General features: G+C 38.9%; 2 protein-coding genes across 2 annotated transcripts; both read left to right on the top strand.

The window, feature by feature from the left end:
* The first annotated feature begins 66,106 nt into the window (after nt 1-66,106).
* FST (follistatin) lies at nt 66,107-71,747 on the top strand. Its single transcript, XM_054286584.1, has 6 exons — nt 66,107-66,188; nt 68,215-68,406; nt 68,811-69,029; nt 69,375-69,599; nt 70,635-70,865; nt 71,586-71,747. Exons 1-6 carry the CDS (start codon nt 66,107-66,109, stop codon nt 71,666-71,668), a joined length of 1,032 nt encoding a protein of 343 aa, XP_054142559.1. The 3' UTR covers nt 71,669-71,747.
* A 24,388-nt stretch (nt 71,748-96,135) lies between these two features.
* NDUFS4 (NADH:ubiquinone oxidoreductase subunit S4) lies at nt 96,136-143,947 on the top strand. The gene is made up of 5 exons (XM_054287544.1): nt 96,136-96,284; nt 117,005-117,083; nt 135,789-135,961; nt 139,403-139,476; nt 143,739-143,947. Exons 1-5 carry the CDS (start codon nt 96,199-96,201, stop codon nt 143,840-143,842), a joined length of 516 nt encoding a protein of 171 aa, XP_054143519.1. The 5' UTR covers nt 96,136-96,198; the 3' UTR covers nt 143,843-143,947.
* The last annotated feature ends 232 nt before the right edge of the window (nt 143,948-144,179 follow it).

Genomic DNA, 144,179 nt, shown 5'->3' with positions numbered 1-144,179 from the left:
GTAGGAAAGGAAAAGAAACAAAAGCACGCATTATATGTAACAGAAGAGGCATGTAGCCTGAAGAAAAGAGCTCTTGGTGCCTGAACAAAGCAGGACCCACACCAATGAAGGTGCAAGGTGTCTCACTGCATTGGCACCCAGCCGGCGTGCCAAGGAGCACTGGCCTGCACTGGACTGCAAACACCACTTAGCCCAGCTTTTCTTCAAGCCTGAAATTCTGCAGTTGTCAGAGGTTCTTCACCGGTTCAGTTTCACATCAGACAAATCCACAGGTTTTGGCTGATGTGCCTTTGAGCAAACATCAAAAAGAAAGAAACTCGGGAGACTAGAAAGAATATGTTTATGTCAAGCCCCAAAAAACCAAAGCATGGCAACCTTCAAAAATTGTCTCTTTGAGATCATTGACGACAACACATCAGTTAAAAATGTGATAAATATTTTACAAACTATCAGTATATGTCTTCTTCACAGTTGCCTTGTAGATATGTACCGAAGCCAAATTCGTCACAGAAGAGTAATGTGCTGGCTAGCATATTTCTGGTTTATACCTTCCTACCTTTTAAACCTTCTGGTTTGTACCTTTTCCAAACAGAAGGACAAAACCAGTATTTTGCAAGGAGGGAACTTTCCACCAGTAGCAAGCAGAAGAGAAAGCTTTTAGTATGACCCACACTACTGAGAGCCCTTCCATCTAGGGGTTTTTTTAGAAGCCCACACAGTTTAGTTTAGTGAAAGTGACTTTTCAGGAAATAGCCCGTTTTCTGTATCCAGGCACAGAGAGAATTGTGAAATGTCATGTTCACTATGTGCAAGTGTACTGGGACTGTCTGCACTTCAGCAAATATATCAAGGTTAAAAGCAAGAAAACTAATATAGGCAGAAAAACACCTTGTGAAAGTGTAAGAAAGTAAGAGAAGGGGTTGGTGCAGGGAGGATAGGATGAGTGAGGCTGCAAAGTACTTGGTGTATCCAGTTTCCAAAGCTTCTAAACTAATGTTGTTTTTTAATGTTCAATAACTTTTTGCTTTTTCACACTGTACTCTTTCCTCAGTTGCAATGTTGAAAAGGTAAAAAGGCAGAATAAAAATGATACATACACATACAAGTTTTGAAAAAATTGCATCAGGTTTCAGTGAGGATATTTCCCACAATGTACCAGAGCCTTTAATTCTTAGTTGATTTTACATCTTCATAGTGGTTCTTGCCCCTGTTAAACTTACTTTAACTTTGGACTGCATGTGAAATATCTGAGATCAATGAGACCGCAATATTTGTAAGAGTGAGACAGCAATATTTGTAACAGTGAGACAGCAATAGTTATAAGTCTAAGTCACCTTTTTTCTCCTATGGTCTCTGGTACTGTTGTGACAGATTTATTATGCAGTATTGTTTTGTGCCTTTCTGAGTGCTGCCATTTTCTAACCAGGTTTTTATACCAGTTGTGTGTCACTGGGGTGCAGTACGTCCCAGCCACAACCTGTCATGTCCTGGCATGACTGACAGTCTGTTTGAACCAATAGTAGTGAAATCACTGCATCATTAACTTCAGAATGTGTTACCCATTTAAATAAGCACAGGAGGTCCCAGGCAAGTTTGCATGGCCTAAACTAAATCTGTGTCAGCACACCTTCATGGCTTACCAGATTAATTTATGTTTGATTCCATATGTATGTTTTACAACCTCCCCATTGTGACTGCAATAAAGTGCTATTCGCAAGTCAAGAAGAATTAATTTTCTCTGCTTGCCATCTCCTGTAATGTGCAAGGACCTTGTGATAGCTCTAATTTAACTAGCCTATCTAATATAAACCAGGTTTTCCCAATGCTCTCCAAACAATCATTAAAAGGAAGAGTGTAGCATGTGTGTGAAGGGGAAATGTGCCATCATAATGAAGATGTAACTCAGTGTTTGTATTTGTTAATATTCAGAGTACAGATACATTAAACTTCCCACACTTTTCAAACAATCTCCCTGAATTTTGTACTAGATCTGTTACAACTCATGCTTGATCTTGCACCTACTTAGACTGACAACAAGGATCTGCCTTGGACCATCTGCGTTCAGGTGGCAATGACCACCCCATGCCATGACACTGCTATGGTCTCACCCCTGACACAAACCACACTGCTGCGTGGTAACATAGAGATACTAGGAAATTTGCTGATTGAACACAAGATTTAAGTTCTTAATAAATATTTTCTATTATTATTCTACATCTGACTGGGGCTGAAGTCACTCTTAAGTTGATCATTTCTTCCTCCAGGTAGGCTGAATTCAATAAGTTCTAATTTTCAGCAAATGGCAAATTCTTTTCTAATCGTTGCATAACTCCAATTAAATAACTTCTTCCTTAAAAATTATAGGGGGTTTGGCAATAATGTTATTTCAGAGCTGGTGCATTATTACTTGCTGCAGTTTTTAGTTGTTGTTACTACTTTTTTCTGTAACTATTATCATTATTATCAGCCATGTTATTATCACTGTGTTGTTATTATTACTTATGATAGTTATGATATTACTTATAATGGTATTTTTCATTAGTGATAGGTAAAGGCTATGACTGAGTCACTGTAGAGGAATGCCTGTGGTGAAGATCCTATTTCTTGACTAGTAGGGAAGCCTCTGACAATCAATTAATAGGAAATCTGCCATTGATCATAAGAAGAAAGCAGAAAAATTAAGGCACCACACTTATTTATCCTGTGTCGGGAGGCTATTAAAGAACACATGACAGAAGTCAGTGCCAGAAGAAGAATTTGTTGATCAGTAGCTGCTGTTACATTTGCCTGTAAAGAAGATGTCTTGCAAGATGTCTTACAAGACATTGACACTGTTTAGGACTTGCACTTACTGCCTTGAAGCAAGCAGTTTAGTTTTAATTTTTGATAAACAGTGTATTCTGGGCAGATCTTAGAAAAAATACTTGTATTTGTTTGACCAAGAGCTCGCATCAAGGGCCAGTATTTCAGTTCTTGAGATTAAGATCTTTGCACAGCTCAATTAGTGGGTGACTCAGAAGCTCTGTATGAGCACCTAAATCATATATGGACCCTCTTGACATGGAACTGACTGGGAAAGGTGAAGAAAAATATGTGTTCTATATGGGAATAACATTTATAATGCAGACTGGGCACAGCCTACTCCTAAATGTTTGAACTGGAAAAATGCAGTGATACACAGTGTTCTTATAAAACAATATGCACTTCTCAATCATTAGTGTAAAAACAAGATAAACCAAATTGCTAACTCTCCCAGTCACCTTCTTAAGTTATCATTAATTGACTCACTTTTTACTGGCACTTTGGCAGAAGTTGTTACAGCAGGAGAAATGCAAGAGAGCAAATAATAGCAGCTCTATACACATCTGGTAACACAAATTCTGTTTACACTTTTGTCATACGAGCTTTCTGTCTAGGTTTAGAAACCTTTTCCATGCATGCTTTCCAAGCTATTTTCTACCACTGCCATAACCGTATTAAACAGTAAAATCTATCATATTAACACTTCTGTCTCACTGCAGCTCAGAAAAGTCAGAATCACTGGGCAAATTTAATGAGGTCCCTATTCAGTACTTGTAGCAAAAAAAAAGTTATGCAGCACAAGAAGTGCTTGTTGTGAACCTCCACCATTTATCTAAAATATTTGGGGATCTCTTTACCCTAACTTCTAAGAAGTAGTACTCTTCCTTTTGGAACACAAAATTAATTTCCCTTTTAAGGCTCAAATTCTGCTCATACATTATGCATCTGGATGTTTATTGATGCATATAATTAACACATATGTTTAAATATATGTGTTTTGCACATACATTTAGTAAGTAGGTGTATATATATAAACATTTATACATATGTGCATTATTTAACATATACATAGCTGTGAGAAGCTCCTTAGGAGTCAATAGTATCAGCCACAAAGTTAAAGATGGCCAAAAGCTGAAGTATTTTGATAAATCAGATCCTCAACCTGATACAGATGATGAAAATATATGGGCTAGAATTATTTAGAGCTGAAAGTTCATTTGGAGCAGAAAGTTTCAATTTTTCTTTTCATTTATATGTGCTTTTTTCTGGTATTTGAACCTTCCAGTGATAGTGTAATAGTGATGAAGACCTACACGGTCATTTATATTTGAATTTCCTAGTAGACCATATATTCCATTAAAAAAAATTCTATTTGCCTAGAAAAAAATACTATCTATATACATGAAATGGAAAACTAGATACTGAGGCTAAGTGTGAACATTTTTTATGGTAACTTTGATATTATGTTCTCTGGACACGTTTTCATGAGAATTAATTGATGATGCCCTCCCTCTCTGTTTATTATACTCTGTGTTACCGGAGTAGGGAGCTGCCAAGCAGTGTTTTACAATGTCCTGAGAGAACATGATTTTACAAGGGTTCTACAGTGAAGTGCCCATAAGTGTTTAACAGTCAGCTAGGATGGTTTTTCAGCTTCTCCTCACAGGTTACACTGGAACTATAAACAGAAGCTAGTAGAAATAAATAAAACTAATAAAACCAGAATGGTGAAAAGCCACATGTAGTCCTCCTGTAAAGGCAATACTGCATGTACTTTTGTGGAACTAGCAGCATTCAGAAACACCATTTAACAAAAAATCTACCAATACAAAAATACTCTGTGACAAAAACCATTTTAAGTGATTCATACAATAAACCATTTTAAGTGATTCATATAATATACCATTTTAAGTGATTCATACAATGTTAGAGTTTTCAGATCTCTTAATCCCAACTCATGAAAGATCTTTTCATTTCTCAGAGATAAAAATACCTTTGAAAATCTAATTTTAAATAATCAATTTTAAAAACAATAAATACTTTGGTATTTTCTCACCAAGTTAGACTCCCCAGTACAATACACAAGTATCATGCTAATCTTCAAAATCCCGGGGCAGGTGCTTAATCACACACTAGCAGGGCTGTGTTTTGCTGTAAAACATGCAATAAGCTTAAGCTACCTGCTTCAATCCAGCATCAAAAATATTCTCCCTTCCTCCCCTGATGCAGGGCCCAGCAGACAGATACATTCAAAGCACACAGATGGGACTAGTCCTGGCACAAAAGGCAGCCAGAAGCAAGACTTTCTGGCTCACTTAACTATTAATACAGCTAATTTAACAGTGGTCTGTGATACTAATACAAAAGAGTGATTTTAAAATCTTCTCTTCTTGATTTGGGAGTTACATATTGAGTGTAACTCCCAGGGAAGAATCTAATATTCTGCTACAGTCAGTCTTCATCTCAATTCCCTCTCTGTTTAAATCTCACTGTGCTATTGTCCTACTCCAACAAACACTTTAAGCTTCCTTTTTTATGCTTGGTTTATGTCTCATGTGGGAATACAGCCCAGACAGGTTTTGTTCCAGGGAACAGGCACAGCTGAGACATGGGGGCCAGACACAGCCCAGGCAGGAGACACCAAGTGTGTACGTGCCTGTCTCGCTGCACCATGTCAAGGAGACACATCAAACAGCCCGTAAAGATCAGGGGAAAGCCAAACTTCCAGAAACGAGGTTTACAGGGGATTGTACACTGAGATGAGTGAGGTTTGCCAGCAGGAGACAATAGGACTGGGACACTCCTATTCACACTGCAGCCATCCTTCCCAAAACTCTTTCTCCTAGACAAGTGCTTTCATTCAGTCTCTCAAGAGTCTGATGATGGCCACTGTATTTGATCATACTTTAGCTGCTTGATTTAAACCAAAAAAATCCCTTTGAAGCAAAAGATTGTCTTTGAAAAGCTGCAGCCACTAAGCACACTCAGAAAAGGTCTCAGACCAAGTCAGCCAAGGATGCAGAGCACAAGAGAAAGCATGTTTCTGCAGCCTGGTGCCTAGGAGAATGTTACAGATTCTGACCTCTTCTCCCAGGACTGTTTCTGCACTTGCCATTAAATGATCATTAGGTTTGCTGCCGATGGGGAAAGAGTTAAGTGCTGAGTGAAAGCAGACACGGCTGACAAGGATAGAAATAGGAAGAACAAAACAATGTAGAGCTCATGTGTGTGTGTGTGTGTGTGTGTGTGTACGTGCACGTGCACGTGCGCTTGTAGGGTGATGGTTACCTGTGTTGGGACTGGTATGGTGCTATTAGAAACCCAAAGCAGAAAGGAGGGGCGCTGTATCTCTGAACAAGGGCTCAGGAGGGAGAGTTGGCTGTGTAATGCAAATGAAATTAAAATACAGGTGCAGGGGGGTCCTACTAATGACTTGATGAGTTGTAAAGAAGCCAGCTAGTGGGGAAAATGGAGGAGTGGCAATGCATAACTTTACAGAGCTGGAGTTAAGTCCTGTTGAATGGAGCTTAATATTGCATACATCTCTTACTCAAAATGTGAACTGCAGACCAGATTAGATCAGGGAATGTTAGTCACATCCAGAGCAAAATATGTTTTGTTTTGTTTGGTTTCTTTTAAAACAGAGAGAGGGAGCAGAAGTTCAGGGAGGTAAGTGAAAGTTCAGTGAGATTTCTCCACATTCATGAAACCTGAGTTCATACTCAAGCTATTGAGTCACACACAGATGAGAATCTTGCCTGGTCAATTAGGGGGAAAAAAAAAAAAAAAAAGGAAAAAAGAACCGCAACCCTTTCCCTCTCTAAGTTCCTTGATGTTCAGTAGGTGTGGTTGGGTGAAGAAAAGACAGACCAATACCAACAGCTGCATGGAATCTTTCCATGACTGGAAGGTGAATAATTAACTCTCTTGTAACTGCAGTCCCTCAGGGGGAGGTGAATCACCAGCCCAATTTAGAGTTATGTTATCTTGTAATGAACAATAACAGGGAAATGTATACATGTCCTAACAGTTCTAGTGAGACATCAGTGATCTGTGCCCCAAATACCCCAGGAAGGGAGTTGATAAAAATGCATCTCTAAGAAAGTAACTGATTTTTTACAACCAACTCATCAGTGCCTGAAGTTTACTTTTTTTTTTGCTTGGCATATGACATTTTATGAATACAGTACTGAGGCTAAGATAAGAGGGAAAAAATGTGTCAGCTCAACCTGGCAACATTGGGCCAGTACCTAAAATCAGATACAGTCATTGTGGGAATTAATTTATTTTTCTGCATCCTGTCGTGCTCATACTGTTGCCTCCAGAGTTTTGGGATGGGGAGAGAGGTCAGCAAAAGGCAGATATGAAAAATAAGCCTTCTTTTAGGTGACTTGAAAACCTAGTAAGGGATATTTTTCCAAAGGGTTTGAATGTCCACTGGGAAATCTCCAGCAGACTGCAACCCCAGAAAGCTTAAGGGCTGGTCTAAACCTGACAAACCTTTGCATATATTAACTGCACCCACATGAGACAGGCAGGATAAATCACTCTTCTTCATATATGGAGATGGAAGACTGAAGCCCTTTGCTTCTGTTCCTGCACAAGTCAAAAGGCAGTGTCCTTGCTGCTTCTTCTGGGGCTGCAGCCTCTTTTAGATTTTTAGAGCTCTGCAGACGATTCAGATTCAAAAAGTGGCTGATAGAAAACACTAATGGATTTTCCTACACAAAACCTTACAAAAGACAAGTGATTCCATGCCTTCTCCTCCTTCTGACTAAAATCCTGACAGAGCTGATATATCTGTTCCCATTTTGGGGGCTCAAGACTGATTAGGTTCAGACCATGACAACCATAGAGGCACATTAGCCTTATGTGTCCTGTCAATGTATCACATAGTCACGTTCTGATGAAAGGAGAACATTTTGGGTTGTTTCATTTCCTTCAGCTGGCTTAGGAGTAGCATTGATGGACATGGGGAGCCACGCCCTCTTCATTATCTCTGTAAAGAGGGTTTGAAACCAGTGATATGTCAACTTCCATATGGAAATGAAAAACAAAACAAACAAACAAACTAACAAAAAAAACCCAAAAATGAAAACCCCAAAACAAAAGAAACACAAACAAATAAACCAACTAGCAAAACCAACTAACTAAAAAAAAAAAATAAAAAATCCCAGCCCAAAACAAGAACTCAAAAATATTCAGAATTTAAGCCTCTTTAGAGTGTATTAATTTTGCTTACTGAATTTCTGACCAATTAACATCTATACAAGAGAATATTTTCCCACATGCTTCACTATGTACCCTCTAGGTTCAAGATACTGTCACTAGGCATATTTTAATTTTTGTTTTATCATTCTTATATGTTCAGGTCATTACAGTAGATGGTCTAGATCCATTGCAGAAATCCTGTGATCAGTTTTAAAGTGGTTTTTTTTCATTAAAATAAGAAAAGCCAGTGCTTAGAAATGGAAACCAGGATGCTAGAGAGAGATTTTTAAAAAGTCAAAATTTTCTATTTTGCAATAGAGTAACCAGGGTGCAGAGGACTTCCAGGATAAATATGGGAGGGAGGGAGGGAGGGAGGGAGGAAGGAAGGAAGGAAGGAAGGAAGGAAGGAAGGAAGGAAGGAAGGAAGGAAGGGCTACAGAGGGACCAGCAAAGCCAAATCTAGAATTGTAAAAAAATGAAACTCCAAGATTTGTCTATAGATATGTATGATTTGTTTTAAATACACAGCGAAAAGCAACACATGTGTGAAGGCTCTGCAACAGAGCGAGAAAATAACCATTTCAGCTTGTTCATTCCAAAAATGCCTCTAAATGGGACAGCCAAACAAGGTCTTTGTTTAGAATTGTCCTACTTACTTGCCCAAGCTGGAGCAGAGGAAGTCCAGCCATTCTGCTTGTAACATGCCCTTACTTCACTGATATTTCAGTGACTTGTTTTCTCCCTGCAGTTCAGACAGTATTTTTTTTAGCCTTGACAGAATGGCTAGACTAGGTAATCCACGCAAACAGCTGCTGCATGCAATGTGATCTTTTCTCCAAACCTTTTTAACAAAGACTTCTCAACTGTTCCTTAGTTTTGGATATGTTGGAAATATCCAGAAGCTAAAATCTCTCAATATGAATGTAATTGACATATCAACTGTCTGACCATACTGCTTTTAGCTTCAGAAGTGTCCCAAGGAGATTAACAAGAGCTGCATGTTCACAAAACCACTCCCTAATCAGAAAGCATTCATCAGGAAAATACTTCTTCTTCAAACCATTTTCACAGAGGATTTGTTTTGAATATCAGTCTTCCTGTCTGTAGTGAGAAGAAACATCCTCCTGATTTTTGTAGCATGAGTTTAGCAAACTTTCAAACTTCATCAAAGATAACGTAATTAAGATTTTTAATTTCATTACATTCTATCACTTGAATTTTTTTTGGCCTTTATGATCAGTTCTGTCTAATGGATCTCGTATATAAGCCCAAATAATATTAAAGTAAGTGTTGCAAATATTGAAGACATAAAACAGCAGTAGCAGATCCAAGGAGAGTTGAGAAAGGAACAAGAGCAAAGAAATAAAGTGTTAGTCTTTAACGAGGCAAATGAATTTAGGATAAAGCACATTCAGATGAATGGAGGAATTTGCAAAACAGTAATTTTAAAGAAGTCCAGAGGTGAGAGTGGACAGAAAGTGAGAAATGCATTAGGAACATGACATAGCATCCAAAGAATATTGCAGCTGTGAATTGCATAGGCAAGGGTTACATCCTCAGTGGGCAGGAAGGCAAAAGTCCTTTTCACAATGCTCCACTACATTTTAGGAGCTTATGTCCTGAATAAAAATCAATGTGTGGGAGATGATTGAGGGAACAATGAAATAAAAGTAGGGGAAAACAGAATTTATTTTAATATATAGATTAAGTACTAAATCTGTCATAACTGGGAAAAAGGGACCACATGGAAAAATATTTAAAAGTGTGTGATAAGAACAGAATTATTTTAGGAGAATGAAAATACTAAGAAAATGAAAGGAGGATGAATGTGAGAATGAGGTGTATCAGGCTGTGAAATGGTCCTCTGTGAGATGAGAGAGAAAATATTCTTCTAGTGGGAACAACTTTAAACAAGATTGGGTATTGTCTTAGTGACCAAAGGGGCATCTGGGAATATAAACTATTTTTGAGATTTTGTAGGCAAGGATCCAAATAAAATAATTTTATGAAGGCCTTATTTTTTGCTGAGCCAGACACCCTTTCTTTTTCTGAGTAAGTTCTATTGACCAGTGGAGTCTCAATGGCCTGCTATTGTGGGCTGCTCTGTGAGTTTGCTGGATAGAAGGTGAATGGATGAACGCTTTGCCCTTGAAATCTCTGCCTGCCCAATATCCCTAAATAAAAGCAACAAGAACAGCTGTTGCATGGCAATAACATCACTCTGCATTGTGTATTTCCACATCCTGTGATCTTCCAGGTACTCTGTCTACTGCAAGTACAAACCCCCAAGGAAAATAGAGAATCAGAACCACCTAGGTATTGCCAGTAAACTAAACCTTTAGGCATTTCTTTGCTTTGATCCAGAGAAATGCATGTGCTGTGCTGTTTGTACCCTCAGAACAAATGGCAGTCTTGGGAACTAGCATGGATATTTAGAGCTGGTATTTAAATAACTTGGGAAATTCCCACTGCTTAAGAAAAGACCAACTAAAACAAGAGTTTTCTTTCCCAGAAGGCTGAGACAGGTATAAGGATTATCAGGCATAATTGATATAATTTCTGCATCCTAGAGGATCAAATGACTCATCTTTGTAGTCACGTTCTTCCTGTTCTTAGTACTGATGAGACTGAAAATGTTGCTGTGAAGTGTAAAGAGGCAATATAAACATACTATCTGATACAAGCAACCAGTTGCAAACAAATAACTTCATTAAAACATGTCCATAATAATTCCATACTTTTATACAGCATATTTCCTCTGCATATCTAAAAGTGCTGTACAGATGGAAAAACTCAGGAGGCAAAATCACTTGTTTAAGGTCATTCAGGTAGACAACAACAGAACTGGGAATAAACTATGCCACAGTGCCTCACTTTGCATTATAAATGCCCCTCCTGTGCAGTCCTGGAAAGGATCATGGCAGTGAGCCTTTGGAGAGGGAGCATATATAGCTGGAGCTGAAATAAGCCTGAGTCTGATCATAAGACCACTGCGAATTAGAAAGGCCAAATTCCACCCTAATGTGCAATCTCTCCTAAAATCAACTGGAGCTTTATATTTAAGTATTTCCAAGGTTTTCTTTCCCATGATGTCTGAGTACCAGCAAAATTACATCACTCTCGAACAATCTCTGAGGATGATTCCTTACTACTTTTTCCTATTAGCCCTAAGAACCACTATGGATTGTTTTATTTTTATCACTTTTTTTTTTAATTGACGATAGCACTGGTTCTAACTTCCCATTCATGGTGGAAAATGAAGGAAATTATTATTTACTAGCTAAACTACAGTATTACAGGATGCCTCAGGCCTAGAAAATATAAAAAACATCAAGAAAAGGTTCCAGTCTTAACTATGTATATAATTTTTAAAGTACAGGAAAAAATATGCAGGCATTCTACATCCCTAGTTTACAGTAACAGAAGTAGGCAGATAATATCCACAAACATTTCATATGATAAAAAAACAAAGGGCAGAATGTGAGAAGAATCAAAACCAAATATATCATAAATTCCAAAATTACAAATCCCATTATGCCGGAAATTTGGAAGGTAGAATACTTCCTACAAATTCTTGGAAGGGAAGAGAAGGCGCTGGTCCTGAAGCCAAAAGTCCAGAGTTCCTTGCTTGCTCAGCTGCAGGCTTCCTCTGTAATCTTGGGCATATTGCTTTACTTCTGTTTCCTCTCCCACATTGTGGGTGTGCCTACATTGCAGTCAAAGAGGGATATTAAAGCTTGACAGCCCAACTGAAGTGACTTTAACCAAGTCAGCTTACATGTACTCTCAGCATTGTAACTGTATTGTGGAGTTGGGCACAGACTAAATTGTTAAGGGTGTCTAAAGAAATTCAGATAATAGAATCTGAAAGCTATCAAACAAATCTCATTCAAATCTATATTTCCCATTATTCTTTATTTTCTAAAAGAATACTAGGGACAAAAATCTGATTAACAGTAGGAGCTGAGCCAGGAAACATTAAAAAAAAAAAAAAACCCACAAAAAAGAAACAAACAGAAACCAAACCAAAACAAACAAACAAACAAAAAAAAAAAAAAAGAGAGAGAGAGAGGGAAAAGAGGGGGGAAAAAAAGTGGTTGATGTTTTCAGAGTCATTCAAGGGATTTAGCCACATGCTTCACATTAATGTAAGAGTGCTGCTCTGGGATATAGATCTTAAGAATGAGAAGCTGTTCCTGAACTCCTTCCAAATAGTATTGTAACCAGGGTATGAAATGAGATGAGCTAGTCTTCCACAGGGGTAACACCAGCTGAGAAAAAGTGTTTCAAAACTGTGAGTACATTTTAAAGGAAAGTTGCTTTTTTTGTTTGAAAGTTTGGCCAGATGGTAAACATAATTGTATTAGTCTGCAATTATAAACATTTTAAGAAAACACTTGTGTATTGTGCAAGAAAAAGATTTTTCTTTCTGTATGAAAGAATAGCAGAAAAATAACTTAAAGCTGTACATCAGTGTCAAAATCAATAACACAACATGATATGACACTTCTCTCCACCCAGGTAAATGACTCATGTACTCTCAGAAACATCTTGATAGTTAAAATTAAAATAATGGCTATTATATGGAAATGATAGCTGTAAAGTACAAACACATGTAAGGGAGTTGTTTTAGAAAGTATAGTGAGGGACAGGGTAAGAGGAAAAACTTTATTAATGTCAGAAAGATATGGTGAAATATTTAGTGCACACATGTCTGGAACAATAGCTGGGATGAGGAGCCAGATGCTCAGCTAGTGAATGTTGATGCATCTCTGTTTAAATCGGTGGAATTATGCTGATTTACATCACCTACAGATTTTGCAGCTGGTTTTGACATGTGTATGCAAACTTTGAAAGTTAAGCAGACCTACCTGCCCTCAACTCTCTGGAAACAAGGCTGGAAGTCTGGTGGGATAAGGATAAGGATTCTCATGGAGACCTCTTGCCTTTCTGTGGGCTAGAAACATGGTGAAGACAAGTATTATTGTGGTTAGGACAGTATTTCTACATTTTCTTAGCCTCGTGGGAAATCAAAATGCACACTAAAAGCGAATAATTAACCTAACTTTGTAAGCCTTCAAGAAGCATTCATTCTTGTATGATTCAAGCTGCATTTTATGTGAATCAGTGTTCCCCTCCCTTCTTAAATGTAGACATGTTATTTTTGTGGTCTGGAAGCAAAGATCAGATTTCATCCATAATGATTTTAGCTGCCACACAGCTCATCAAAATTGCAATTATGAATACCAGTGTTTTTCTTTTTCTGGAATGTAGACTGCATCATGCAAGATCCTGCCAAAAGATGCAAAATTAGCACTGTGATGGATATACTTGTGGAACCTCCAGGGAAGCACAATTAGAGAATGAGGAATAAGAGGAAAGAGGGAGTTGTCACTATATAAATGACCAAAAGTCTAAATCATCTTTATATCCATCTCTCCTGCACTGGGAGCTTTTGATTCAAGTGGGAATAGCTTTAAACTGAAGGAGGGTGGATTTAGAATAGATATGGGGGAAAAAATTCTCTACTGTGTGAGTGATGAGGCACTGGAACAGGTTGCCCAGAGAAGTTGTGGAAGTGTTCAATGCCTGGCTGGATGGGGCTTTGAGGAACTTGAGCTAAGGAAAGGGGGCTTGGAACTAGATCATCTTTAAGGTCCCTTCCAACTCAAATAATTCTATGATGCTATACCCAGTAATTTTCATTGGTGTAATGAGCACAGTGCCAAAAAAGAGACAGAATTTTCTACATTCTTTTTCATTCTTTCCTAGACAATGTGTTGGTATGTGTCGCTAATGAGCTTTTCCTCTGAGTGGATCAGGCTTTAGTTCAGATAGCTATCCAAATTTACTTGGAGGCTGTCTGTCAACAAGAACCAGTTGTAATGTTTCTCTCCTGTTTACATTCTACCTGTGCTGGCTTGCATTAGAATTAAATCTTCATTGAATCTATGACAGGTGTAGCAAACATATTGTAAATAATACCAGACTCCTTAGCACGCTCACTACAGATGGAGAAAAGATAGGGGAACCATAACTGGGTCAGACAGACATACCTGGAAGTGCAGTGCTCTCGATCTTGCCTCCAAGCTTAGGGCTGGTCTAGGAACCATTCAGTTCCTCATTCCATTCCATGTGGAAATCAAATATACATTTCCCATCTGTTCTCTTTGAAGTAGTATCTTTACTTTGACAGTGCTTTGAACAGTCTCCCATTCTGCATGAAAAATTCCTTAGTGTGCTCTGTTTAATCATGCTCAGAGATTTTTGGGAAATAGCTGTGATTAGTTCCAATATCATTAGGAATGATAGGGCTATGCTTCTACACGTAGATGATACAACTTTTCCAGATGCACAGACCTTATGAAAAGAATAACTACAACATCACCAGGGAAGGCAAGAGAATGAGAAAGAATGTTTATAAAGATTTTAACCCCTAAAATAATAAAGATGTCTGTGAGTCCCCAAGTCACCTGCTCAGTTTTCAAGTCAGATGGAAGGCAGACCTACAGAACACTACACAACTTTCCTGATTCAGGAAAGTTTTAGCACTGTCTGAAAGGCTGTGAGGATTTTGATTTAGTCACACTACAGCTAATGGAAATTAGAGTAATGGAACACAGTTTGTGGCATTTTAGGAAGAACAAGTCTGAACTGAAATTTGTCTGAAGACTTAAGATTCTCACTAAAAGTATTTGCATAATGTCTGGCTCGCCAAGTAGTTTCAGATGTTAATTGTATTCAGCAGCTCTATTAATGCAACCAGAAGGTAAAATAGTACAAAGGAAGGGTTCAAATATATAATCTCAATGAACCAGAGAACTCAAGTTATCACAGATGAAGTAAAGTTGTGTTTACCATTACAATTTTACTCCTTGCTTTTTGGTGACTGTGCCAGCCAGACTGTGGAAATCTAACCAGCAGTTCCATTACCTGGATTTTGTCTGTGCTATAGTCTACCCTATTTTGTATTTTCTATAATTGGATGCTATTAAGGGCTTTGTTAAGAGAAAAGGTAATTTGTCTTCTAAAAGTCACTGGACAGTTTCTTCTTCCAAATCAATGTAATTTTAAGAAAATGTGAATATTCTGTATGTCTGCCTACCTTCATAAGCAATTGCTTTAAAATTAGGAGCTCTATGTGATCATTCTGAAAGAGATTTGATAGGCTGCCACATAAAAACTTGTGATTGAGAAAACAAGTACGTCTGGAAGACAGTTTGGAAGGATGGTCTGGGGAACTTCAAGCCAGTCAGTCTGGCCTCAGTGCAGGGAAAAGTTGTGGAGAAGATCATCATGAGCGCCATCACATGGCATGTCAGGACAACCAGAGGATCAGGCCTAGCCATTATGAGTTTAGGAAAGGTAGGTCCTGCCTAACCAACCTGATCTCCTTCTGTGACAACCTGAATCACATATGGAATGGGATGGAATATGGAAAAGTGGATGAGGGAAAGGCTGTTGACTATCCACACTTGAGTAAAACCTTTGACATCATTTCCCACAGCATTTTCTGGGAGAAATTAGCTTCTCATCAACTGGGCAGGTGCATTGGGGTACCTGGGGTAAAAACTGCCTGGATGGCCAGGCCCAGAGAGTGGTGAGGAGTGAAGTTATATCCTGTTGTGGCCACTCACCAGTAGTGTTCTTTGGGAGTCAGTATTTAGGATAGTTCTAATATCTTTATTAATATCTTATATCTTGATTAATGAACTGGATGAGCGGATTGAGTGCATCCTCAGTTCACAGCTGAAACTAAACTGTATGAGAGTGTTGATCTGCTGGAGGGCAGGAAGTCCCTGCAGAGGGATCTGGGCAGGCTGGATCATGGCTGAGGCCAGTAGTGTGAGGTTCAACAAGGCCCAAGTGCCAGGTCCTGCCCTTGGGTCACAACAACCCCAGGCAGCTCCACAGGCTGGGGCAGAGTGGCTGGAAAGGACCTGGGGGTGCTGGTGACAGCAGCTGAACATGAGCCAGGCTGTGCCCAGGTGGCCAAGAAGGCCAATGGCATCCTGGCCTGGATCAGCAATGCTGTGGCCAGCAGGGCCAGGGCAGGGATTGTCCCCCTGTGCTGGGCCCTGCTGAGGCCACACCTCCAGTGCTGTGTCCAGGGCTGGGCCCTCACTGCAGGAAAGGCCCTGAGGGGCTGGAGAGAGTCCAGAGAAGGGCAATGGAGCTGGGGCAGGGTCTGGGGCACAAGTGCTGTGAGGAGCAGCTGAGGGAGCTGGGGGTGTTTGTCCTGGAGAAAAGGAGGCTCAGGGGGGACCTTATCACTCTCTACAGCTGCCTGAAAGGAGGCTGTGGCCAGGCGGGGGTCAGCCTCTTCTCCCAAGTAAGGAGAGATAGGACAAGAGGAAATGGCCTCACTTGCACCAGGGGAGATGTAGATTGGATTTTAGGAAAAATTTCTCCACAGAAAGACACTGAACCAGGTTTCCCAGGGGAGTGGTAAAATCACCATCCCAGCTCAAAATCACCATCCCAGTTCAAAAATTTGTGGTCTTGGTGCTAAGAGCTGTGGTTTACTGGTGAACTAGGCAGTGCTAAGTCGATATTCTTACAGGTCTTTTCCAGCCTTAATGATTCTATGATTCCAAGTGTGGTCTGTACAGGTTAAAATAGCCTGACTGATAAGCCTTAACCTACAGCTGTAATCAGAGAATCACTGTTCCTTCTAAAGTTGCTCTACAGCCTGTTCTTTGTTCCTCTCTATTTTAACTTCTTCTATCCACAACCTGAAGTGAAGTGAAACATGAAATTCCTACCATTAAAATTTACAGTCCATGCAAATATTGGAGCTGTGACAGAAGACAGAAAAGAGAAATGACTGATGTAAGTAAATTCTGAGCTCTTTGGTACTTCATGGGTTAGAAAACTGCATGTATACAAATACAAAATCAAGCATGTATGAGAAGAACAAAGGCTATATTTAAAGATCATGAAGGCTCAGTTTGGTAAGCAACAACTTAGAAAAGATACTCTGTAGTCTTGGAAGAAAATCAGCTGTTGGGATAGACAACAGCATCCAAGTTATCTGCCTGGACAGGCTGCATACCTTTTGAGGATGACAGAAAAGAAACACTACTATAGCTGCATTACCTGCCAAATGTCTGGGACAAGCATGCATGTGCACAGCAAGTAGGCTGAGACAAGTACACACGAGAGTTTGGAGTGCTAGGCATCCGTGCATGCAGGAGAGCTGGGAGGCACTCACAGCAGCATTCTGCTTCTGTGTCTCCCTGGTTAAGTCTGGATGGATGACTTGTGCCAAAGGGCTGCATGGCTTCTGGGCTGCCCAAAGAGGTGGCACTGAGGAGCAAGCTGCCCTCCTGCCAGCAAAACTCACCCAGCCTGCAATTCATTCTGAAGTTTCCCCAGAGAATGTACTGAAGGACCACAAACTGAACTCACCCCCCAAGGCTGCAAACACCTCACAAACCATGGGCTGAATTTCCCCACCACACCAAAGAATAGTAAATTAACCCTTATATTTCCTACTAAAGCAATCTCTACCAGGAATATGTTTTATTTCTTCTGAAAAGACCCTGCCTGGTTTTTGGAATATTAAGTAGGATTAATACCATCTAAATCAGATCATCTACATAGAATTGTTCATCATGGGTTTCCTTATAGTAATGAGTGAGAAATGGGCATTTTTCAGGTGTGATTCATTTAGGGCAGACTTTTGAAATCTGCAAATAAATTCTGTCCTCAAAGTGGCTGTCTCTCATAAGTGACATATGGGGCTCTTGAGTGAGTAGTTCACCTTTGGTCAGTTTCCTCCCGCCCACTCTGTATTTTCCAGGGTACATAATCATGGAAATAGGTGGATACTTTGGAAAAGATTGCAGAAAGAACCTTGAGAATTAATAGGTAATTTGGAAATTTACTTTACCTTGAAGGAGTGTAGACCTCCTGTTTAACTGTTCAGCTTAGCCAGAAGAAAATTAAGAATCAATCCAATCATTTCCATAATGTACCACCAACCATTAGACTCTCAGTTAAACAGATACTAGTCTAAAAGGCTGCATTAGCAGACAAAAGAAACTCAGAGCAGAAATAAGTAACACAGTCTTAAAAGTTACGATAATTAAAATGGCAAACGTTTTGCAGAATTAATCAAATACTAATATCACATCTTTCTCCATCACAGAAAAAAAAAAGATGACAATATAAAAAGACACAAATTAAATTAGAACCAAGTGCTTGACAGGAAAAAATTATGCTGATCTCTACCTCTACCTGGGAAATTCTAAATCAAATCTCAATGAGCACAACTCACAGTTTTTAGAAGACTACCTACTGGACTTATTTTCTGAAACTGAAAGAGTAATAGAAATTCCTGAAAGAGGAATTTTACTATCCTGGAAAGAAAAGCCTTGTCTAAAGGTGTGAGCTTAAGTCAATGAGCCAGAAAGACTTTGTGTCTAATCCAGTCTTGTCTCTAGTTCCTTCTGTTGCCTTGGGCAAGTGACTTAAACTAAGAATAGTAAAAATTTAAGAGCAATATTAATGCAAAGTATTTTTATTTTCAAAATAAAATTTTTAATATGTCAAAAATCATCAATACAAGGAGTAAGGGGAAGAAGTCCAGCCTTTCAAGACTCATAAGAATTTTGGAGTCTCAAGCAATATTGAAGCCAGAATGAATGAACTGGAAAAGTTGGGTTTGAATCAACCTAAGCAAGCTGGGTCTTACACTTAAACTCATGAAGGTTTACTCACCTGACACAAGATCATCTGGACATTTGCTCAGCAGAGTATATAGTGAAGGTTTGTGTAATGAGGGGGAAAATCCTACAGCATGTAGTTGTTGTTCCAATTTGATGAAACATAAAACTTATAAACCTGCCATGGGTACACCAACAAACTGGAACAAGAGTGACTCTTGAAAGCTTTAATATCCTCCCACCAGGAAAGAAAAGAAGTCAAGCTAGATTAAACATAACAATCTAAATTCTGCTCCTGACTACATGCATGCAAATCTTAAATAACATAACTTAAAGACTCATTTTGGACTTAAATCGGTGTCTCTGTAAGCCTGAATTTTGGCCAGCTTTTATTTCAGCTGGGAAGAAGAAAACATGTTTATAAAATCTGAGCAGCCTACAGTTTATCTGCCTTTAAAAAGACACACTGTAAGCAAGCCAGTAATAGACTTCCAGCTGTAGTGAGATGCTGGACTGTACTGCATAACATATTCCAGCATACAGTCTGCTGGCTGGAGAGTAGTTTATTATCTTCTAACCATGTATCAGTGCCAACTCAAAGGCATCTGGGTAAGTTGGTAATATGCATAGATTGTCCTGAGTTTCATAAGACAACATAAACTTTTCTCAGAAAACAGCTAGCAGAAGCAGCTAGGTCAGTGATATGGAACTACGAGGCTGCATGTTTTCATGGCCCGCTTCAAGCCTCTTGTCAGACTCTGGGCAAATCTCAGAGATTCACTTTCATCTCATCCAACTCATAGCACTTAGAGTCCTCCTGTATGTTGATAAAAGTCAGGTACATCTCAGACACCTTCTGGCAAGACCTGACATTCCCCCCTGAGTACTGGCATTCCTCACACAGGCTGAGTGTCTGACTTAGGTGCTGTAAATGGCATAAAAGCAGGGTAAATCCTCCCTGGGTTGCTGGCTGATTTGATTGCTCAGCTGTACAATGGAAATAATAGGATCTGACAAGGGAAATGTGAAGATAACAACAGAGACTGTGAGACACTCAAATGTTATGATAATAAATGTTGTACATGACCTTAAAGTAGATAAATATGAAATGAATTATTCACATATCTTTCATTAGTCCATGACAGATTCCAACACAGCTGCAATGACCTACACTGCTTTCAGCTGTTCCTTCTCCTTTATTTTTTTTTATATCTTGCTTGCATTTAGCATGTTTTCAGGGCTAACTTTTTGCTAAATATGTTTTATTCAAGAGTAACAAATAAAAACTGTAATAACCTTTTATTCCCAATGAACCCCAAGAAATGTACAGTTCTCCCTCTCCCCACTTTAAAACCTCCACCCTAGGAGTATATGCAGCACATGTGAAGAATATCTGGATAATGAGCAATTCTAAGTCACGAATAATGCTTCCAGAGTTGCAATTTTGGCAGCTGAGAGTAGGATTCCCTGTTTGTACTGCCTCCAGTGCTTTCCTGAAGCTCTTCCCCCTCAGAGGCCCTGATTCTCTAGATATATTTAGCAAGAAGGTCCTCTCATTTACATGAAGTTCTACCATTATCTGAGGATCCTTCCCAGGAAGCCAGGACACCTGCTCATCACATCAGGATGAGAAAGTTTTGCCTTCTTCTTCAGTATTTTAGCTGCTAAAACACATACAGATGCCTAAGCACCTAATTTCTCCAGAAATCAATGAGGAACAAGTACTCAGGCAAGAGTGTAGAAGCCCATATGGGTTAAAAATTTACCTTTTCTATCCCTGAGATGGGATCCCTTGCACCTTTCCTGCTGAGGCTGTCTCATACACGCTGAGGAGTTCCAGCTGATATTGAGTGGTTTGCAGCGGCCTGTACCGCACTCAAGGCAGCCATGGGGACTTAGGAGTGCTTGGCAGCTGCATTTCTATTTACACATTCACATAAGCTTCTGCAAATTTTGGATGATGAAGATAAATCATTGTTGCTTTTTATGAAATAAATTGGCAATCTAGGCCTACATATGACCATAGTACAAAGCCTTCCAGAGCATTTGCTGATACAATGAGAACACACCTTTTTCAGTCACACTGCTATGATTCACACAGATAGTTGTGCTATTGTTCACAGTTTCAGTGAAGAGGTCACACCACAGGCTCATGAGGGCATAGGCTGAATGAAGTAACCCCTAAGTCTGGCTCCTTCAAGTCAAGCTTCTGGTGAGGAAAGTATGGAGCGATTTGCATCCTACAGTTTGTGAGTGTGTCAATACACAGAAAATATATTTTTTATCAAGAGTCCAGAGCAGCCATAAGACCTTTAAAAGTCAGTCAGCAAAAGGTTTCAAAGATGCAAATATTGATATTGGTTTGGGTGAGGTTACTGAGGGAAAGACAGCTTCAATGTGTATTTTGTCTTTGCTAAAGGAAAATACATAATCCTACACGAGTGGGCAAGTCTTGCTTCAGGAGAAGTTGTAACAGAGCCACAGAATTAATAAGGTTTAAAAGGACCACAGTGAGTTACCAGGCCCCACCTTCCTGCTCAAGCAGGGCCATCCCACAGCACATGGCACAGGACTGCATCTGGATGGCTCTTGAGTATCTCTAGTGAGGCAGACTCCACAATTTTTCTGGGCAGTCTGTTCCAGTGCTTAGTCATCTGCACTGTAAACCAGCTCCTCCTCATATTCAGGAAAGTCCTGTGCATGTGTTTCTGCACATTGCCTCTTGTCTTATTGGTTGACACCACCAAAAAAGGCCTGGCTCCATTATCCTGACACCTTCCCTTCAGGAACTGACAGACCTCGATGAGGTCCCTGTTCAGCCACCTCTTCTTGAGGCTGAAAAGGTGTAACTCTCTCAGCCTTTCCTCATGAGAGCAATGCTCCAGTCACCTGATCATGTCTGTTGCTCTTGTTTGTGCTCACTCCAGCAGCTCCATGCCTCTCTTGTGCTGAGGAGCCCAGAACTGGACAGAGCCTTCCAGACTGCAGTCTCACTAGGGCTGAGCAGGTGGGCAGGATCAGCTCACCTAATGTACTCCAGGATTCTGTTGGCCTTCTTGGCCACAAGGCACACTGCTGGTTCATGGACAGCTTCCTGTCCACCAGAGCCCCCAGGTCCTTCTCTGTAGAGCTGCTTCCCATCAGGTTATCCCCTGGCCTGTACTGGTATGGGTGATTATTCCTCCTCAGGTGCAAGACCCTATGTTTGCCCTTGTAAAATTTCAGGTCATTCTTCTCAGCCCAAGATTTCAATCTATCAAGCTCCTTCCAAAGGACTGCACAGCTCTGCATGGTATTGCCCAGTCCTCTCAGCATTGTTTCATTAGCAAACCTGCTGGGGAAGCACCTGCCCCTTCCTCCAAGCCACTGATGGACAGGTTAAACAATTCTGGGTCCAGCATTAAACATTATGGGGCACCACTAGTTACAGGCCTTCAAACTAGAGTCTGTGTCTCTGATTATAGCCCTCTGGGATCTGTCACTGAAGCAGTTCTCAGTCCACTGCACTGCCCTCTCACCTAGTCCACACCTCCTGAGTTTTCATATGAGGATGTGAGAGACAGTGCCAAAAGCCTTGCTGAAATCAACGTAGATAACATTCACTGCTCTCCTGTCATCCATCCAAGTAGTGATTTCATTGTAGAAGGCGATATGGCTGGTCAAACATGACATACATTTCGTAAATACGTGTTGAGTACTCCTAATCAGCTTCTTGTCTTCCATGTGGATAGAGATGGCCTCCAGAATTAGGTGCTCATCCTCTCTCCAGGGGTTGAGGTGAGGCTGAGTGGCTGGTAGTCCCCTGGTCCTCCATCTTAACCTTTTTGAAGAACTGGGTGATGTTTGCTTCCTTCCAGCCCACAAGAACCTCTCCTGTTTGCCACAGCCTTTGAAAGATGATCATCAGCGGCCTTGCTGTGGTGTCCACCAGCTCTCTCAGCACTCATGGATGCATCTGGTTAGTACCCATGGACTAATGTCATCTTTGTCCAGGTATTCTTTAACCCCATCCTCCAGAACCCAGGGACAGTCTTCATTCCAATATTCCTTTACCTTGGACTCAGGGGTCAGTGATCCCTCCTTGATCCGTGACCAGGGCTGGTCATGTCAGTGGGGACTGATACAAAAAAGGCATTCCTAACTCTACGTTCTCTTCGTCCTCTGTTACCACAGTATTCCCTCCGTTTAGTAATGAGCCAATATTATCTTTTGCTTTTCATTATTTATTGATGTATTTGAAGCAGTCCTTCCTGTTGTCCTTGACATTCTTGGACGTATTTATTGCAAATGGGCTTTGGCCTTCCTTGTCTCATTTCTACTTACTCTGACATGAGCTCCTATATTCAAGATCCTGCTTCCATCTCCTTTGTATTTCTTGCTTATACTTGAGTAAGGACTGGAGTTCTCTATTCATCCATGGAGGTTTCCTGCCCCTTTGGCCCAATTTCTTTCTCATTGGAATGCATTGTTCTTGAGCCTGGAGGAAGTAATCCTTGAATATCATAGAATCACAGAATCTTCTGAGTTGGAAGGGACCCATGAGGATCATTGAGTCCAGCTCTTAAGTGAATGACCCATATGGGATTGAACTGACAACCCTGGCATTATAAACACCGCACTCTAATCAACTGAGCTAATCTCAGTGGCAATTTGCCACTCTTGTACTCTTCTCCCCTGCAGGGCCTGTTTCCATGGGATTGTTCCAAGAAGATCCCTGAAGAGGTTAAATGTAGCTCTCCTGAAGTCCACAGTTATGATCTTACATACTGCCCTGCTCCCTCCTCACCCAGCACTGAACCCCACAATCTCATAGTCTCTACAGCCAAGGCTTCCCATCTCCGACAAGGCCTTTCCTGTTTGTTAGCATAAAGTCAAACTGCACACCATTCCTTGTGAGACCCTCCACTGCTTGTGACAGGAAGCTGTCGTCAGTGCTTTCCAGGAACCTCCTGGACTCTTTGTGTTTCTCTGTGTTGCTTCTCCAGCAGACGTCACAGAACCACAGAATATTCTGAGTCGGAAGGGACAAACAAGCATCATCAGGATGATGTCAGGACAGCTAAAGTCCCTCACAAAAACCACAGCCTGTGATTTGGAGGCTCCTTCTAGTTGCCTGTAGAAGGCCTCATCCACTTCCTCCTCCTGATCTGGTAGCCTGCAGCAAACACCCACAACGGTGGGTGTTCATTAGTCTGCCCTTTTATCTTAACCCATAAGTTCTTGATGCACTCATCATCCACTCCAAGACATTCCAAGTCTTGCTTCACATAAAAGTCAACTCCACCACCACACCTTCCTGCTCTGTCTTTCTGACCTGGGTTGACTATATGATGCTTTTATCCCCAATTGTCTCATTCTGTTTATGTTGAATAATAAGTTTTGCACCTTTAAGAGTGTTCTAGAGAGTGAAGGGGGGGAGAGAAGAAGCGTGCAATTTGTTTTCAGACACTGCACTCCACTCCCCCACATTCCTTCTCCTGGACTGTTGTTGTCTGCAGACAGACAGCGGGACAGAGCTCTTCTTTTGCTTTTTAGTTAGTGTTAGCTAGCTGAGGCAAAGAAGTTCCCTGGACTGTTTTTTTTTCCCTTTTTGGACCTCTTGAAACCTGCTCTGGACTGAACACCCAGGGGAGCACCGGTAGCTCACATCTCTGGCCCACCAGGCCAGGCCTGGCCGGCGACAATTCCAGCACTGGAGGGACTGATCAGAGACTGAGTGAGCTGAGCTTCAACCCGGGGTTTTCTCAGTTTGTCATCTCTTTTAGAGTGGCAAGGGGTCTCATTGTTTGATATTGTTTTGGTTTTATTGTTTAATAAACAGGTTTTTTCTACCTTTCTCCAAGGAGGTATTTTTTCCTCCCAGACCAGTTGGGAGGAGGGACCGATTGGATCTGCTTTTCCCACCGGAGCTCCTTTGGGGGATTCTTCCCCAAATTTGCTCTAAACCTGGACACTTTCCTAAACAGGGTGTAGCCCTTCCTGACAACATTCCAGTCATGTGAGCTATCCCACCATGTCTCTGTAACTCTGTAACTCTGCAAAGAGATCAAAATCCTGTGACTGCGCATAGATCTCTAGCTCATCTTGTCTGTTCCTCATACTCCATATGTTGTACAAAGAGATATACGGAGATATTTAATCAAGTATCTCAGTAGGGGCCTAAAGAGATGCTCTATAGTTCTGTCTTGTTGTTACACCTTTGTGTGCTTGCGCTTGCTCAAGGTATTCCATCATGTCTCCTTTTGATACTAGAGTGGTCACAATAGTCCTCCCCTTCCCACACATTATCTCTGTCAAGCCTGGTTATGTCTCCATCCCCCTTAAAACCTAGCTTAAAGCTCTCTCAACAGGCCTAATAACTCCTGAGCTAAGATCTTTCTTCCTCTTTGAGACAGGTGGATCCCGTTATGTGCCACTCATTGATGCTAAGAGATATGACTTCCTTCATGTGATAATTACCCTTTTGTCTAGTTGTCTGACAAAACCAGTTCATCCATTCCCATTCATGAGCTGCCTGACAGTGTGGGATGCTCTTACCTGCCACCTCAATTCCCATGTAGGCAGAAGAGCTAGCATTTGATGCTCTGAGTCTCTCCATCCAACATGCTAAATTTCAACAGGAAGAAACTACAAAAATTCATATAAGAAACCTAAAGAAGAGCTGCAGCAAAGCAATGACTGTTATTCTCATTTCAATTTCCCTCAAGAGCAGGGAAAAAGCTTATACAGATTGTGAAAGAAGGACATTTCACTACTTGTTTTAATAGTATAATTGTATCCCTCTCTTTAAAAAAAATGGTTCATGGCTTCTAAGCGCTGTAAGATTAGGCAAAATAATAATTAGCAAACACTAATTAATAAACACTCTTCATATATGTTTTAGTTATTAACTATTTTCTTCAGACTGAGAACTAAAGGGTTAATGTAAAGTCAAACAATTTCTGAGTCAGTCAATTTGTGCCATACAGCAGCCCATGTATCTGCTAAAGAAAGTCAAGGTAAAGGGGTTCTGCTTCAGTCCTCACTCACTGGATACAGGCATTTAAAATATGCAGTACCTATCTACATCAGCGAGTGATGCATCACACAGGGTGAATACAAAGGAATATTTTGCCCTAATTAAGAATTTTACAGATTCAGATCTGGAGGCTGGATGATGCATCTGGTTGTTCTCCATAAAGAATTTCATGTTCCAGGGCAGATCAAAGGCAGCAGACAGTATGACAACACAATACATTGTGTGCTGTACAGCGCAGGGAAGGGATGTCATCAGACATCTTGTGGTGTTGTGCCCATCATCCAGTCACCACCTTACCTTCAAGAGAGGGGTTGGAAAAACATGCCATTTGAAGGACATGGACTATGCATTTTAAGTTTCAGAGCTCATTAAATGTCACTGCTGAAATCAGCTGTGGGATTTCCACCTCTGCTTTCCTCATTCAGAAAATTAAGCAGTAAATAATGAAATAAATAATTTTGAAAATCACCTAAACCACTACTAAACTGGAAAGCAGATTTTTGCTAGGCACAATTAAACATTTGCTGTTTGTGACTCAGTCATAATGATGCAATGTGTCATACTGAAATACCGCAAAAGCAGTGTTTGCTTCCTGTTCTATTAATGTTCTTAGAACTGGGTGGGATTCAGTGAAGTGTACCTGGCTTAGGAATTGCCTACATCTTCGTCACTCAGTTCCAGGAGGGGTGATCCTGTCCTTCTAGAAAAACTGCTCATATTCCCACAAAATCAGTTAAGAGAAGTTTGGGCCTTAAATATTAAAAAGAAGAAAAACTCTGTCAAGTGTTGATATGATTGTCTTTTCCATGTGCATCACCAGCTAGTCATGCATAATGGTTGGCCAGGAATTTTGGAGGTTTAGAATGTGTGGCAGCTGTTACTCAGAGTGTAGGTTCACTAACACAGGTTGGCCTGGATAATGGAATGAGTTTACAAGATATTCATCCTCCTTTTAGCCCAGTATAATAGTTAGTGGGAGATTCAGGGCAGAATGCTGTAGATCAGGGGCAACCATTCATTGACAAGTAATTTCGTTTACTGCACTGGAAACTCTGAAGGCCCATACAGAATTATGAGGCTTTTTATTTTGCATTAGGGGTACATTGGTGCCTTCCACAATACCTTTTGCTTGTGGATAAAATGCAGTGTGGAAGGGCCACTAAATTCCTTCCTCTCAGGCCAACTCCTGTACCATCCCAGCAGTGAAATGATTTCTGTTGTCTGACTGGATAGACTTTGGTTTGGGCAGTCAACTGAACTTTAACTCTAGAGGTTTTGCAGTATTTTTTTACCATGGCTTGTTGCACAGCTTCAGCCAGAATTAGTCCTGATGTTAACTTGACCCCAAACAGTATGTATTGTTTTCCATTAGCAATTTGGAAGCAGCCAGTATAGTCTACCTACCAAGCTCTTGTTTTGTGTCAGGTGCAGGGGTGGATTTTTCAGAGGATCATGATCTCTTAGCTGAGTGTGGCACAGGCTACAAGCAGAGATCACTGTGTTGCATAGTTCCCTAGTCACTGGCCACCCTCTAGTGATTGCTTCTTTAAATAGATCTTGGTTTCTTGAATGGCCTTTTTTTACATGTAACCATTCCAACAGATGCTCACACTTTTCCTTTTCTCCCCCTGTTGCTACCCTAGTTAATCATGCCAGTGAGTCTGTCTTATAATTCAAGAGGTAAGCAGGATTATTCCGTGTCTGGTGTGCAGGAACCTACCCCACAAAAGGTTTTTATTTTTTGGCAAGATTTAAGATTTCTTCCAATTTTTCTCATTGCCACAATGATACTCTATTTACTTTACAATGATTCTGCTCCCAAAAGGGGACCCACTCCATACATCCTTTGTATACTGCATAAGAATCTGTGTAAATGTACATGTCTTCCTTGGTGTCTGATTCCCTGGTAAATACACTCTATACTGCTATAATTCCCCCACCTGGACACTCCTTTCCGTCACCACCCTGTTCCCCAAATCAAGTTGTAGAGCCACTGCTCAGCATTTCCATGCTTTTCCCTCGTCTGATGAATGCATCTGTAAATCAAACATCCTTAAGGTGTGATTAAGAAGGGGGAGCAGGTTTTGTACAGCACCTATCAGGAAGGAGGAGGGGCCAAGTCAGGTTGTTTAGCAAACTTTTCTTGTATGTGGAATGTTTTTGGGGCTCCCTCAGTTATTCTGTGAGAGTGACAATAATCAATTTGTGCATACCATTTCCAGATTGCATCCCTCTGAGTCATCCCTCAGGAGGGGAGGGAGAGAAAGAGTTGCAGACAGCACTACTTTGAAAACTTTAAAAGATCCTCACAAAATAATCAACTGTTGTTAAATTCTATTTTTTTTTTTTTTGCTTCCTGCAGGGCTAAGCAAACCACAGACAGGTCCTTTTCCCATGCAGAATATGGCTTCTCAGCATTTTTAAAGTTAAAGAATAAAACCCAATGGGTGGGACTTTCTGCCACAGGTCCTCACTGCCACATATGTATGGGTAGACAAAGGATTGCAACTACCCATTCAATTTGCAGTGGGTCTGTGGGATGTATTGGCCCCAAAGTTTTATGTACACTGCCTTCAAATTAGTAGTTTTGGAGCTTCCTCATGCATGGGGGGTCCAGACCCAAACTGCTCTTTTCCATGTTAGATCATACAGGGGGCAAGCAATAATGGAGAGGTCTGGAAAATGTCTTCTCCCTGAAGTGAATAAACCCAAAACATGCTAGAACTGTTTTTTATTCACAGTAATCTTTACTTGCTCTAGGGTGGTCAAGGAGAATACACACTGCTCCTTCTTTTCATCATATAAGTATGAATTTAACCCCAGAGGAACGAAGCTGTACCTTTTCCTCTGCAAATCTGAAATTGCAGACTCTCCATGTGGGTGATAATATTTGTCTGAGCCTGGCCCTCTATGGTGACATCAGACCCACCCACCAGCATATCATCAATGTATTGGTATACTTTAGTTCCTCCTTCATGGACAATCTGTGCCAACTCCTATGCTGTGTGTGATGGGCCAAAGTAGGGGAATGTCGGTAACCTTGAGGGAGCTGAGTGAAGGGATACTGATTCCCCTCCCAGGTAAAAGCAAAACAATCCCTGTCTGCCTCCATAAAAAACATGTCTTTGACATCAATAGTCTCAAGGATTGAACAGGTCCATTTCTGAATTGTGGCAATCAATTTAGCTATGTTAGGCACAGCAGCTGTTAAAGCTCAGTGTTAGGGCTCAGTAATCTGCTTTCAGCCACAACTTCCCATTAAGTTTATGGACAGGCCATACTGGGGAGGAAGTTACATGGTGAGTGGATGGGGACAACTATCCCTTCCTCCTGCAATATGCAATTACTGGAACAATTTCTTCACACGCTCCTAAAAGGAATGAGGCAGGGTTTCACATTTGTTATTATGGAAGGAGGCAAACCCACAGCATTCTTCAAAAGAGGAGCAGAGGGAGATGGGAGGCCAAACACCCATTTTCTCCCTCTGACATCTGTCCAGCCGTGTCCCTTTAATAGATCCAACTCCAGGATGTTAGCCAGTAGTGGCTCCACAATCATGACAGCTTCTGTGGCTGAGTCATGCCCTGATAACCAACATTGCATCTGAGCTGTTCCCTGGAGTTAGGATTTACCAGAAGCATTAGTTACCCATATCTTTTTCTAGTCTGGCTTAATGCCACAATCACTGCCATCTTCAATTTGAAGTGCTGACATTTGTCCTCCAGTATCTACTACCAAAGTAGCCAAGGATTTAAAAGGGCTTAGAGAAAACATGATTACCATGTAATCTCTGCTGCTTTCTCTGAGCCTTCTCATGTAATTCCACCAAACATTACTCAGCACATGCACTGAGACCAAAAAGTCCAGTTCACTCTCTTGGTGCTGGTTAAATTGGTTAGTTCAGTTTCTAGGGGGGCTGAGAGGACCACAGTGTAGGACCTCAGTGTTGACTGAGGGGAGTCATCCATGGGAGGTTCTTGGATTTTATCTCAATTGTTTATAAAGCTTTAAAGAATAGTGACGGGTTCTTTATCCATTACTTCTTGAGGAATTCTTTTTACAACAACCTCCATCACAAACTGCATCTCTGCCCATTAGTTGACACATTTTGTCTGTAATTACCTGTCAAGGGAGGTTTTTGGACCTGCTCCAGCCTCCTCACATTCATCTTTGCCTTAGGACCACCGGTACCAGAGACCTATAGTTGTTGAACTCAGTTACTAATTCTTGGGCTACCTGTAACCAGGTTATTCCTAGTGGTGCACCCCTTCTTCCAGGCCTAGGGACTGCCATAATGCACTCTTGTAAGTGTCTAGCATGGACTCTTAGTGCATCAGCTAAGCCTCAGATCAAGACAGGAAACCTCTGTGGATCTGCCTCAAATTCCATAGACAAAAGTCATTGTAGGGCCAGTAACTGTGTGTGCCTGAATTGGACAATTGCATCAATTGTCTTTTGAACATTTTCTGCAAAGTGTCATTCATGAGGGTTTTAATTGTGTGAAGATCTTCCCTTTCTGTAGAGTCTGTGCTTGGTTACAATTCATAGTCAGAAAGGCCCTTGGTCCCCAGTAACCTCTCGGTTCAGCCTCACTCAAGAGAATCTGATCTTCAGTTAGGGAGACCCTTCACACAAATTGAGTCTGATTCATCAGCCCTTCAGCTGTACATTTTCTGAAGTTTAGCCAGAGCTTTTTTCTTGTGCAGGGTAGCCCATGTAGTAGTTTGCTGAGCTTTCCCCAGCCACCATTACAAGTTTCACTTTTAATGAAGGGATACATAAATATTACTTTGTCCTCCTGATGTCTTTGCCTAAACTCTTCCAATTTGCCAGCAGAGTAAAAGGATTTATTAAGGCCCACTAGTCAAACCTTAAATTGATATCCCGTAGTCCACAGTTTTTTGTTTCTAGCTTTTCTGCCTCCTGGAAAGCCCAATGAAGGAATAGATTAATCTTCTTTTCCACACAAATTCCTTCATGCTCCACAACTAACTGTAAACATTCCTTCACTAGTTGTTCCTGCAATGCTTTCTCTGACTCTCATAAAGTTCATATCAATCATATCATATCATATCATATCAATCATATCAGATGTGGATTTCTGAACACCCAGTCTCTCTTTCCACACTGATTTAAAGGCAACCTACAAAACAGCATGTACAAGTAATTCTGAACCAAGGACAGATATTTAAACAGGAAAATGCCCATTTGACTCACCCTGGGTAATCATTCCTTTTGAATCAGTCATTACCCACATAGGGCTAAGTCTTTTTCCCTGTTAACCTTCTGAGGGTCAGCTTGACTCTCTGCTGGGGTGAACCTTTCAACAGGACCAGGTTATTACAGGAAACCTTTCAGTAGGTCTGATGTGCCCAGGTAACAGCAAGAGGAGAAAAATTATTGCTATAATTTCACAGTAAGACAACTGCCACCAGCTGACACATCCTTGGCAAGAATATCTTTCAGCAACCCAAGGAGGGTCAATGTCCATTCTCCACCATCCCCTGGGGTTAGTTAGGATATTTACTAGGAGAAAATCCTAAAATATCTTTGGACCACACTAATCACTCCACAACATCCAGGGAGATCCTGTACCACAACACCAATAAAAGGTTACAAGACACCAAAGGTGAGGGCAAGTCAGGTTCTTATTAATAGGTCCCTTAGGGTGGATTAGCGTGAATGAGCCTAAGTGATTGGTGTTTGTAAATATACACATACAAGTTTATTACAGAAAATTTTGGTTGCAAAGGAACAGGTATGTAGCTGTTTCATTTATTATTGTCTATAGTACTATAAAAACATGAAAGCATTGCAATATGAAAGAACACCAACACCACCCAAGAATATGCACAAGGAAAAAGAAAGAGAGAGAAAGGACAAGAGAATGAAGATCTCACCACTTGTAGGCTCCACAACGAGACTTGGGTGCTTCACAGTCTTGGTCAAAGTGTGGTCACAAACTGAATCTGATCGTGGGTGAAGTCCTGAAGAAGTGGTGGGCAGAAAACCACAGGAAAATCCATGAAGCACAAAACCTACTGGGTGTATATCCACTCTGGTTCAGGTGGGAATGCCCAGGTACCTCCCCAGGGGTGGGGACACTTTGGGAGTCCCTGACACCTTCTAAGACAGCAGAGCTGCCCATCACACCGGCACAGTTGAGTCAATTATGGCCCATCATGGCTGCTAACAGAGATGAACACTCTCAGGCCACAGTCAATGTCCCAGTACTTCCCTGGGGTGGGGAGGGAGCCCCATGGCAGTGGTTTGTTCAAGGCAGGACAAATGAGCATGGCAACAGGCACCTGCCTGACTCCAGTATCACTCACGGCTCATCCTTCACCCTCTGTCTTTTCAGATCAGAGGTTTAACCACTGCCCACCCAAAAGCTCACCTCCTCCACCTCAGCAAAGCACCCTGGCATCGCCACAAATCAGAGAAAAGTTTTGAGTCTTTATCCCTAAACAGTTCTGTTTCTCACAGTAACTTTATAAAGACACTTTTAGGAACCAAAGTCATGCAAACTTACCAGACTTCTTCAGTTACTTAAGAAAACTCTAGGCAGCCTCCTTCACTGTAGCCAATACAGCAGTGTTAGAGCAAGCCATGGGCACCTTAACCTGTCCGTGAGCAGATGTAGGCAAATGAAGTCACACACCTGGGAAATTTGCAGATCTGTGAGGGATTATATTAATGCCCCTCAACAGTGATGGAAAAACTGTTGCTATATTATCTGCATTGTAGTCAGATTTTTTATGCATGCTCCAGTTATAATAGGATTTTGTGTACTACCTTCTTGGGGTTTTTTATGTATATGTAAATTAAAACTCATTTAGCTAATTTATATATTGTTATTAATTAATTGCATTGCCAACCACATCAGAGATGAATACACTGTCCTGGTAAACTCTGAACAAGTAGCAGTGCTTATTTGGGAAAGCTTTTAATTTAATTTTAGGGTGAATTATGCTCAAACTCTTTTCAAATGTTGAACATTTCATTGTTTTTTTGGATTTTTTTTTACAAATAACATCTTCAGCATAAGCTGCTTAACTGGGATACATTGGAATTTTACAGCATTATCTACTTACTTTCTCTTGAATAAAATGGTATTTAATATTGTGTTCATATACCTCTAGCATTCTATTAATTAGGTCTGTGTTGTATTACTGTTCTCAATGCTGAAAATCACCTTACTCCATGACCATTAGTGAAGCTTTAGGAGTAATGCGCTGCTAAATATGAGAAATATAAAAATTCTGCCCTAAAATTTTTTAAAGTAAAAAAAAAAAAAATCATGCAATTGCTGTGAAATTGCCTGAGGACCATACAGCAATATTAAGCATTAATAGATCAGATCATTAATATTCAAAAACCTTGACACCACCTTATATTGAAACTATATTTAAAATTATCCCACCAAATCAAGTGGTTCAGTTGTAACTTCCTTGTTAAAACCTGCAAAATTTTTAAAATGCTCACGAAACCATAGGCTAAAAGGATATACTTTTCTGCATTACATGCACAGAATTCAAAGGACCTCTAACACAAAAATCATAAAGTCTTTTAAATCTCTGATAAGTGTTCTTAACTTTTACCTAGAAACTATCATTACATGAATTGATCATGAGGATTTTAACTAAGATATATTAGTAAAATTCAACTAAAAATTTAATTCACTCTAGGATTCTTCTTTAACTCAAAACTTGTATAATACAAATGAAAATATTTACCTCAATCCATCATGAAACTGAAAAACCAGCAGATTTATCATTGTTCTAACCACAAGCCTTGATGATGAAAGCTATAGGAGCTTATTTCTGTCTTATCACTGCAGAGATTGTCTACATTTCTGTCATCATTTGGTTGTGTTTGCAGTGTCTTACACACTGTGAAGACTGAACCATACTTGATCTGGATAGGTGTGCTATGTGGACAATCAAGCAATTGTGGTACCACAGATGCCCAGTGATATTAGAATTTCTGAACATTTATTTGGTATGTCTATTGAATTTACATAAAACACTCTTTTAGTATCCAGGACATGAAAGGTGATTTGGGGAAAATGGAGTCAGGATGCAGCCTGGTAGCAACCAAAGGGGCAGCAGAACAGAACTGCTCTCCCATGCCTTACATTGTGCTATGCTCTGTAGAAGTTTGGAGTCTGCTAAGGTAACAAAAAATATTTTCCATGTTATTCTTTCAGCATTTTTTAGAAAGAAGAAATATGGTAAAGTCTGTATAAAGGAAGAACAAACAAATGACAAGTTTTTTATTATTATAGGCTTCCCAAAGCACTTTGTTTATTTTTTTCTTTGTATAGAAAGGCTGGCTAGGTATTTTCAAAAGCAATGTTAATTCCTTTAAATCCCTGAGATCTTTAGGAACTTTTTGTGTTTTGAGACGCTAAGATTCCTCCTGAATGGGAGGAATTAGAATGAAGTTATAATAACAAACAGATTTTTGAAAAGCTTTTCCTGTATTATCACAAGTCCATCAGAAAATGAAATAAAAAATAAAAAGGACTGAAGGGTGTTGATTTGCTTTTGGCCAGAACAAAAGTTCCAGAATAGTTAAGGCAAAAGTAAACAGATGTTAATAAAAAAACCTTACATGGTGTCCTAGCTCAAGGATAAAGACATTCTCAGAGCTATTCCATCTGCAGGGAGAGTTCATTTAGGTTTCCACTGAACTTGTGCAATTTAATTCTTCATAGTGAGAGCCAAGTCATATTGGGATTGGAGGTAAACATCACTAATAAGTGTGTGTGTCTCTGTGTCTGTGTGTGTTTTCAGGAAAAGAAAGCAGGAAGGCAGTTTCAATAAAGCTTCAGAGATGACCCATACAACTTGTTTGAAAAAGAATATGAATGTTTTCATACAGTAACTAGCACTTAATAATACAATGGTTTTTTTAAAAATCAAGAAAAAATGTAATCTTATTTGGAAGGGGTCATTTCACATGACTATTGATCAATAAATAGCATTTTTATTCTGGAGCTCATTTTAAAATTAAGTATGTGTTAAATTCAGGCTATTCTGTGTCATATCTAAACATTTGGCATGTAACATTCTGAACTCATTTTTACTAATTGTAACTACAAGATAAGTTAAAAGGGGATTAAGATGTCCATGTGTCTATGTTTCCACTGATTGACAGCACTTAGATCCTGTGTCCTGGCCAGGACCCTCCTACAGAAATTATTTGTCTTCACATACAGGAGAAAAGTGTTTTCTGCACCTACTGTTTCTCACTCTTTTGTTTGCTCCTCCTCTGCACACACACTGGTTCTGTTTCCCAGAGGTGCCACCAGCTTGACTGGCGGGCTCAGCCCTGTCCTCCCATGGGTCCACTGGAACCAGCTGGGCACAGGGCAGCCCCTGGGTTTCCTGCTACAGAGGGCACCCTGAAGTCTGTTTCTCTCAAGGCTGCCAACCACAGCCCACACAATGCCTTATTGGCACAGGAAGTGATGAAAACACAGTTTGAAGCTGCACTTATTGGTAATCTCGTGTTTCATTGACTGATCAAAGAATTGGCTGAACAGTTGTCTCCATTAACCCATGCCTTGCAGAACAAGTAAAAGGTGAACTTTAACTCACTAGATGCCACAGAACTTCTTTTCAGAGGACTGCTGTTGACAAAACCACCAGAGTGAAAATGCATTAAGGCAAATTGTGCTGCAGTTCTATGGCAGACTATACAGCTGTGATCTGTTGCAGCCCTCCTTAGAAATAAACTCACTGTTATGATGAAGACTGAGTGAGACAACACTGGTGATGTTTCCCTCATATATAGAATACAGAAGAAGCCATTGTAGTGCTTCATAGTGTAATGCCAATAAAACAGCTGAAACTTGTGAGTCACTGCTCAGACCTCTAGCCATATTCAAGTTGAATGAGAAACTGAGTTAGATGGTGAAAAGCTTTTGCTGGAAAATGCCTATAAATTCAATCAATATACTCACTGTTTAGTTAAAGTTTGTATGTTCATGGACAGGAATAGCCACATGCAAGCAAAGAAGCAAAAGAGACATCAAGTACTTGAGGCTTTGAAAGAAAGACAGCTCATGGAATCTGGGGGACAGAGCACTGGCTGAAAAAAACACTTGGATCTGTGAACATTGAAAATGCTTTGTCTTGCATGACCTTTCCTGGAATCTGAAAGGGTTTTTTGTATGCCTTGTAAATAGAGAGCATCACATCAAAAAATACATGGCTATATTATGTATCTGCTCTTAAAACAGAATCTATCTGAACAACTACAAATGATGGCTACCTATTCTGCAAAAACAGTAAAAATTGTGTTAGCAGTAAAATTCTTTTTTGAAGAGGAAGTCAAGGATTTTCCCTGGGGAAGAAACTGTGAATTGAGATTCCTGTCGGGCATAATAAAGTCCAAGACAGCCAAAGATGCTTTCAAGTCAGAGGCTGAAACTTCACATAAGTAATTATAACAGCATCTGGAAATTTCTCAGGAAGACCTTGGAGAAAAACTTAAAAGAGAGAGGAAAAATTCTTTGGTTCATCAGTGACAAATTGTCTGTGTTCCTTAGGAAAACCAATAACAAATGGTCCCATCATTCAGTAGTAAAGAGAAATCAAGAGGTAATCAGCAATCTGGGTTTTGTGTAGTAGAGAATTTCCTGGAAAATAGGGGAGGCTGAGAAAAGTGTAGCCAACTTCAAACTTGCTAAAAATGTTGAGTTACAGCAAGGACTCAAAGAGCAGATGGTTCACACTAAGAAGAAAATCAAAAGATCACAGATCTCATTGGCAGAGAGCCACCTCAAATGGCGCTGATCCAGGCAGAGGACTGTAGTAAGACAGAGAAGTTCTTATCTTTCTAGTACATCTGTAACCCTCAGAGGGGAGAATTTGGACTGTCAGATTCTTCTATTTGCCTTAACTTTCCACACCTCATCAAAAACTCTAGTGCTGACCTTTGAGGACATCACGATGGTCTTCCTCCTGGACTGGTTTGAAAGGTGCCTGATGAGAAAGCAGTATGATATAATAGTATCAGAATTCCTAACAAGTGACCAGATCTATGTTTTTTGAAGTATTACCCAGAAATTCAGACAGGACTCTTTTTTCTTGATTCCAATTAATCAGAATTTTCAAGGGACAGTGAATGGCCTCAAAAGTTGGATAGCATTTGAAGCATCAGAAGTGGTGCAAGTACCAGCATATCCCATTCCTTGGTGGTTTATTAGCACCATGTTCCATCAGGGCACAAAATATACTCTAACCCTTCCAGACTTTGATTACAAACTAAAGAACAGCTGCAGTGGGAACTGCTGGAATGGAAAAATGGCATTAGGATCATTTGTATTATTCAGAAATGTACAATCTCAAACTTTAAAGAAGTCTACAGCATTTGCTTATTGCAAAGTAGGGACAGACTAAGAAAATGACTGAGAAGAGTGATACAATATCATGTAAAAAACTAGAAGTCTTGGCCTATTCCCTTGAGGCAACTGAGGCAGTTTAAAAACCCAGGGAATTGTGTTTGTGGAATCCTGCTCAGAAGAGAAGTAGCAAGCATCTACCCAGATCCCAGGGGTCCTTCAAGCCTTGCATATCCAGGCACTACAATTGTTCAGAAGTCCATAGGCCAAGTGGGCATCAAGATCAGGAGGAGATGGGGGAGTACAGGTGAACAACCAAAAGCAGGCACCATTCTAGACCTCAAATCACATTTTAACAATTCCGTCCAGGGATAGACTCTAAAATTATCCATAGAAAGGTCTGAGAAAGGAGCAAGGAGAAAACAACTCCGCAGGACGACAGTCAAACACCAGAGACAAATACAAGAGGCAAAATTCAGTGTTCTATGTTTACAAAGTTCCTGAAAGGAAACAGCCCAATTCTCTTCATGCTTACTCAGGTAAAAGTCCCAACACTGGCTACACAGAAGTGAAGTAAAATATGTAAGGCTTGTAAGAGAAGCATTAAGTCCAGAAGGAAGAGCATTGACATAACTTCCATTACAGAATTTCCTTATCTTTTGACATTAAGTGGTTGAATAAAAGACATAGCAAATGAAAAATAAACTGTCAATTCCTCACTGCCAGCACTCACAGTAAAGAAGGATTTTGTTTTGCAGGATATTTGGTTGTATTTTTTTAGAGTAAAGTTCTTTCTTGGTCACAAACTTCTTACAAAATAGATTACAGTTTCATGTAATGGTATAACATTGTTGGTTTTATATTCCTCTTTCCAATCTGCCTATAGAAGTCTGGTTTGAGGGACAATTTGCTGAAAGGGTCATTGGTTAGAAATAGTTTTGGTAACAGACTCACAGTTCATGAAAATGGTGTAGCAACATTGAATTACAATTGCCTTCCCAAGGTATAGTTACACAATAATTTGAAAATTGCTGCATTTTCAAAGTATTAATAGCATTTTTACATCTAATAAGCTAAATTGTTCCATTAAAAAGCTAAAATATGGAGAATTAACTTATGGATCACTTAGTTCTATGTACATATTCACCTACTTCATTCAATAAACTTAGATGCTGCAGCAGCACTTTAAGAGAAAAGGACATATGAAGCAAGAATGCCAAAAAAAATCTTGAATCCTGTTAGATATGCTTACTTCAGTTTATCTTTGCCTGTGCAAAGACTGAGAAAGAGAAAAAGAAAAAAAAGTCTGTGAAAGAAATAAACACAGATTAATATGTAAAAAAATACTATTAACTTTAATTAAGTTGTGACTTGTTTTTATAGATTTTTTAGGCCTTTAAAAGTGCAAAGGGTTTTCAAAGCATCAAAGCACAAAAGCCCAACTGAAATTCTGGTATGAGTGCCACATAAGTCTTAGATATTACTAAAAAAACCAAAATAGAGCACTGAAGTTAATATCAACTTCATTTGTAGTACTCTCACCCAATACTCAACCCTACACACTTGGTCAACATTATGCCAATTATGTAGTTCTGTGGTTCTGTTGAAAATGTAGTCAAGGAGGAAAAGTGACTTACAGGAATTATGAACAGAGACAAAATAGGCACCTAAGGACTTTAGGAACAAGAAATTATATAACTCTAACTTTGTAAGCAAAAACAGTACATGTGCAAATGTGAATGTTGTCTGGACCACCACGAGCTCCCACAGACTATTGATCAGTACCACTACCTCTATTAGAAACATGAACTTTTTCTTTTCTCACTTTTATTTCTTAAATTCATTGCTTAATTCCTCATCGCTAACTCACAGTAGAAGCTGCAGTACAGCTCAAAATAAAAATGATGGCCAGGTTTCTGTATGGCTGTGTTCAGTCCTTTCAAGTCAGACAGTCTGCAACATGTACACTTCTGCACCTTTGAAATCCAAGACCAAAGGCCAAAGTAAACAAAGAAGCTTTTTGTCCTCTTCAACCTTAAATTAACTGGATACACTCTTAAATGTAGCAAACCAGCCATTCCAGCCCCTTGCATTCTTCCCTTACTGCCCTGACATTCTTCGATCACAGAACCCAAACACATAGTTAGCAAAAGTCATCAGATACTCCCCAGACAATTTGAAAACCAAGTTGTTCAGTATTTATTAAATAATTTATTACAATTCCAACCCGCTTGTCTGCAGAAATAGGAAACGGAACAAATATCCAAAGATGTAAACACCAAATATGCAGTAATTAGGTTGAATTATGTACTGACATCTTGACATATTAGATTTTGGAATAGTTCCCCTGGAGAAGTAGTTAGGTTCCTTGAAGGTTTTTGGAAATAGTGAAATTATGCTACTAAAACCTACTTAACTTGAAGTAGGAAACAACCTGACAAAGGTAAGAAGTTGAAAAGTTTGAGGTAAAAAAGTCTTTCTCAAACCTAAATTGTACCATTTTATGAAAATACATTTTTAGGCATGGTATTACTATGTTGACGTAATATACTGAACTGGGTGCATAAAAAACTGCAGACCACATGACAACAGTATTTTAACTGGCAGACAAGTTAGCCACTAAAAATTTCAGTTACAGAGTTTGTGAGTTTTGAGAGAAAACCTGCCTGCCTTTTGAAAAAAGTCTCCATTCTACACACTGACTTTTAAAATATGGTCTACATCTGTATTAATGAGTGACAAGGAATTTGAGAAATCTGATGCACATGTGGCTTGGCAGGTGCTTTATATTGAAAGGCACATGAGGTTTTGTCAAATTGTATAGAGCTGCTCTAATCATAACGACTGAGCATCAGTCATTGTTTACCTTAATTCTATCATAAGCACATCTGGGTAACTCCTTAAAATAATGGTAAGTTAATTAGTCATGAGTTGAGTTGGAAATCTGATAAAATACTTATGACATCCATATCGGTACCAAATTAATTCATCATGGTTTACATTGTTACAAAAACACCATGGGAATTAATAATAATTTCTGCCAGTATTTGAATGTGTTGTTAACATGAGATCAAATACAGTGAATGCTTTTAAAAAAATAAAGTTAATACAGAGGTGTCTCAATAGTCCTACAAAATTTTATGCCTGCATTTTTTTATTGATAAAGCAAATAACTCTTTTTCATGTATTACGATCCTGAGTGAAAAGGACAAGCAGGTTAATTTTGTGCATCTTTTCCAGTAAGTTGTCACGCTAACTCTTTGAGGCTGCATTACAAGAACTGAACACTGTCTGTGCTGAACCCACAGCAAGAACTCCAAGCTGGAGGCAGCATATACAGTGTCCCACCAGAGAAATCCATAAATGGATATTTAGGACAGACCTGATTCTTTGCTGTTTTGACTTAGCACAGCTTCAACTAAAGTTGAGGAATCAATGCCTCATGGCAGCAAGAGGCTGTCCCTAAATGTCCATGCCAGTGCCACTGCTGTGTCAATCTGACACTATAAAGTGAGCTGTATGCTTTGAACAAATCAGAGGTCTTAATCAGGAATAGCCTAGTTTATTCCTGCTAAATGGCCACAGATTTCTGGGCTGTCTGCTTAAAAACTATTGGCTAATATTTTCATCATTATGCACTAATGAAAGTTGCCTGGCACCAAGGTGGAAAATGTCTGCCACAGAGAAAACCTAGTTAGGAAAAGAATGGAAGAAAGAACCATCCCCTGGCATGTGTATGTGTGTGTAACGTGTGTGCAGTGTATACGTACAGCACTGTCCTGACACTTTCTATTTTCAGTTATGTCAGTCCTCAGCAAATTTTTAAGTCATTAGTTCAGAACTCTGCTCCCCAAGGGAGTTGCTAGACTCACTACAATAGAAAACGCACAGCACTGAAAACAGTACAGACATCAGGATCTATGTGTGGGAGGGTGGCTGGATCCACAGCTCCTCTTCCTGAAGTTCAGGCATCTCCTATACTGGTTTTCCAGCATTTCCATTTTTCTCCATTACCACACTGATACTTCCCTGATTATTTCCTGGTTACCATCTAAATGCAGCCTGTCTTTGTTTTCCATCCACTGTTTTCACACATCTCAGTATTTTTCCTCTCTTTTGCATTCCCAGACAGGATTCCAAGCCTTCAATAAGTTTATACATTTGTAGCTCTGTTTGTATCTGAATGAGAGTTTTCATGTTCTATGTGTCTCTACTGAAACCTCTTTGTAATCAAACTCCTGGGAAATCCTGTGGTTTTTCTTTTGTGCTCTCCCAGCACTTATCCTTTGTTTCTCATTTCTGCCACAAAAAGCCTTACTTGTGCCTTAGTCACTCATTATACCTGCTTCCATAATATTTTACCTCAACCTCTTTCTCTTTGTTCTCATTTGCTATTCTCACTATTCAAGAAAACAATGCTCATCCCTTTGAATTCCTCACTATCCATTTTGTTCCAGGGCACAGTCAGCCCTTCAAAATTTGCACAATACAGCTGTGGTTACACCCCTACACTAATATCCACTGATTCTCCCTCTGTACTTTCTGCCCTGCCCAGACTCCTTCAATTGCTTTGCTGCACTCCCTAACTCCCTTGAAGTACATTCCATAGTCCAGTCGCCTGCACATGTTGGAGAAGATTTGTAAATATGAACTCATCCTATTTTAACTTAGCTCATCTTGCTTCTTAAGTGCATAAGAGTACCTCTAAGTCAGTGGCTCTGAAAAATCTCTTTTGCCTATTTTTCACCACCCCTTCTTCCAAGACACCCACGACAACTGTCAGTCTTGCCACCAGCTCCAGTCTTTATCCCTGACAGGCATATTACAAGTGCCTCTGTCTGCATTGGGTTGTGAGCTCTGTAAAGTCAGAAAATGCCTCATGCTATGCCTGTGTAACATCACGCTGGTGCTCAGCTCCCGAGAAGAATAATTTATTTCTCCTATTCAAGTATTCTTGATTTAAAGACCTGCTTTCTCACTTGGAATGTATTTTAACGTCTGATTTGAAATTGTCATGTAATCATAACAGTGTGTTTGTGATAGTGCATTACATTCCATGGACAAAAATCTGATGTCATAAACACAGAGTTTATATCTTCACTGAAAAAATCAAGCTGAAGCAGCAAATGAATGGAAAAAACCTCATTAAAATACCAATGTTTTCTATAATTGCAGTAAAAATATCAGTGGAAACCCAGACACACATTGTTTAATAGTTTTCTTTTTATACATGTTTCCTGATTTTTAAAAGCTTGCTTCTCTGAATAAGCCCTTCTTGGGTGGGTGGAAATATATTTTAATATAGCTGCAAAAAATAAGTGTTTGGAATCAAGGCTCAAAAATTCAAAACGGTTGCCTCAGACAAATTAAATAGAATGGAAATAAAAAGGGCCACAATGGTGAGAAAACGCACATAAAAATTTCTGGGTTACATTTCTCAAAGCTGAGCTGCCTCTGCTGCACTCTATTCATTACAGTGCAAATGACGTATTAAGGATATACTTGCGCAGATTATTTACAAGAACTAAGAAGTGATTAATAAGAGGATGGATCTGAAAACATCCTCTATGTTGCTCTTGCTAACAAGTGGGCTCAGCTTTGTAATCAAAGTTGTCAGGGAAAGCAGCACATCCCAAAATGGTATGAATCATTTCTGACTTCCTGCCCTCCCTCACTAAAAACATAGACAAGGAAAAACAAAAACTTCTGAAGATAATACAGCAGTTGAAGACACATGTTTGACAAAATCATTGAAATTCAAAGACAAAAGGTGTTTCTAAACACATGTCCCTAAACAACTGGTGTATTTCAAACACAGGAATTTCATAATATTATGATTTACATGTTAAATTATTTATAATAGAGATTTTTGCTGGAGTTTTCAGGAGATTTTGCAACTGTAAGTTAAACACTAGAAAATTGTTTCCTGTTGAGGAGTTGTGTCTCTAAATTCATTTTAACAAAGGTGTTGAATAGAACATAACCTGTATCCACCCAGCTTGCCTGTTGCTCCCACACATTCCATTCCAATCAGATAAATGAGGAAGTTACCCTTTCCTCACCTTTAAAGTAGGTTGGAAATAGACCACAAAGATGTGGTTTAACATTTGTGATTGGATTCATTTGGGTTTTGTGGAAAATAAAATGCTTGAAGAGCAAGGCAAAAAGATGGAAGGCAGTACTGAACTCATCCAGGTCTCAGAGCTATTTAATAACACTAAAAAGCATTTGTCGCATCCCTTGATCTGGTTTAGACGGCCCTCCTATTCCTGTTGTTGCAGCTTGTATGGACCACAGTAGTCCTCTTGGGCCAAGCCACACTTGGTGGAGATCCTGTTTGACGGTGATCACAGAGACTCCAGAGTCAGTCGAGGCTGCAATCAGAATGCTCTGTTGGTGGATAGTTTTTTAAACACCTTTTTCTTCTCATGCACTCAAACACTTCCTTTGGCTTCTCCTACCTAACAATGTGTGGGTGGAGTTCCTTATGTAGTGTGATATTTTGCACTATGGAGAATCACTGGTTCCTACAATCTCTGAACAATTAATTTTTTTGAAGATGATCTTAGTATTCAGTGTAGGGATACACTGACAATCAAGACAATACAGACAGACAAGAAAATAATATTTTGGGACAATGCTGAGCACTGTCAGACCTTGCATGTGCCCAGGAAATGGATGACAAGTAGACAACAGCTGCTCTCTTAAATAAAAGTGACTATTTCAACTCTTCATTTGTTAAGTTCACCATGTCTGACTAGAAAGTCAGGTACGTGATTTAAAATGCAGAAATACTGTTTGAGCTCAGAGAAGGAAGTCCTCTTTCTGAAACAGGAAACAATATATTCAGGACTCCAGGCATTTTTTTCAGTGTGAATACACATGGATTTAGTTACAATTGTGCCACCCATAAGAGCTGTGAGAGACAATATAAAGACCTTACAAGATTATGTATAGATGATTGTACAGTTCCCATCAGCCAGATCTACAGCACTTTCAATTTGCAGTACAAACAGTATCATATGTTTCAGTGGAACTAAATTCAGAATAAGAAAATTTTGTGTAGGCTGATTTATTTTTTTTTTTTTAATGCTGACTTGTGATTTGAGATGTTCCAAAGAATGGCATTTAAAAGTTTTGCAAAATTGTGTCTAGCATGTTCTTAACGTTTGATGTTCCCCTCAATACAAATCTTTATTTGCTTACCTATTCAGATCAGCACTCTCACAATCCTCTACTGGATTAACAGAGAATCCTACACAATCAGCTAAAGGCCAAACCTCAGAAAAGGTTGCCTGGGCTTGTGACAACAAAATAAACTATTGTAGAGAGCTGATGACAAGCAGTCCAAATGAGATCCAACTGGCCTGATGACAAAGTAGTCCACAATGGCTTTCAGAAGATGGTTTTTCGTAATGCTCTGATGACTCTAGAAAGAAATAAACACCACAGTCAGTCAAACTGAGGCATAATACGTTTTACCCACTGCTGGCATACAATTCATTCAGAAATGTAAAAAGTGGCCATACATCTTTATGCTACAAACATTTCCTACCTACATTTGTACAGATATAAAACTGTTAGCAAAATGGAAGCTATTTGAGGCTTGTAAAAGAAAGCAGACCATATTATCTGGATTATTTCCATTTTGGACATATTTTTTTACTTAGTTGAGAATGAATGGTTTATATTAATACATTTAAATACTGAGAGAAGTTTGGGTTACAGACTGATAGTAGTTCCATAAAAACAAATTATTTTTCCATTTCTACAAAATTTTATTAAAAATGTGAAAACAAATACGTTGTGTAATATTATTCTTCTTTGCCTTCAAAAATAAGGCAGGACCTCAGTAATCTGCTATGGACAGATTTTTTTTTGTGTCTGTATGGCTGGTACCCCTTTGTGTCTTACTTCTGCATATTTTCTCCCTGCTTCTCCTCTTCTCCTCTCACTTTTTTGCTATTTTCAACTTAAAATATTTTCCCATTGGAAATAGGAAAAGCCTTCTGCAACTTGAGAAGTGACACACTAGTATTTAGTAACTTCTAATCAATTACAGATTCAAAAATTGTGATAGCAAAGCATGTAACTTAATTATTACTGCAAAATTATACTACAAGTTACACCTAAACTTCAAGACCTGCCTTAAAGCATGACAGGCAGATGAACAATGTCAAACTTTGTCCATGCCCCTTGCATGTAGACTTGAGACTCTGTACCTAAACCATTGACATTAACTGTAATCTCTCAATTAGTTTGACTGAAAAGGGAATGCAAGATCTTGACTTAGAGCTGATGTTTGGCATTGTTACAGATACTTCCTACCCATATTTAGTTAAATGAATCTGGATGTCTCAGTACAATTTGAGATCCAGCAGCTTGAGATAAATTCATGTATGAAAGGAAATTTGCAGCTCTCAGACAGTGTTCCTCTTCAGACCTCAGTTCACACCATTTATCGCAGTATGTTCTCTTATAAGGGCAAAGCATCAGAGTCATTTGTCTCTTTGCTGTTCTTTTAGAAACATTGATTTCAGCCATGCCTTGTTCCTTCCGCATCCCCCTTCACCTTTGCTCTTTCATGGATGAGTAAGAGGTTTGTAATATTGCATCACTTGCCCTCCCATCATCTGGCTTTTTGAACTACAACATCTTCATCTCCTCTTTTGCCAGCGGTCTCCAAACAGTCATTGGTGGGGGTTTTGCCTTATGTTTTAGCAATAGCTCACCTGAAGCAAAAAAAATCACCCTTTCTTCATTATAAAATCACACCAATACCAGAATTCCCACATTCCTGTTTTCCTTCATTTCATCTTATTTGTTTACACACCATTGTTAAAACACCAGCCAGCATCTCCTAACTCTGCTGTATTGCCAGGACTCCAGAAAATCCAAGCTCTATTTTACGCTCAAATCATGGTTCAGTCTCATTTGAACACTGCATGTATAACATCAGGATTTAGTGTGCCTTCCTTTCCTCATACATATAGTCCCTTCTCCCTTCTCTCCTGCTTCAGTGTGAATGCTGACATGTCTTCCTAAATATCTTTTCTCTTTTCAATTTTTCCTGCGTCTCTCCTCCCATGAAACTCTATATGTTAACTCTGTCTGCCTCCCTGTTTTCCACCAAAACATTCAAAACATGCTTATCATCTCTGAGGTCAGATTTCTTCCAGAATATTCTTCCAGAATATTCTATTCAGATATTCTTCCAGAATATTCCTTGTGTGTCAGGTTATGCAGGAGGAGACAAGAAGGTCAACTCATTTGCATTTCTTTTAAAGGCCCGTGGGCAAATATCTTAGTACTATTGTAAATGTTTACTAGATTGGAATCTTGCAGCATAGATCTCTGAATTGTCACGAACCCACTTACAGAGCAGTTAGCATTGATTTTACTGTCTGATAAGGTATTGAGTTCCATTTCTGACTTTTCCTTCTTTTTCTTTTTAGGAAATAGTTATTGTAGTCAAGACACTACGTAACTTCACAGGACTAAATAACATGCTCATTTTCTATATCCACCTGGACGTAGAATACAGCAGGGAACTTTTATCATGGAGTGCCCAAAATATCTGACAATAAATTTCAACTTTGAGTGAATTTAAATAAATTAATAAATCTAGAAGACAGATAGAGGAGTGAAGAAAACTCAGGGAGAAGAAATTAGCAAGTAGAGTAAGCTACTTTTGCAGGACTGATTTTGCTTTAATGTAATGCCCTGAAGACAACTGTAGGACAACAGTACGGTACAGTTAAATGAACAGATGTATGCACCAACCTTCATAAAATAAGATGCAGCCTTTTTACATACATGTCTGCTAAAGGAATAAGAATAGAAAATAACATCTTTGCCATCCAGGTAAGGGTAGAATATTCAACCCATATGGAACAACTGGTCTTTATCTCTTCTTCTTTATTATTGTAGTAGTAGAAATGGAAAAATTCAATTTATCATCAGTGGTGAGATTACCAGTCTGCTGTGGTTTTTACAGGCTTAATAAGTGATATGCTATTGTTATTAACTTCAGTTAAGTTTATTGTAAGTTATGTGTTAAATGATGTTTCAATTTTACTTGCGATGATCCTTTAAAAGAAAATACAGAAGATTTGATAAAATAAATGCCTATAAAATAAAGACACTATTATTCTGTCTGATTTTAATAACTAATAGATGTCACTAACTTTTCAGACAAAGTTCAGTTTTATGTTTGTCAGCCTCTAACCACACTGAAACTTCACATACAAATGGTATGAATCATAAGACAGAAATGTAAGATGGATGTTACCTTCTGTGTGTTGTGTAAAGATATTATCACCATCCTGTAAGAAGATTTATGGAACCATCTAATGTGAAACACTGTTCAAAGGACAGACAATACTGTGACAAAAACCAGCCTCTCAGAGTTTCCTCACTTCAGAACTCTTCTTTAGGGAAAGTACTACCCAGCCTTCGTACCTATAATAACATATAATAGAACTCTAGTCACACTAGGGTATCGTGAATATCTTGTGATCTGTGACCACTAAGCTACACACCATTAGCTACACAACAAGCAGAACATGCTAGCAGCATTAACCTTTTCCTAGTAAAACCAACCAACAACAGGAATTCTTCCATTAGCAGCACTTTGCAAATCTCTAAAAAGGAATAAAATCCCCAAGTTCAGGATAACTGGTAGGTACTTTGTAAGCAGTAAGAATTTTCAAGCCTAATGAGACATAACAATTTCTGGGAAAGACCTTTTTGATGCAGCTGGCCAGGCTGTAGGTGATATGGACCTTTCCTCGTATCAGCAATTCAAATTCAGCATATCTTGCTTTAGCTACTAGTCTAGGCTAATTACAAAGGTACCTCCAAAGTGCAATTTGTTATATGCTGAAATTGCCTCTAAAATGACTACTCAGTTCATTTTTCTTTCCCTCAGGAGGCTAGCTAGCAAATGCATACTAAAAACTTGACTTTTTGAAATAAAAGCCAGGTGATACTAATTCCATTTTAAACAATTCCGTAATAAACATTTTATGAAGTCTGTCAAGGATCAGTCTAGGAAGAATGAAAAGTATAAGCAAGCAGTATGAATGTTAAAATCAGAAAGCTAATGTTCTTCTCCTGCTTGGTGTCAGGCACAAACTATCATCATTCCACTGAAGTTCCTGCAAAACGCTTGGCCTCCAAAATTATTGTGTATTCTATAATAAAACTGTCCATAAATGTAGTCTTGTCACACCACTGATGGTTGCATCAGAATCCCTTACCAAGATTCCCATTCTGTTCATCCTGCTGGGTTTGACTGACTGTTCACTTATACCACTGCGAATAAGACAATGAATGACACTGAAATTATTGTAGACACGTCAATATTAATTAAACAAACAAAGAAACACAGAACATAAGTATCAGTAAAATGAGATCAGAGTGAAGTTTTTGTTTATGTTACAGAACTTACTCCAGTAGTTTCACCAGCTTTGTTCCTCATTCCCTTTTTGATATTTTGGCCTCCTCCATCTTAGGCGTACTAGCCTGTCTGTGGTGTGTATTACATACACAGCGCTCTGTGTATGTGTGTCTGCACAAGTGCTTATGCATTTGTGTATTTGTCACTCACCAACTCTGGCCATCCCTCAGAGCTTTTGAAGCCATTATCCCACTTAAATAAGTCACATGGCAGAGCAGAGTTACTTTCAGAGATGTCAAGTGTTTATGAGCTTCACAGAAACAGCCAGAATGAGAAAATAGCTCCTATCAGTGTCCCTGGAAAGGCTGTGGCATGAGTCTCTAAATTATAAGGCACTTGGGAATCTAACCACAAAACACTGTTCAGTAAGAAAGTGTATTTCACAGTAGCTTCACTGTTCATTGCTCTACTAGGAATAAAGTCTATTACCTGCTGTTAAGTTTCTCTTGAACTGCTGTGGAAATGCCTAAGTGACTACAGATGCACAAGCTCATTTAGAATAAACACACTGCAGAATAACCTACTATCTTCTGAGAAGTCAGAAGTGGATCAGTGGATCAGACTGGCCATTCAGAGAGGTCTCCTTAAGCCAGCACCCACACCAGCAGACTGAAAGCTCAGAGTACAGTCTGCATAAATATCTTTTCCAGCACAGACTGGACTGTCATGTAGGCAAGGACCGTATCTTCATTTTCCATATAAAATAAATCTGTTTCTCTATATATAGAAAGGTTGGATAATAGCAAAGTTAATGTCATAGCCTATTTTTAAATTAATTCAGATCACCAGATGAACACAGTACAACCTCAATGGATTTCAAACTAGTTCTCTGCAACCTAATCTCCTTGCAATTTAAGACATCCTTCAAAAGCACAGGAGTAAACTGCAAATCAGGGAGCAGAAGATTAACTTATACTGCCATATTCCAATGTTGTGGAAGAGATTCAAAACATTCCCACCTTGGTCTATCTGCATTTGTGCTTTATTCTTCCCAGCTCAGGAAAACTGAGTGCACAGGAATATGAGCAGCAGGAGGAAGCAGAGCTTTTAGAAAGATGTCTGGCTATTTTCCACCCCAGTCTCTTTGCCATTACACTGTCTCTGACTGTGGCTTTTCTATGTGGAGGGATAAAAATTCATAAAACAAAAAGGAGAGGGCAAAATAGAAAAGGAAAAAAAGGGAATAAAGGAGCACCACCTTGGTTTTACTAATATTTCCTTTCCTACTTGTTTTATATTACACAATCAAGTGTGCTAGCACTAAAACACCACATCATCCTTGCAGTGTGAGTTAGAACAGCTGTAGCCACAATATAAGTGCCCTTGAACATGCTGAAATTTTCCAATGCATCACAATTACTGAAACACCTGTGCTAAACAGCTTTCTTCTGATCCTCTATAAAAGTTCACAAAGCCCTCAAACTTTCTCATTTCATACAGGTCTGTACTGCCTTGAAGCCAGCTCCATGCATCTCAATATAGGACACTGCAGCTTTGTTTCTTTTCATTGTGCCTCAAAATGTAAAATAAAGGGTACATGCAGGTGCAGAAGTCCACTTGTGATTCTCTTACTTGACAAAAAGTTGACACACCACAAAGTTACTTGACACACCACAACAATACTGATTTTCTTGATAAATAATTTCCACAAGCAAAATTCTTTTCAAGAAATTAAAAGTGCAGATACTGTGCCAACAAATGATATATAGTGCTGTTCTGTATATGATACTATTGTGCTCCACTGTATTCTTGATCTCTGCAGATCAACTATCCCACAAGTACACGTGAGCTATTGATTTGATGCATTATTTTGGGGGTTGGTGAGGTTGGTTTGAATCACATCTGTACATAGTGACAAAACCTGAATGCATTTGGCATTGTTGTTATTTTACAAACACTGTCCTTTGGTTGTTTTAGCTTTAGGAACTGCTGGCTGGAGTCTATTAAATTATTTACATTTATACTGCTCAAAAATGTCTATTTAAAAAGGGCGGGAAGAAAGTCACCCTTAGCAATCGCCATGGAAAGTGTGGCTGATGATCCCCCAGGCAAAGATCCAGAAGAGGGAAAGGGAAGTAGAAGTCAATTACCAAGCCCAAGTGTTCCTTTTATGCAGAATGGCAGTCTGTAGATGAGCTTGTCTTTTGAAAGATGAGGGGTATGTAATAATTACACAACCTCCCAAGTCTTGGCTCTCTATAGCTATTCCTTGCTATTGGAAACTTCTCCATGTCAAAAAAAAATGCAGCAAAGACAGTTTTAATAATAATTTAATAATAAACACTGCTTGCAATAATAAAAATATCTATTAGAATAATAACATATTCATTAAAAAGGGACCATTTTTGCAGTCTTAGAGAGGGGAAGCCTTCCACCATTAACAGGGCGCGTTGTAGAAAACATGAGGTTTTTTCACAGAGCATGAGCAGACAATAAATAAAATTACTACGCTAATTCAGGAAGCAATACACAATGGCAAGCATAATTTGAACCACTTCTGCATTGCTCATACACTCAAGAAAAACAGCTAGATATTGTTGTGTATAGCTCAGGGGAAACATCTGTTCCAACTGCCTTGGTCAGCAAGTAATAAGGAATATTACTGAAAATATCTGAATGTTTTTATGCAAATAAGTGGTGTGTCTTCATGTTGCATATTATGTTTTGTTTTGATTACCCCACCTAATGAAACATTTAACAAAAATAGAAAGTTACTGGAGACAACTGATAAGAATGTTACAGCCACAAGAAGGATTCTATAGCCTTAATATGTTAGGATTATTTAGCCTGGAAATAAATAAAACCAGCAGTCACAGTGCCAGCACACACTATAAATTAAATGTTATTAAGGGTGTAAATTGATTACTCCTATTTGCTTGCATTTTCTGCCACTTTTCTCACCCTTCATCTGTCTGGTCTATTTAGATGCTGCGATATGAGCCCTAGGAGATATCTATTACTCTAAATTTGAACCATGGCTGCCATAATGAGGCTCACAGATGGTCACTAGGCAATTCCATAACAAACAAAAATAATCTTATTTACCCTTTGTCCTCGTAAAACAACAAGGAGACCGTTACATTTAAAAGGCAACTCATTTCAACAGGAAACACTCCTATGACATAGCCCTAAGTGTGGCTTTTCAGGGGCTCATGCATCTCTGGGAAGCAACCCCTGCTTGCTCAGGAAGGCAAGAGATCTGTGAGCCAGTTGGCCTCGCAGGTGGCTCACCCACCCCTGCTGCAGCCCGGCCTCCTGCCAGCTCCACACACCACTCTGACACGAACATGGGTGGGCAAGGAGGACGACAATGCTGTCTTTGGAAAGGACTTCTTCCCTTGTCACTGGAGCACTGCAGTCCCTGGTGCAGAAAGTAGGGCTGAAGATCCCTCTGTTTTCCCCCTCCATCAGCACCACCCTGCCTTGGCACACAACCACGCTGAGCAGCTCACAGTGACGAACAAGCATCACTGAAGCACAGAGCTCCAAATGTTTCCAACTAATACCCTAAACATTTTGTGCCATACATCATAGCTTTCTCCACACTCCTTTCTGGAGAATTCAATGCTGGAAATGATCAGAGATAAGAATCTAAATGGCTATGGTCCCAGATTACATGTTTCTAATTCACATTTCCATCAAAAATAGGAGTTATTTTTAGGAGTATTGAAAAGACCTGCTTATTTAAGTGTTAAATTCACTACTACAAGGTAAAAAATTAGGTAAAGAATTTAGGAGGATTCAAAAGGCTTAGACTCGGTAACAAGTCAATGCCACCACGGTTACATGTGGCAGACAGACCCCTCTGTAAGAGCCAGAACACCGATGCATAGCTCAGACACAAGACTCATCACTGACTGACTACCCCCATGGACAATCTTCTCTCTGGTCACATTATTCCATATTTGTCTGCTCTGGGGCCTCTTGATCCCTTTAGAAACTTCTGGTAGAGTTGATCTCTGTCAGAGATATTCTACTGCAGGCACCAGACCAGTCAGAGTCATAATTTCTGTGTACCAGTCAAAGAACTGGAATTTTTTTTACCTTCTTTTAACCTTTTTCTTCATGTGTATGAAAGACAGAGAGAGGAACAAAAAGACAGGGGAGAAAATATGCTACCTTTTATGCTTTTACATATTGAAACAGGACTATTAGAAGCAGAGCATCTGAGATAGGAATCTTAATGGTGGCAAAGATCAAATATAATCTTCCAGCTATAGTATTTATGGTTCCAGTTTTAGTTTTAGTGGATAGAAAATTTATTCCAGCATCACAAGTTTGCTTCCATTTGCAGTCTATTGCAAGCACTGGCACATACTTTTACTGTGGATATTGTGGACACAGTCTGTGAGTACATGTTGGCACAAGTTTCCCTCCAGCCACGGAAACACCTGCCTCCAAGTTAATTTATAATCTGCACCTATGGCCACGGGACGCTTACAAGTTTATTGAAAAAGGTCTTGTCAAACCATATAGGAAGGACTCTGTTCTTTCTCTTCCTGTTCCACATGACATAAGTTTGGCATTAACAAGTCACATTTTTATGTCCAGCTTTATAGATTGTTAATAATACATAAAGATATTTGATATGTAAGATCATGGGTCAAATATTTCTCACTCTACTCCCATGAATAGCCCCATGAACTTTATTTATACAACTAGTCTGAGGAAGACAGTCATGTTTTACCTATCCTGTAAAATTATTCTGCAGTGTTTTGAAGTGGCTCTCAGCACTACTTAAGGGTGTTCTCATTAACTTTGAAGCACAATGCATGTTCCTCTCTTGAGCTCTTCAGATGAAATCCTGTAAGACAAAGCAGAGTTGTTCATACATAAAAAGGAATCTGATAATGCAGTCAAGATGCCCTGGTTCTTCTCAAATATGATTCAGTACAGGAAAATATCACATCCCCTCCACTATTTCAGGGTTTAATGTATTCCATGTCACTCTATATAGGAAGGATTATGAAAATCCATTCAACCACTATTTCCTTGACAATTTTTTTTCTTTTGTTTTATTAATGACTATGGACAACAGGTCTGTAAAGGAGTCATTGCTTTTTGACTCTAGTGTAGTCAGCTGGCATACTGCATCCCGGCCCTGTACTAGACCTAGGTGGTTTGGTTTTGGGTAATTATCATGTAAGTAATCAGGAAGTGGAGCATCCTAGGATGTTTATAAATATCACAAGGAGCTACTATTAAAAGTATCAGACAGATTATATGCGATGGTCTGAAAAGCACAGAGACATTCAGATTGTAGTCATTTTTCTCTACTAGTTTGTACAGGAAAGAAAAATACTCCATGAAATACAGAGGAACATAAACAACTCATTTCAATTCAAATCTGGATCCAAGCTGGAAGCTTAGTATGTAGCACTCCATCCATTTCAACACAGAACCAGCATCAGAAAGTTTCCACAGCATTTGTAGTTTTACTGGGAATCAGCAGATGGTGCTTCCACAAGGCCCTTTACAAGTTCACATAAAGAAATATATAGGTGGCTAGGTCATGCTGAAATGTTAATTATAACTGTCATGCCTGGCTGTGCATTGCATCTGTAAAGTACATTGACCAATTTTCTTGCATTTTCGTAATTGCTGACCCACCTGCAAAATGGGTGACATATGCCAGACCTTCATTGTTACACCACTACAGATGACAGCACAGGTACTCTAAGCCTGTCATTCTACATCACTGAACGATAAGAAGAAATTGCATAGCTACCTTACAAGGATCCTTGAAATCTAAAAATCCTTACTTAAGTTAGACTGAGAAGCAAAATTCTGAACAACCTTGGAATGAGTGTCTCACTGGGAGAGGGAAAAGAGCTGTGGGTATCAGTGGCCTGGCACAGAAAATAACCAGTGTTTTTAGAACAACCTAGCACTGACATGCCCAGGAGTAAAAGCATCAACAGCAGAGTTGTTGCAGCTGCTTCTATGGCCACAGTCTCTCTCGACTTCAGGGCCAAAAAGAAAAGCCACTCCATACCCCCACCTGCTTGGCTTGGAGCCTCACCTACACAGAAACTCATACTTCTCCAATTCCCTTCTGCCCCACTGTTGGCGAGTAGCTTAGGAAAACAGTCACAAGGCGAAAGTTGTTTGTGCAGTCTTTGAGCATGTGCTGCCAGGACTGGATGGCACTGGGATGTGACAGCGCGTTCCTCCTCCCCACAGCAGCAGGCTCCCTTTGCACCACCAGCACTGCACTCAGGCACATCCTCCCTCACCTGCGTTATCACACAGACAATCCCAGGGTCAGATCGCATTTTCCCTGCAGCTACCTGGTGCACATTCTGTATTAGATAAGAGCGCTTCAAAATAGACCAGGACCAAATATTTAATTCACACATACACTCCAATTATGACATGAAGGTATATTATCATTAGCTTAAATTTTCAGTGACCTAGAACAAAACAAATGAAAGTACTTTCTTAGAATGACACAAGAAAGACCAGTAGGGATTTTCCAACTGTTATATTCTATTTTAACCCCAAATCCATCTGTCTTCTCTGCAAATTGACATTATGTATACAATGTTAGTCCATTTATATCCAACACATTATTGCTTAGCAGTGGATTCCTGATGGTTTTCTTGCAAAATACTTAACTGCCTGAGGCCCAGGAGAAATAAAACCCCTTTCCTTGTTTCCCAGCTATTTCTAATGAGATGAATAAACTCTTTAATTCAGGTAATAGCTAACATGTCCAGCCAGAGGTAAAAATTATTTCCTGAAAAGCAACTGATCTGTGTACATAAAATTCCAGCTTTCCTTGGAGCAGATACCTGGGGAAAGGAAGGCACTGCGTGAACAATACAAGATATCATAGTGTGAAAATGTGATTCAGTAAAATTCATGGAAAATGGAATCAAAACGACTACCTACTGACAATCTGAATTGTCAGGAAAACGCCCTGCCGCACATCTCCCTAAAGAAATCCTCTAGAATTTCCACTTTTATTGGGATCTCTGCAGGTGACTTTATACAAGGAATTCAGCTGAATGAACATTTGCTATTTTCTGCTGTCTCCACAAAAGAAAAATGGCCACCAAATCTCAGAAACCAACAGCAAAGCACGCGAGGCTTCATTAGGGAATGGAGCCCAACCACCTGTAGTGTGACATGAGCAGGCCAGGCTGAGGCAGGACATGGGAGAGGGCAGCACGCGTGGTAGACCTGCAGCTCCCATGAACTTCCCAGGAACACTCCTCAAGGGACACACCAGATCTGGACTGCTGCCTCTTCTGAGCATCTTCCTCCTGTAAATCCTTCAGGGTGCCAGAGCTCAAATGCTACCAGCGTGGTCTCAGGGGACAGCATCCCTGGTGGCACGCCGCCCAGGGAACACTGGAGGCATTTCCACAAGTGACTGAAATCCCTGCCAGTTCCACTAGAGGGTAATGCCGAAAGGACAAGCCCGAGCGGCGGCAGAAACAGGCAGTGTGCTTTGTTTCATTGCAGTGCTAATTGTCCTTCTCCAAATGCGGGGGCCTCCCGTTTACACCACTATTTTTTCTTGCAGGAGTAATTTAAGAAGCATAAATCCCCTAAAAATTATCCTTTTCTCTGTCTGTGTCTCTGAGCCTTCAAATCTCCCCCTACAAATCTTTCTCAGCTTGAATTTGCTGCCTATGGAACACGAATATTTGACTGATTCTAATAAATTAAAAGAAAGTGCTGAATAATGTCTCTTCTCCTCTGACAAAAAAAAAAAAAAAAAAACAAAAAAGAGCCATATAAGAGAAAATGTATTTACATCCTACAAAAGGAACTATTGTAGAAAATATTACTCGACTATAAGGCCGTGTATAATAACAATGTAACTGAGAAAGAGATGGGTCCTGATCTAGTAACCGGCATCACTTCTACATGTGCATCTTGTCTGGGCAGGAATGTTCTAAAAAGAGAGATCAGATTTGAAGATAATCTCGTTTCTGCATCTGAAAGAACATTGCTGTAATTGAATCACAAGTGTTTTATCATTTTAAATAAAATATTAAAACTATAAAGACAGAAAAGTAATTGCAAATAAATCCCTTTCTATCTTCTCTCCCCACATTCAGGCATAATTTATCTGTTATCATTCATCTATGTGTCAAGTTGTTACTTTTCTTTAATTTGGGGCTGAAACTTGTCCAGAATTTAATCTCACTTTTCTGTGAAAATATTATGATATTAATTCTGAAAAGCTACAATTTTTGGAGATTTTCTGCTTTCTTTTTTTTTTTTTTTAACAAGTTTAATGGAATCAGCACTCTCAAACTGTACTCTTATAATAACCTGGAATAAGACAAGAATTACCTGCTAGTGTCCTGCTGCAGGATAAAACAAAGTTTTTAGGAGGGTTAAAAAAGATCTTAAAAATTATGTGCATCTTTAAACAAGACAGGATAAAACTAGTACATTTATTTCATTTTAAGTGGTTCCAGACACAGCAAGTTACACTGTTGGTATGGTGTTATTTTCCTTAGAGTTAGTTACTTCACTTGCACTATTGAATTTTGGGATATTGCGGTTTGAGCCAAATAGCATACAGAGTTTGATGCTTAAATTACTCTCTCACTGTCTACATTTGTTATGTCTTCATCTTTGAGATACTTCAGAATGAATTCTTTTAAGCATTTGTGTTTTACTAGTAGCAGGCTACTAAAGCATACTTCAAAATTTTGTGGGTAAAGTCCTAACTGGGGTATAGACTTTCTTTCCACCTAATGGATGCAAAATCAGTTTTGACTTAGGCCTTCTCAGGAATGCTTTTCTTTATTCTCTTCCTCTTTTATTTTATCAATAGGTAAACTACACATGCATCAAAGACATCTAAGAACCACCAAGCTATTGGAATTCATTCTAAGTCCTCAAGAGGTCTCTCTTATTTTGTGAACTCTTTGTAGCTATAAGTCAGTTTGGAGTAGTGAACATTGTTTAAAAATACTACACTTTCAGATTGTCAATTGTTGTTCAAAACCTCCCTTGTGTTTGCTGCTAAGAACCCTTTTAATTTTTTTTCCTGCTAAAACTTCATGAATATGAAATGAAACCTAATAGCATGAATTTGATTTGATTCTTTGACTTTGCAATCCTCTCTAGAGACTCTAATTATTTTGTTATTTATCCCATGGTATCCATTCCCTTCTCTCTCCCCTGCTCTCCTCCACCAAAAGCTCTTGAGTTTTGTAAATGAAAATGAAGAAAAGTGTCTTTCTCTGACAATCATATTTCCACAAAATAGGCTGCTTTTGCTATTGTGTTTTCACACCTTTTAGGGTCAGTGTGGCCCCACACCTTGCAGGTCTAAATTTCCTGGTTGGAAAACCTCGTGTTGATGTCAAAGATGTTCTTAAAATGCTAGATAGTGGAATCCTGAAAACATATTACAGTCTCCGCTTTAATTTTTAAAAAGTTACTTGAAAATGTCATTGTTTTGCAGAAAGTCTTAAAAAAGTGATTGCCATCTCAGAAACCAGAAAAATAGATAGAAACCAGAAAGATAATTGGATTTAAAACTACTTACTTAAGCTGATTTGTTTGAATCAAGCCTTGTGACATGTACATTCAGAATATTTGACCTTAGCAATACTGCAACTCACTGAGGTGAGCAACCATGAAAAACAAAGACTTGTGAGAGCCTCTGGTCTGAGCTGTGGGACCTAAGGCATCCTCTATTTAACCATTACTGTCTTCATTAGAGAGAAGCAGGGACCTGCCAAGCCTCCCAGATTTGCTGGTTATGACCCTACACAGCAAATTGTACTATTTTGGCATTCAGGTTAGAAGGCATTTGGGAGCTCTGACAGAACAATTTTGTGACTTTTTCCATTTGCAGACATGGCCATCATACAAAAAGCTGGAAAGGATTCCACACTGCCTTCTCAGCATCACCACCACAGAATTTCATCTTTGTTTTGGATACCAAATGATGCTCAGAAAGCTCCATGAGCTCTGCAGCACATGGTCAGTGAGTGAAGGACTAGAAGCAGACTGAGTGTTGTCTTGGAAATTTGACTTCAAGATTGTACAGTTAGGGGGGAACTAAGATGCTAGGAACAAGGAATACTTGGACTCTGGGCCTCACTACTGCCACCTTCTACTGCCTGTAATGCAAGGAAGTAGGACAAACTTTGTGACCAAACCTCACCATCCTTTTATCTTCAAAAAAAAAAAGAAAAACATGAATCAATGGTAAATGTAATGGACATAAATAAAAAGAAGATACCTAATATAGACCAAATCCTCAATGTCTGAATTTTATGAGGTATCAATGAAACAACATTTAATAATCAGCTTTTCTTTATTATTTCACATTTTAACATGTGGGGCCAAACCAAGGATTTCTGCATGCATAAATGAGATAAGGTAACATAGCAACAAGAAAGAATGGCCAGTGGAGACAGATTTAGTTAAGATTTGGGGCTTATCCCTGCTGTTCCACAGGCTATCCCTAGGCCTTTGGGATGTTGTTTTGTACCTGAGCAAAGATATTTAATGTCATTTGTCAAGGCCAACTGTACCCAGGTTACTTGTACAAAGCTACCAGATATGTTACCATACACTTCTGTAGTTGCAGCTGGAATTACATAGAATAGCTATATAGTATGGGAAAATGGCAAAAGCCTTTTTCCTGCCTTTACCTCTCAAACCTTCTCATCTGAAATGTGGATGATCTCCATGCTTAATGATCATGATCTCCATGATCTTCCTGCTCCCAAAACAGCCTTGCACAATAAGAATACCTGTTAAGGATGAGCACATTCTCAGAGTCTGAAGCCCCACAGATATCCCTCCCAGTGGAAAACAGAGTTGTTTAGGTTGATCATGAGAACAGGCAAGGGTCAGTGCAGAGGCAAGAAAGCAGAAGCTCAAACCCATGCATTCTGGACTGCCTTGCCAACCTGTAACTAAACTTGCTATCTGGTGTACAGGAAATGCACCTCTTCTCCCACACAGCCAGGGAGAAAGGGTGCTGCAAGGACTGGCAGTCTGGAAATATATTTTTCTATCCATAACTTGTGGCTACTCAAGTCACCTCATGATCAAGTGTATATGAAAGTGTATGCAAACTAACCACTTTAGTGGACAGAACAGGAGCCACAGGGATCACTAGATGCCCTTCTGAGGGGAGTTTCTGGAGGACATAACACAATTTTAGTGCTACTGAAGGGAGACAATTCCCACAGTACATACTGTGAAGCCAACAAACTCTTAAGTGATCCATGCAGGGCATCCATTGCAAAGAAATGTATGCAATAAGACCCAAAACAAGGCATAAATAACCCTGGGGTCTTCATCTTTCCCATACTGTTAACTAATATTTGTATTTATTTCATAAAAGTCTTACTTCAAAATAAGACTTTAGATGGTCTCTGCCATAGGACAAATCTGCAGAAGCACATGCAGAGCCATGTACTTAATATAGTACAATAGTTTCAATTTGTATTTAAAAAATAATTTTGGAAACTCACTGTTGTTTTTGTGATAGCAAAAATGTGCTTTTTAATGGACCAAAAATTTGGATTACCTGTAAAGGGATATGATACATTTGTGATGATGCTCCAGATCCTGAAATATGCTCCTTTTCTGCTCGTAAAAATAAAGCAGCCCACCACAACTGGGATAAAAGCCTTTCTTTGCTTCCATCATAGTCATGACCATATCTTCTCTAAAATTCTTTCTCACAGTTAGTCACATTTAGATCTTCATTTTTGCTGATATCTAGTTCATTTCTCTTCTGACCAGCACACTTAGGGCAGTACTAGAAAGTGACATCAGGAGCATTTGGAGTTTACCAACAGGTACCATGCAGGACAATTTTGATAACGTCCCAGTAAGCTGGCACTGACTAAATACCAGTCTAAAATCCATTTGGTACCATTAATATCTGAAAGTAAACCATTAAAATTGATCCTCTTCCTAGATAGGCAATAAATTAAATACAAACCTCACAACAAGACGTTAATGATCTGTCCCTAACAAGGCTGCAACTTTGACACAGTCAGGTACTTACTCAGTCTAGAAACAAGATCCAGTACATCACCAGATATATGCATTGAGCTGGAAATTCTCCATTTATTACCCTTTTTGCCTTGCTACATTCAGCTTGTCAAAATTGACTACCATGCTCAACAGTGATTTTTTTTCCATTAAGCTCCAATCCAGGACCTACAGCCAAACACTGCCTTTTTTTGTATTAGAGAGTTATATGACTCCACACTTACAAATAATCAGATATGCCCTTCACATTAACTCTAATAAGAAGACAACAAACCAACAAAAAGAAACATAAAGTAATGGCAAAAACTGACTTAATTTTCACAATAGCTGCTTACAAACTATGTATGTCCTCTTTATCTTTGGTTTAGTCTCCAGTCCAGGTTCAGCTGCAACTGATAGCCAACTGACATATCTCTTGAAGCCTGCCTTGCAAAATGTTCCAGACCTTAAAAGCACAATACTCACACATAACCCCATTTAGCCATTCCTAAAGCACCATGCTCCTCACCTATAATCACAACTTAAAAATTTGAAGCTTTGTCACCAAGAATGGCACAGCTTCACTTGGAATAGTTGTGGAAGCAGAAAAGGCAATTTGCCTGTCAGCAAGCTGGGCAAGAGCCATTTGGCACTTAACACATGACTTCGGAGAGCCAGAGGCTGAAATGGCCTTCCAGGGGCTGAGCTACCTGCCAGTACTGCTATCTCCATGCTCCCTCCTACCATGCCATTTCTTAAGCCTTTATGTGGAAATGGGTTGGCTAGAGCTAGCAGCGCTGTTCATCTAGCATTTCTTTACAGTAGTAGCATCCCAAGAACTGTGAAGAGCAAGTTTCTCACAATAACTATATTTTCTTTCCTTTTAATTTTTTTTAAGTTTTAAAAGATTAATTTAGAATCTACACCAGAATTCTTGTTGCTGTTGAAAACACTGCAATCCCAACAAGTTGAGAGACTTGCCCTAGAAATTCCATCGTCTGTTGCACATTTCTAGTTGTTTAGTATTGTCTGAAAATATACAGAGAAGCACCTCTTCAACAAATCAAGAAAGCAATAGATAAATAGACTCCTTTATAATTTTTTATTTCGCTTCCTCAGATAGTTAATGTTTTTAAGAGCTTCCTTACAGTTCTCTCCAGTACCATTTTCTACCAGAATTTTGCACTTTTTTCCAAGCTTTCAGTAATCCAGAAAGACTTTGCAACTTATTTAATAAGCTGTTTTCATTCCACTCGCACATTAAAGCTCGTCTTGCCACACCATATCCCGTTTGCACTGGGTACTGAATATTAAGACTTGCTGCAGTTCCTCAGTGGTGGTCTGTGATACTGCCAGCACAGGATAAGAGAGCACCTTTGGAGTGTCTAAAATGGCTTGTCCTGTTTGGACTTCCAGTAAGAGGTAGGCATCCTTCAAACTGTAAGGGGATGCACAATTCTGTTATTACCTCCTGAACCACCAAAAGGAGGTAAAGAAGGGGTCAGTTTGGCTCATATTACATATACGTCAATTTTATCTGTCCTAAAACATGAATGACACCTGCCTACATGACCTTTCTGCAGTATGAACCAGAATGAAAGATCCCTACTACCTCTTTACCAGTCCATTGCCCACCACCTGACAACAGACATAACCTCTTAGGTCAAAAAAGAGAAGAAACAACTGTTCAACATCAGATAATCACGACACTCCCCAAGAGCATGCACTGCAAGTTCTATGTTTAACAGTCTCACTGATGTGCAGGAATAACCTCAGTGGAACAGAACACAGAGCCAGTACCTGATATTAGAATTCCATTCACATATTTTAGGGCTTAGTTTTATGAGGAACTAGTTTACTTGTTTTTCACAAAAGGTCTGGGTTAAATCAAGAAATCAAATCTTGTAATACAATTTTTTATGCTACTTTTTGCTGAGAAACAGCACATGAAATTTCTACAGAAAAGTTCTTGAAGGGCTGTAATTCTTCTTCTCCTATACTTACAAAAAAAAAACCAGAGGGAAAGCTTTTCAAGTGGTACAATGCAATGGTACTCAGAAAAGTCCTTAAATTTAATATCTGAGATGCAAATGAGGGGACCCTACATTAAATTGCACTTTCCCAAAAACAGGTCCTTCTTTCTGTGATAATCAGTGAAATTAGATGGAAACAAAGCAAGGTAACAAGTTTTCTCTCCTACCAGAAGAGGACGTTCTACCTTTATAGAGTACTTGCTCAGTGGGAGAGGTCACTGAGAGTTGTGTGAGAAACCGCATGGGATGATGCATACACACATCCAGGACCACAGGAGGGTGTCTGAGTCTTTTTCCACTCCTTGAATGCTGGATTACCAGGATAGGCCTTCCCATTTGATCAAAATCCAGATCCATTCCAAATAATCAATTTTGTCCTAGAGTCCCATCCACAACCCAAAAAATTTTATTGCAGACATGTTCCTTATCAGAGAGGGGGTTCCAAGCTGGTCCACTCCTGATACAAGCAACCACTCTTCTAAAGGACAACAGAGTGAGAGGAAGGGCGTTAAAAGTAATGCTATACTAGTACAGTGAATACTGACATCACAAAGTCAATATTCCATGTATGTGTAAGTATGTATGTGTGTGTCTGTACCTGTGTGTGTGCATGTTAACAGCACATGTTGACAAGGTAACTTGCTCATTAATTTTCCTCCTTCTCCACATTTTGCTGCTATTTTATTCAGAGACCAGACACTTAATATTTTGTATTATGGAGTTCGCTATAGCTGTAGCTGTGGCTATAGCTCTATTAGAAGTAGAACACAGAAATATGTAAATTGAGAGCCAGATCTGAACTTTCTGAAAGTCTGAGATGTAAGTATATAAGGGGTTTTTTAAAAGACTCTATTATTCCAAGATCAGGGCCAGCTGCAAAGATTGGATTCACATCCAAAAGCCTATATTAAAATGCATATATTTCTTGGTAGAAAGAAGTTGTGAAACCTGTCAGACTGAAAACAACACTCTTTTCTTGTGCTGCCTGACAGTTCAGTTACAGATCGACGCTATTGTTTTTTTTGGTAATTTAAATATGATTGTTGGCAATGCAGAAAGAGGCGGGGGAGTCATAAAGAGTGGCAAACACAGTGAGAAAGAAGAAAGCATTTCTAATTACATAATATGTCCCTGACATGTTCTTACTCAAAAACCCTCTATCTAGCATTTAAAAAAAGGAAAATTTTTAAAAAAAAGGGGGGGGGGGGGGGGGGGGGAAACAATGAAAGAAACAGCAGCTGTTTCTAAGTGATGTCAGAGAACAGGTGTGATACAAATCTCCATACCAGCGCAATCATATTGATCTCCCGATGATGCATGCATGAAGCACGTGTAAACCTTATCGACCCATCCTGTGTTTCATTTCCAGGAACGCGGCCTGAAAACGCCCCTCTACAACTGAAAACATTTTCAGGATAAACACCGTATTGGCCAATTACTAAAAAACATACACAAACGGAACACGGGAAGGTGAGCCTGACCCCGCAGCCCTCCAGGCAGCCGGACAGTGCCGTGCCGGGCTGCGCAGTGCTGGACCGCGCTGGGCCGGGCCGAGCCGGGCCCAGCCTGGCCGCCGAGCTCGGGAGCAGCCGCCTGCGCGCCCCGCGCTGCCGCCGCGATCCCCCGCGCCTCGCCCGGGACTCCTCCCGGACCAGCCCCGGCACCGATGCTGCCCCGGCGGGGACCGCGCTGCCTCCCGACCTGCGCGGCGGCTGTGCCCGGAGCCCCGCGGGGACAGCGGCCCCCGGAGCACCTTGCGGCCGGGCTGCGGCGCCGCCCGGGGCCCGTCCCCGGCGCGGGCAGGGCCGGCTCGGGGCCGGGGCCGGCCGGGCGCTGCCGCTGCGCGGCGCCGCCGGTAGAGGGCAGTACGCACCCCCGCATGAGCGCGGCCCCGGCAGCCGGCGGCAGGGGCGGGGGGCAGGGGGAGAGTGGCAACAATCTGGGAAAAGATTAAAAGGGATGTGGAGTCCCGGAGCTTCTGAAGTGCTCGGGCGATGCTCAGGACGAGGATCATAATACTAGTAACAAAACAAAACAAAACAAAAAAAAGAAAAAGAAAAAGAAAAAGAAAAAGAAAAAGAAAAAGAAAAAGAAAAAGAAAAAAACCCCAACAACAACAACATTAAAAAAAAAATGCAGGGAGGTCAATCATTTACCAGTCTGCTCCTTAATGCGTGTGACCGCAGGTGGTACCGAGGGACATTGTGATTCATGCCCACTTTCAAAGCGGGAGTAGGGCCCGGCCTGAGGCACCCAAACAACTGTCTTCTAATATTAGCACGGCTGTATTTCTGGATCTATTATAGTCTGTCCAGACAGATCCCATTGTAATGGGATCTTTTATTAAAAGATTAGCACTATCTCCTGCAGTTGGTGGAAAAAAATCTGTTATCACTGAGTTATTTGCAGTTGTGGGGAGGGGGCAGTCGGGAGGGGGCGGCGGGGGGCGGGAGCGGGAGGAGGGCTGTGGGGAGGGCCGGGCGGAGGGCGCGGGCGGCCGCGGCGCACCGGCCCCTGACCCGGCACTGTCCGGGCATTCCTGTCTGCATACTTCGCAGTCTGTTGTGCTTTGGTGGCTCAGAAAAGCGAAAGAATCGAAATTTAAAAGGCAGCTTTTGAATAAACAATACCATTTTCCGTTAAGTAATCGTTTTGTATAAAAGGAAATATCGCCTACTCAGTTTCATTCAGCGGTGCCAAAAAATGTTATAAATGAGAGACCGCCAACTTTTCTAAAGGGAGAATAATGCCAGACTGTGCTTAATAAACTAGTGCCCTAGAAGTTCATTATCGATGTTGCAATCTTTCTGTTTCTGAAAGGAGACCGCCTACGTCGCCCCCGTTCCCGTCTCGTCCTGCCGGGCTCTCCCAGTGAAAACCCTATCACCCGGGAACGGCCCTAGGTATTAAACTTTTAGCCGGTTCAGTCTTTTGAGGGTTTGGGTTTTTTCCGGGTTTGGGGCCGGTCGATCGGGGTTCGGCGTTTCTTTGGGCCGAGCGATGTGTTTCGCCGGAGGTGCGGGCGGTGCGACGCATCCTCCGCAGCCACCTCGCGCGGGGACCGCGCCCGCGGAGCCGGCTCCGGGCGGGCGGGCTCCGCTCCGCTCCCCCGGCAGCTCCCCCGGCCCGCCGGAGCGCCCCTGGGGCGGCGCGACCCCCGCGGGTCTCCAGCCCCCCGTGGCGCTTGCGCGGCCGCGGCGGCTCCGCGGCGGGGCCGGGGCCGGGGCCGCTCCGCCGCTGCCCCCGCCGGCGGCGCCGCCGCTCAGGGCTGCGCGGGTGCGCGCCTGTGTGTGCGTGCACCTAGAGCGGATAATTGGAGAGGGTTTCCAGAAGGTGGAAAATGTCACCTGATTCACACTGAACTTTTTAAATCTCCCCACCCCCGAACAGACACACACACACATTAGGAGACCGCCCACCGCAGACAGCTAGGACCCCCGTATAGATTTAAAGAGAGACTGCATTCAGAGCCTGACGTTCATTCAATAGAGCGATCATAAGCAGGCTGGCTAGTGCTCGCTCCCTCTCCCTACTCCCCCTCACGCTGTCTCTGCGTCTCTCTCACTCCCTGCTATACTGAGGATGTTAAATCAGAGAATCCACCCGGGCATGCTCTTAATCCTGATGTTTCTGTGCCACTTCATGGAAGATCACACAGTGCAGGGTAAGACCAGACTGTTTATTCGCAGATACGTTTCTATATTATTTCTAATGTTTTCTGTCTTTCGGGCACGGTTTAGTTTGCTTGCGGTGTTAAACGCCTCTCTCCAAGGTCCAGGAGAACAGAAGTTAACTGTGGGCTTTGTAGCGAGGTGCAGAGGTGTCATTTAGATCCCTTTTTGATCGGATCTTCGCACTGCTCTGCAAAGGCACAGAGAACAGATAGGATGTTTCTTGTTTTTTATTGTTATTATGCAGCATGAATGAAGAGCAGCATCGTGAGGGAACTTTCCCAGTCTCGGCTGCCGAATGAATGCACAAAGTTTGTTGGTAATTTAGTTCAGATTTTTATCTCTCCTGACTGACTGAAGGAGAGGTGGTGATGGAGAACTCCACGATTACAACTGACATTTTTAGAAACCAATAAGTGGTTATTTTACTGACTTTAATATTGGAATATCCTCCTCCTCCTCCCTGCTCTTTTTTTTTTTTTTTTTTGGGGGGGGGGTGTGTGTCTGAGTAAATATTAGCGTTGTAAATTCTACTGCACTGAAGAGTATGCTTAAATAAGTTGGTGGTTGGGTTTTTTTCTTTTTCCTGCGAACAAAACAAACCCCAACCTGATATTGACAACTCTTAAGAGCCCTCTTTCGACACAAGGGAATATTGATCTTTAGTTTGGGGGTTTTTCCCCTTTTCTTGACCATGTTCCAGCCACAACCTGGACGTCTTGCCATTGCTTCTTTTATAATTTTTTTCTTTTCTTTTTCCCTTCCCCAGTACTGATATAGATATAAGTCAATCTAACGTAGGCAACTGTAAGACACAAAACTTTTTTTTTTTTTTTTTTTAATAAGGGAATTGTGTGTTCAGCGATTTTTTTTTTTTTTTTTTGGGAGGGGGGCGAGGGGGGTCTTGCCCCGCGCCCAGCAACATCTCCGCTGGCCGATCCCGGCCCCTCGCTGCGGTACATTGCCGTCGGAGTAAGGAGGCAGGATCGAGCCCCGGCTGGATTAGCAGCAGAATCAATTGGTATTGAGTTGCTGGAGAAGTCACATTGGTTATTCACGAGAGACTCATCTCAACTAAAATGCTTCAGCTAAAAAAAGGGGGAGTTGCTTGGACTAATGTTCTTGGCTTGACTCCACAAATAACAGGGATACTAGAGGGGGAAAAAAAAGGCAAAAAATAACCCCAAGAAGACCCACTCTATCCGGTGTAAGGATAGTGTGCTTTCCTCTGAAATGTTTGCAGGAGAGATGGCACCTATAACTTTTCCAGCTTGATCGATTTTTAAAACTCTATAGGGACCCCCTACTATAAGTGTCCCTGTATTTTATGTATTTTACTCACTTTTTTTGGAACTCTGCTGAATTATTTTAGTGAAGGAGACATTTGTTAATAGAAACAGCAAAATGTGGCGATTTCGAAAGACTTCGCTAACAGCAAATGTTCCCAATTCGTGCAGATTGCAAAATGGGCTGGGAGTGAAACTGTGCGGCACTAAAACAATGCTGCTGTGCAGCCGCGGTGAGGAGGAGAGGGCAGGGGGAGGAGGAAGGAATTTGCAAGCGCGATTTTCTTTTTATTCCCTTTTAAATGCACATCCTTTTCAAGCCTCTGTCACGTGCCGGCAGTGCTCCTTCTGCTCTACATATGGAATAAATACCTCCCAAAAAACTCTCGCTCTGTTTTGGTTGGGTCTTCTCTTTCGTTCATTTTGTTTTGTTTTGTTTTGTTTTGGATTTTGTTTTGTTTTCTTGGTTTCGGTTTTTTAGTTCTTTTGTGGTTTTGGGGAGGATTTTTTTGTTTGGTTGGGTTTGGGGTTTGTGGGGGGGGGGGGGGGGGGAGGGTTTGTTTGTTTTCTAAACTGCGCTTCCAAATGGGCCGTAGTAGCTGCGGGTTATGAAACGGGACAAATAAAAGGAAACAGTCTAGTAAAAGTCACGGCAAGGCGCACGTGCTGTGTCTGGGTCACTGGTGGCCGCCACTGATCCGTCTGGGTGTCCCCCCCGCCCCCCGCCCCACAGCTGGGAACTGCTGGCTCCGGCAGGCGCGGAACGGGCGCTGCCAGGTCCTCTACAAAACCGACCTCAGCAAGGAGGAGTGCTGCAAGAGCGGCCGCCTGACCACGTCCTGGACGGCGGAGGACGTCAACGACAACACGCTTTTCAAGTGGATGATTTTTAATGGGGGAGCCCCAAACTGCATCCCGTGCAAAGGTGAGGGGGTGCTGGCGAGCTGCTCCCCGCCGAGGAGCGGCTCCGGCAGGGCCTGGGCGGCGGGAGGAGGAGCGGGCGGGAGTTGCAGGGGGGCAGCGCTGTCCTCCCGCTTCCTTCCTCGTCGGGGTTTTGAGGGACGTCTCGTCCCAGCCCCGGGATCGCGGGGGGGACCCCCATTTCTGCCCGCGCCTTGCACATCACGAAGAGGAGGGGAGACACCCTCTCTGCCCACTGCCTTCACTGGCGGAGGGAATTTACCTCGAGCGGCGTGTCCTGGAACGGGAGGGAACGGTGTTGTTGCTCTGTGCTCTGGGTTCACGGTATCTTTTTTTCTTTAAGCAGTTTTGACACCAGGTCTCTTCTGCACGCTTGGTACTAAAGTGGTGCCTCTTTCCTTCCATCAGAAACATGCGAGAATGTGGACTGTGGACCCGGGAAGAAATGTAAAATGAACAAGAAGAACAAACCTCGGTGTGTTTGTGCTCCGGATTGCTCTAATATCACTTGGAAGGGCCCCGTGTGTGGCTTAGATGGGAAAACCTACAGGAACGAGTGCGCCCTTCTCAAAGCCAGATGTAAAGAACAGCCCGAACTTGAAGTCCAGTATCAGGGCAAATGCAAAAGTAGGTTTGCAAATCTAATCCAGTCTCCCTCAAATGCCAAAGGGTGTCTGTCTAAGAGTAGGGACGAGTTTTTGGATGTACTTCCTCACACGAACCAGGCTGGGGGACAGTAACTAGACCATGCTCAGTAGACAAGGATGTAGCTGAACTGAGAGCTCCCCATAGTCTGGCAGCACTTGTGCTCACACAGCTGCCCTGAGATATGAAGGCATCCTCCAGCAGTCCTTAAACGAGGAGAGCTGCTGAAGGCTTTTATGTGGTCATTTGTTCCTGTTGTCATTTACATGCTCCTCACGGGGATCCTGGTATCTTCTACTAACCAGTGTGTTTCTGTCTGTATTTCAGAGACCTGCAGGGATGTCTTATGCCCAGGCAGCTCCACATGTGTGGTTGACCAAACCAACAATGCCTACTGCGTGACGTGTAACCGCATTTGTCCAGAGCCTACCTCCCCTGAACAGTATCTCTGCGGGAATGACGGCATAACTTATGCCAGTGCCTGCCACCTGAGGAAAGCTACCTGCCTCCTGGGAAGATCCATTGGATTAGCCTACGAAGGAAAATGCGTCAGTAAGTATCTTTGGAGGAGACCGAGTATGGAGGGCTTCCTCGATCACCTCTTTCAGAGTACCCAGGCTGTGTAACTGGAGGGATGTAGTTAGTGCTGGGGAAGGAGACGTCAGCAGCTTGGGCCAGTGCTCCCCTCCCAGAAGAGGAGAGCCTGGGGTGAACTTAGTCCTGGAAAAGATTGCAGTAGGCGTGAGGAAGAAGAGGGCCTGATCCTGCTATGGCTGTGAGTGCTGACATTAGTATCCAGTGGAGAAATAGCCTCCCTGAAATAGATGATCAGATGGTTACAATGTAATAAGGTCACCATATTCAATGGGTCTGTATTCCTGGAAACAATTGTCTTCAAGTGGTCTTGGCAAAGACTACGTTAACTTAATTGAAAACATCTGATCACTTTTTCCTCTTTAGAAATAATTGTGGGCTTTGGAGACGGTGGGTGAAGATAGGCAAATAATTTCTGTGCAACCTGACAATCTGTGTTAGAAGTGATTCCAGAAAGGATTGATAGCACAGTGTATTATGAAGAAGCACCTGCAGGGCAGCCTCTGCTCCCCAAAACTGCTGGGGGAATTTGGGGGAGTCTCAGGTTGCTTTAAGTTTGCATAGGTTGAGGTGAATTCCCATTCAAATCTTGTAATTGTCTAACTGCTGTCTGTGGGTTAGCTTAAAAATAATAGATTTAGAAATGCTGGACCTGTTGACAAATCCTGCATTTACCCCTAATTTGGGGAGCCAAATTTCCACTGACATTAAATGGAGCAGGAAAGTCATGTACAATAGGCAAATGTAATTCTGTATTCCCAGGGCCAAGCTTTGCTGGCACAGCTGTCTTTCCTCCCCCACATATAGACAGGCACTGTTGTCCAAGGGAATACTTGCTTGAGCAAAATCAGCAAGTAAGATCACATCTACTATATCTGAGCTTTCTTTCTTCACAGTTCACAGGGGAAAGGGAGGTTTTGGGGGTTGCTTGTCTTTGCTTTGCTTTTTGCTTTGTCTTTTCACTTACCTCTAGTATTCTGTGTGTATTTTTAGAAGCCAAGTCCTGTGAAGATATTCAATGCAGTGCTGGGAAGAAATGCTTGTGGGATTTTAAGGTTGGCAGAGGTCGGTGCGCCCTCTGTGATGAGCTGTGCCCTGAAAGCAAGTCAGAAGAAGCAGTGTGTGCCAGCGATAACACAACTTACCCAAGCGAGTGTGCCATGAAAGAGGCAGCTTGCTCCATGGGTGTGCTTCTAGAAGTTAAGCACTCTGGATCTTGCAACTGTAAGTGAGATTTTTAACTCTGCAGACACTTAAGGCTTCTGAAGGCGATACCTAGGTAATGAAGACTTACACCTTTAAACATAAGAAAGATTGATTTATTGATTCAAGGTACAGTAGAATATAAGTATCTATCTTTCACGCACACACTTTGGTTGCTGATAAAATGCAATAGATCTCCAACAACGAGCTGGCCTTCAAGTTGGAGTTTTTTGGGGATGTTCCAAGGACAAGCCATTCTATCAGAAAGGGGTTGCCCGAGGAGTGTAATTCTAGTGACTTTTTTTGTACTTTGTCTGCTCTCGTGTGCTTTGCTGATTGCTTTATTAACACCTGGATAAACTCTTAACTCGGTCCAAAAGAACAAGCCTAAAGGTAGTACGTGGCACCTGGTTTAGCACAGTTGCCTCTACTAACTCTGAATGAAGGACACAAAGCAATTAAACTAAAACACCAGAGCGCTTTTTATTTGATTTCAGGAATCTGCCAATAAAACCTGAGCCATTGATTCTTCAGAACTTTCTGCAGTTATGACTTCATAGATTATGTGTAAAAAAACCTTATTGCATAACAGCAGATGCCAAAGAGCATCTCACTACAAGTCGCATAAAATGCAACGCTGTATTGTGGCTGTTCAGAGGGCTTTCAAAACATGCACTGAGCTGCTTCTGCGCTGTTGTTGTCCTTATTTAAACAACAGCTCCCCTGTATTCCCCCATATAGCAATTAATGAAGACCCAGAGGATGAAGAGGAAGATGAAGACCAGGACTACAGCTTTCCTATATCTTCCATTCTAGATTGGTAAAACCTCCATCACTATTGAAACAGCCATTGGGCACAAAATCAATGTCCGTACTGTAAATAAGTGTATGCTTATTTATTTTGGGGAGAAAAAAAAAAAAGTATACATATAGTTGAGTCTCGTAGACATTTATTTATACTGTGTCATGTTTTATAATTTATACATAAAATGTCTGGTTGACCGTACACCTTGTTTTTTGAAGAAATTTATTCGTTACGGGAAGAGCAGTGTTATTTATTGTGAGGTCTCTTGCTTGTAAAGTAAAGCTTTTCTGTTTTCTTGCAAACTATAAAAGTCCATTCCTTAGAGCCTACCCACATGATCTCATCTCTTTGTTTCAGTGATGTTAACTCTTTTCCACTTTAAAAAACTTGCATGTCAGTTTCTGTTACACTTATTTATTGGATTTTCTTTTTGCCGGTTCTGTACGTAAAAGATCCCTGTGTTTTTGTTTACAAGGAATCTTGACTGACCAAAAGGCATTGTAACTGACTAAAGTATACTGTCAAGGTGCAGTGAGGCAATCTTTAAGGAAACTTCTTACACTTCATCTTCTCTACTTCTCATGACATTGTGTACTGAAATGATGTCAGTGTTTTGAGAGTTTATACTGTACTATACAAATTTTGAACCCAAAGAAATTGGATTGTGAAGTTGGATAACATCTACAGGCCTAACTGTAATAAGAATAAAAGGTTTTATTTTATTTTTATTGTTTCAGTTTTTTGTCACATGCATAAGTCTTTTATCAGGTGTTTCCTTTAAGATGGTCTTGCAGTACTACTTTCAAAATTCTCTTTCCCAATCGATGTGTTGCTAAAAGTTATATCAAAGCTTTATCAGTTCAAGTTTCTTGCTTTTCATAATACTTTTTTTCTGATGCAATTTTATATTTTCAAACATGGCGAGTTAAATATAAATTCATTTAAATATATAGTTTTGTACTTTTCTACCATGTAAATGTGCAATGTATATAAAAGTTATAATGTGTATTTGTAAATAAATGATGAGTGAAAAAAAAAATAAAAAGTGGAATTTTCCCTAGAGGCAGTCCTCAGTCTTTCATTCTGAATGGTTTTGGTCCTCTGGATTCTTTTGCACCATGCGACACCACTTAAGGCCAAGGCTCTCAGCCCACATTGATATAAGAAACCCTCTTTTCAGATGTGAACAATGTCCCCAGTTCATTACTGATTAAGCACAGTGATAGAAGAGATTGGTTCTTTTTTTTTCACTCTCAATCCTCTTAACAGGAAGTCTGTAATTTCATAGAATCACAAAATGTTTTGGGTTAGAACAGACCTAAGACTGTCTAGTTTCAACTCCCCTACCATGTGCAGGGACATCTTTCACTAGACCAGGTTGCTCAGTGCCCCGTCCAATCTGGCCTTGAACACTGCCAGGGATAAGGCATCCAGAGCTTCTTTGGGCAACTGTTCCAGTATTCCACCACCCTCAAAGAATTTGTTCCTAACATCTAGTTAGGGGTAGAACTCCTCTCTCATCTGCTGGCCAATGCTGCTTTGGATGCAGCCCAGGATTCCCGTGGCTTTCTGGGCTGGGAGCACTCACTGCTGGCTCATGGTGAGTTTTTCATCAGCCACCACCCCCAAGTCCTTCCTCATGGGGCTGCTCTCGATCACTTCTCTGCCCAGCCTGTGGGTGTGCCTGGGATTGCCCAATGCAGGTGCAGGACCTTGCCCTTGGCCTTGCTGAGCTCCCTGAGGTTTGCAGGGTCCCACCTCTCAAGCCTGTCCAGGTCCCCTGTGGATGCCATCCCTTCCCTTTGCTGTCCCACACTTTTTTAGACATCTTTTACTTCCATATTTCTAGGAGTATTCAAATATGTGTTTGGATTTTTATCTATTGGTCATCTATCATTTTTATCTATTGGTCATCTAAATGGATAGATTTGGTCATCTATCCATTTAGATGATCAATATTAAAAAGCAAAGCAGGATTTACTTGTTCAAATTTAAGATGTGTAATAAACAGCAAAGGAAATAAAAAGAAATCTAACAAACAATCTGAGAGCACTCTATCACTTGGAAATTATTTTTCTACCAAGAGGAAATTTGATTCAGAAATTCTTTTTTGGTCAACCTATATTGAGACTGGACACTTGAGATTGGCTACTACTGCAGTCAGTTGAGGAAAGGTAACCTGCATAAGTACAGCAGGAACCAAAATCCTGTTCAGTGCCACCTGGTCATGTTGTTATCACAAGTAAGGCCCTACTTACAAAAATTTCTCTATCCTATTACATAAAACATAAAAATTTATTTATGCATATTATTCAACAGTATTTTAAGTACTTTTCTAGACTGAGGTCTGATTTACCCTTTTAACTTAAATATAAATATTTGAAGAATTTCCTGCTATAGTCTTCTGCATATTTTCTACTGTATATAAGATTCTAGTTTGTAATTAATTGTTTATCATTATCCAAAGCAAACATAATTTATTCATCTCTGAATATATAAAAACTACAAGCATGAATTTATAATATTGTATTCACAGTAACAGCAAAAATATTTGCCCTTCTGTTACCTCATGTTACCTCCTGTTACCTCATTTAGACAAATAGTCTCTTTGGAAGGAAGTACATGGTGAGTAGAGTAAAGGGAGCAGGATTTTGGTCTCCTGAGGGAATAGAACCCAAAATAAAAGAGAACAGGGGCCAGGAGAACAAAGATATGGAAAAAGAATCTATTGGAAAGCCACTCAAGGAACATGTCAATGACAGAGAAACAACCTGTTTAATAGATAGACTATGAGAGAAGATTTTTTCTATATTCAGTTAGGTGCCAGCTACTTCATTCCCAACAAAACAGCAACATTAAAATACTGGTTTTAATTGTAAATATATTTACATATCTTATAGAGAGACTGTAGCAGAGCAGGATTTCTGGGTTCTAGTTTTATGTCCTGCTGCTAGTTCACAAAATACCTTGGAGAACACCAGCAATGGACAAATTCAAAAAAGAAACAAAAATTCCAAGAAATATTTATACAAGTACATGTATGCTAAATGGCCACACAATACTACCTCAGGTTTTTGCTGATCAAATTATTTAAAAGTTCTGAAACTGCATCTCTCATTGCTACTGCTATTTCTGTACAGCTGAAAGTCTTGAAACCTACTTTGCACCAAAGCCTGATTGTCATGTACAGGTGTGGCATATCCTGAGAGGCTTCTGAAGTAAGCATCTTCTGAGCATGCCTACCATAGACCAGCCTTGTCATGAATCACAACAGCCCCAGAGACTTTCTCCCAGAAACACGTCTCCAGAGGTTGTGGAAGCACCATAGCCAATATTTTACATAATATCATACTTGTAGATAAGGCACTTGTTCTTGAATTGGGAGATGCAGGTTCACTGCCAGTCTCTTTCTGAAATCTTTCCCACATCTCCCAAGAGTGCATCCAGCAGCAACTCAAGGTGAAGCTCAGGCCGGAGAACTGTCTGTCATGCCTGCCGAAGCCATACTTCTGTATTGGACAGGAAGCAAGATCCATTGAGAGAGGATAATTTGCAACCCTAAGAGTGCTCCTTTTCAAGAGGAAGTCCTGGGTTATTGCCCCAGGGGCTGCCTACACATTTTGCATTTGTAATTGAGTAACATGCATAAATAGTGCTTAAAGCAGGAGCCAGAATCTAGGTTGCGTACCTTCCTCCTTCCCCCAGCAGGTATGTGTCTCCATCCTTGAGCTATGAAATCATGTTTAACTCTCTGCTTAAAGATTACAAATCTCAAATCAAGACTACAAATCTCAAATATTTTTCAACATTGAGTCATAGTTACAGTAGGAGTGAGAGGCTTTACTTTTTTCTTCCTCTCTTCAAGGCTTGTACATGGGGAAGTTTTTGGGAAATGGAAATGTGATTTTTATTTCCTCAGAAGGGGGGGTTGTGTGTGTGCATGCATGTGTGTGTATTTGTCTTGCTATGTTTTGTTTTGCTTCTTCTCTTAATGCACAGGCTACCCTGGCTGTTGTTTAAATGAAGAAAAAAGATGTCTGGATGTTTAAGTACAGAAAGACATAAGAAGTTCTGAAGCCATGAGGACAAGTTCCTAAAACCAGAAGAGAAATAAATTTTCAGAAACATCTTTCTCTTCAGTGTTCTTTTATTGCCTGGCATACATATTCCCCTTGCTGTAAATTACATTTCTGAAACTCCTGGATCACCATGGAGTATTCTTTTGAACTGAATCCCAGGTCTGTGAACTCCATTCACAAATGCAAGCAAAGTAATTTGGAGCAGAGTGCATGTGTTTGAAAACAGAACCCCACATTCTGGCACTAAAGTAAAATCACCTTAATTGTAAGAGACTCAGCTTGAGGCATTTGAACAATATGAATATTGCCTCTAAAGCCCTGGATCCCAAATGTATTTGTCTGTGCAACACAGGCAAAAGAGTGTACTCAATTTTGGTCACACTCAAATGCATTACTGATAGCTGCATTCTTCTGAGGGACTTAACAACAGTATTATAGACCTCTTTTGCAGCTTTACATCTTTGCTTCCTTCTCCCTGCAATACACATCAAATAAGGCTACATTCCAAGCCTCTCTACAAATTTTAAACAGCTGCTATTTCTTTCATTTCCTTCCTTCCTTCCTTCCTTCCTTCCTTCCTTCCTTCCTTCCTTCCTTCCTTCCGCCACTTCCGCCACTTCCTTCCTTCCGCCACTTCCTTCCTTCCTCCACTTCCTTCCTTCCTTCCGCCACTTCCTTCCTTCCGCCACTTCCTTCCTTCCGCCACTTCCTTCCGCCACTTCCTTCCTTCCTTCCTTCCTTCCTTCCTTCCTTCCTTCCTTCCTTCCTTCCTTCCTTCCTTCCTTCCTTCCGCCACTTCCTTCCGCCACTTCCTTCCTTCCGCCACTTCCTTCCTTCCCATGCATATTCCAGATCCAAATTTTAGCCTTCAGTTTTAAAATATTTTTGAACTATTAAATATAGAAAATAGAATATTTCAAAATGTTCGACTATTTTAAAATGAATTAGCAATTAAGTGGTATATTTAATTGCATTTTAGAGATCCACAGCAAGAGCAATATTTTTTAAAAAATCATTATTACCCAATGTATCATGGTTATATGCAAAATGTTTTACATAAGAAGAACAGTTTTAATAAATTTTCCAAGATCCCTTAGCAATTTGAAGTATTCTTACTCAGGTAACAGTGCTTCTATAATTTTCTGCTGAGCTTCATGAAATGCATTTATATTAATTTCAAATTACCTTCATATTTTAAGAGGCACCCAGAACTACAAGGCTGATGTTGGTGGGTGGCCACCAAAGGTACCAAAATGTGCTTCCATCTTATTTCTGAGCTAGAAGCATTGCTAAAAAAGGTCACAGGGCAAACTACATAGATAAGAGAGATAGGCGATTATGCAACTCATTGGATAATGGAGACAGAGGTTGCACTGATGAGAAGTGAGCTCTGCAGTGTCCCAGGGATTGGGGCACTGGCCCTGCTAGCGCAGTCTGAGCAATGGAGCTGCTTCTGTCTGCAGAAAGCAAGCACCTCAGATCAGCCTTTTCCACCTACAGTCAGGTCATGGTGTGGTCAGAGCCAGGCTTTCTGTAGCAGCACATGCAGCAGGACAAGGTGTGCATAACCTTGAATAGGAGAAGTTCATGCAGGGTTTAAGGAAAAACTTTTTTCCACATTAGTACAATCCAGCAGATGATCTCCTGACAACCCTTCCAAGTTGGATTATCCTACCATAGTATGAAAAGACATGCCTACCTACATCCAAGTCATGCAGACTCCAAAATCAGAAAGGAATATCCAGTTGAAAAGAAATAATTCCCTCAAGAAACCTTGAAGGAGCAACCATATCACCACATATCTAGGATGCAGTTGTCAAACGAGAGAAACAGTTAACATGCAGTTTAAAATTCTGCTATTGTTCAGATTTACAATTTATTTTTTTTTAGTAGTGACAATAATTCTCAAAGAAACAATAACTAGTATGAGCTAGATTGGTCAAGACAGCAAGGAAAGCCAAAGAAAAGCCAAGCCCAAGACAAGACACTTGGAAATATAATAGATAATACCAGCTGGAGCAAGTAAATAAAACTCTTCAGGGATGTTTTCCATAATCTTTTCCCACCTACAGTGGTTTAGTCAGATCAATTCAAATCCTTGTTTCAAATGGTGACTCCACCCAAACTGCAAAAGCCTAAAATGCATGACATTAAAGATATACAAATAATGAGTGTTTCCACATTTGGACTTCAACCTTAAAGAAACTAATTTTCATTCTTTTTATGAGAAAGAAGAAGGGATTGAGCTCATCCCCATAAATATACAGGGCTGGAGCTCCAAATTTAAACTGCGCACAAACTCTAGAGTTTGTGTACTTCTCAACCCAGCAAAAGCTGCGACAATTCATTTATTAATCTCCCCAGCATTCCCCACTTACAGGCTCTGATGGAACTTCAGCTTTAATTGAGAGGCACTTGCCACTGTCAGCAACGTGGCGAGCAGCACCACACGAGCTGATGGGGCAAAACCCAGCCACAGCCCACAACAGGAGCCCAAACAAAATGCTCATTTTCTATCTGGAAAAAAAGCTGGAACCTGAAGTGTGTAGCCGCAGATTGTGTGCAGCAAGGGTAGTCTAACATGCAGAGTTGAGTACATGTAGTGCTTCGCAGATAACACTGCAAGTTAGCAGAGAGGTCTTCACCTCACATGGCAAAAAAATACATGCTGAGTTGTCAGAACATCTGAGAGCTAACCTTACTGCTTCCACTCACCACCACCCAATTCTCCTTAGTAATGAAATAGTCAGGATCTAGATATCTCTTTCTGAAAAAAAAAACCAAACCAAAAACCAGTGAGTCATCTTTCTTTTCTAAGATTTGATTTTCTTTCTTTGGTGTTTCTTTGGTGGTTTTTTGGTGGGTTTTTTTGGGAATTTTTGTGGTGGTTTTTAATTTGTTTGTTTTGTTTTTGGGTTTTTTTTTTGGTGGGAGGTGGGTTTTTTATTCTTTTTTGAATCAGACATAGCAAATATAAAAAAAATTGAGAGAAATGAAGAAGTAACAGGTAAGTGTCACAGCAAGGTGAATGAAAAAAAAAAAAAAAAAAAGACGATGGCAGAGCAAAGCTACAAGGAAAAAGACCACAAAAGCAAAAAGAAATAAAATTGTGCTAAAAGTTGCATGTGAAGTCCAGTTGTAGCAGACCCTCAGATGCATGAGCAACGCTATGAACGCTGAAGTGCCATCTACTGGTATACCTTGTGCTAACCATGTTGCTTGGAGTCCACCATGGGATTCCACATGGAATGGGAGATCCATGTTTTTCTCTGCCACTGACTTTTTGGTGACTGTGGGTAATGGACCTTGTGTTATAATCTCTCTGCTGTAAAAGGCAGATATTGAGATTTTAATTAACCTGTGTGTTTTCACAACCGGTGCAAAGCTCTTTGAAATGTAGTGGTTGAATGTTCTGCAAGACAAGGAGAAAATTTTGCATGTCCACATCCAAACCCAGCACTTCTGAACAAGATGCTAAAAAATGAAATGTGAGACTCCTAAGAAACAGAGAGCAGAAGACAGATGAGGAAAAAGAAAAGAGAAGAAGGTAAAGACCAGTAGGAGTTAAGGAGGAGGAGAATCAATAGAATACAGTGTAAGTGATTAATTGCTAAGGACAATACAATTTAAGAGGCAGTTTTACCAGATGTGTATGTGTTGCTCCAGCTGTGGGAACAGTAGACTCTCCAGATCTTGTTTCTGACACACAATAACTGTGAACTCTGTTATGTGCAAATAATAAATCTAAGCAGCACCTCCAACATATGAATGAGCAAGAAAAAGGAGGTCATATTTTCAGAAGTGTTAGCACATATTTGTCAACACCATGCTCAGCTAAATAGCACTAAGGAAGACTACAAGACAATGATAACACATACACAAATCAGTATCTGAGCTCAAAAGTAGATACATGGTTTTGAAACCCCAGGTTTAATAGGTAAGGCCCCTAGGGATGGCAGACAAGCAGGGTCTTGGGCAGACTGGATGGGCTTGTTTTGCTGATGTATTTACTGGCTGGTATGTTAATTTTTTCAATGTGTTATAGAGCAGTTCCCAAGTTAGGGTCATGATCCCACTTGGGGCCCAAAAGTCTGGAAGTGAAAATGAAAGTGGGGTTGTGACCCTGGAAGTAGGGTTGCTAAGGGAAAACTTTGGGAAGCACTGATGTTGTGCTACTAGGTGAGACCCCTACATGAACGGTATGTTCAATCACTGCTGAGGGACAAAGGTTTTACCAGGGCCTATATTTTTCAGAGTTAAGCCTCATTTCTGACTGATTTATTGCCAGATTCAAGTAAATGTCTCAGGTACATGAAGAGAGATTTTAGAATTACATTCAGAATTTTGAGTGTTACATCTTGAAAAGAAAAGGCCCATAACACAGTAAAGACACATCCACCATTTTCTTTGAAATATCCATTAGTAGCTACAATCTACATACTAGAGCCCTTCTCTCACAATCCTTGGCCAGAAGAAATCACTCCCACTTTTGCCATTTTTCAGAATATGATTACACCACCAGGTCATCATTGTGGCATGCACTAAAGTCTTTGGGTTTTGTTGAACTCTGCTTTGTTACCAGGGAACATGTCTCTCACCACTTATTTAATCTTTGGGCAAAGAACAAGTATGTTGGCTAAGAAAAGAGTTACTATATTAAGAAAAATACTCAATAGAAAGGGATAACCAGCCTGAAGTCTGACATTCCTTAGAAGAAGTGGCACAGATATCTTTTTCAAGAGCATCCTAAGATTGAATCCAGCCCAAATAGCTCCAGTGTAATTTCTGACACCCCACAAGGGAGCTTTGATATGCCAATGAGTTTTGAATAGAAAAAGATTCCTATGTGTGGACAAGTGAATTGAGCCCTTAGGCTTTTAAGTCATGTAAGTACTTTTGAATAGTCATGGAAAGTAGACATAATGAGTCGCATCTTCTTATTTGTCATGCTCTATGCACATTTATTTCAACCTAAAATTATACTGTGCCAGGAATGCAGCTTTCACTGTGGAGCTGGGTAATATTTCTGACTTTCACCTAGAGAAGTATTCTGTAGTCAGTAAGAACAATTGCGATACGCACCATGCCATTTCAGTAAGTGAAGAGGCATTAACAGATTATTTTTGGCAGCAACATGTCTCTCTTTCTTATTCATTAGTCACTTGTGTTGATTTATACCAGGATTAATTATTGATACAAATATTTCATCCATATTTTTTATGTCATGAGCAGGGAAAAAGGCATGGCTGTGAATAATCCATAGAATTGTTTGTGAAGCACAAATTCCCACAAACTCCTCAGAGACTATCAGATATCCACCTGGTGTCCCTGAGTGCTGGATTTCACATTTAAATCTCTGAATTAACAGATGCGTACAGTCACAGAGAGGCAAAAAGACCCTTCTTGATACTACATCTGAGGAGGCTCATGGACACTGTTTATTTTCACAAAATGGTGGGGTATCTTGTGCTTGTGAAATTTATTCCAAATCTACACTTCTTGAAATGTTAATAACCAGTATCTGCACAAAGTTCAACTCCCAAGTTTTAGTTCCCAAAGCACATCTTAGAAAGACAAGCACACTTATGAAATCAGTTTCCAAAGAGAAAACAGCTACAATATTGAGCAGAAGTCTCCAAATCTGAAAACCATACTCTTCTAATGTATGCAACCCTATTAAAAATTACATTTTTAAGCTTTGTCTGAACATTTTGGCAACTGAGATCCAAACATTTGAAATTAACTGAGGCAAATAAAATTTATAGAAGCCATTCTAATTAAAACTAAAAATGGTAGATTTCAAAAAAAAAGGAACTTCATTTAAAGCTTACCATATTTTTAAAAAACTGCACATTTCAGATCCTTCCATTTCCTTCATTAGAAGTGGAGATTGTACAATAATATTATATTTTCAAGCTTTTTCTCCACAACTACAGATACTAGAAATATAGGCTTCTATGAAGCAATCATGTTATGCAAGAACTTGGGGATTTTAAGAAACAAAACAAAAACAAACATTGGAAAACATGATAAAGTCATTAAGAGTCAACAAGGCTGCTGCCAAGCAGAGAGGATTTTATTTATTCAGAACTATGTCCTACGAAACCAAAGTCTTATCTGTGTTTAAGAACACCTCTTTTAATTAGTCCCACATAGGGCAAATCATTATCCTCACCTAGAAATGGTAATTCTAGCTTAAATGTGTTTTAAAGGTATATCCTGGTTTTGGCAGTGAAGCAAGAGTCGTATCTTCATCAAGAATGTCAGCATACCTGCATCTTTGGAAAGGTAATGTAAAGGACAGTACTCATGACCAAAAAAACCCATTAAATTCCATTGCTAGGAAATATAGTAATGTCAGTAAAATCCATCTATCTGTATAGGCCAGACTGGAACACACCATTTTTGGAAGTACCACAGAAACCAAATTGTTATTTAGGATTTGCTTTTTGCAGGGGCAAGTAGCCACAGCTGCTTATAAACAGTTTTAATAGCTGTTTTTCACTGCAGTAGCAAATCATATAAGAACATACCAAATAATTTTTATTACAGTCTTGTAAAATATTCAACAGCATGTTTCAAGCCCAAAACCTATGTTCTCACTCTTTATTCTGATGATGCTAATAACAAAAAAACCCCCAAACAACACAATATTTTGACATATGTGATCCCCAGAAGGAGAGTTGAATATGTCTGTCACTGTGAAATCTTCATCTTTTCTAATGAAATTAAATTATTTAAAATCAGTTTTTCAGTAACTCATAGAAAAATGCTTGCACAAACTATCTGGATATTGAAACCAAATGAATGTCACTATTTGCACATAAAATCACTTGCTGTGCTGTCTTGTCTCAGGCAGATTGTGCACTGAATCCTCAAAGTTTCTGTGGGTTTCACAAACCCTGCAAATCACAGCTGAGATCTTTGTTTAAAGCCTCCAATGGGAGAACAAGTGGCTCAACAAAGTAGAGGGCGTGTAACAACTGCTGCTCATGAGGAAGGTCTGACAGATCCACCATTACATTTATTTTTTCCTCTCCCCAGGTTGCAAAGCAGCACTGCTGCCGCTAAGTAAATCTAGGCAGAGGAAGGAGGTGGTTTTGCCCTTCTACCACTTATGTGAAGGCACATATCCCTAAGCCACTGAGTTCAGTACAAAGAGTTGTGCTGGGGCTTAAGAGCCAGAAAGGGACCCTGGATAGTATCCTAAGGCAGGCAGGGATACAACAGAACCTGGTAATACTGTATTGATAAGCTCAGCAGGGTCACAGCATAGATGTGAGAGTGTACCGTGAATTTATCAAGGATCCTGGTTTACTTTTGGCTCAGGCCAACTACCTCTCTTCCACAATCCAAAATTGCATTTCCAGGGTCTGCACAGGCCAAGGATCATCCCCAATAAGAATACAGTTAATACAGTCAGGAGGAAAAGCCAAATAGACACAGGCTTTGGCTTCAAAGAAGAGCCCATTTTATTCATTCACAGACATACAGCATTCAGGTCAGGTTTACACACTGTCTGTGTGAAACACCTCATTTATATGGTTCTAGAAATTACTTGTATAACTTGCAACTGATGGAATGACATAAGACAAAGCCACAAATGAGCTGTGCATGATATTCATCTTAATTTTCCAGCAAAGGCAAGCGTGTATCAACCTGAATATGTTCCTTACTCCTTTAAATGTACCACAGGGATTTCTCTTGGAGAATCAGGAAAGAGACAGCAGTTAAGTGAATATATTAAATTAATATCTTAATATGCAAACAGTATACAAGCAAAACACTAATAAACAGAAAATGTGCTTGTTATTAAAATACTCAGTAAAAAATTGATTGATTTCAGTAACTTCAGTGAACTTCACAATCTGTGTTTCTGAATAGGAGAAATGCCAGATTTGGAATAAGTAGTTGCCTTATGGAATCTTGGCGTTTTCTCCTGCTCAGAAATGCAAACTCTGAAGTTCAACTGAGCTATGTAAATCATCATGTCTTATGCTCCTCTTATTAGGCAATTCTGTCTTGATATTCTGAGTAATGAACAGTCTCAATGGTACGTGGAATCAACATGTTACTTCAAGAGCAAAGCACTTTCAGTAAAAAATTGCTTAGAATAATTTCTTTCATCCTTAAATTAAAGAGCTACTGTCTGCACAAACATAGCTAGACAGACTGAAGCAAGGAATGAGAAGAAATGAAGTGCTATTGGACACACCTCATGGCTTCTTGATATTACTAGGAATATTCCAGGTGTATAGCTCAGTCTGAGATGCTATCTACACTATGGGATGTGGGCAGATAATTCACATTTCCTTTCTTGTGTGTCACTGATCTGTCTGCATGAAAACAGGTTATCCAACTTCCTGAGCAAAAATAAATAATGAAGCTCTATTTTAGAAAAGATTACAGAAATTTTGTCAAGGTTAAAGCAAATATCAAAATAGAAAAAGAAAGAAAAAAAAAGGAAGAATGCATGACAAAGTGAATTAAAATAGCTTTGGATAATGCTAAAATAGATGGACTACTAGTCCTAGGAAACAAATAAAAGGAGCTAAATCACAGATGCTTATGTGCCTTTTTTTTCCCCTTAATTCCATAAAGGTCGTTTTCCAGCACAAAATTGATTAAAAGCTACCTGCTTGGAGCATCCTTGTGGAAAAAAAGCCCTCTAGTTTTACACAAGTAGCTAAGCAGAGTCAAAGCTACTGCCTTGCTACTTCAGAGTAGTATGATAATTGCATTGTCTTCATTAGGATTTTGCAGGCTTAGTTAGCAGGAAGTAGTTGATTCACTGAGGTAAAAAGAACCCAAACAAAACAGAAATTAGTGAAGCTACAGCTTTGGAGTCTTCACTTCAATGCCAGCTGGAGAAATCTGCACCTGATTTGAGCATCTGGGTCAGCCCAGGAACTCTGTGCAGTATTAGTCCTCCACTTGTGAAAGATGTAGTCCCTTTGTGTGCACAAAGCCTGGTGTTTTACTGAAAATCCGTTCTCTTGCAATAAGATAAGCTCTCTAATTTTTCTCTTGGAAGAACATTCTGTCTTGGGTAGAACTGTTTGAGAGTCTCAGCCACTACCACTTTGATGGCTTTAACTTAGGATTTGCACTGCAAAGGAAGTGAGCAATCAGCCTTGGCAAAGGTGAAATCCCAACTTTAGAAATATAAAGGTCACCAATTAGAAAGACACGAGAAAACTACAAAAGAGTTACTTGCAAAATAGTTGCATTTCTGAGGCTAATTTTAGGAAGGCAGTTTGCTAAGATCCATTAATTAATCCAGCAGACTTAACCGCAACTGAAGAAATCTGTCAAGAAATTATCTTACCTGTCAAGAAAATATCTTACCTTAAAATTAAGTTTTGATCTAGCTTGCTTGGCCCATGCATGGAGGAAGAGAAGACTGTTCCATTTTCTTGTAGACACAAGGATTTGTGGGCCAATTGCCTTTTTTTAACACCCTCTTTATTTCCATCAAGGTATCTAGACTGCTTGTATACCTTTAAAAGATACTGTCAAGAAGTACTTTACTATGGAAATCATATACATCCCTAGAAATTATGATCTTTAAATTAAAAAAAAAGTCACACATATTTTAAAAAATACGTAGAAATTAAGACCAAATAGATGGAAGTTCTGAAAGCTTACTATAACCATCCTGCTAGTTAACAGTAGTAGTTTGAGTAGGGGTTGTAGTTTGCACTCAAAAACCATAATTCTGTAGCGTTTTAGCTGCTGTAAAGTTTTTAAGTGGTCTTCAAGTCCTTCTTGGACAGGTTACATGGCAATTGTATTCTAACTCTGGAAACCTATCATCAGGAACTGGTGAATGGGACATCAACACCTACAATACTACAAAGAAATACAATTTTCCTCCAAATATTTACATGGGATGATAGGGAAATAAAAGGACCTTTTGTGATTCCTTTCTACTGACTCCTCTCCACCTACTTTTGCTATAAAAAGGAGGATGCCAGAAAAAAGCATGACTTGGTGAATTGTGAAAAAGGGAATGAGTAATACAAACCCAAGAAGTTGGATTAGACTAGAACCAACTTCCAATAAAAACATTCCCTAGAAAGTCTGTGTTTGGACCTTATTTTTACATCAAAGCATTTAAACTTTCACTGGTACTTACAGCTTCAGAAATCCCAATGTCGCATTTTTCCATCAATAAGCAAATTTTAGTTTCTGACTTACAGCTTTCAGCTGGTTGACATAGCAAGGGAAGAAGTGAATGACATTCTGGAATATCTCTACCTTGTAATTCTTGGTCTTTAAGACCTGGGTGAAAAAGCTTCCATGAGACTTCCCTATAGATAAGATTATTATTTATAATGACAACCTCTGATCAGACATAGCATTGCACACATTTTAAAATAAACAACATATTTTCTCAAAAAGGAAATTAAAGAGATAATTCACTTGGGCATCAGCAAAAATCATGCCATGACTCCACAAGGGAAATTCGTAGTTGGCTAGAAGAAGGTGGGGATTACTGGAAAGATGATAAGGCAGGTAAGGGAAAAAAAAAAAAAAGACAAATGGAGGGAAAATGCAATAGTCAAAAGTGGTACCAAGAAATAAAATATCCCATCTGAGTGCTTCTTAACCATCTTGTTTAATATATTTGTCGACTTTACCTTGAAACAAAATCCAAGTAAACAGATGCTCACAGTAAACGTTAGGATACATGCTAGTACTACAGACAGAGACACAGATACAACCCAGAAAGAATTACATGACCATGATTAATTGGCTAGTGAAAACAGACAAAAGAATGAGACTGCAGGTGAGGAACAACTAAAAGTGATACAAGACAACAGTGTGATATGAACAAACTTCAAGACAAACCCAATCACAGGACAAGATACAAAGAGCAATGAAGATCTTGAACAGACTTCTGTAAGAAGCAAAGTGGCAAAATAAGTCCAGATCATCTTAAGACAGAAGTTTATCAAAAAAGTTATGTAATACAGTTGCCTAAAGTAGGAGGAGATTGGGTGTGCCAAAAGATTCTTTTTAATCCTATATACTCTAGGTTAAAATGACCAAAACATTTTGACACTATTTCCAAAAATGTGATTTACAAGGAGGATAACCTGCATTAAACAACTTTATATTAAAATTTATTTTCTTGTTCCAGTTTTTCATGTTGAGAAGCTATCACAGCAAAACCTTTAAAGCATTCCAGGAAAGAAGTTGAACACAGAAATCCAAGCAGTGATATAAAGTTTTAACCTGATGAGACAACAGCCAAAACAGAATAAGTACATGAAAGAAACCACTGGCTTGGCCTTTGCGGGGAGACCTTAAAGACTAAAAGGTGTGGTGATGAAGAAGGTCATAAAGATAATTAATCAATGCAAAATTCAAAATAATTTATATAAGCATTCCTGAAATCCACCCTGCTCCTCTCCCCTCCATTTTGTAGCAAATTGGGAACAATTAAACAAAGGTTAGTACCAATATAGAAGGTTGTAGGGGTTTACCAGATATATAATTTTCCTTCTGGAAAATCAAACATTGCTCATTCTAAAACTACAGAAATTGTGAATGTGGTGTATGGACTTCATAAGTTGCAATTTTTCCAAGAATATCCCTAAAAATTGAAATTCAGAAACATGTGAAAGCATGCTTCCACATTGTCGTCTGTGTTCCTAAAGACAGAAAACTAAGAAAAGGGAAAACTCCTTCTCTATTTTCACTTTAGGAATCTAATTGTTTTCCAAAGTGCAAATTGCAACTTTGTCAATAAAGCGGATATTTCAAGAGACTGAAAAAGTTTGCATTTGTTTTTTCCAATATATAAAATATGGCAAGTTTTATTTATATTTTCTTCTGAAAGTTGTATTTTTTTTTTTTGCAGTTGTTTCCTTGTGTTTTGAAGGGGTTTTTTAGGTCATTGGAATTAGAGGCCTCAATTCAGTGAAGTATATTAGCACATTCCAAGTTTCTTTAGGGCTATGAATAGCTCAATTGAATGCATGAAGGACTCTATATAATATCAATGTCAAAAACAGATCTTGATTTTAAACATATATGAGGCAATATTACAAAGTATTTTACATTAATATCTGTTAAAATGCATTTGGTTTTCAACATGGTAATATAAAAAAGTTAATATAAATTAGGAATACTGAATAAATATTGAATAACCAAATACGAGGCTAAAGGACTTCCTTCAAATTGTTTGCTGTCAGATACTACTTAAACAGTTGTTACACATATCAACTAAAATAATCTTTGTGAACAGATATAATTTTTTTGCCATTTCTAAGAATCATCTGAATTAGAAATATAAGACATAAGATGAAATTTGAAAATTTTGCTAATGTCTTAATATTTTTTCTGGGAGCCTTTGTTATCATTCAGAATGCCAGTGGTCCTCTCTAGACCACAGAGATTCAATGGAAAACCTTTATTATTATGTCCATTTTGTTCATAAATGTACTCTTTTATTTCATCTTGCACTCTCTTTTCAGAACAACTACCCTCCTCTTCAAAAAGGAAAACCCTAATAGCACTTTCCTCCAGTGAATTCCAGTAAAAGGAGGCAAGCAATAATAGTATGGATTAACAGGCATTAAAATGAAACCATATGGAAACATGGGCAGAGGATTTGAGCAGGAAAAGTACTGTTTAAAAATTAATCTTTATGTCTTAAAAAGGATTGTTAGGAGCATTGCAAAAGTTCTGAAAACTCTTAATTCAATGCTGCTACAAAACCTGTGTTATGAAAAAGTAAAACAATGTTTATGTTGTGAGACTGGCTCCTCTTAGAACGACAGGCTGGGAAATACACTTTGTGACCTAAATCTAAACTAACAAAAGACCCTGAAGAACACTTATTGTATCTGTCATTTAAGTCACAATTTCTGTGATCGCTGACACGTACATGTGAACAGGGAATTTATTACCTTCCTATAATACTACTACTCTTTATCTTTTTATGAGGAAAATAGAAAATGAGGAAGAGTCTCCACTGTGTGACATGGTAAATAAAGTAAAAAGAAAGAAATATGAGAGCTACAGTAGTATTTAGCCTGTTATTTCAGATGGGGAGAATATTTAACTTAAATCATAATTTTTAAATATTTAAAATTACAGCTTTCTGTCTGCTTTTCACAGCCCTTCATTGATATAAAATGGAAAATACATGAAAAAAGAAGTCTGAAAGAAGGGGAGCTTTAATGATACTTCCCAAACTGACATGAAGACTACAGAGGCACAAGAGGGATTACAAATCTTTTTGGTGAACTGTCTCTCCTTTACACTTGTTTCTGCTTTCCTCATGGAATAGGATAATCTCTCCAAAATGAATTTTTAAAAAATAATTACTCAAAGGAAGAAAATTGCTAGTGTAAGAGTTAGAGGCCAGAAAAAGCATGGGAAGAAAGGTAAGGAAAGTGATAATTAATAAATTGATACCATAAGAAAAGAACTAGTAAGAGGTAAATTCACAAGCCAATTAATCTACTAAATGCTTAACTGTGTCAGTGGAGAGCAGGAAGAAAAAAAGTAATGATCATACCGTTTTCATGAAAGAGCCTTGCTTTAAGAACAAATGGATGAGTTTGAGCTCTCCAATTAAATCTTGACATGTTATTATCTGACTCAAAAGGCACAAGTATGACTGATTTTGCCATCCAGATTAGTTAAAGCTAAACTCAACAGGGACACTGAATTGAGTTGAAAAGACCTATTTGTGTATAACAGTCTCTGTTTCAGATGAAATATGAATTTATTTCCGTGGGTTTTCCTTGTGTTGAATACAACTGGTTTTGGTGAAAACATTCAAAAGCCTCTTTTTTCAAAGCAGCTGGAGCTATTCAGTATCTACCTGTAGTTGATTCCATTCAATAAATAGGCAAGTTGAAGGGAGAGACTATCTGCAGTGATCAAATTTCTCACAGAGCGGTGGTACTTTTAACAGTACTCTTGCAAAAAAGTGAGTATAAAATGAATTCATGCATCCAAATGACGATCAGATCAGTAAGAGAATAGCTTTAAATTACCCAGAGTAAAGGAAAGAAAATGAAGTCACAAATTAGATTAAAAATGTTGGTTTCAATACAATTCTGTACCTTTAAATAAATTAATAATTAACAAAGTAAAATTCCTCATAATTTATTTTCCTAAATTTTCAAATGCAGGTATTTATTTAGTTTACTTATGATTCCCATTTTTATAAAGAATCAAAATCTTTTACATATAAATCTTATAGATATAAGGGATATACGAAATATAGAATGTATATTAATAGATACAAAACTAGATATAGCTCTATAGTATATATTAATAGAATATATATCTCATAGATATAAATAAATTATTACTTTTCACCAATATATCAAGAAACATTTCCTAATTTTGCATGAAAGAGAAACAGAGCTCAGAAAAATGGGACTTCTGCTCCACTCTACATATTATTATAAAATATAGTGTTTCCAGCAATATTACAGAACAGAGATTTAAAATTCTTTTATTCCACATTAACCAGTTTAAGTCAGGGGTTTTTTTATACTAATACCATGTAGTATTTCAGAAAGCCTCTAAAATCTCATCATCTGAACTCAGGGTTCTATGCAAAATGTCAGGTAAAAACTTCTATAACACTTAGCAACAGAGAAATCTTTCTTGCAGCATGGACTACAAGGACAAGGGAAGTCATACTATGTCAAGATTGGAGGAAATAATTTCCTGAAGACTGAATTTTCCAGGAACCTCACAAAAAGCTAAGAAGGAAGAATGACTATCATTATCAGCGAAAGAATGTCTGATCTGGACAACTAAAAGGACTAGAATCTTTAACAACTGTCTTACTTTTATTATTCTAAGACTCTTCCACTAACAAATACCACCATACCTAGGATCTTTCCAAAATCATATGAGAAGGCAGATGGCTATAAAAATTCAAAGACTGAAATCTGTTTTACCTCCAGTTAAAGAAAAAAAAAAAAAGAAAAAAAAAAGAAAAGAAAGAAGACATAGAAATTACCCTACAGATGTTAATAATTGTCTGGGGTGGGAGTCGGGGAATGGGAAGGCTGGCTTCTAAGTAAACAATGCAAAAAAAGACAAAGAGGTCCCTGCTGATGTACAACAATAAAAGCAGTTTTCTCAGCAGTGTCAGCTTAGCAAGCCTGAGGGTCTGTATTTTAAACCCCAGTGGCCTGACGTCACTCACCCTGATGGTGTGTGTGAAGGAAGCTATCTCTCTGCAATGACCGACCTGAAAAGTGTTTTCAAAGCCCAGTGGGCCAATGTCACTCACACCGAGGGTGGATGGTGGGATCTCTCAGGGTGGCAGCCTGGGGGAAGTGAGCTGCAACACCAGCAGCCGACCATCACTCACTCTGATGGCAGGGGGTCAGCTGGGATTCTTTGGTGGCCTCCCGGGCAATAGTTAAAAAGAAGATTTTGGTTCACATGTCAATGTCTAACTTGAAAGCAGCAAGTATAAAAAGTGATTTTTTTTTTCTTTTCTCTTTTTTTTTTTTTTTTAAATTGTGTTTCACTAGTGGCAGCAGTGCAGCCAGGAAGGGGAGTTTCTCTGCAAGGACGTCTGATTGCATGTGAAGCTTACAATGGGGCTGGCTCTGCCTGGTTTTAATTTTTTTCTCCTGTATGAGCTGAGATATTTTATTCCCCCATACCAAAGGGGGAGAAAAATTAAATCCAGACAGCTCCAACTGCACTTTACATCTCATATGCAATCAAACAGACTTCGAGAATACCATCAGCTTTTTTACCAACCTGCCTGCCATATAGAGAATGTAAATAAATACTAAAATCCCAAAACATCATGTTTTATGCTAACTCATCTTGTAATGCAGAAACTGATATTTGGGACAAATTCTGCCATTAAATTTACCCTGACACCTAAAGCGTTGTAAGGTTTGCAGAGGATTACATAGGAATAGTCTCTGTCCCACTGCAAATACTTAAAAAACCCTACAAGCATAAGTGCAGCTGATATTTCATCAGCAAAGTAAATTATTTGGGACAGAATGAAGCCAAAAGAGAGAGAAAGCTCTTTACAAAGATAAAATTTTCAAAATAAAATTCTAAAACAAAAACATAGTATTTTAAAAACTAAACCCTAGTCCTATGAAAGTAAATTAATTATTTATTCTGTGTTAAACTGTCATGCTTAGTTGTCAGAAGGGTAGAATCTAGAGATATCCAACACTGAAATCATAGCTTCTGTATGTAAAATCAACGCAACCTACAAATAAAATGGAACGGGGAATTCATGCAGCTCTAGACAATATAATCAGCTTTCTTGCATTTTGGATCCCTTTTCCACCAGTTCTTTGCCCCATTAGACTGTCAAGATTGAGACTGATGCTTTTGTTTCCTACATAGTTCCTCTCTGCCACCCAGTAGAAAACAAACTAATCCAAAGCAACAATACATTAAGGAATAGCTCAAGAGTTGTGCTGATCACTGCTAACTGTAGTTTACTTGAGACTGTGAAATTATTTCTACCAGAACTGGTTTGTTTGGGCATGAAGTAAGGCTGTGCAACCTCAGCCTAGCAGAAAAAATACTAAAAAGTTAAATTTTGCTCCCCGATTTTCACATTGTATGCAGCTCACATATGTGAAGAAAAACATGACTCTAACTCTCACAGTTAAGCTAATAAGCTTTCTCATAGAGTGAGACAATAGGAACTGTGAGCATACTGTACAGCACAATAAGTGCTGGCACATGAACTGTTTCAGTCTTGAGGGACAGTGCTTCACAGTATATCAGTGACAGAAGATTAGCTTGCAGCCAGATTTATGAATGAAAAGTTTAAGCCTTTGTGAAAGTACTGACTTCAAGTGATAGTTCTGCAGTCACCTCAAAAAAATTGCACTGAACTATTTTGAGGAACATGGCATTTAACACTCCATTTTCTAAGACTGCTATGCACAAAAATTCACTAGTTTAACCTAAGACATGATGATTAAAAAAGGTGTTGTATTATATGTCTGAATACATTTACACAAATTTAAGCCAATCAGATAAAATAGTACACATTTAACCTGTGTAGGAGTATCTTATAGGTCTGCTTATAAACCTGGGCTAGTAGTGGGAGACAGAAAAATTCATGTCTCTCCCTTTCTCAGGCACCAGACTGCAAGGGACTGTTGGTGCATATTAATTTCACAGTAAACTGTGCTTGGAATTGCCACAAATGCTGTTTCTGGACAGCTATAGTTATTTGTTTTGAAATAGTCTCTCACCATTTTGTGACTACTATACAGAAATACTTCATCAACAACTGCTATGGTTACATTTAAATTAGTAAATAAACAGTCTAAGGATCCTTTTGTACCCCTGATGCAGCTCAGCTTACATGGCACAGCTCACACCCGTGGAGCTAAACTCTTTCTCCTCTTCTCCCCTACTCAAAAAAAACAACCCAAAACCCAGAAAGGCCTCATCCACACGGCTTATTAGGAACAGTCCCAGGCCCATGCTCATTCCCAGACTGTGCTCAGACATTGTTTGGGATGGTGCTAATTAGTCAGGGTCAAAACGGTTCCAGGGGCTGTGCAAGCAATTAGCAGCACGTTCACTTGCACACATGCTCAAGCCCATCAGTTGTGATCTAACACAGGACCATCCTGTCCCTGCAGCTGCCAAAAGCAGCTCCTGAATTTGGCACCCTCCTTTGGCAGATTCAGTTCATAACGTGGCAACTTAAAGTTCCAGCTGCCATGTGCTACCTCTGTCCTTTCCCCAGCCAGAGGAGAGGCAGCAGGGAGGGCAGGAGTCTGAAGAACTGGGTTACAAGAAACACAGGAGCCTTCACACAGTGCCCAAACCACTGGCTTCCTCCCTGGCAGGAAGAGAGGACACAAAGCTGGATCTGCCCAAAAGATCTTCAGCTGAGCTATGATAATCTGTCAGCTGATAGACAGACCCAGACAATTTACCTCAGTTCACAATGGAGCCCTCAAAGGCAACTGACTTCACCAAACCACTGGTGAATTTATTAACAGCTATAAAATCTTCCCCAGCTTACAAGAATGACAGAACACTCTTCCTGGCTGAAGCACCATAAGAGAAAAAAGTTTGGATTAGATGAAGTAAATCTGAGTTGGTGTGAATGCTGCCATCATTCATGCACTGGACAAAGACTTTGGAAGAGAGAAAAACTTACAAATTTTGTGAGACGTAGATATTCTTGCTATGCTTCTCTGCAAGTGACTGAAGCTTTGATGTGAGAGACATGCATTATTAGGCTGATAACTAGTACAGCTGTGAAAAAAACATCTCAAATAAATGTGAGAAGCAGTTTTTCAAGCCTTTCCTTCAAACACATTGGACAAAAACTGCTAGGTTCAGGAGTTTGGGGTTTTCCCACCTGCATTAAACAAAAGACTCCAGTTCACTATGTCAATGACCTGTTCCAATTCATCATTACTACAAAATTACTCCTGTTATCTGTCTTTCTACATCTGACTTTGAACATACTCACTAACAATTGAAAAAATAATTTTAAGTACTCACGTCTGTAAACCCACCAAATTTATAAATTGCTGTTGTTACTGTGTCTCTCTATTGGGCTGCCAGACAGGTTTTTTGCTTTACTCCTTTTTCTGCAGCATTGTTTCTGTTTTAAAAGGGAGAAAACAGCATACACTTTACATAAAACAAAAATATTTGATGGGAAGAAAGAATAGAAAATTACGCACTTTACAGTGGAAAGTTTGGATGACTTGTAACCGCCTAATACAAAGACTGAAATAATGGCTCTAGGTCTGACATTTCATTAGGACTATATAGTGTATGGGTGTTGCTCTGAAAATTAATGTTCTGTTGATTTGATACTGCAGAAGACATTTGCTGAAAGTTTGTTTAGCTTATCATTTGAACTATTTTTCAGTCTTCCTTCATTTAGAGCAAGAAAATGTTGAATTTACTCACTTGTGCAGAATTTTTGTACCTGACCCTGTCAAACTCTGCTGTCAAAATCAAGCACAAGGCTTGCTTCTCCTGGAGCAAAGCAGAAACAATTAGTCAAAACCAACATCCCCTTCTGTACATTCTGTACAAATTTATTAGCTCTTTTTTTTTTTTTTTATTCTAAATACTTTCTCTTTTTAAAGTAAGATTGAAGCTGAAACGTCATTTAAGTTTGTTTTTTTTTTTTTAAAGAGGTCATCAGATTTTTAATACAAAAATAGAGTAATTTCAAGAATACCATCTATTTTCACCATCAGAACCAGAAACTTTTCAGTTCTTCACAATGTTGCAGATCGTCCTCTAACACTGCTTCTGCACCATGTATTTTTGGAAACTTTATGTCATTTGAGCTTTTGGCACCGAACAGAATCATACTTGACTTCTGATTTATAGCCATCTGTCTTCAGCCGCGTACACAGAACCCTCATTATTGTAGGGCATGAGTACTGTTATTTGCTTCCAGTTTACAGTTAATGCATTATAAATTCGACTCCAAGAGACCAGCGGTTGTGGCAGTCTTCCTTGCTATAGGAGGTAAGGCAGGAATTGGTTTAAAAACAGAAAAGAACTCCTGAAAGTGCCACAGTACCATTAGAGGCTTCCTTATCTCAGTGAACTAAGAATGTGAATCCATTTCAGACAGCAAATCTAAGAAATATGCTTTTAGCAGGTGCAAGAAGATGTACCAACACTTTCAAGTCTTTGTACAGAGTGCACCACTTTGTCAGCAAAATATAATGGGAAAGAATGGGGCCAAAATTACCTGATCCCACAGCTTCTGTGCCCAGGACGGAGGGCTCCAGGCACAGGGAACCAGCCAGCCCAGACACCTGCCCTCCCTGGGGCTTGTCCTGCCATCCATAGCCACAGAATCTGCAAGTTAAGGGTTGGAACAGATCTTAAAGATCATCTAGTCCCAATGCCCCTGCCATGGGGCAGGGACACATCTCTGGTTCCATAGTCCAGGTTTCTGAAGGCTTTATATCCAACCCCCCTTTGAACACTGCAAGGATTGGGGAGTCCACAATCTCCCTCGGCAACCTGTTCCAGTAACACGCCACCCTCACAGTAAAGAATTTCCTTCTAATAGAGAACCTAAATTTCCTGTCTTTGAGCTTCTGCCCATAAAGAAGATGGTGTCACAACCAACGCTGCCCGACAATGTTTCTGGGCCAAACATGTAACTGGGAAAAAGGAGGCCTGCACCCCAAACACCCGACTGTCGCCTTCCCGGAGCTCCGGACATCAGTTCTGCTTTCCCACCAGGCCAGCAGCGCCCTTCCCTCCTGCCTCTGCCGAGCCCGCTCTCCACCGCTCCCCATCCCAGCCCCGCTCCCTGCCCTCCCTGCCCGCCCTTTCCACCGCCCCTTCCCGCCCTTCCCACCGCCCCTTCCCGCCGCCTCTTCCCGCCGCCTCGTTCCGCCCTCGCCTTCGCGTTTCCTGTCCGAACGGAGGAGGTTTGGCCCTGCGGCGCCGCCGTCTCCCAGCGGCTGCGTTGAGCATCATGGCGGCGTCTCTCTCAATGTCAGCGGCGCTGAGGGGCCTCGTCGCCAGGAGCGGAGCGGCCGCGGTCCGCCCGCCGCCGCCCAGGTAACGGCACCGCGGGCTCCCCGCCGGCCGCCCGGGGGGCACCGCCGCACCCCGGCGCCCGCGGGGGCCCGAGGAGGCCGTCCGGGCCTGGACCTCCGCCGCTGCCTCCCGGGGAGCTGGGTCGGGGGGGCCGCGTAGGCCTCGACGCGGGTGGGGGGCGGCCAGGCTGGCAGCAGGCGCAGGGCCGGGGCTTCCCTCGTGTCAGTCCGTGCGTGTCCTTGCCTGTCCCTGTGTGCCCGGGCGTGTCCTTGCCTGTTTCCGTCTGTCGGTGCGTGCCCTTGCCCGTCCTTGCTGTCTGCCTCGCCGTGACCGCCCGCCCGATGTCCTTGTCGTGCCCGGAGGTCGAGTTCTGCTCGTCACGGCCTCTCTGCTGGAGAGCGTCACCTCGCCAGCAGTCTTCCCAGAGATTTGCACCCCACTACATTCTTTTCTATCGTGTTGCATTTCCTCGCCATCCCTTTTTCGAAACAATGTTACTTTTTTCAGAGGCTGAATATATCTGTTTTTTCGCCGATTTTCTAAAAATAATACTGGAAATGTCTTTATAATCTTAGGTGGCACTTTGTTATTTTTTTCTTTAATGCAGAGACCTGTGTTAGAAGTCCTGTACGTGACCCAACCACGAGTTGAAGATGCGTGCATGTTGTTACTGTTGTGCATCTCACAGGCACAAGGCTTGTGTCAGTCTAGCCAGGACAAATAATGTAGCTCACTGCCTTTAGTTGTGTTTTGGAGGTTTTGCTCTTTGTGCTCCTTAAGTCTTTAGATATTAACAGATACAGGTTCGCTCTAGTAATTTAATTTTTTTGAATGTCTTGGGGTTTTTGAATATGTGTCTATAAATATGTGTCTGTGCCTATAGAAACGCGCAGAGAAAACTATATGTACATGCAAGAGCAAGAACTATAGCTCTACTGTTTTTGCACATTTTTATCCTCTGACTTTCCTATTAGATACTACTGCCTTGTTCCTCCTAAAATGGCACCTGTTTTATGGTGTTGAAGATTAATTGTCAGTCTCTTAAAAATGCTTTGAAATCTGTGGGTATGAATTTAGGAGTTGCTCTGCAGCAATCCAGAAACTTACTGTTCATGTTCAGCTGTTGCCTTCTGCCCTTCTACTCCTCTGGTATTGACAGAACTATTGCCTGTCCCATGTTGTGAATTGCATCAGTCAAGTAATTACAGCTAAAAATAATTTTGTTTGTTGTAAAGTCTTGCCATGCTATATTTCAAGTAATTATTTCAGAAAAAAAATAGTAGGATGTAGCAGGGCTGGGTATGAGAAGCGTATGGAAATATGAGGTAGGTACAGTTCAGTTGTGATTTCTTCTTTGAAACACTGAGTTAGATTCCTTACTTGCCGCAGAGAGTGAAGAAAAATTAGTGTCCCTTAGCGTTTTCAGTAAGGGGGATGTTGAGGAGAGTGGCCTGAGTGGGACTGAAACTTATGCTTCACATTGTCTAGGACAGTGACCTGATCATAGGTGGGCAAGTTTCTTGAAGAAGAAGGAGGGCATTATGAGTTTCTCCTGAAGTTTTGTACACAGTTTTGTAATCCCTGTTGTTAGAATGAGAAATTTTCTGTGGAATAAGGAAAAGACACTTTAGAAAAAGATTGTTTTGGCAGTATGAGGGAATGCTTAGGACTGTCATTTATTGCATAAGTTTTGCAAAGTAATTATTCCCTGGTGAGGTAGGCACTGAAACTTGAATCTTTTTTCAATTACTGTTGGATATAAAATATCTTTATATGAAAAATATTTCTATGAAATTTTATTCTTAATCAGCCTATATAGTCTCTCTACTTGGGAGTGAGACTCAGGATACATAATTACAGAAAAGCATTTAGGGTTCTATGTTTTAAATTGAAAATGTCTTCCTAGGGCTCATTGTGAGGTGATAAATCAGATAGAAGTAGACAGGAGAAAGTGTATCTCTTTCTTTTTCACTTTGTATTGCTTCTCGTATGCAAGTGTTTGTCTTCCTTTGATACATACCCTATAATCTTTCATGCAGAGCATGTAATTCTTTGTATTTCATCAGAAACCTAGATAAATTTATGTATACAGATAGATGCCTCAAAATTTGCCATTGTACAAGTCTCATTTTTAGTTTTGGTGTCTTACATCTCCTGACCTCACAGAACTGAACATTTACCAAAGATCACTTAAGTTTATTTTCCAGCTGAAGTGATCGGCACCTATCCAAAAGACTACTTCTTGGAGAAGCCAGTAGTTTTCTGCATATCTTGCAATTGGATATATAAATCCTGCAATACTGGTTTCCTTTCAGAAAAGTATTTTGACAGATGCAATTTGGGACAAGTAGTCTCTTTGGAAGTATTTGTCTGATTTTTTAGTGGAGTAATCTCTGTCATTGTAAACCTGTAGAAAGAGTGTGTTATAACCAGTGTGCTAGATGTGTATCTTTAAGTAAATACAGGTGTTACAATTACTAACAATAAAAATTATTGGTGTTCTTAGGAGATGACCTAAGAAGATTCTGGAACTGTCAACTGTGAGGGCATTTGAATGACTCTTATATCACTCCAGCCCTACACTTTTGTTTACTTAGATTCAGAGTAAAGTTGGACTGTTCGGTAAAACTTAATGCAAGTTTCATGTTACTTGCTTAAATAGGTTGTGAGAGTAATATATCTTATTGTTTGGACTGCAGGATTGAATTTTAAGCATTCAAGATGTATCTTTATTTGCAGTGCATTTTTCTGTAGATCTTTGCGTGTGAAACTTCTTATAGTGCTCCAGTTTTCAGAAGTTCAATTAAATTATAATGTGGTCACTTCCCAAGAGAGATTCTGTTCTGATTTCTGTTAGTGATATTTGGTTCTTAGAAATTTTATGACATCATCTAGCACAAATACTGCTTTTATTGGGACATACTTAGGCACTTTAATGTACACATGCCCAAGCTGCCCAATGATTCTAAACTGGTACTGGCTTTTTCCACAATATGGACATAAGTATTCAGTCTGAAATTAAGAGAACATGCAGCAACATTCCTCATATCTTTATGAAGTCCCAAGTGCTTGTTTTAAGTCACTTAAGCAGTGGTTACTGAGTCCCTAGATGATTGAGAAAGTAAAAGTGTCTCCTTTGCCTAAAAACTATTTTGAACCTTTCATGCTGTAAGATCTGCGAAGTTTTCTGGAGGCTTGAAATTATGTTGAACATGCTCTCACTAATTTGACCTAAAAGATTGCAGTGTTTCCTTCCCTTAGAAATATGGACAGTTGAAGCTGGAAAAGAAAACATCAAACAAATTCCTGCTGAACTGGGAATCAGATATTTGTTTCTAAGACACTTCAGAGCATTTTTTTGAGAAGCCCTTTCTGTCACAATATATTTGAGTCAGAATTAATTTCTGTTGCTGTAGAAGAATGTTTTGTGTGTAGGTGTAGTATGGCCACATGCTCTCTGCATTTCATGATAATGAGTTTTTCATGCCACTTTTTAGTGGTTTTTCAAAATGTGTTACCTTCCTCTTGTGATGCTATTGTAAAGACTCTGAGCATGACAGCAAAGGTTTTGCTTGTTCATCATTGTTATGGGTTCAGGAGGATGCCCATGCACAAAAAACTCAGGACGCAGTAGGAATTGCAAAGCAAGTCAATTTTGTTAGTCACTTTTGCATAAATACATACCAAGCCCTGAATGTTTGAGAAGCTGCCGAGTAGGAGGAGATGGAGCGTGGTGCTCAGTCAGGGCAGGTGGGTAGACTGTGCACCTTCAGGACATCCCCTGGATGAAAATGGCGTGCATCATGTCCTCTCCGTCCACCCCAGAACCACCCCTTGTATCACCTCCTCAGGAGTGGCCAGTTCCAGCATCAGCTCACGCAGGGCCAGCGCATGAGATGAGATCATAACAGCCCATGATCACACCTCCATGCCAACAACAGTTTTATTGTGTGTTATTCCCATTTCACGGGATGAATCCCACCAAGTGACTGATACATAGTTTCATTACTGAAGGTTAGTCTTACCAACTAATCATGACTTCTTTTACATTATCCTGTCTTCCCGTACCACAGCAGACAAATATGTCAGGCCTTAGACTTGTCTTCTGTCTCTGACACAATCATAAATGGATATCTGAGGTTATGAAAGTAAAGAATTATGGACACTTGTGTAGTACGAAGCCTATTATTCAATAATTTTCAAAAAATTGAGGAAATCTGGGATGCCATTTATATCTCAGTTTTCAGTTACTGTCTTTATAAGCAGGCTTCCCCCTCAGGAAAAAAAAGGGAGTAGCCATTTTTGTGGCAAAATAAAGGACTTCTAAAACAGAAAAAAACTCCTGTCTTAATTTTTTATCCTGTCCTTCCATGAAAAATAGAGAGAATGCTTACTAACTTAAAGAAATAATAATTCTGCAAGATAATAGCTTACTCTCTTGTGTTATTGTTTGGTTCTTCTTCTTTAATGAAATAATATTGACATTTTTCTTGCATCTCAATACCAAAGCACACGCTAAAATATGGCTTAGTAGACTTTGCGGAGCTAGGTGTGGGTAGAGACCAGCAGAGAGCCGTTTAAAGATGTCCAAAGCCCTGACTGGCTAACAGAAACACTATTTCACCAGTGTTAGTGGTAGCCAGTGTGAAGTTTCTGTCAAGTCTGGAATAAGCAGCATGTTGCAGAAGTTGTATTATTTATTATTTCATCCATCTGTAATACATGTCTGCTGCTTCCTTTGTACCACAAAATATATAAAAGTATGTGTGGTATTGTCAGGCTCAGACACGTCAGAAGCTTTGGTTTTCATTAATAAAAAACATAGTTCTGTATCATTTATCTTTGTTAAAATTACTTCCAGTGACTGATATGATCTACATAGAGAACCTGCAATAAAATTTGAAAACCAGAAGAAAAAGTAGTCTTTTTGCAGTCTTGCCTTAGCTGTATAAGAGATGTTTATAGATCGTTTCATTTTGGTTATTTACCAGGAAAAAAATATGTATTTGGCTTTTAAAATATGTATTTGGCTAGAATTTTACAATTTTATCTTAAATATGTATTGTGGTTGTAATATGTATCAGAGCAAGTACAGTGAGTCTCAGTATCCTACTGAGATTCTTAATAGCACTGGAGTAAACTGAAATCTGGAATAAAATTCCCACAGTTTTTTTTTTTGCTTGTGAGATTGTGATGACATGGAGCATTGGAGAAGACTCAAGGTGAAAGATGTGGAGAGACAAATAGACATAGACAAGGGGAGAAAAATGTGAAATCCACTACATTATTCATACACACAATGAGCATGAGTTTAAAAACAAAACTCCAAGGCATCAGTGAGTGTTGTCTGGTCTTGCAGACACCCTGAAGCCATAGTAGGTATTTCATGTATCTGAAGTGTGTAATTCTTTTAAAAACTATGCCTTTTGACTCTTGTCCACACTGTTCAGATAGTGATTGTGTGGTTAACAGAGGGTCTAGGAGCCGAGTCTTGCCTGTTCACTGTGACTGAAAACAATATCAGTGGTTATTTATTATAGTCATAGGTCCTTTGACAGTGGCTTGTGTCTGGCTCTTATGAAGGACAGCCCTCTTTCCACAACCATTTTGCATGCTTTGATGAAGAGAGGGGGAAATTTCTGATAAGGAGGATGACTTCAGTCCCTTTGCAGTATTTTATGTAGTATCTCAAAGCTGCTAATCCATCAGTACTTGAGCAGTTGCAACAGAAAAATTTACTCAGGTCTGTTGTGTTCATGGGTTTGCACCATTATGAAAATATCTAAGTAGCTATGGTGAACCAGAAGGGTGTCTTAGGTTTCCTGCTTTTGCCTTCTCTGTTTGATGTTATTGGAAGTAGGGTGTAGGAGTGCTCCTTGTTTCTTTTGGAGTGGAAAGAGTAAGCTTTGGAAGGCCCCCATGGAGTAATGAAGATGTTGGATTTAATGAAGCATGAGAGCAGTAGAACGGTGCTGTCAATGTGAACAATTCCATCACAGTGAAAAAGTGAAAAATACCATGTATTGTGTAGTTTGGTGGTTAGCTCACATTCATCTCATTTGAGTTCTTAAAGTGTCTGGGATTCCTGCAATGTTTGTGAAGGTTTGCATATTTTCAGTATTCATCTAGAGGAGGAAGAGGACAGTTAGGAAGATGTGCAAGTAAGAAGGGTAGATAGGAAAAAAAGTTTGGGAGAGCCAAAGTTTGAGAAGGGGGCAAGGAGGAGATGTGTTGTTCTGGAAATGGCTGTTTTTCTAATGTACTTATGGAGAAGTAAGTAGAACTTGCATCATGACAGCAAAATGTTCCTGATAAGGCTTCTTAGATTGTTCTTTCTTATTGACCATATGACTTGGGTGACTTGTATTAATTACATTCAGTTCCTTCAGTTTTGGAATTGGAAACCCAGAGGGGAGGAATAACATTTTTCAGAGAGTAAAGGTTAAACAGAGACAAACAGACAGATGTGTAAGTTATATTTTGTTGAAAGCTAATTAGTAAATAAGCAATGCTCTTCCTTCTCCACTAAAACAAGTGAATGCTCTTCTAATCAGTTTTGTGGCAACTAACTATTGTGGGATCAGAACTGTAGCTTGCTTACATAAAGTCTGGCATACTTTTTTAAAAGTGTTGTTACACGTGATAATAACTTTTTTCAAAAATTTACTGATTTGAGAACCTAATAATCTTCTCTCTACCTAAAATATTTGAAGTGGAGTAGAGTTGGAATTTAACCCTCAAAACTGCACCAAAACAACAAACAAACAAACAAACAAACCCTCAAAAAAGCTTTGTAGGGTCGAGGTGAAATTTGTTGGCAGTAGTATCTTAAAACAGAAGGACATAATACTTTCCTTCAGGGACTAGACAATTTAAAATAGAGTCTAACACTGCATTTGAAAAATGACCCTTTATTTTCAAGAAAATCCCTCAAACATTCTTACAGAAAAGACTTTCATGTTGGTATGTCCTAATACCAAATATTTGATATCTCAAGGTCTGAGAAATGTAATTGTAGAACTTGTTACACTAAGTTGAACCACATTTTTTGTCAAATAAATTAGTCAGTAGTAAGATTATGAAATACCAGATGGATACATGGGGAAAGGGAATAATTATGCCAACTGTCAATGGACAGTGTTTCAAATCTGTGTTACCAAAATAATAAAATTTGCTTTATTGATGTAAGCTTAATATAACATGTTCAACAGATTTAACTCACAGTGGAAAAATACGGCTATTTGGATTTTAAAAATTGCCTTGATTTTGCCTTACTATAGGTTTGAGCATTTTGACTCAATTGACCTTATTGTTGTCCATCTTAGATGAAATAGACTGTTTTAAGAGACTGAAATGCTGAGAGTTTTATAGTTAGCAGGGAAGCGTGAACCTACTCACAACTAGTTTAAAAAAAACCCCAAGTTTAACAACTCCTATTTCATACTAATAATTTCGGTAAATTTGTATGATCCTTAATAGCTAAATGTTTTATATGTTTTACCCATGTTTAGGTTTTCATTCTTATGATAGTACAGTGGCTTTTGCTACGTTTTTAAAAGTCTTTTGGAAGCATTTGATTCTGACCATGTTAAAAAATATACCTCTGAAGTATCTTAAGATTGCATCCTTTTTTGTTTCTAAATAAAGAAATCTCTAAACTAGCAGGAGGTAAGCTGAAGAGTTCACATTTTCTTCTTTATAATGTGTGTTTTCATATTTCCTAAGAAATTAATGGTATTATTTCTGTGTGAGTTTCAAAGGGCAGTTGTTCTCTCTGGCAGTGTAATACTATGTTTAGGTACTATTTGCTTAGCTCTTTCTGGCTGCAGTAGTTTGTGTCTGAATCTTCATTTGACCTATGACGGATGTTGAAGAAGTAAAGTAACTTTTGACTCAACAAGAGAGTCTGTAGGCAGCTCCAGAATGTGTGTGGGCAAACAGTTCTTGCAGCTGCTTATTACTGGGATCTTAACATGAAAGAGTTCATAAACAAGTCTGGTTCCTTTTTTCAAAGTCAGAGTTTAGGTATTTGATACAAATATTTTTAGACTTTTTATGAATGTTTATTTTATATGTGAACACCTCTGGCATTGTCATTTGTGATCAGTCTATTGAAGTAATCTTCTGCTAAATGTTAATGAAGTAATCCACTAAGTGTTAGTGATGCTATTTATATTGAAGTCTTCTGTTGCAGATGAGAGCTGTTGAGTTCTTCATATTTCTTTATAGATTTCAGTAAGTTTTAAGCTAAGATTTTTATGGATATTGCATTTTCAGAAGTTACAATGTACCATCTTTTTGCTGCATTTCAAATGAAGGAAAAAGGCAAAAAGCTCTTCATGCAGTAGCTTTGACCGTTCTGTCACATATTCAAGGAGTATTTGCATCTGCTGTGGTAAGTTATTGGAAGGAAAATTCTGCAAGAGTGGTATATTTTCGTATGCCAGTGTTCGTGCCTACCAGAGAAAGAGACAAATAATCTGCGTTTTATTTGATCTGAGATTCAAGAATGAGGTTTGCTTCGAAAGCACCAGTGTTGCCCTAAGGCTTTTTAAAAGCGTGAGTAACATCAATACTTGCAGTCTCCTTTTAGAGAGAGAGCTAACAGCTGATTAGATAGTAAGAATATGTAAAGTAAGAAAGAATTGTACTAGTGGAGGAGGAGGGGATCAGTGCATGAGGATTGGTGCACAAGTGAACACACAAATAGGGTAGCTGATGAGGTTATTTTTATTTTAAAAGGTGAGTTCTTAAAAATGCTTCTGAAGTGTGCTTACACTAATAAATAATGACAGATGGAAATAAAATTAAATCAGATAATTATGGAAAAACAGAGCAGTCAAGCTTTCTTTGAATGTAGACTTCATTTATGTAGCTTGGCTGTTTCATTATATTTCTCTTGAAGTGCACAATAATTTGTCCATCAGTTTAAAGAATTATTGTTCCAAGATTGCAGATGCTGATGAATATGCAAAAGAAAGGAAGGGGTTTTTTTTTCCTAGCTAGTGCCATTGCTGCTTGCACTTGTGTGTAGAATAGGAGTTAAAGTTTTGGTGTGATAATTTGTTTTTCAAAACTCCTGTGGGAGACACATAGGTTGCAGCCAGCCGTTTGTTTTCATCTCAGGTGTGTATTATAGAAGGCAGTACCCACAACTAAAAGCTTGTGTGGTTAGTATAATTTTAAAACAAGGTAAGATTTAAAATCAGTCATTATAGAGAGAACTGCATAAAAATTAAGTCCTTTGCAATACGAGGCTGAAAACCAAGTGCAGATTAATTGCATAGACTGGAAAAAAACAGTATTGTATTTTATTTGATAGGAATTAATGACAAGCAAAGTGTCGAGGAGCATCAAAGGCTGTCTACTCCAGAAGCTAAGGCAAGCTGGAAAGTGAGGGTGACCCCAGCAGGGACAGTGCCCTTACTGACCAGGGCAAGAGCCAGAACCAGGGCTCGAGGTGGGTGCACCTAATGATGCCGCTTCAGCAAGGGCTGAAGACCCAAAGTTGAGCTTTAAATGGAGCTCCAGGGCCATAGGCAGGGGCTGTTCATGGAGGTCCTGTATGAGGCTGGTCATGGCCATTAAGACCTGCTGGTGCCCTTAGTGTCCTGATGCGTGGTCTGAGAGAGTTTGTCTTCAGACTGTCGATGTTAGAGCACTTGAAAACTCAGACTATGTTCTTGCACGTAAGGTGGCACCATTGTTGTATCTTCTCTGAATATAACTCAGTAGTCAAAAATTTATTGAAGTATCATGGAGATTTTTCTCCTCAGAGCTGTATAAGAACCATGTGGGCTTGACAGATCAAGTGGTGTGACTAAGGTGTGTGACATGGAGTGTAGCTGAGGTACATGGTAACTGAGGAATGGCAAGAGTTCAAAGGGGAATTGAGGACAAAGGCTTAGTGTCAGAAAGGAAATTGAAGAGAAAGGTAGCTGAGACAAGGTGAAGTTCACAAAGCAAGTGTGAAATTAAATAATGCAGAATAATATTACCTAGATTATCCCATTCTCATCTAGAACTCCTAAGAGCATACAGTTTTGAAAAGAAACCTGTATATCGTGTTCCATTTGTAAGGCATTTGGCTTTCTCTAACTGGCTTGTACTACAAACATTAGTATATAGCTCTTAAATACAGTTTGTCATAGCTGCCCAACAGCTAAGGCTTACTTGCCAAATAGCTTATTTGACATTCACGAACCATTATAAACCAAGATGTAATTTTCCAGTAACACTTTAAAGAATTCCTTTTTGTGTTGTAGTTTATGGTTCAAGTGTTTGAGAGCATTAAATAAGAAAGAAGTTGCCTTTTATGTGTGTGTGTGTGTGTATATATATATATATGTATGCATGTATGTGTATGTATGTATATATGTATGTATGTATGTATATACATAGATATGCATACAGATAGATATATATATTGATATATATACTGTGTTTTACAGGCCTTGGATTATTAGAATAAGAATTAATTTAGCTAGTAAATGCAGTCAGATTGAAGGGCTAAATCAATAGGAGTGGATAGGGGTGAAATACAGGACCATGCTGCGCCACAAACCAGTTTACAAACACAGAGGAATCTTTTCTCTGTTTTTCTGTTTAATGTTAACATGATTCAAAGGCTCTTTTTCAAAATGCACAAAATAAGACAGAGGTGGGATGTGGGACATTAGTTTCATTCCTCACAGTTTTGAAATTAAACCCTTTGACTTTTGTTGTTCCTTCTATAAAGAGAGCACAGTTTTTAGTTTTGTCAAGTTCTATGAATGCCTGAATGTGTGTGTGGGGAATTTGACATTTAGAAAGCACAAACAAAGCAAATGTGTCACCTGGGTATTTTGTCTTTACACCCTCCACAACTTTTCTCTCTTCTTTTTTTAACTTTATTAGGCTTTCTAAATAGAGAATGTAAATTTAGTTGATAGTTGTTATGGGCTGTGCAACATTTCTAGTATTATATGTCTTCCAAATAACTTGTCTATAAGAAATTTCTGGTTCTCAACAGCCTGCTGCTTTCAGATTGTGAACTGAGGTTAATTCCTAAGATTAGGTGTTCCAGTTTGGAGAGTAATGTGTAATGAAATGCTTTATTAGCAACTGTATGGGTGGCAGTAATTCAGAGTTCCTGTGACCTGATAGCTGTTGGACATCTTGCAAATTAGGTAATACCTATTTGCTCTAATTGTAGTATATCTGGTCTCCTTTCATAATGAGTTCTTTTATTTCTAAAACAAAAATATTTAAATAATTTTGAGTAATTTTGTTCTTAACATGTTAAGCCCCTCTCTCAAAAGTGTTTCTAATCTGTTTTCTGTGATATGTCAGAGACCACTGGTGTGCTCTGAGTCATGTGCATGTGAGGGTCAAGGAACACTGACATGACATTTTTTAGAAGTTTAGTTGCAAGTAATGACTCAGTTTGTATCTAAGCACTTCAAACTTCAAGAAATGTTTTGATACCAGCCTGAGACTTGCAGAGAACTGTTTTAGGATGTGCAGCTGTTGCTTGTGAGTGCGCTGACTTGAACCTTCAGGCTAGCTGTGGATTTTTGGCTGAACTTTTCCTCAGCTCAAGCTGTTTGCATTAAGCATAAGCTTATACTCAAAATCTCAAAAGACACCAGCTCTGCAGGAGTGGCAGAGGAGTGGCTGAGCTGGCCTGGACATACTGTCTGCTTCATGTGGAGCCTTCTGAAGGACTGGTCTTTGTTGTTCACCCAGTCATGTCACGTCAGTTAGCTGGCTGCTCAAATGGGCTCTGTTTGAGTCAGGGAAAGTGCAGGCGTGGTGCTAGGCCAGAGCTAACCTTCTTTATTATGTCTTGACTGCAAGAGGTGTGATTAAATGAAGAAAACTGATGGTGGGCAGTTCATGTCTTCAGCAGAACTGACTTGTGTCCTGAGGAATTCACTAGGCTGCAGGCGTGGATATAGTGCTCTGATCCTGTGGTAGTTCTGGAAGGACCATTTCTTTACATTGTCAGTGGTTCAGCTGATACTTGTTTGAATATAGCAGGTCAACAGCATTTTCTCACCTGTGGGGTAATTAAAGTAGAATCTAAAATAACTAAAATTTTATTATTTTCTATGTGATGACATATTCACTACTTGAAAATGTAGCTAATTTTGAAGAATTATAGAGTATTCTGGGTTGGAAGGGATCCACAAGTATCAATGAGTCCAGCTTCTGGCCCTCTACAGGAGGGGGTCATACCACATGCCTGAGTGCCTTGTCCAAACACCTCTTGAGCCCTGTCTCACATGGTGTTGTGACCACTTCTGTGGCAGTGCCCAGCACTCCTCTGTGTGAGGAACCTTTTCCTGACATCCAGCCTAAACCTCACATGACACAGCTTCTTGTTGTTCCCTCAAGTACTGTCACCACAGAGAAGAGATCAGTGCCTGCCCTCCATGTCCTCTCAGAACGAAGTTGCACACTGCAATATGGTCTCTTCATTCTCCCTCAGGCTGAACAGACCAAACTGCTTCTCATGTAGCTTCCCTTCAAGAGCCTTCAACAGTTCCTTTGCCCTCCTGTGGGCATTCTCTAATAGCTTTATGACTTTCTTATGCTGTGGCACCCAATGTGTCCCCAGCACTGGAGGTGAGGCTGCCCCAGGGCAGAGCAGAGCAGGACAATCCCCTCCCTTGCCTGGCTGCTGATGCTGTCCCTGATGCCCCCAGGACACGCTTGGCCCTCCTGGCTGCCAGGGCACTGCTGGCTCATGTTCAGCTTGCCATGGGCCAGAGCCCCAGGGCCCTTTCCATGGCACTGCTGTCCAGCCTCTCATTCCCCAGGCTGTCTGTACATCCAGGGCTGCCCCATCCCAGGTGCAGCATCCAGGACTTGCCCATGTTAAATTTAATCTGGTTTGTGATGGTTAGTCCTTCTGATTGTCAAGATCCCTCTGTGCAGCTTCTCTGCCTTTAACAGCTCCTCCCAATTTAGTATCATTGTCAAATTTACTTGGTATCCCTTCCAGTCCTGCATCCAGGTTGTTAATGAGGATGTTGAAAGTCTTAGGGCCTAAGATGAAGTTCTGTGGAACCCCCCCAGTGACAGGTCCCCAGTCTGATACCACCCCATGCACTGTAACCCTTTGTGCCCAACCCATGAGCCGGTTCTCACCCACCCCATGATGTGTTTGTCCAACTGTGAGCTGGACATTTTGTCCAGAAGGATCCTATGAGGGACATTATTGAAAGCTTTGTTGAAATCCAGAAAGATCACATCAGCTGGCTTCTCTTGAGCAGCTAGGTGTATTACCTTGTCATAAAAGGAAATTGTCAAGCAGAACTGTTCCTTCATGAAGCTGTGCTGGCTGTGACTGTTCTTCAGGTGTTTTTCAGTAAATCTCAGAATGGTCTTCTCCAGAACTTTACCAGGCGCTGAAGTGAGACTGACAGGCCTGTAGTTTAGTATTTGTAAAGACAGGTTAACTTAATATTTAGCTTCAACGTTCCAAACCACAAGTCAAATGCTTATTTCCATGTTAATTTAGTACATTTATATAACCATTGCTTCTTTTTGTAAGTTTTGCCTGACAGGAAAGCATAGTCAGTTCTTGCCCTGTTTTCCAAACACGCAACTAGAAAAAAATAATTTATTGCAAATGAACTTATTAGCAAGTAAAAACAGTGTCTGTTTATTTATATTTTAATTTATATAATTTCAGCAACTTACTGCAGAAATTTCAGTAGTTTAGATAAATTAATACTGCATTCATACATTTAGGAACATAATTTACTCTGTTTAACATCATTTTCTAGGCAAAGGAAAAAGTATGATCAGCCAACTTCATCAGAGTATGAAAATATTATTTATTAATGAGGAACTTCGTTTTCCTCCCAACACGAAAGTTCATCCTGCAGTTCATACTACAAAATAGAGTTACATGTCGCCATAGGCAGTGTTTGGCACTATGTTCCATATTTTACTTGTGTTGGAAAGTAGTAAGACTAGTAAGTGAAACCGAGTAAAAAATAAATACCATTGACTCTGTTAAGTCATTATCACTTCAATTACAGTAGTGACTTTAATATCAAGGAAATATTATCCCACTGTGTTCAAATTAATCTCTCAGAAGTTTAACTTTGCAAGCTGTCTTTATAAAAATGCATTTTGTTGGGGCTAAAAAAATATATATATTATGTTGAATAGTGTGATCTGTTTTGTATTTAACATTGCATCATTATTTCCTGTATTTTATGTGCCGGAACTTCATACTGATTTGTATTTAGTCTGTTTAATCACAGTGTATGACTAGGTTGCGTGCTGTGGAATTTGTTAGCTGGTGGTGTTTCTTTTTGTTCTTTTTGTTCAGAATTTAATGTTTTTATGGTGGCTGCACATTATGAAGCTTGTATTATTAGAAATGCAATAGTATTAAATGCAATAATATTTAAAAGGTTGGTTTTCTAAAAATTAATAATATTCAGTCTATTGCATTGTTCATCATGGCTTCTGCATATACGTATATTCACATCCACTGATGCCCTGGTTTTTCAGTGTCAAAATACTTAAAACATCCTTTAGACTTATTTCTTGATGACTGTCTTTATTTCTCATGTAGTACATAGGGCTTTCTTCAAGACTTTGTTTTACCTATGCGTTATGATCTGATTACCTGTTTGGTGATACCTGGGGTTTTTTTACCACATCTCCAACAGCTGACCAAAAGGGGGTGCTAATAGATCAAACAGTCAGATGTGTTGCATAAAGAGGTTAAGGAAAAGTTTTTGTGCAATGGTTTCAAGTTCCATCTACTGAATTGTGTCAGGTAGATACAAATTTTCACATCTGGATGTTGTGTAAACACTCCAATCAGAGCACTGTTCTCCGTGGAAGGCAAATTCATGCCATGTAAATATGGCAGCTTCTTACTATGTAGAGGTTAAACGTAGGTTATTTAGCAGATATTTACGGTGGTAAAATTTGTTGAGTTTTAGCAGTTGAATACATATACCCAAAATAACCAAGTAATACGTTCGAGTCAGATGCCTTAATTCAGATACCACAAAAGACCTCCACTGACCATTTTTTTACTGTTTGGTTTCTTCTGTTCAACGGAAGTTAATGGCTTCAGCAGATTTGGGGCCTATAACTTAAGAAGGGAAGACCTAAGAATCTTCCCTGCAGCAAGGAACTGCTAGGTCCTTATCCCACAGTGGTAAAAGATGGTTGAGAGACCTGATACTGTTATGAATATTGTAGTTTTCCAGTAGACTGAAGAACTTCAGTAGCTTCTCACTGGACTCCTTCATTTGTGTAGCAGGGATGTGGAAACCATTTGTGATTTTGGTGTAACTACAGATAATGGTGGAAAGGGAATACACACTTATCATGGAAGACATGGTTAGTTGATCACAGCATTTGTTTTTTCCGGACACATGGTACCTACAGAAAGTTTTGAATTCTACAAAGACATATTTTTTCTGGTAGTCCTTATTTATTCATTCTGTGTTACTGAGCTGATATAAGAGTTACAAGTATTTAATAAGATCATGTAGTTTAGTCTTTGCCAAATATCTATTCCTGTCTTCTCTATACAGTGTAAAAACATTTTACATTTATTGTGAGACTCTAAAATAACAAATGGTAGTCATAATTATTTCTAGATGCAATGTCCAGTTCTACTATGCCTCACTGAAGAACTGTTCCCAGTGGAAGGAAAAGTTACTTTGGTCTTTTTAATAATCCTAACACTGAGACCCTGAAATATCATTAAAGTGTATTGTTTTGTAGCATATATATATATATAACAAAGCCTATGCTGAAGTAATCAGATAGGTGGTAAAGACAAAATTTTGGTAAACAATGTTACAGTTTAAATGAACTGTAGAAATTCGTATAATGAATTATCATAAACTACAGATAATCTTAACTTACAGTAGCGTAAAATAATGGTATAAGATTATATAGATCAAGATTGAGGAATTGAGATTCCCAACACAATGGCATAGGATAGGGAGAAAATCCTTTTGCCAATATGAATGAAATGACATTTTACTCAAAAGATAAAGGAGCTGCTATACTGTTGGAAAGTATATGGACAATCATAAAGGAGAGAGGTGACTTTTTTAGTAAACCTTAATTTTTGTTTTACATCATTTTGAAGAGTTTTTGTTTTAAAAGGCGGGCTTTTACAATAAACCTAGATTTTTACATTTGAACGCCTGTTCATCACTGACAAGCTCACTATAAGGAAATCATTTGGGCATATTCACAACAGAGCTCTGGCCAGCTTGGAACCTTGTCACACTTTGTTTATTAGATAGTAACCATGAAGGAAGTTCATTTGGTATGTGTTCTGAATTGGTCATTAATGAGCCTATAAGATAGCAAGATTTATTGTTGCTAGCTACATGTAAAGCTTTCTCTATAGTTTCTGAAATTCTGAATTATTTTAGCAGTCTATTTGTAATTATTCTAAGTATTCTGTGTACAATAATTCTAAATCAGAGTTTGATTAGACTTGGAACAGGGTAGAAGTAGAACTTCCTCTCATCCCAAGATATTTCAACAGGGGAAAAAAAGCATAAGTAGTCAAAAAGAAGCAAATGGGTAATGTATACCCATATTATGCACAGAGAGAAAGGAAGAAAGATTTCCTTTCCAGAGGTTAGTGATAGGAAAAAGCAGTAGGATCTTGTGAGAATGGAATTGTAGTTGCAGTTGAGGTTGTAGTTGTAGTTAGGGCTGAGTTGTACTCAATGAGCTTGAAGGTCACTTCCAACCCAGTGATTGTGTGATTCTGTTTGCAAATGTGTATTCTAGACTTCTGCAAGATTGTCCATCAGAAAAACTACCTAACAGTCAAGGAGGATGTGGGCAAATATTAATAGCTAGTTTTGTGAGAGTTACTGTACTGTTGAAGATGAAATAAAAGGCTTAACTCAAGTGTTAACTTAAGTGGTTTAGATTGCAAATTCATTTAACTTGAAGGCATAATGGATATTATAAAGTTGCCATTGTCAGAGTTTGAGAAGAGAGCCTGGTGTGGAGGAGGTGCATTTCCTGGTTCTGTCCTCAGATTAGTGCCTGATATTAGCTACACACTTGCAATGAAGCCTGCTGAAAATCGAACAGGCATTCTGGAAATCAAGCTACACTTCCTATTAACTTTCAAATAGTAGTATTTAAGTTCACATGACATTTTAGAGTTGCTGGTTTTTCCAAACTTCAGATTACTTTCTGTGAGAGATGCAGCAAATAGAAATATCGCAAGCCAGTTATCTTTAACGCATAACTGGTGTTTTATGTATTTTCACCTGGAGGTCTCTCCTCCACTGGCTTGAGATTCACTTTCCTAGTCCAAAAGCCAGTTTTCAACCACTCTTCAATTAGGAAGTTCTTAGAGAAAGTGTGTTCTGTCCAACTCATTGCAGTCTAGGGACGGACAGAAGGCAGCTCATTTAAGAAGTGTACAAGGTTGTAAATTCCAGTAACAGTTGTGTGTTTTCTAGAATTGTGTAGTCAACAGAAATGTCTTTGAAAAATGATGAAGAGGAGAAGTTGACTTAGGTTAGTAAGCTGTCCTTATGCTTTTGAGGAATAGCCAGAATATCATGGAGAGCTATAAGGTACGATGCCTTGGAGGTTTTCTCAGTTGACAGAGTCATCTCATGCTAAAAGCCAGCTCCCTCTGTGTAAAATGTCGAAGCATCTCAGAAGGAGATTCTGTCCACCTTTAATCTGGTGGGGTTTTTACCCTGCTCTTTATCATGGTGTTAGTAAAAACAATGTCTAATGATGTAATGCTGAGTGGAAATAATTTTCAAGGGCATGGCATTTGTACTTTTTAAAGCTGATAAATGCTTTTCCAGTTTAAAACAAAACAGGCCACTCTCAACCATGTTCAAACTAAATTGTGCTAGATTTTGTTCATAACTGAATTTATATTACAAGAAAAAGTATCCTCCTGATCAGCCTTTTTACAATCTTTACATACCTGAATGTTTACATATTGATTAGACATTTCCACAGAACAAGCTTCAGAGAACTTCTTGATTCATAGTCTAGATGAGTTTTCTTTAAAGAACGAAATAATTAAATTGCATAATCCTATTTCTTTCTTATGGACAGATGTTAAGTAATGTAGTGAACACTGTATCACATGAAATTCCAGGAATACCTGCAGAACATTACTTTGATAGTAAAGCTACTGTAGTGGAGAAGAAAATAATTCTCCTGTTGCAATGTTGGTTTTTTTTTCCTTATTTAAAGTTGAATATTTTCTGGCTTTAGCTACTTAAGTCTGGAACACAAGTGTAATGCTGCTGTTCAGCATGCTCTTAGGATAACATCTCTCTTGGTGTGTATTTGAATAAGGACCAAGTAACAGCCTGTTCTCCTAGCGCTCCAGTATCTCTCTATTCTGTTTTTATGATGTATTCTTCTACATGTCAACTTAAGAAATACTGGCTGTATTGAGCCAGAAGCATTCTGGTACAGAGATTTTGAGCTAGCAAAGTAGTTACCTTGAGTTTTTATGAAATAATTTGGCTTCCTTGCACTGGAAAACTTCTGTGTTCTGAAATAAAGTAGCTTTCCTGACAGATTTTTTCACTTTAAATAGGAATAGATCTGTCTGTCCATGCCACAGAGTTAGGTGAGTATATAAACTTTGTGCTTTGGAGATGTTTTTGAAGTTGCTAAAGGCAGAGGGAAGATAATTAAATAGAATGTAATCTGTGTTGAAAGCATTGATTTATATTAGATATTTAACTGAACTTTGTTGCAGTTATTTAGTTTCAGAATGTTTTTGTAGAGAAAACTGAATTCCTGCATTTTTGTTCCTCATTTCTTTAAAATGGCCTTAATCAAATATGGAGCACACTGTTGTCTACCTGGATTTCTCCGAGGGCTTTGGTGTGCTTTGTCAAAGCCTCCTCCCAGAACAGCTGGTGCACCACATTCTAGTGAAGTGGTCCATGCAGTGGGTGGGGAACTGGCTGACAGGCAGCACTCAGAGGGTGGTGATGCCTCGCTCCTTTTCACATTGGCAGCCTGTTGCAAGTGGGGTCCCTGGGGATCAGCTTTGGGCCCAGCACTGTTTGATTTCTTCATAAGTGATCCATGGTGGGATCCTGGCAAACCCTGATAAAAGTTTGCTGGTGATACCAAACTGAGAGGGGAAGTGGACACTTTGGAAAGGAAATTCATCCTGTAGGAAGATCTAAACAGGCTAGAAAAGTGGGCTAACAAGATCCTTGTGAAGTTCATCAAGAGCAAGTTGCTGTTCAACCTGGGAAATCGTAATCCAGAACTGCAGCATAGTCTGGGATTTACCCGACTGAGGACAAACTTTGGGGTGAGGGACTGGGGGTCCTGAGGAAAACAGTCTCAGTCTTTGTAGACAGTTGCTTCTGAGCAAAGAGAGGAAACGGTTTGCTGGGTTGCATCAACAAAAGCATAACCAGCAGAGATGAAGAAGTTATGATCCCACTTTTCTCAGCACTTCTCAGGCCATACCTGCAATACTACATGGACAGGCTGGAGAGGATCCAAAGAAAGGCCACAAAGGTCATCAAAGGACAAGGAAGCCTGGCACATGAGGAAAGGTTGAAAGAATTGGATTGGTTTAGTCTTGAGCAAAGACTCAAGACCATCACCGTGTTCCAGTATTTTAAAAGGTGGTTACAGAGAAGGTGGACACTCCTTTTTACAGTGAGTCACATGCAAAAGAAGCTGATGATAGAAGTTACTCCTGTTGAGATTTTGGTTAGACACAGGGAAAATTTTTCACAGTGTAGTTAAGTCAGTCAGCTATTGGAATAATCTCCCCTGGGTAGTGGTGGGTTCCTCAGAGTTGGACAATTCAAAGATTCAGCTGGACTGGGTGTTGGGCCATCTTGTCTAGACCATGCTTTTGCCAAGAAAGGTTGAAACAGATGGTCCTTGAGGTTCTCTTCCAACCTGGTATTCTATCATGAGGTCAGAGAATTAAGTTTCTTGGCTTGTTTCACGTACTGTTGCATTATTTCGCCAAAAGATGATTTGTACTCAAAGGGCCTAATCCTGTCATTAGTGACATAATGTAAGCAAAGTGCAAATCTAGTTAATTCAGTGATGTGGAATTGTGTTCTGTTTCCATATGTATCTTACAGATTTAGCAATTATGCAAGAAGATAAATTGTATTTCTTGGAAATGAATAAGCTGACCCAAAATTATTTAGAAATTAAGCAAAATAGTTGTTTTGCCCACTCACAACCTGAAAACTATGTTTGCAGTATCAGCTTAGAGTTTGTTTAGTCATTTTTTTTGATTGGTTTGGGTTTTTTTGAATTTGTTAATGTCCTGTTATTGACGTGTAGAATTGGAGCTTTACCATTGCAAATAGATTTAGGATTTTTTCCTCTGATGCCATCAGTTTAAGGATCAGAGTTCCAGAATGCTTGCAGCAGCCTTGTATTTTTCTGTCTGTTCGTGACAAATCAGCTACTGTACATTCATATAGAGCAGTACAGTCCTTGCCACTGGCAGTCTCTCTGTGACAGAGAGCCTGTAGGCTGACATAAAGTGCAGCCTGTTGTGAACTGCTAAGTGGGAGTCTGCCAAAAACTCAGCAGACAGAACTAATTGGGGAGAAAAAGGATTTTTGTGCCCTCATCTCTCCCTCTTCAATTTTTTTTACAAGACGGATATTGTTAAAGTAACTTGTTTATGTAAGATTTGTCTGCCTCTATTTTCTCATTGCATGAATCATTTTTTAACTTCAAGTCTTGCACTGCAGGTCACTGAGCACTTCCACATGGCGGCTGGCGCAGAACCAAACTCGAGACACGCAACTCATCACAGTTGATGAAAAATTGGTAAGAGTTTTCTACTGAATACTATGATACAGCCTTCAGGGTTATTTCTGCACAATAGGCATTCAGTATGGTATTCTGCGTTCTTCTAGGAAAGCCGTATAAATGTGAACTACAAAGCAACAGTCCTTTATACACTTTTAAAAGTGGAACGTCAGTAAAACATAAGTATGCAAATGAATGTGACATTCAAAGTGTTAAGCAATGTAAAATGATGAGTACCTTGTTTATTATTGTTATATTTTAGTCAAAGACCAATGTGAGCTGTAATTAATAATGAGTTTATTCTTTTTGAAGTTTAGGTATATTTTCTGTGTAGTGAAATTATATGGAATTTGCCAGCTTCCTGAAATTTTCTTCATTGGTGCCCAAGATACTGTGTAAAGATATGTCATGGAAGATTATTGTTACTATGCACATACACTCTAGCTTTTGAATATGCATGAAAGTTAGATTACAACTGGAAACAAATGCATAACATTCTTCTGCTAATCAGTAGCAGATCAGAAATTTGGCAATCTTTTCTTGTAACTTTTTCCATAATGTGTGGTCTGTTACTCTAGATGCAACCTGACACTTATGTTTACATTATTCAATAGTATAATTTTTGTAAGACTTCTTGGGGGAATGCATCACAGCAGAAGCATGCCTTTCATTGGTTTTCATATCACTTTTGAATCTCCAGGAAAAAAAAAAGTTCCTATCCTATGTACCAGACAGTTCACATTGTATTTATCTTTTTTGTATCCCTGAAGCTATATGAACTACCTAAGAAATCTTTGGAATTTATATTTATAAACTCTGCGTTTGTGATGATATGTACAAGTTGAAACAGCTGAAGTTTAACAGACTGTTGGAAAAAAAACACACTTTAACAGCTCTTTAGGGCTTTTTTCTCTTATGCTTTGTATATAGATGTAGCAATAATAATTACATGCGAGTAAAAAAATTATTCAGTTACTTCATAAACTTCTTTCTGAATTTGAGAAGTAACAGTATAATCTTGGATTTAAAAATTAAGGAAAAAATAGTACTTTATTCTCACAGATATGATTATATTGCTAGTCTAGTTGCATAAGTTGGGATCAGGAAATTTGTAGAGATCCTGAGTCATTGTGTAAGTAAGATTGAACAAGTCAGTAGACAGACATTTTCCTAAATTACTTCTAAATGTACTGTTCTTTAATGTTAAAATACATATGTACATATATATATATTTTAATACAGCTTTTATATCACCTGGAAAGTATCATGTTTCCTTGTTGTGGCCTTGGGTGATGTACACATACGTCTGAAAAGACTACAATGCAAAGACAGACCCACAAAAAGAAATACTCTTCTATATTGAATTCAAGTGTACATTATCCAAAGTTAGTGTTGGACGTTACCCTGTCTAGCTATGAGAGTTTATACTTCCAGTTGAGTTAAAGTGAAACTAGTTTGAAGTACAGCTATTGAGTTCCTTTAGTGTTATTGTAAATACACTGTACGTGGAGTGCATATTTCTAACGTCATTATATGTTGTCATCAAGTTGAAAACTCTAATATCATATTTCCTGAAGTTTTTTGAGATCTCATATAGCATCCTTTTATAAGTTTTTTTATGTTGATACATATAATGTATCTAAATTATTACTTTATCTTTATTTCTTTAAGTGTTAGGTTAAATGTCAGACTGAATAGTGTTTTCTTACAATATTGTGCATGTAGGCCCACATGCTAAATGCAAAAATCTTTTTTTCTTTATTAAATTATTATAGGACCTGAAACAAAATGACAGAAAATTAGAAACTTCATTTGTAGATTTCATTAAAGTTTGGGAATAGTTTCCGTAATGTTGTAAATTCATGTTTTAGTGGGCAAAAATTATATCACATTAGCAAGGAAAATTGTCTCAGGGTTTGATGTGGTTTTCAGTTCTTTCAGCATTAGAAGAAGTTCTCTAGACACCTATTAAATCTCATTTTAATGTAGAGTGCTATCTTACCTTATTTTAAGTTGCTGCAATATATTTCCTAAGTTTAAGTATGATTAATTACAACCAATTGAAATTAATTTAGCATATTACAGGTGTTTTCTGTTAATTAATGTTACAAAGCATAAAACTGTTATTTCCAGGCAAGTTGCATTTAAACTGTACGGTGGAAATTGATGCATTACATTTAATTGAAAAGAACTTATTTTCTGTTACAGATTATTAAATCATATTTTGACAGATTTTTCGTCTTTGCCATATTTTGAATTTTTTTACTTTTAAAGCTGGACATCACCTCATTACCTTTTACTTGCATTTCAGAAGGAGCAAGAACAGGTGGAAGAGGGGATATGGTTATCCTTGTGAGCCACTCTCATCTTGTAACTTATTTTGAAACTGAATTCTTCTGTGACTTGGTGTTTACAAGGCTGGGAGAGTAATGCTGAAGTTGTTGAAAACTTTTAACTGCATATTGTAGTGAAATTAATCTGTATTTCCAGTGCTCTTGTAGACCTTGTATTCACATGTGTACATGCATATGCTAGAACTTGTTCAACAGAATGATTTGGTTCTAGCAGTGCTAAAATATTCCTTGTATTAAGAAACACAAATTAAGTACAAGATGTATGAGCATCCTGAGACTGAATAATTAGGCAGCAGTCAGTCACTTCGTTACTACAGCCTAGACTCTACTCTGTTGAATACAACAGAAAAATGAGTACTAATGAAATAGTAGGAAAACCAATAGTTTAGCCACATTCATCACACTAAAAAAAAGGTGTGTCTCTTAAATGTAAAAGGAGTTAAATGCTGAGTCTATGTAGAACATATCCAAGAAATTATATCTTTGTCTCAGTTATTAGCTGTTTTCAGTGAATACTGAATAAAATAACGTTTAATGAACAGTAAAACCTGAATAAAATAACACACAAAATGAACAAAGCTCAACAGAAATTCAGCTCTTGCATCTCATTTTGATTCTCTGGCCACCAATTAGGTCATATTCCAAGAGTCTGGGCAAATAGCTGTGTGAAAAGTAGTCTCTTGAGACCCTGCTTGCATTAGGAAATCTGGGCTATAGAGGGCAAAGGCTGTCAGCAGCAAATCTCATCCAGGTAATGTTCCAAATTATTTAACTGTGTGTATGGTATAACATACATCATTATATCATAATTATAAAAAGTTGAAGTGGTTTTGCCTGAAAATGGAGATTTGAGCTATTCTAGTTCCTGTGATTTGTTTCAGTTGTTGTGAGTAGGGTGCACCAATACTGTGTGTAGCTAAAAGTCATCCAGTTCAGCATGTCTGGGAATGTTTAAGGAGGCTTCCCAGTCAGTACTGGAGTTAGGCACTTTGGTGGAGGTTGCTGTTTGCAGCTGAAAGGTTCCCACTAATATCTGTCAATAAAAGGACTTTTTAATTGGTTAAATGATGATATTTTAAGAATGTTTCTAGATTAGAACTACTGTCAGAAATTATCTGTTGCACTGCTAAAACAGAATATATATATATATATATATATGTTTGTGTGTGTATATATATATATATATATATATTAGGGCTTGGTCACTGGGGAGTTGTAGTTACCTCACAGATATTTTTATTCTGTATCAGGCCAAAATAAAATGAGTTGCTGCACAGGGTTAAGCATTCCAGGGAGAGCTACACTGTGCAGTTTAAATGGTAGTAGTTTTTTCAGCATGGTGGGAACATCTAGGGGCAGACTATTACAAGCATGAAAGGCTAAACAGAATGATGCTATTAACATTTCATCGTGTGTCCTGAAGTTGTTTTGTCTATACTGCTAGTTAATCTTTTCTAAGTAATGGTTGAGAAGTCTTAGTACTGAACCTCGGTAAAGGACCATTTTCTGTCAGACTGTAGACAAACTGTGTAACTCACTGAAGATAACTTGTATAAACCAAACTGGGCACAGAAAATCTGACCCTTTATTTGAGGGCGAGCAGTTCATACTTTTGAAAGGGCATTCAAAATCAGCATATGCTGCTCAGCAGCCTAGCTAGGCCAGTGATGTAAGTCAGTGTGGATGAAGGAAAGGCCATGATGTCATCTACATGAATTTTAGTAAATCCTTTCCCACGTCTTCCTCCTGTAAAAAAATACCTGCCCATGGCCCAGATGGGTGTACTTTTCACTCAGGGGAAGCCTGGATAGTCAAGAGTTAAGTACTGAAAGGCCAAGTCCAGAGAGTGGTGATGGATGAAGTCCAGTTTGTACTGATCATAAATGTATATCCCCAGGGCCCAGTATCAGAGCCAGTCGTGTTTTGATTTCTGTATTGATGACCTGGTCACGGGGATTGAGTGTACCCTGAGTCAGTTTGTAGATGCCACCAACTTGAACAGGAGTGGTTCCATCTGCTGGAAGGTAGGAGGGCTCTGTAGAGGCGTCTGGGCAGGCTGATTGGTGGGTTGAGGCCAGTGGTGTGAAGTTCAGCAAGACCTAAATCCTGCCCTTGGGTCACAACAGCCCCAGGCAGTGCCACAGGCTGGGGCAGAGTGGCTGGAAAGGAGCTGGGGGTGCTGTGACAGCAGCTGAACATGAGCCAGGCTGTGCCCAGGTGGCCAAGAAGGCCAATGGCATCCTGGCCTGGATCAGCAATGCTGTGGCCAGCAGGGCCAGGGCAGGGATTGTCCCCCTGTGCTGGGCCCTGCTGAGGCCACACCTCCAGTGCTGTGTCCAATTCTGGACCCCTCCAGAAAGACTCCAGGAAAAACATTGAGGGCTGGAGTGAGTGCCGAGAAGGGCAACAGAGCTGGGGAAGTGATGATATTTACTGAGGGAGGTGGGGGTGTTCAGCTTGGAGAAAAGGAGGCTCAGAGCACACATCATTGTTTCCTACAATTACTTGGAAGGAGGACATAGGTGGGATTGGTCTCTTCTCTTAAGCAGCAGTTGATAGGAGAAGAGGAAATGGGTTGGATATTAGGAAAAATTTCTTCACAGGAAAGGGTGTAAGGCATTGGAACAGGCTGCCTCAGGATGTGGTTAAGTCGCCATTCCTCGAGATGTATAAAAGATGTGTAGATGTGGCACTTCAGAACATCGTTTAGTGATGGGCTTGTCAGTCCTGAGTTAACAATTGGATTCAATTATCTTACAGGCCTTTGCAGTGATTTCTATGACTCTAATAACTATTGTGATATCTGTGTAAAGAATCTTAGCAGCTTCCTTTTGGCTGTGTAGAGGTATGATTTAGTGCCTGTTTTAAATCCTTACTGCTAGATAATTCAGGAGTAACAGTGTATTAATAGGATTCTCAGAATATGAACCTTTTACGCAAAAATGTTGTGAAAACACTCCAGTCCATTTTTTCTAGAAGACTGTGTTATTAGCAAACATCACACGGTGTTTTCAGGATTGAGTCATAGTTTGTTCACCATCCAAATCCCAATTTTGGCTAGGATTAAAAATTAGTGAAATTGTATAATCTTTGTTTGATTAAAGAACCCTAGACTTTACTATAATAAACAGTGATAATACTGCAGCTCAAAGTAAAATATACAAACAAGTGAAAAATAGTCTGGAATGATGAAACTTCTTCAAAACTCAGTCTGATAGTCTACCGTGCTATGAAACAAAGGATATAGCAAATCACACTTTAACATGCATTTTAAAGTGTAATCATTGCTTTCCCAAGAACTGAGAGTACATAATGCACTACTCAGAAAACCAAAGCAGTAATGTGTCATAAAATTATGTGTGAGACAGCGTGACATTGCATTGAGGACTGTGTGTAGGAACTGTTTTTGCAACTCAGTGAGGAGAAACACTTGGCAAAGTATGTATGTATTAAGGACAGGCTTGCTAGATTTTCTTTTATTGAAACTACTATTTCAGCCAAGAATTCTCCAAGCATTACCACTATGTTAAACAATAAGGATATAGTGGATGTTCTATGTTTTGGTTTTTAAAATGCTGTTAACCCATTGTGGGTTAATTCCTTAAGGGTGAGTTGAAGCTGTTCCTAAATTACCTTAATGAAATAAAAGAATTTACAATACTCTTTCATTTAATCCATTCTAGCTGTAGTATTTATTCAAGTGGCTACCATAAAGGATTCAATTCAGGACAGTGTTGCTCTGTAGATGAGGATCTAACTGACAAGTTCTTCTGTACTTTATATGTATAGCTCTGAAAAGGACTTGTCATATTCAAAGCATATACAGGACGAGGATGGTAATTTCTTTGGGGGCTTAGACTTACTCATTCCCTCCCCCTAGCCTCAAATTTTCCTCCTTTGTCTTGTCTTCCTTCTCTTTATTTTTTTTCCTCTAAATTAGATTAGCAGCCTGCTCCAGAATAGTAGAATATGATTAAAAAATAATAAAGCTGCTATGTAAAATTAGGCTAATAAAGATTTTTTTCCATCCTTTACTTGGCAAATATGTTTTGAGAAACAGTTTCTAGTTTTGCACAGAGGGGCTTTGCATATGAAGCCTTTGATATGGAGAAGTACTTTCTTCAGTCATGGTTGTGTCAAGTAAGCAGGTGATCAGCTTATTTGAACTGTGTTGTACTTGAGATTCAAAATTACAAAAAGTGTTTTGTTTGCCTTTGGTCATCTACAGTTCTGTGTTTAACTGCCCTGATGTTTGAAAGATGCTAGAGGCTGACTAAGATATAAAACTACATTCTAGAATTATTTCAAACTTCAATTATTTCAATAAAAGTGAAATATTCAAAAGAGAAGACCATTAGGAAGTGAAAATGCACATCTACATTAATAAAACTGTCTGATTTAAGGGTGGACTTGCATAGGGTTAAATGTTTAAAGGCCTTTACTCTGCAGTCACTGATAGTTTATGTGTGAAACTGCATTTTTGCTGCAAAACATAATAGATTAAAAAGTTGTTTTTCTATTTCTCTGTTATACCATGCCCACTCTCCCCTCACCCAGTGAAGATTAAGAAATACTGCTTTGGGGAGGAAAAAAACCTTGTTTAAGTTAAAAAAGCAGATTAAGTGAAGTGTAATATTTGAAGGGTTTAATGACTCTGGAGATGCTGATAACCTTTCTTACTTCATGTACACCATTCTGATCTGCCGGAGTAGATGTTTGTTTCTAAACATTATTTTTTTGTTTGTTTCTAATTGAAATAATTAGACATATTCTTCTTTATATTTATCGTTGGTAGTTGCATTTGGTCTCAATTACAGTACAAGTTCAGGTGTAGTTACCAGTTTATCTAGTTACGTACATATTTTAAATACTGCTTATTTATTATGTTTTGTTGTTTGGCAATTAAATCCCTTCTTAGTTGGAATATCCTAACTCAATTCAGTCTGTATTACTTGCTGCAACTTGTTTTTCTAAGCAGCTGTAGTTCGATGAGGCTTGCAGTGGTTTAGAAAGCCCAATTGTGTGATAAAGTGCTTTCTGTAAGAATGTCTGTAGGCAACAAGTTACTCCCTGTGATAAAGAAGCTCTCTATAACTCTGACTATCCAAGTAGAAATTGCCATCACCTTTATCTGTCTTCTAAGAGCAAAAAATATTGCTATATGACTAAAATTCAGTTGAAGATACTTCTGATGTTCAGTTTAGAAGACTACATTTTGCAGGTAGCTCAGAACCCTGTATAAAGTGACAGGATCATTGTATCCATGGGAGCAATTTCCCTCTCATCCCTATGTAGGTTTATTTTGGGTTTAGGCTGGGGTAAAGGAATTGTATTTCCTTGGTCTGAGACTCTTTTCTTTTGGTACACAGTAGTGCTCTCTCTGCTGGCTGTTGGAAGGAGGAATGTTTGCGATTGAGGTTACACAACCCTTCTGAGTGTCTGTTTTGTCTGGGCTTCCTTCATACAGCATTACTGTGCAAAAATTTCAAGGTTTCAATCTAGTCCACTTGGTCAAAGTATGTTTTTAGGGTTGATTTTTTTTCATTTCATTGCACAGTATTTAATTTTCTGTGAACGAATAATGCTTTCGAAGAGTTTGCTGTGATGGCTGCTCAGAACAAATTAAAGGAGCATCATTGTGTTGTGTTTAATTTGGATTCCAAAGGGTTATTCAACATCTAAACACCTATTTGGCTTTGGAAGTCTAAATATGCAAACCGTGTTTCTAACTGCTAGAAAGAATAAGACAAAGTCATTGGTACAACCAAGTAATCAACAGGAGTAAGAAGTAACTTCATTTTTAGAGCTGTTTTGTTCAATAGTTTTTGTTTTTAAAGGAGGGTATGTCCATGTTCTCATAAAACAGTTCCATTATCTGAACCTTTTCTAAAAAACCCAAGTTAGTATCCCATGTTATGTTATTAATGTAGTTGACATGAATTCTTCTTGTGTTGCCAGGAATAGTGATTAAATTCCCTGTACATTGCTGGTTTTTCTGTGCATTCAAGTGGGTCTTTCTGCATTTATGTAATACTAAGTTGTAGAATTAAACCACAAATCCTAGCCTAAGAAAGGCTAGAAAACCACAAATCCTAGGTTTCTTGTACAGACATGAAAGCTGGTTCTAGTCATGGAGGTCTATGTGAACCATTTTATCAAGTCAGGAGGGAAAAGCTTTTCTTGTCTGGAAAGCCTGGTAGTTTCATGGGAATTCTTGAACATCTTGATCATGCTGCAAGAGAGCCTGGGGCTTCTTCAGTGCTTTCTGGCTGTACTCACATCATCAATGACGGAATCAAATGTTTTTCATATTCTTTATGGCATGTTTGTGAGGAATCTTTGAAGTACTTTCATGTGTCTTTTCTCAAACTGGCAAATTAACCTGTATTAATGGAGAGTGGGACCATGGAGAGAGCATCTGATGTTCAGAACCAGAGTTTTAATATGCCATTTAGTTCTTGTGCTGTGAAACATGCGCCGTTGGGCAGTTGCTTAGTCTCTTATATATATTTTTGGCATACTCAGTTCTACTCACTCTAAGCTTAAAGCAAAAGGAAGTCTTTGCTGATGGGAAAATAACTTCTATCCTATTACCTGTTAGCCTGAAAACTTGGTTAACAGGTCATAAGAAACTGAGCTACAAGGAATTTCTACAAAATACTAGTAAGACATATCAAAGACAGTATTTTTTAAAAGATGTTTCAGATAGTTCTGAAAAATTATGACTGGTAGTAATTCAGATTAAAATTTCTGCAGAAGTTGTTAATTTTACTTATCAGTTCATTTTCTGGATGTGCACATAAATTCATGTATGAAAATAAGTAACTGTTTTCCTATGTAGGCAAACATAATCCGTATACAAATCATGTATTTGAAGTTCTTACTGAGTATCATATTAACCAGGCAGAAGCTATTTTAAGATAAATATTGTAGGTTGCACTAGTGTTTTATTTTCTATTCTTCTGGTTTGTATTCTTTCTTAGGGCCACATTTTTGTTGTTTTGTTTTGGACTCTATTTGAAAGCATTTTTGAGTCAACTCATTTTGCATCTGTTGAGTCAGAAGTTGAATATCTTCTCTCTAATGTCTGGTTCCAATAAAAATTCTTAATTTTTTATCACCATTTAGTAAACACAAATGTACATTGTACTCTCTTTTGTTTTTTTTCCCCCCACAGTAATGCAAAAGTGAAAGGAAACCTTAATGTTTCAAGTTAATTTTCTTTGATGATGGATTTCTTTCTATTATATTAGAAGGTATAAGACCATAATTTCTTTCCTGTGAGTAAAGGCCAAGCATATAAAGGCCAAAACACTAATTACACGAACGGATTTCTAGAGGTAACTAGTGAAAACCTGTTGCGAAGTAATACAATATATTCTAGTTACACTTCGGCTTTTTTAGAGAGGGATTTTTGAAACCATCCATTTTAACTAGCTATATAGATAAATGTGAAAAAACAAACATTTTGTGCAATGGAGTTTAGGTGTATTTTATTGATAACATTGAAACAGTTGAAGCTCTATCAACTCTTTCGATCCCCACCAGGAAGTAATGGCTGTGCTACTGTTAGAAAAGAACCTTCTAAAACACAGTTAAGGTTTGAAAGCTATATGCACTAATTAACAAAATGCAGAGAACATTTAAGCTGTTAATAGCCGCAACATCCCTGATGCATAGACCTTCAATATGCTAACGCTGCATAACAGTTCTCTATTGTGCATCTCTTTAATGAGGGTAACTGTGTCAGTTCTTTTCTTGCTTCACTACCTGCTGTGTATGGAAATTATGTACACTATTTAGCACTTCCTTTCAACTTCTAAAGTGCATGCATATTACACAGAAGCATTACATCCTGCATTAGGGTAAGGGGCAGCTTTTAACAGGTCTGATTTCCTTGTAGTTTCTGAAGTGCAACTTTTCTTCTTCTAAGAAGCATGCACTAACAGGGATTTTGCTCTAAATTTGCATTTCTTGATTGGGGATTTGCTTCTGTTTTTGTCTCTTATGTCTCACAGCACTTGTAACTATATGGGCAAAAGATCTGTTACAGAAATCATTTTCTCTATAAAAGAGATGTGAAGAATAGAGAACAATTAAGGCAGGCATTGGTTGAATTTCCTGATACTCTTCTTAGTAGAAGACCATAAAGTAGTGTATCAGAACTGTCAAGATAAACTTTAAAAACTACTTTTTGCCTTTTTTTTTACCCTCACCTTTGATGAGTATCTTTATCTTAATAAACAGAATCCTGAATTGTTTGCTAACTTTTAAACCTTAAAGTTAAATGCTGCTCCATAGCTACCATTCAATAGGAAATTAATTAATTGGTAGTTGTGAGGTGAAAGGAAAAGAACACTAGAAAATGCACAATAATGAGATTTAAATTTTAGTGTTCTTTGCTCTAGCTTCCAGCCTTAGGACATAGTTAGTTAGTTAAAACTGAATTCACAATTAGTGTTTCATACACTGTAGTGACAATCTTTCTTATGATTTCATCATAAAAAATCTTACCAGAGTTATCAGTTCCAGATGTTGCTGTACATCCAAATGGGTACTCAGTAGCTCAGACCTTAGAATATTTGCTGTCCAGGTTAAATTAGGAATTGATCAAGGTGTTCCTGCCTTGCAGCAGCAATTCCACTGCCTGTGTGTAAGTAATTTCCTAATTCCGTGCAGGCTCTGAGTCTTTTTCTCCCTTGGGTCTTTTGCAGCTTCAGTGCATAAGGGAGCTTTGAGAAAGAGCCACATATTTAACATCAACTGAAGCCCTTTCTGAAAGCTGAAGATTATGAAACAAGTGGTACCTGAATTTGGGAACTCTACTGAGGCCTTATTTGGAAATTTTTTTAATTGGTACTTCTAAGGAAGCATTGTAAGTTTTCAGATGGGCATTAAGTAGATAATAATTCTTCATTTTCTTATTCCTGAAAAACCGTAACCTTAAAAAATTCATTTGAGTCATATGCTTATGGTTTATTTTGTAAATACACTTAACTTTTAGTGAAAGTTAAAAGTAAGTATTTTATTAAAATGGTATCAGAAACACACAAAAAATACAGAAATTATTTCCAGTGCACAAGAGTAGCCTGAATTTTGGCTTTCACCTCAGATATGAAGACCTCATCTTGAACTGCTGGTTAAGGCTCTTGGTGTCCATGATCAAAATTGCATTTTATAGACTGTAAATCATCGGTAATGAATAATTCACCAAGATATTATTGAAATACTGTGTTTAGCTTTGCAAGACAATCTGCTTTACTGTGACTTATACTAGGATTGTATTATAAATACTTCAAACTGAATAAATTATGTTTGAAAAACATGCCATCACTGAGCTACAAGTAAACTACATGTTATTTATTTAATAGTATATAAAAAATTGAACTAACTGGGGGAATAGGTACAAAGTTCTTTATCCTAGGTAGTGTCTATCTGCTAGTACTTCTGTCTGCTTTCTTTCAAAGCTTTTCCTGCCTATTCTCTTGTTTTGCACTGAGTAATAGTGTCTGTAAGAGCAGTTGCTTATGGTAGTACAGCAGGGAAGTGTTACCATGACGTAAATTATTCTAACATAATCAGATTGTTTCAATTGTTTGATTACCCTCTTTCATTTTCTAAATGCAGGTAAATTAAGACTGCCTCTTCTTTGATTTGAAAGTCTGTCATCTAAAAATGTGGCTGTAGTCTTATTCTTCACTAATTGATTTTCTTGCACTTTCTTGTGAATTTATAGTAGAGTGCTTGAAATCCGTGTGCTGTAGAAAACTGTTTTTAAAAGGCCTCAGAAAAAGACCTAGCCTTTGCTTGCACACACTTGTCTGTGTGTGCAAGCAAAAAATTTGCTAACATATGGTTTAGATGAGTTCTAGAAAATATACTTTCTCTAAATATAGTTGGGTTAGAATAAAAAGTAATTTGCAAGATCTTCTGTAATTCAGACTTTTTTCCATCTTGTTGAAGATAATCATGCTGTTTGTCATTCTGTCACTTTGAAGAACATCACATCTACACTGAATTCTCTTATAAGTACTAGTAGCAACATCTATTTTTATGAAATGTGCTCTTTGCCCCTGAGTGCCCCTGCTTTCCTCTATTTAATAGTGATTTTCTTAATAGAGATATAGAGAGAAATCAAAGTGTAAACCCAGCTATTTGATTTCCTTTCTTTTTAACATCTTTTTATTTACTCAGACAATATCTACGCAGCTAAGACATACTGGTCCAGGAAAAAAATACAGTATTAATAAAAAATACATTTTTGTTTCTTGCAATTGTTTCTTGGCAGAAAAAAATGATATGGAACAAGAAATAGCCTGTCGGTGCTGAAAGTGGGACTTATGTGTTTCAACTGTTTCATTTTTAAGTTTGTAAAATGTTGTTTACTTGTCTATCAGAATTCAGACTAAATGGTTGGTATTTTTTGCAAGGGTGTCAAGAAAAATGCCTCTCTGTTTTGAGTCTTGTGAAGGTACTGAGAAGTGCAAATCATGGATTTTTGTTTTTCTTTTCAGTGTTTTAGTTTAAACTAACAAAAGCACAACTCAGCAGCTTTTCCTATAACTTACCAGTAATCACTTTTATAAATAAAAATTTTCTGTGACTTTTGGAGGGATTATGGCTAGAAAATTTGGGGATGCATTGCAAGCTTCAAGTGAAGTGTTTTAAAGATGTGAAAGAAGTGCAGGTGAGAAGGATGTTTTCTAGTTATTATTGTGAAGTCATGTTCTAGTCCTTTTTCTCATTTGCTCTTTCCTGGTGTTTTTCTCAAATCACAGATTCAAAGAGATGCTGGTTTAATGGTGTTTGAAATGTGTTATATCATTTTATTTGAAGTGTCTCATATCAGCAAGTATAGAATAATGTTAAGCATGTAAAATATTGGGGAAGTGTAGTGAGCCATTGGAGCAGGGCAACAGGGAAGTTGTCAAGGAGTTTTTGCAACTGCAGTGAATGCTCAGACATCATGGTTGCTATAGTATTGCCTCAGCTGTGAAACACAAACTAATGAATAGAAATGCTGAACCTACCAGTGCTTGTTTTGGATGCTGACACTTCCTTTGCATAATGGCAGTCAGCAATCGAAAATGTATTATAGTGGACTTAGCTTGATTCCAGTAATGTGATGGTTTCTGCTTCTGTTAGACCTACTTTTCTGCATTTTGAGTTTCTCGTTAGTTTTTTACAAAACTGCTTGTGAAAAGAGATTTTCTTTAAATGGAAACCTTCATGAAATCTTTGTTATTATCAAATTCTGTTTCCTGCTTACAGTGTTTTGTTTTCTTTTTAAAAACACAGTTCTTTAGGTGCTTTTTTCAGCCTCTTTATTAATCATTCTGCAAGATGGCCACATGGAAGAATATGTTATGAATAATACCACGTTGTTCATCATTTACTGTGATAATGCAAAATGATTGTGAAGTCTGGAAGAAAACTGTATCCTGTGTGATACAAAGTTTCCTAAGGGCAAATATGCTTTTTCCCCTTGTTTTGTTTGTAGCTGTTAGATAAATGTTGTCTGACCATATTTAGTTCATTCTGCTCCATTTTTCCATTTGCAGTTTAGATAGCAGATTCTATTCTCTTGCATTGCCTTCAAAAATATTGTCTTGAAATATAGAAACAAAAATGTTCTGATCCTGACGTACAGTTAAGCAGCTGAGTGCATTAAATAAAAAACTTTTTTCACAGCAGCTACTCTGTGGGTATTATGCAAGATGTTCTGTGCTTTGATATAACAACTTCTAAATAAAGTGAATTGCAACATGGATTTATAGCAAAACTTTACGTAGTTAGTCTGGTAAAACATGTTGGAGGTGGGGAAGAGAGCAAGCTGTTGTAAACTCTTATAAAGTACAGAAAACTTCTACTTTCCATTCTAACAAGTGTAAAACTATTGAGGTTAAGTAGGTGGGGCAACCGGAAGTAATTGCTAAGGCCAGTGGCATTTTTGTGGTTTAATAAAGGCAGAAACTAATTATTCAGTTTTTATTTAAGTGAAATGATGCCAAAAAGGAGGTTCCTGTGGAGCAGCTGCACTCCTTCAGTGTTACCCTAATTTACCACAGACACAACTGTCACAAATAGAACTTTTAAACTTGATATATAGCCACGAAAGTAAGGAGCCCTTTGTCTGGAATGCATGCAGAAGAACTGCTTTATACAAATCAACCGGCAGATGACGGACAATGATGAAAATTTGATTCTTTGAAGTCATAATGGTCATTGAAATGTGTGAAATTCTGGTATTGAAAAGAGAGCGGCTAGCAAGACTCTAAATCCTGGGTGGTTGCTGGAAGCTTGCTGGGAGGTTTTTCTGTGTTTTGACATCAACTTCCCATTGCTTGTTCCCTGTTTCCTTTATTAAAAAAAAAGAAAAAAAGGGGGAGTGCTAAACTGTAGGTAGTTAATAGTAGTTATGTACAGTTTCTGTCTTCATGGTGAAGGAAATGCCAAAGAAGAAACATAACACCTTTATGGACACCTGACCCATCTATTCGAAAGCCTTTGTTTTCAGAGCTACTTTCAATCATTTTGTCTCTCTCCTTTAATTAGAGAGTTCTATTTCTTGTCCCCTTTGGAATTTCTGCTATTAGTGGAGTATTTAAAAGAAGGAAATTCTCATTCCCTTTAAAAGTCATCTTCGTGCTGAATAGTGCTTTCATTGACACTGCCTCTATGAATCAGTTTTCTTATTGCTGCATAGCACATTTTGTCTGTTACTACCCTTTCCAGAACAGCTTTAGCAGGCTTTCCACCATGACAAACATTCTTAAATAATCTAAGTTGTAATAAAGAAAAACCCCTGTGTTTTTAAGAAATTTTATATGATTTCCACGGTTTTAAAAAAAAAGGGGATTGTCCCTTTGAGCTTATTCCAAAAAGAGACAAAATGCCTCAAAATTAGTATTAAATTTTTCTTGAGTTACAAAAAAAAAAAAAAAATCAGAATTTACTATTCAAATGGCATATGTATTAAGAAAAACAATGTCAGAATGCACTTTTTAGATGGCAGCCAGTTTTAAAAATCTGAAATAGGGTTATTAATTTTTAGTAAACCTATACAGTTCAATTCTCAAGTCTTTTTTACTGTCATCTAATATCTTTAAGATTTTGAATGCTGAACACCTCACTAGTATCTTAAATTGCTAATACAGCAAAATTAAGGAACACTTGGAAAAAAAAATACTAATGTGAAACCAGCTGTCAAAAATATCTTTGTTTTGGAAAGTTGGTTCACAGGTAGTTTCAATGAGAACTTAAACTCAGAACAAAGCACTGAAGACCCAGCTAAGAGTTCAACCCAATGCAGCATAGTTCTTTTCAAGTATTATATTGTTTTAATGGCATCTTGGAGCAGGAGCTTTAGCCCATTGAAATGTCGCTTAAAGGACAGGTTCTTCTGTCACTAGCTGGAGCTGTGTGGATGAAATGATCACAATAGAGTGTTGTAATGCATTTTAAAACTGTGAGAAATCAGTTTGTCTAGACTAAGAGTGCGCCTACAGGGAATAGGAATCTTAGAGCTTCTGTGCTCTTTAGGTGTCAAGTATGTGATAGATGCCAAGCCTTTTTATTCCATATCTTTGGCAACAGCTCAGCTATGCTACAGTACCTTACATGTCTACAGCAAGCAAAAATCAGTGATTTTATGTCAGGACAACTTGAGCTTCAGCAACCAGAAACTCATTGTCCTAACAACTGTCTGTTCAATTGCCAGCTTTTAAAATGGGGAAGATATCAATAAATGATTGCTAGAAGGCACGGAAACTCTAGCGATAATGAGTGTAAGTATGGAGAGTTAGCAACACCAAGTAGATATTTCAATTTGGGAAAGCAGGCAGGTTTTAATTTTAAGTTTGAAAAGATTTTTATGGGATTAATCCTATATTATTAGTGAAATAACCTTGATTTAGAGCCAACTGAGTCCCCGAAAAACATGGCTTGAAGGCTATGTCTGGGTTTTCATTTTACTTTCATCCAGATAAACAAGTCTAGGCATTTCTTTACTATGATAATCTCACAAATACAGCATTTGCTGATTTCAGTCCTCTTTTTAGATTGTGTTCTGTATGCACTGTATAACATTTTTATGATTTCCTTGTGTTAAGGTTTCAAAAGAGAAAATAGTTTATGTCCATGATGCTATATAATGTAGTATCTTTTTTTTAGTAGTTCCAGATTATTCTGGAAGAATTCAAAAACTTCTAAAACTGAAGCATAAAATTCATAATGGACTTAAGAGTTGCTGAGAGTAATAATAGTAAAAAAATATAATCATTTTGGGCTGTTTTGGATTTTACATGTCTGAAAGTGTTTGATGATAACAACCCCCAGCATTTTTGCACATAGTTAAAGAGCAGTAAAAGAAATTTTTTGCGAATATTACTACATTTTCTCATGTTTGTTATATACAGAAATAAAGGCTAATATTTCTACCTATTTGTATAAATAAGCAAGCTGAAACATTGAATCCTCACCAAACTTTACTGCAGGTGAAAACTCTTTTTTGTTAAACAAAGCACTTTGCCAATTCAAATCAGAAAAAGTTTAACCAAATTCCTTCCTAAATTGCAGTTTAAGCTTCAGCAGTGAGAAGTGCCAGTCTGTCAGAAGGTATTTTTGCATAGGTGCTGCAACATTCCAGTAGCTGGTACTGCTTCTGTTTCATATCACTGCTAAGTCATATTAAAATGACTTGGTCCTAATGAAGGCATTTATAATGGAATCGTTAAGATACTTTGACAGTTTTTTGTGGTCATTTGGGTAGAAATGTCAGAAGTTGGACAAGTGGATGCTTGTTTGTTGCCCCTGCTGTCCTAATTGTAAATGCAAGTCAAATGCTTTACACTTCTTCCCTTTTATAGTTTTAAGGGACTGATTTCCCAAATTGTGTAAAATAAAATTGGAAATGAGAACTGCTGCTTTTCAAAGGATGATCTGGTGGCTGCATCAGGAAGTTTCACGTTTGCCACAAAGGAAAATCCCATAATGTTAATAGGTACATTTATGTAAAACGACACTGTTCTATTTAAGGTTCTCATTTCGTACAAGTCATGGCAATACTGTCAAGATAAGTTCAATATGCCGAAAGTTTTGCTGCAGCCTTCTGGAATTTGACCAGTTTACTACTTGTTCCTGGAGGGAGGGGAGGGGAAAAGGGAGACTAAGGAGCTCCCACTGGCCTTTTAAGTATGTAAGGAACAGGAGTAGTTTAACCTCCTTGGAGATGGATTTGATGTTTGATTTCAGTCTTTACTAGGGTGAACTGACAAGTTAATTTTGCATAATTACTGTTTAGTTTTTAGCAAAAATGTTCACTTTAATTATATCAGATGTTGCTGAGGGTAATTTTTCACAGCAATGCTTGTGAGGTTTTTCCCTATCTTATGCTTTGTTAAAGTCAGTTAATATTTTTAGGCTGGTTTGAAGGATTTATCTTTGTTACATTTATTTTGAAGGCTTATCCCTCTAGTAGAGGAGGGCATCCTACTGTTGATTATATACAATGTTACAAATCTTTTTTTTTTTCTTTGAAGTTTGGAATCTCCTTAATCATTTTGTTCCTCACAAATACACTGAAGAAAGTTACCAGCATCAAATGTCCCTCTGTTGATCTTGAACGTCAACAGAAGAGCTGACTGTCAAATGCTGAGTCATAACTTGAAACATGATGAGGGGTCAACTTTATTTAATTACTTATGGCTAGAGAGATAAGAGCTGACTTTTAGCACCTTCTCTGCAGTCTCAAACAATTAGTAGCATATTGTGCAAAAGATACTACCTTCTGCCTCTTCCTTCATGGAAAGGATAGCTTCTTGAGTCACCATAGGTGTTGCTGTCTCTGAACAATATACAGAGTTAAGCCCAAGGAAAAGTGCTTATACTGCAGTGCATACTTGGCTGGCAAATATTTTGGTGAATAGTCCTGTTCATGTTTTGGAATTTGTCAATGTTTCAGTCAACACTCTTAATATTTTCCTGAAGGAAGAAAGCATTTGCACTTTTCCTCATTTGGTTTAGCTGGTGCAAGTTGAAGCCGTCCTGACTTTGCAGCTGTGGACAGAGAAGGATGGGGGAAATGTCCTGTCCCTCCTGTGGCTGTAGCCGTTTTGTACATGGGAGATGAGCAAGTTCAGGTAACTGGTCCGAGCAAAATCTAACCAGTCAAGGGAAGCAGAATAATAGCAGCCCTAGCATGTATCACCTTCAGTTGTGTTCTGTTGAAACTACAATTTAGTTTTCTAAGTTTTTTTCAGCTTTGTAACTTTAAATATAAAGCATGAACCTATGTAAAAAGCATAAGCAGTATTATCTTACATGTTTCGGATGAACTCTTTTCTAAAAAGTCACATTATGTTTTTTCTAGGATATCTCTACTTTAACTGGTGTTCCGGATGAGCACATCAAAACCAGAAAAGTTCACATTTTTGTTCCAGCACGTAATGCAATGCAATCAGGAGCTAACAATACAAAGAAGTGGAAGATGGAATTTGATAACAGGGAGCGCTGGGAGAACCCTTTAATGGGCTGGGCATCTACGTGAGTACTTACTGAATTTGAAAGTACTTTTCTTCTATATTTGGCTCTCACTACTTATTAAATTTGAAATATCAAATATTTCTACCTAAATCTGATTGTATTATAACAGTACTTATAGAAAGTGGTTGGGTTTGTTTGTTGTATGACCCGTTAAGTTTAAAAACAGATTTTTAAAGCTCATTTCATCATCTGGAAGAGTTCAAAAAAGATGTTAACAACCACACATTTCAGTAATTACATTGGGATGATGTTATTGTGTGGCAGCATCAGGACCTGAAGGTCCATAAAGTAGTTAATCATTCTTAGCTCTCAGTTGCATCTTTTAAACAAAAATAACAATATTTCCAGATTTTTTTTATCCTGAGGATCTAAAATGAGGAGTCATAACTAATTAAAAAACCACAAGAAGCCCAGCTATTTAAAATATTATTCTGTTTGTTACAGGATTGTCAGTATTAGCATTAAAATCTTTAAATACACGAAAAATCCAGAAAGGTACTAGTCTTAGCTAAATATGCTGTATTTTGGAAATGTAATTGCAACTTGTATGCATCTAATTCTTAATTTTTTTCTTCATATGAATACAGTACCTACATTTCACTGTGTGGTTAGAATTCCTGTTGACTCGGAGAACTATGTCAGCAATTCCTCTGACCATATTGTAATCTCAGAGGCAATATTCAGAATAGTTAATGGTTAGACATAAACTGAAATCAACCACTACAGATTTTTTTTCAAACTTCAGAAAGAGTACTGTGTGTACTGAGAATATCTGGTTGCTACCATATTAGCACTTATCATCGAATATCACAAAATGTTATGAAAAAAACTGTAAAACCTTAAACATGAAATAATTTCAGGATGCGTTTTTTAAGATGTATTAACATTCCAAATCCAGTCACAGAATTATTTTTTTTATATATATATAACATAAATGTATCCAGAAATTTAGTTCAAAGTAACTCTGAAATTAAGTCTTCCTGTTGCATTGATTTCTCATAAAAATTTGAGAAGGCTCTACATATGTTTTTATTTTGGGGTAGGGAAAGGAATTTCTTATGGGTAAGCAGGCTCCAGGTAAGATAAAAAAAAAGTGCTCCATTGAGAATCAACCTTTGCTAGTAGGTTAAAGGTTTTGTAAATTAGTTTGTATCCATTCATTTTTAAGGCATACTTGTGAAAACTGTTAGTGTACTAACTCTAGTAACTCTGGTGTTACCATTTGACACCCAAAAATACCCAAGAAGAGTTTCTTCCATTGAGATTTAATTTCTGCAAAAAACATCTCACAGACAGTTTTGCGTTTACTTTTGAATAATGTAATGGGATTAGTGGGTAAGAGCTCGCTAGGGTCTACATGTTAAAGCCCTTTTTTGTCTGAACTCCATATACTTGAATATATTGGAAAGACCTGTACGTCTTTCCTATATTTCTGTCATTTTGCAGTCTTATTTGGGGCTGGAAGTTTTTTGCACTTGTTTCTTGGCTATTTCAGCTTTTTTAAAGTGAAAATTATCCAGTTACAGATCTAAGTAAAATGGACCCATGGCATGTTTTTTTTTGTAATTGGGAGGTTTCATTATGAGAATGGCTAAATATATTTCTTGGGTACACCTTTTAATTTAAAACTGTAAACGAAAAAATGTGGGAAGTGTGAAGTTTTTGTTGTATGAGATCTCATAGGAGAACAAAACATGGAATCCTAGTTTTCAGTGATTGATAGAACAAATGGGGATAGGCATGGGAAATTCTGCAACACTGGTAACTGCTGACACTATCAGGACGTCCTGCTGGACATCCTGAAATCCAGTTTTCTCACACAGATAGCTCATTTGTGGAAATAAATCAGAAACCTATTTAGATTGAATGAAAGATGATTGCACATTAAACAGAACTAATAATGTCTGCACAATTCTCATTTCCCAACTGCCTCTGTCCTGGAAGGCTTTTGCCATATTTGCTGTTCTGAACAGTCACTGGTCCCTCACCACACTTCTGACCTAAAGCTTCTTTGTTCCTTTTTAGCAGTGTTGAAAAGATTTTTCCAGCCCCAATTATGGAAGAAAATAACAATAAGCAGAAGTTGTCACAATATTGCAGTATACTGGGGCCACTTAGTTCTCCACTGGTCATGTCATCAGCTAATTCTTAGTTCTTAATTCACTTAGATGCTGTTATAAGAGAAATCTTTAAATATCTTTAAGAGAACCTATCTGCAGTGGCTTGCAAAAGTGTAATTTCTGTCTTTATCCTAGGTTTGTTTGTTTGTTCGTTTGTTGTGTGGTTTTTGTTTATTTGTTTCTGATTTTTTTATTGGGGAATATATTGGATATGTAGTGAACTCCATTTTTCCATGTGTACATGAGATAAAATTACACTGTTGTCTTTGCTGGAAGCGAGATTCCCCCTTTTCCCCTCCCCCTTCTCCAGTCACAGACTTTGCCCTTTATTGTAGAGAGTTCAGTGTATCTTCAGTCTTTTCTCTTCATTTATCCTTCTAGCTTCAAAGAGAGAACAGTTGAGAGGCAGCTCCTTCAATAGTTTGTTGCAATTTGGTCGTCTTTCCAGTTGTCTCCCAGGCTCATAGGCAGTGTTGTCACAGGGAGGTTTTATCTGTCTTTGTTTTGCTACAACCAGTATCTAATTTCTTTAAGAGTTAGAACTCTTCTTTTTTTCCCCCATTCTTTGTCATTGTTCGTAAATTGAGCTTTTATAGCAACAAATAAGGCAATTTTGTGTTTTCACTGAGAATTTAATTTGTTTCAAAAACCTTTATGGTACTTCATTCATGCAGTTGAGGAATAGCTGGTCATCTAAAACAAACTACTATGTAATTACTTAGCTAGCTGTTTGCATTTTGGAGCTTCATTTTCAGTTGTGGCCTGTGATCTGCTTGCTGTGTAGAAATGATTTGTGGGGGTCATGTGACCTCTGCTAAAGCAGTACTCTCAATATTTTTCTAATGTACTTTTCTGTTTCTGGTTAGTTCCTTCTCTGCTCACTTCAGTATTCTGTTCTTTTCTGTCCAAGATTATTCTTCGCCTAACTATTCTACAGACACTTGGTCTCCTTGAAATGTTCAGAATTACTTTAGACCTCCTGATCTTACAAAAAGAAAGGAATTTTGCAGATTTAAACTAAAGAGTCTCGCAGAGCACTTCCTATAACCTCAGCAAGTGGTTAGACGTGTGTGTCTAACAACCCAATTAATTTTTGCAAGTAGCTGTGAGGGAAGTCTAATGCACTGAAAAAGTAAAACAATACTTTGCCAAAAGTAAGTGTTGACCCTGAAGATAATTTTTAGAAGTCTGCTGAATAGTTTTATGAGTTGACATACTACTGTGAGCTGTGTAATACAGTATTTGATTTAACATTTGAGATACAGATGCAATCTTTTTCTATTTCCAGTACACCTAAAAATTGTCATCTGTTTACTTACAGAGCTGACCCTTTATCCAACATGGTTCTTACTTTCTCTACTAAAGAAGATGCCATTGCTTTTGCTGAAAAAAATGGTATGTATTGTATGTATGGGCCATGAGAGGTTCATCCTTCCATAGGCAATCTTGATCTCAAAGTATTAACAATAGAATAAGTACAGGATAAAGTACCTTCCCTCTTTTCTGCAGAGTTGGTAAACTAGTGTTCTACATGGGGAGGAGGAAAATGAGAAGGGAGGATATTTCCAGGGGTGCTGAAGGCATTGACTTTAGACTTTCCACTGTCTAGAAAGGTGTTTCAGCCATTATTATTATTATTGAAATGTAATATTAATGTTAAAATTCTTTTGCACCTGTCTCTGTTTTAAATGAGAGCTGAATCAGACCTTACTCAGGTCTCGGAGGAAAGTTAATACTTCAGGTGTATCCCAGGGTTGGTGTTCCAGCTGCATGGTGGTGTGATCTTTGCCTGAAGGTTTAACATGGGCATCTCAGTTCTTACTAAGGAAAACTGTCAGAGGTCCTGTGAATGTTTGATAATAAAAAAAACAGAATTAAATTATTACCAAGTAATCTTGGACTTCATTTTTGGCTATATTGTAGCATAGATTTATTATAGAAGAAACCCAAGAGGATCATCAAATCCAACTCACTGCTCCTCACATGACTACCTAAAAGGAAACCATGTGACTAAAAGCATCACCCCAATGTTGAGCTCTGAGAAACTTAGTGTTCTGGTCACTTCCCTGGGAAGCCTGTTCCCATGACCACACTCTCTCTGTGAATAAGGTTTTCCTATTGTTGAGTCTGGGCTTGCCCAGAAGCAGTTTCATTCTATCCTTGTGTCCTGTCTCTGGTCACCAGAGGGGAGATGAGCACATCCCCTCGCTGCTCCCCATGAGGAACCTGTAGATTTAGGATGTTACACCTAACTCTGCCCAGAATTAGAGTCTAAACACATACGCTTGGTGATTATTCTTATTTGTGAAAAAGACAGTAGAAAAGCCAGTATAATTACTTAATAGTTGTTAAGGCAATGTTATATCACAGGGAATTTATCTGTAAACTTAGTTAGGCTTGTATTTCCTGACAGAATGAAGGTACCACAAACCATACCCATAATCTCAGCCTTTTGAATATTCAGCAGTCCTTTTTTCTGCTAGCATGAATTTTTTGCTGCTCTCTTTTCTTTTTCTTTTTTTCTTCTTTTAAATCAACTTCATTTTCCTTAAAAAGGTTAGCTTGATGCTTAGTCCCTGTGGATGTGAAGGTGATTAATTACATTGAGATAAAGCCAGGAATAATGCACATGAAGTGTAAGGTTCTTCAGAAGTCTTCCCTGTGGTGTGCAGCTTTCAACTATATTTAGGCTGGGGTAAATAGTAAAGTTCCTTGGCCAGACCAAATTATGCAAAGTTGTTAGAGGTTGATATTATGCGTCACAAACATGGTAAGTCCTTTAGCCTGTGCATCTAAGAAACTAAACCATTTAAAGTTCAATTTACTTGCACTTTTTAATAGTAAAAGGTAGAATATAATTTGTCTGTTCCTCTTTAAATGGAAAATTTTTGGCTTAGTAATACTAATTTTATTGAAAAATAGGTTTTATTATCTAAGAAGTGGATAGGATCACATTTGCATTGGATAACCTGTGCAATTTTATTAGTGTATTTTACTGTTTTATGAACAAATGAAATTTGGGAGAATTTGGCACTATGTTTCTGTATTGTTCATATTATTTCTTGAACAATTCAGCATATAGGAGAAAAAAAAATTATTGTAATGACCTGCTTATGTCATCTCTTTGTAGATGTTATGTTTTATCTTTTCAAAATGCAGACTAAGTAAAATGCATTTGTTCAGTGTAGAAAGTTTATGCCTTCCCTGAGTTAGAAATTACTCCACTGTGCATGAAACCAACTAAACTAAGGCTATGACTTGGTATTAATATTAGTAGTTCAATATTCACAAAGCTTGCTCTTCTAATTTTACCATAATTGAGATGCACTGTACTTTTCTGTAGACACTGACTTGCCTAACTTTTAATTTCATTTTTCATTTATGTGTATGATATGTGCATAGTATTTTCTGTAGTGATAGCTTGAATATCATGTGTAGCTAGAAATACAAATTTTACATTATTTAGTTCTGCTTTTTAAGAGACATTAGAAATTTAGGCAGACATTTACATTCGAAGTTAGCTTCATAACCAAGATAGTATTGAGACGTAGCTATGTCTAGGAACACAAATAACTACCTCTCCCGGTGGCTCCTGTGTGAACCGCACAGATTTTCCATGACAAAATTCCTTAAGAACCTGGAATGTAATTTCTGAAAATTCTAGATATTTCAGGTTATTTTGGTACAGTTAGTAAACTTAAGAGTTCTTTCTCACCTAACAACTTAAGGAGATTTCTTTCTGCCTGCCCCATCTGATGTGTTTTCTAATGTTGGAGTAGCAGCACTGGATACAGTAACAGGAGACATTGCTGTCCAAAATTGCAGCTGAGGATGGTCTGAGTTCTAGGCAAGGAGGTAACATTTTTAATTGGAAGAAATGAAAAATTCTGACTGTTGACCTAATTTTTTTGCCCTGTCTGAATCACTGAAGCAATTGTTTAAAAACATACAGCTTAAGTAACAAGGATGGAGAGTTTTTCTACTCCACAGTAACCTTTAGTCAGGTGGTGAGGCTGTTCTTCCAGAGAAGGTGAAATCTGCTTTCTGTCTACTTGGCTTGTATAGCAGCGCTCTGGGCAAGAGTCACTTCCGCCAGCATTCTGGTATTTTTATAAAAGTGACCTCTGCTCTCTGTTGTGAACACCTCAAAATGCTGTTCTGAAGGAGTCTGTTCCAAAGAATGGTGGCCTCTTGCAGTCATTAGTTACATGTAACTGACTTTATGCATCTTGGCTATCTGTGGCAGTGCAAGTCATTGTGCTGGCAGTTGCAAATCTCTTTTAGAGGCACTCGGCCCCTCTCCATCTGGTGTATAAAAAGATGAAGCAATACCTTGGGGCTGTAGATTCCATTCCAGCAGCCAAGTGTCTCAATGTTAGGTGTTACAATGTTGAATGTTGCAACACTGAAGTCTGTCTCTGGATCTAGTTCTGGCTGTTTACTCAAGCTTATATTTTTTAATCAGAGCAGGAGGCAAAAGCCAGTGTTTTCACAGATGGAAAGAATATGTTTTTAAAGTCCCTGTTCAGTGTTTCTTACAGAGAATAGTTAACTTGGAAATTAACACTGATTGAGGCTGATAAACATGAAGAAAATGTTTATGTGACGTTTCTGAATACGCAAAATTGATGCAGTGACTTGACAACTTGTGTATCTTACAGAATATTTTGATGTGTAGCTGTATCTTGACTGATTACTGCGAGCACCTTAAGTATGAAAATTCAGATATATGTTAAGAATTTTAGGGCTTGCGAGTTTCAGTTTTAAAACCAAGTAAACTAGTGTCTTATGAGTATCACTTAAAACTGCATATTTAACCACTTCTGGCTTCAACAGAAGTATCTCAACTTTGAGTGAAATACTGCAGCTAAAGAGACCAAACTTCGGAATACTGAGTGCTGCCCTGGCAACTTTCCAGGCACCTGGAGACTGCAATCAATTTGCATTTTGATTTACATAAACACTAATGTCTCCACCTCCTCTTTTCTGACATTTTTAAGCATTTCTCTTGCTTAACTATCGCATAATTTACTTGTCTTCTATCACTTAATTCCCTTTTCTTTTTACTCCTAATTTTTTATGTTCTTATAAAAAATGTTAAGTATTAAAGTCCTTTAAAATGTTAAATATTAAACTCCTTTCTAATGTTGAAGTTTTTTCTTTGCTTTTTAGTTTTTTTGGTCTTCCCTCCCACCCTTATTTTTTTATCAGCTTTCCAAGGTCTCCATTGTCTCCTAGCCTTTGAGAATGAGCTTTTGTATTTTATTTTATGGCATATGTTTTCTTACCTTCTTCTTTTCCTGTGCCAACATGCACAGAGCCTTAATGTTCCTGTGTGCTGTAGAATAGTGGTGCCATGAACTTACAGGACAGTCAATCTTCCCTGTTGACCTTTTCATTGAAGACTGTCACGTTTTTTTGCATGGAGGTCTGTAGTATGGTCAAGTCTTGCCATCTCACAGAATGGTCATTTGCCACATTTATGGCATTTTATTATTCCCTGTTGCCAACTAGAAAGGAACAGATTAGTGGGTGCCTACATTGAAAAAAACATATTAAAGTTAAAGCCTTTAAGTTGGATCTGCTGAATATTGTATGCTGAGGATATAATTCTCGTTCTTTCTTGTCTCACCCTGCCATTACCCCATAACCTCTAGGCTGGAGTTATGATGTTGAAGAGAAGAAGATGCCAAAACCTAAATCCAAGTCTTATGGTGCAAATTTTTCTTGGAACAAAAGAACAAGAGTGTCTACAAAATAGGTTGGCATTGGGTGTGTGACTGTGAATAAAGTCAGCTGTGCTGTATTTATAGTCCATGTATAATACATCTCTTAATCTCCTAATAAATTTGACCTTTAAACTGCAGATGCATCTTGTGATGTCTATTTAAAATGGTTTTCATATCTCCAATTGAACCTGTTACAAACTTCCCTATAAATAGAGGAGATTTGAAGTGTTCTTACTTCTAAAAACTTGCTGTACATTCCTATCAAAAGGAATGTTTGAAATCAGCTGCAACTTTAGAGGTTATGATTGATCTTTGATGGTAATTTTATATCTACTATCCTGTTTAAACTTCTGAAGTTTAACAAGTTCA

The sequence above is a fragment of the Melozone crissalis genome, unplaced genomic scaffold, assembly GCF_028551555.1.
Source record: "Melozone crissalis strain CALT ecotype California unplaced genomic scaffold, PUWL_Pcris_2 ptg000005l_1, whole genome shotgun sequence".
NCBI lineage: Eukaryota > Metazoa > Chordata > Aves > Passeriformes > Passerellidae > Melozone > Melozone crissalis.
This window is presented reverse-complemented; position numbering and strand designations above follow the sequence as displayed.

Coding starts and splice junctions, on each gene's coding strand:
- FST (XM_054286584.1), top strand. CDS start 66,107: ATGTTAAATCAGAGAATCCACCCGGGCATGCTCTTAATCCTGATGTTT. Junction 68,407..68,810: donor AAACTGCATCCCGTGCAAAG/GTGAGGGGGTGC, acceptor TCCTTCCATCAG/AAACATGCGAGAATGTGGAC. Junction 69,600..70,634: donor CTACGAAGGAAAATGCGTCA/GTAAGTATCTTT, acceptor GTGTATTTTTAG/AAGCCAAGTCCTGTGAAGAT.
- NDUFS4 (XM_054287544.1), top strand. CDS start 96,199: ATGGCGGCGTCTCTCTCAATGTCAGCGGCGCTGAGGGGCCTCGTCGCC. Junction 117,084..135,788: donor TCACAGTTGATGAAAAATTG/GTAAGAGTTTTC, acceptor TGTTTTTTCTAG/GATATCTCTACTTTAACTGG. Junction 135,962..139,402: donor TTAATGGGCTGGGCATCTAC/GTGAGTACTTAC, acceptor GTTTACTTACAG/AGCTGACCCTTTATCCAACA.